The sequence below is a fragment of the Colossoma macropomum genome, unplaced genomic scaffold, assembly GCF_904425465.1.
Source record: "Colossoma macropomum unplaced genomic scaffold, Colossoma_macropomum, whole genome shotgun sequence".
Taxonomy (NCBI): domain Eukaryota; kingdom Metazoa; phylum Chordata; class Actinopteri; order Characiformes; family Serrasalmidae; genus Colossoma; species Colossoma macropomum.
Genome location: NW_023494802.1, coordinates 17,753,658 through 17,897,836, shown reverse-complemented (window position 1 = coordinate 17,897,836; position 144,179 = coordinate 17,753,658). Strand labels below are relative to the sequence as shown.

The window sequence follows — 144,179 nt, the reverse complement described above, 5'->3', positions numbered from 1 at the left end:
GAAACTTATCAGCTCTGATTTCTTTATTTTGGTGGTAAGAGGAACAAGAGGTCACCATGTCTAATAAAGCCATAATAGAAATATAGCAATATACAGGGTGTCCCAAAAGAGTTTACATCATTTCGTTGTCTAATAACAGCCAATTCTCCCTCAAATGATCTCAAATTTTAACAAAATGTGTAAAAACTAATCAAGTTTAATTTTTAATGTTTTTTTTTCCAGGTTGAAGAATGGCGTTCACTAGAAATGAAAAGGCATTTTGTGTGTTAGAATCTGCTCGAACACAGTCAAATGAGTGTGCAGCGTGCATTTTTTGAGAAAATTCAATAGAAATGCACCAACTGGAAAGCAGATTTGGACATGGCACAAAAAATTCAAAGAGGAAGGCTGTCTGTGGAGGACGAAGGGATCTGGACGACCACCAGTATCAGAAGATATTACATTTGTGAAGCTGTGAAATCGGTTATAAAATCTACATCCCTCTGAATTTCTTGTTCGAATTTTGATGAATAAATCTTGTATTGTTCAACATGAAGCCTATTTAATTTTCTTCACCTAGGACATGTAGTTACTCAGATATTCACATCTCAAATTCTGTCAATTTTTTTGGGACACCCTATATTTAATATCCAAAATAACCAGTGAACTTACATGTGTCCTCTGAGTTGTTATATGTAACCTTAATCATTAAATTAGTGGCAAAACAGAAACCTTTGGTTACTGTTTTCCCTTAGAACTCCATGCATGTACCTCTCTATTATATATAGGTTAAACAACATATTTTACACCTAAACTATTGTAAAACAATATCTCAGGCATCAGGCAACGTATTCGTAACCATTTTGTGTAATTTGTTTTCTGTAAAGTAGCTTTTAAAGGCATTAAATGCTTTAGACGTCTGGTTCCTACCAACTCCGTTGTGATCAATTCTAACTCGATAAGTTTAGAATGGTGCATTTCACATCAAACCACTTCGAATGACTTTGTTTACATCTTAATAATTTAGTTATGTAGAAATGTCGAAGAAGTGATGCATACACCCACCATGACTTGCTCTGTCAGACATCTCATTTGACCAGAGTGTCACATTGGGTGACTGGCTTATTGGCCCCCCGCTGCTTAAAACAACACTCACACATTCCCTCATACATACACACACTCTCCCTCACACTTGCATGTTGTGTTAGTGACCCCAGGGGTCTCTCCGCAGGACCTCCATTATATTTTGATTTGCTATTCTATTCCTAAATGCCCCCTACTCAACCTGAGAGGGAGAGGTGAGGGCCAGGCACAAACAGGGACAAATGGTGATGTTCAATGACTCCAGAAAACGATAACGAACCACTGTGTGCGACTATATCTAATTATGTTTGGAGTCATAAACTTTGGCTGTACTTCCGGGTGGGACTCACAAAGGAAGCAGGTTATTTTATATAGCGGACAAGCAAAGGCAAAGTGAAGGTTTCTTCATTAAACACTGCACTGAAATATTTGGCTAGTACATGCTCATGATTATATGACCTAAACTGTTAATTGAAGGAAGAACTAGAAGTTTAAAAGTAGAATTCAACAGCCAACTGAGATCATAATTGCATACAAGTTTGCTAATATCAACAATAACGATAAGAGGAGCATCTGGTTTGTCAAATTGTTTTTACACCATCTGAGTATTTGATATTTCCTTACAACATCACTAAAACATAAATTAACCCCTTACCAATTTATGGGCCCACCAGCAGGCCCACAATTTTATCACACACTTCTATTACTTAAGAAAACTCATTGACGTCCCTGTAGTTACTGAATAATAAGCCTTAGTATGTAACAATCCTGGAATGTTAAAAGGTTAAGCATAGTTTGGCAGGTTGTATGAAATAAAACAGAAAAGAAAATAACTGACAATCCAAAAAAGAGCAGAATGGTTTATATACGGTTTAAATGCAGGGCATCAAACAATGCCATACCATGCTTATATGATTTTCACAAAAATGTTACATATACTGTTTTTCATTGCAAGGGCTCAGTTATCATTGTTCTTTTTGGCTGGTTTTACTTGGTGAAACTTTGATGCAACTTCAGTTGCTTGAAACCTACATGAAACTAAGTTGCTTTTGAATTGTGTTACAAGTTAAAATGTCCTGAAACTCATTTGAAACTCAAACCAAAAACAGTTGCAATTGTCTCAGGTTTGTGGAACAAGTTTCATGGAACAGCCAGTCAAAACAGCAGTAATGCGCCACATGGTCATGTGAACAATATATCTATCGATTGATTTCACCAGATCAGTGGACAAGAAAGTAAAACAGAAGGTTTGTTGGGTGGTTTGTAGTTTTTCATATTGCCAGTTTCTTGAGTTTCTCAACGTTAACATTTCTGTAACAAGCTGTGTTAATTACAAACTTTATTTATTTATTTCACACTCATTTTGCAGTTTTACAGAAAGCAAAAACAAATTACGAGTATTTACAATGCCCGCTTATACATTTATAACAGAAAGAAAGAAGTAAATAAATAAACAAATAAAATAAAGCACTGTATGCATCATAGAGATGCCAACCATTCTATAAACTTCCATTTAACATTCTTGTAAAAATAAGGAATGGGTGACCTTCGGAACCTAACAGTTCTCATTTTGGGAACCTGTAGTTTATTACTGTCTCTGGTTCTCCAGCCTGATGTCTGGGTTCTTAAAGGTGGTAGCCACTCACCGAAAGAGGAGTTTAGGATGCTGAAGGCAAACCATCCACACAGTATGTCTCTTCTCTCTTTAAGGGTTGTTAAGGCGAGAGCTTGAAGGGCTTCTTGATATGTAGAATAAGCCCTGCCAATGATGATTTGGCAGGGATGTTTCTGGACAGTCTAAATCTGGTTCAGATACTGTGTCAGGTTTCCATGCCATGCTGGGCATGCATACTCTCCATACACAGTACAGATAATAAAAACCTCTAATACATAATCAAGACCTCTAGATAGAAAGACACAGGTGGATATATAGATGTAAAAAACATGAATGAAATGAAACTTTTAGCCAACTGTGTCTGAACACATCGGAATTAGACCTCCGCATTTAACCCATCCGTGCAGTGAAACACCACATACACACTAGTGAACACACACACACTAGGGGGCAGTGAGCACACTTGCCCGGAGCGGTGGGCAGCCCTATCCACGACACCTGGGGGCAGATGGGGGTTGGGTGCTTTGCTCAAGGGCACTTCAGTCACATACTGTCAGCTGATGGGGATCAAGCCGGCGACCTTCCGGTCACAAGGCTGGTTCCCTAACCTCCAGCCCATGACTGCCCCCCAATGGCTAAGACAGCTGGGAAATTATACAAAGATGAAAAAAATATTGCTAATATGTAAATTACACTTCATAGATGACTTTATAGTGAGGACAATAGAGTGTTTAAAAAAAAATACAAGCTGGACTACTGGAGTAACTGAATGTGTTGCATGCAACTTCATGTAACTGTCAAGTTGCATGGAATATATGTTGACTTACAACATGCAACTGGTTACATGAAAGTTTCACCATGTAAAGCCAGCCTAAGATGCACATGAGTAACACAAGTAATGGAATTCTAATTAAATTAAGTAACTGTGATTACAAGAATTCAAACTGTACACTACTGTTACTACATTATAGGAAAAGCCTATAAGTATAGTCATTTAGTTGTTATATTTTACTTATTGCTATAATTGTATAAAGTATATGATTTACGTACTTAACTTATTTTACTTTAGTGACCTATACAATGAAAATAAACAAGGTGAAGATATATTGATATGATAGATCCATGTGTATGTGTGCATGTCTAGTTTGTATTATTTCTCCAGAGAGCTCTCAGTGGAGCCTGTCCTTGTAGGTGTGTGTGTGTCCCTTTCACTGCAGACGCAACAACAAGTGTGAGAACAGCCTCGCCTGTGCAAAGGTCAAGGTGTGTCCAGGGCAAAGGCCGCAATGCCTCCAAAGCACCATAAACCAAAGTGCAGCCACATGCAGAAATTGGACTAAATGAGATCGCAAGCACACACACACTCTTGCGTGCTGAAGACAGGTGCTTACTAATGAGACTTAAAAAAAAGCAAAAAGTTCCTAAATAAAAAAAAAAAATCATTGTGTGGGATTAATTGTGCCACAGATTTCCATTTGGTCAGCATGTATGAAAGTTGTTACCTCAACATAAAAAGCAAATGCAAGTAATCTCAATATATTTTTAGTCTGTAAGTCAAACAAACCCCTTGGTTCTTTTTTTAAGCGTAGTTTTCTGGACACACAGTCAAACACACATCTGGTCAATTCTCAACACCGTGCTCGTGCTTTTGGGCACGGTCAGCCAACAGTTAGATAACAACATTCAATTTTGACAGATTATGTATTACAGAACAGTGCTTGAAGTACATATCGGTACTTTCAGTACATTTTCCTTTGCTGTATAAATGATTATTTGCATATTGTGTCTGGTACAGTGCAAAAGTCAGACACTACCCTTCATTTATTGAATTTCCAGTCAACTGCCATTCAAAAATTATTGGCATCCAAAAAATTATAAATAAAATTTCAGATTAAATTTACTTTAAAATAAGATACAGAGAAAATGGGACGCCTAATGACTATGCGAGACCTGGTAGACACCAAAACTGTCACCATCAGGTAAACAGAACTTAAAGCTCTCATCTTTGAGAAACAGGAGGAAATCAAGCTACACTGTTGCTTGTGAAAAAATCAGATCAGAAAAAAACAACACTATGGGTCTGAATGGATGTGTAACTGTCAAGCTGCCAAGAAGCCGTCACTGCGAAAAGGAAAGGAAAAAAACAACAAAATTAGAAAAACAAAGAAGCTGTTGGTGTTCACAGAACAATGGACTGACCACCCCAGAGTCCAGGCCTCAACATCATTAAATGGGTTTGGGATTATGTGGATTATGAGAATCAGAAAATGCAGCCAGCTTCTAAAACTGAACTGTGAAAGTTCCTCCAAATCTCCAAAATGGTAACTTTACAGGAGAAGGAAAAAACCTTCTTTGCTTTTAATGTAAGTCAATGGAGCCAGGCTTTTTTCCAAGTCATTTTGGACCATTTCTTTTGGTCCATTCATCAGGACATTTACACACAATATAAAGGACAACAGGTTTTTTACTGAAAAACGACAAAAAAGGAGATACGTACATGTATGTGTGTGTGTGTGTGTGTGTGTGTGTGTGTGTGTGTGTGTTTCTACATTTTTCATGACACTCAAAAATGAATAACTTAGCTGTTTTAACTGAAAATAAAATAGAAGAAGTCTCTGGCTGTAGATATATTAGATATGTTATATCGTATATAATCATATCAAGAAAGTTAACCTCCTAGTTCTATTTTGGATTAGTAGTGTACTATAGGGCAAGGGATTAATCTGGATTTAGGCCTTTTCAAACACACACACACACACACACACACACACACACACACACACACACACACACACACAAGCTCGTTCCACACTGCTTTTCAGATCACCTTGTTCTGCAATACTGCATCGATCCAAACCCTGTGTCCACATTCATGGGTAAATGTTTTACTCCCTTCAGTGTCCTTGTCCTGCGTGTGTGTGTGTGTGTGTGTAGTATTGATGTATGTGTATGTTGCTGTCATGTAACTTTCCTGTAGAGGCAGTTAAATGATGCATCGCATGGATATAATTAGCACTCGGCCGAGCAAACTTAGCCTCAAAGAATGAGTTCTTTTTTTTTCCCAGTGTGAAAAAGAACAACAAACAGAGTAAGTGGAGGAAAATGCCCAAAATTAGAAGGGAAAAACAGCATTGTGAACGACAGAACAGAGACGTGCGAGAACGATGACTTCCCCAGGCGGGAGCTGGATTGTTTCCTTTCTGGGGAAAAGGAAGAGGAAAGAAAAAGAGAAAGATGGAGGGGCATTCAGATAAAAATACCCCCTCTAGAACGAAAATTACAATCAATAGGGCGCTCTACCCAAACTGCCTCTGCTCTCCTTCCCTCGCAGCCCCCTTCTCCTGTCTCCACTTTTTCTCCGGCCATAATTTACGGGCCTCACAATTCATTTGGCTCACACCTTGTTGTAAAGCACTGTTAAACAAGTCCGCGCCAGCACGCGCAGCTCCAGCACAGTGGCTGCCCATATACCAGCAGCTATATTATACACAACCCCAGTATTTATTGTGTGCTGGCACGGCATGCTGCCGTGGGAACGATGGTGCTGAAAGCCTGCGAGAGATTCATGCTTCCCCACCAACAGTACATGAAGTGGGAAAAAATTAAGTGCCACTACTCCCTTTTGGTAGCTAGGCTAACGCTGTCAGAAACAGCCAACGATCCTTTTCCTTACTGTCGCTAGCCGCTAACAGAAATAAACAGGAGAGAAAAGGATACAAAAGAGGTAAACAAACTGTAAAAAACACTAGAAATGTAAATGTATATACATTTACAGTTACAGTTGAGTACAGTAATCTACTGCTAAACACACGTCAAGGTTTGTGTCAGAGAAATTAAAATGTCAGATTTGACAGTAATTAGCAGCCATTTGTAAAGCATATTGGAAAAGTGCGCAGCCTTGAGCTTCCTGTCTCTGAATATTGTATATTTTGAGATTCTACTCGTTGGCCCAAAGTCTGTTATTGCAAATTCTACACACTTAATTTGGATGGGGTGACAGTCAGACCGTTGTCTGTAACTCAGGTGTACTTTTTGATCCTGTCCTTTGTTTTCTGAATCTTGTATTAAGACTTGGACTTGGTCAAAACAGCTTTTTTCCATCTCTGCAACATTGCTCGCCTTCACACCCTGCTCTCCTCTGGTCCATGCTTTCATATCATCCTGCTTAGACTGCTGCAGCTCCCTTCTCATTGGTGTTCCTTACAAAACTGTCCACCCTCTTCAGTATTTACAAAACTCAGCAGCTAGAATCCTCTCTCACTCTAAAAAATCAGCTCATTTAACTCCAATTCTGTATCAGTTACACTGGTTACCCATCCTGCTTCATATCCAAGGCCTCCTACTAACTTACCAATCTCTACATGGTCTCGCACCAGCTTACTTAGCCGAGCTCCTGCTCCCTTACTGCCCTGCCCGAACACTTAGGTCGTCTCACTCAGGTCGTCTAGTAGTCCCAAAATTGAGACTGGCCACGGTCGGAGGCAGATCTTTCAGTGTCTTGACCCCAAACTATGGAACTTATTACGAAAGTCTCTCCCTGATTGTCCCTCACTTTCCTCCTTCGAAGCTCAGCTTTTCTCCCTGCCTCTGTAAAGCGACCTTGGTTCTGAGAAAGGCGCTAAATAAGCTGAACTTATTATTGTTATTGTAATGATGGGGTAGAGTTTCTCAGCATGACTTGTGGTTTTGTTTGTGTTAAGTTGCTTTTATATCTGTTTCTAAGTTGTGTTTTCCATTTTTACAAGTTATTCCTGCTCCAATGATATCTTTAAAAGCGTTTTACATGTTTTGGTGTTGCAATCATAGCTGTGCTTTGCTGTGCTCATCCTGTAGCGTTGTAATGAAGAGTAATGTAGTTACTGTAGTTGCTCTCTGTAGACTTACCGAATTACATCAGCACTTTTAACTGCTGTTATCTGACGTCGAGTTCATGGTGAGAAGTTGTATTATCATTCTCTTAAGTGTGTAATAGTATGCATAAGTGTGCAAGCACATCGTGTTGCAATAGGCACACAAGGCTGCACGTTAGAACACATAAAAAGGTGTATGTTAAAAAAAACAGGAATACTTTTAAAGACCTCTCTGGTGGAACTGTGTAGTTGCACACAATGTGTGGAAGAGCACTTCATGACTTCTGCTGTGCTTCGGTCCCCTTCCCCATGCAGATGAATGTGATGATTGTGAACGTGTTGAAAGAGTATTCAAAGATGCATTTGAGTCGTGTACATTGAGCAGGATCTTCTTTTTGAGTGTGATGTGTGTTAGCATGTAAAGACACAAGACATGGCCCAAAAAACTCTTGCAAAATCTGACTTCCCTTACAAAAGAGAAGTTTATTCAAGTGTGCTATTATTATACTTCTTTTAAACTAAAAATAAGTGAGTATGCTTTCAGTATACTTTTATGTACTTCTCAGCGATATACTAGATAAAATTATCCTTAAGTATACTTGGCTTACTTACAAGTATACAGATTTTTTTGATTGAGTTTTATTTAAGAGCACAGTGGGTAGCACTGTTGCCTTCCAGCAACAAGGGCCTGGGTTCGATTCCCTGTCCGGGTAACCAGAGTCCTTTCTGTGAGGATTTTTCATGTTCTCTCTGTGTCTGTGTGGGTTTCCTCTCACAGTCTAAAGACATGAGGTCAGGCCAGTGGTTTTATATAAAAGTTTACTTGTGGTATACTTCAAAGTATACTTTTATAAACTAAAAAGTGGGCCAATTTAGTCCCGAGTATTGAAACAGTACTCTGTATACTACTAGTACACTGATATTAGTATACTTACTACATAAAGTATACTTGGGAAATATTCTTGAACTGTAGTTAAGTTTATCGAACAAAATGAACTTAAGTATACTTTTTTTTTTACTTTTAAATTGATATTTCAGGCTTTATAGGGTTACTCACAGCAGCACTCCTGATTCAATAATACTACTTTTTTCATTTTTAAACAAAAATTTGTATGTAGTTAACAAAATGTTACAAAACTGAAATGAGGGCATTCTTCATTGAATAGTATTAGAATTGCCATTTACAAATCAATACCTCACATAACACCAGGGCATTTTTACACAAAAATGCGAGAGAATTTGTTGTGATGGGTGTCGGGAGCTGAAGAGAAGTGATGACGTGCAAGAAAAAGTAATGGTGGGCTGCTTTAAAGAGCAAAAGTTGAGTACCAGTGAGTGCCACACCATAAGTGGTACTGCTCCCCATGCCATGATTCAGCGCTGGTCTTTCTGAGGAGCACAGGAATTGTGAAACAGAGGTGTTGTTGTTGGTGGTGGGGAGGTGGGGGGGGTTCTTTCTTAAGAAAAATCTTTTGGCCTTGCTTCTTTTACGGCAGAGCTTTGCACAGTGCACAGCTGCTTTGAAGAGCGGCCTTAAGAGAAAGTTATTGGCCGGATCTCAGTGGGGTTTATCGCTGGGGGAAATGCGACGAAAACGAAGCATGAATTCTCTCACAGGCGCCTTATATGAAATTCATCAAGTTTCTGCGCATATCTAAGGTTGCTGTTTTGTGTACACACAAGTTTTTTGTGTGTGTATGAGCGTCAGTGTGTGTATGTCTGTGTATCCATCTGTCATCAGGGAGGCTTGCTGAGGAGACTTGGTGGAGCCCAGAACTCAGGGGTCAAGTCCAGGCTTTCCCAACATCTCCACCCCCACATCCCTCCATCCCTGCTCTCTTCTTCTCTCAGGAGAGATGGACGGTGTGAGGGAGAGCAACGGAGATGAGTGGATGTAAGGACAGAGAGAGAGAGAGAGAGAGAGAGAGATGGAAACGAAGAACAAGTCAACAGTGACACATGTAATATTGTATAGTTATACCTAACCATATTAACCAATGACAGTGAAAGCTGACAAATTCAGTCCATTTAATTCCTTAAATTACAGGCATAACGCTCAGATATTTAGCTGAAGAATTATTATTACATAATTACTATGTAATTACTATGCATAGCAACATTCCATTATAGTAATTAGAGTATAGTTATATAGTAATAACAGGAAAATGAGAAACTGAAGTGTGGGCTCACATATACTCTTTAAAACGTGTGGTTCTCTGGAGCGATGCAATGCAAGAACCACTTTTGGTTCCCTAAAGAACCTTTCAGTTGTGGTTTCAATTAAGTTCTTTAAAGAAACAGCCGTTGAAAGTATACACCAGGGAACCAAAGTGCTTCTCCAATGGCTTTGCTCCAAGAACGCTTTATTTTCAAGACTGTAAAGGCTCTTGTAGTTTAAGGGCCTTAAATTAATTTCATTTATAACTTCACTTGCACTTCATAGGGCGGTGGAGTACAACTTTAAGGTGAAGATGTCAACTAAGTTTCAATCCTTCAGCCGACTCCCTAGGACTCGATTGACGCCTGCTCTAATTGAGTGGGTGGAGAGGTCAGGGTGGTGCTGGTCAGCAGGAGAGCCTCTCTGACCGCCCGTCTCTCAAGCTGGGGTGTGGAGTGATGGGGAGCAGGGCTAAGCACTAAGCACTCGTTTCAGCATTGGGCTGTGGGCCGGCTCCATGAGGTGTTATTCTACTGTCACCCCCCTGTAGGGAGCAGGAGACAGCACGACCTGTCTCACACACACACACAGAGCTTTGTCAGGCTGTCCATCAGCACATACATCAACTGTCCTCATTCACACACACACGTTAATATGCACATGTTTACTCTCAGAATGCATCACAGAGACAGGACCTCTGGTGTTTGGGTGAGGCGGCTCATGTAGGGGTGTTCCTAGACTGCTGGTTATGTTGGGACACAGCCCAACCTCTTTGCTTGTCTGTTCGCAATAAACCTAGAATGTATAAAGAGGAGGTGATTTTTTGGAATATTTCATCAATAAAAACATGTAATTCCTTGATATTTCACACTTTCCTTAAAAATCTTGTTTGTGAGCCTCACGAATGTCATTTCCATATTTCTTGGTCATAGCTTCTAAAAATTACCTCAAGTCTTCGTTAAGCGGGTTAAAATGATTACTGTGCTTTTTCTATGGAATTTTGACTCACCATGACATGTTTTGATATGTTTTTTTTTTTCCCCCCATAGGAATATTTTATTCTATAATATTCCATGTAATAATGTGACTTTGCCAATTTCTAAAGACATTTCTTTGGTGTTTGGTCTTTATAAAATGGTCAGTTTTAAGTAATATGCCCTAAATTGATATGTTTATTAGCATTTTTTCAATTTTGAAAAATGTATTTCTAAGAACATTTCATCATTGATAGGCCTCTTTCATACATGTCTCATTTTGTCTCTTGCTGTTCGGAACTCGGTTCAGACATCAGCTGTCATAGCGGTACTTAACTTTCAGCTTGGTATGTTTTGTCTACAAATATTGTGATTTTTTAATTTAAATATATCAAAAACTGATTTTGAAACATAGATATTCAGAAATTCTAAATTAGCTTGCTAGCAAACTACTCTAGCTAATACTTAGCTTGCTAGCAAATTTTAGTGAGTTAGCTAAAAAAACATAGCTAGCAAATTTTAATAAATGAGAGAATAAATAAATAAAAAAGTTATTCATTCTAGTGACTCTTAAGTGAACTGAGGAAAGTTCAAATGCATATAAATAGTATTGAATTTACTGTGCATCAAATAAACACCATTGAAACATGAAAACATTTGTGTATCACCAAAATTTTTTAATTGTTCAATTAAGAATAACCGTTAATTTCAATATGGATCATTTTGACCCCATTTCTGCATTCGTGTGGGTTTTTTTTGCATTTTAGGATTAAAGCTGCTTCTTTACTTTAACCAAGAAAACTTGTTTAACTGGTCACAATTAAAAATTCTTCTTGTGCCAAAGTGCTGATGATGTGTCCAATAGCATTAATTTTGTAGTCGACTCCAATTCTGATTCCAAGTGACGGCAATTATATTGGAGTTGATTCAAAGAGTCAATTCAACACAACAATCTCGATTCCAAGACCTTACGCTAACTTCATTAACTCAGCTGACTAATGGGGCTCGTACCTGATTCTCCTTTGTCAACTCCTTCATCACTGGCAATGTTGTTTGATTGTAAGCCAATTTCCCATTACAGGAAAGTTTGAAAATCACTGTGCAGAATTAAGTCCAGAGCTTTAGAGTCTATTGTCTTTTCCTAAATGCCTGGAATTGAGCAATTGATTCTATTTGGGACCAAATTCCAGCCCTAGTGGACACTGCAGTCTTACTTGCTTTCTGCATCTCTTACTTCTGTTCTTCTTTTGCTTTCATTAAAAATATTGCAAACATTTCTTCTCTGAATAATGAATATTTCACATGCATGAGTGTAAATATTCATAATTCAGAGAAAAAAAAAGTTTTTCACCATCAGTTTAGAGAAAAATGAGAAGTTATTAACAGCATGATGTCTTCATGTAAAAAAGAAATACAATGTTATTCGTGCATTAAATTCAGTTAGACTACATAAGTTGCTAACTTAGCTAATGCCTGTGGTTTAGCGGTCTGATGTATTTTTGGTAAGCAAGTGGTTTGTGTTAACATGAACATTAGCATTACTCTGGCTAGATACACAAATTGCTTATGTCCTTGTCCTCATACAGCTAGCTCTGCAATGAGAACAGTTGCTGTACAGTCCTATTATGGAAACATAAAGCTTGTTGCTGGGACATTGTGGGAAATGTAGTGTCTGTAGTGAATGTGTGTAATCAATGTTAAAACGAGAAACTTAGTAGCTTCTGTATTTACTTTTCCTCTTGATTATAGTGAGGCACGGCAACATTTTAAGGGGATATAAGCCCCAGTAAATTGGGTCTAGTGACGCCCCCGTGCTTGAGTATACTGCTTCATTCTTTCATTCCATTATTTTCATTAACCTGCCTTACTTGTCCAGAGTGAAGGCCTGTACTTCGAAACCAGTTTCAGATGTGACTCAGCATCTGTAGCTCCTTAAGGATCAACTAACCTGAGGGACCAAAAGCCAAACACCAAGAGATCCAGAGAATGAGTCAGAGAAAGGCATTTAGACACATAGCAAATGCATATTGTATATTAAAATTAAACAAACTATGATTCATCTGTTCGTCTCCTTATGGTTCTCATAGTGATTCAGAGTAATACACCCTCAGAGCAGGGAAAACATTACAGTAGTGATAACATTTATGAATGAAGACATAGAGGACTTCTTTCCCTCTAATGTCAACATGAGTGAGTGGAGCTAAACTGCAATAGGCTGAATAGTGGTCAAGTTACATGGTGTTGATTTTCTGATTGAAAATAATATAACACATCCTCTACATTTTAATGCACAGTTACTGTTTATTTTGTGGAATTTAACATATTGGGGAAAGATAAAACATAAAATGTGGCCTGTGCGAAAGTTACGTCATTTCATGTTTTTTTCAATATGTTAAACTCAGCAGTGAATAGAAATTTGAAATCTGTAGAAAAAAAAGCCACATTTAAGTATGTTCCCTGTAGAGGATGCCTTAACTTATTTTCACTTACAAAACCAGCAAAACATGTCATTTGACCAGGGGTGATCAAACTTTTGCATATAAATATAAATGCATTGATTTTTATGATATCAAAAAAACAAAGAACTCAAAGTTTCCATAATGTTCAGAAACTACAACCCCAATTCCAAAAAAAGTTGGGAGGCTGTGTAAAATGTAAACAAATGTAAATAAAAACAGAATGCAATGATTTGCGAATCTCATAGACCCGTATTTTATTCACAATAGAACATAGAACACATATCAGATGTTGAAAGTGAGACATTTTACCATTTCATGAAAAAAACATTAACTCATTTAGAACTTGATGGCAGCAATGCATCTCAAAAAAGTTGGGACGGGGCAACAAAAGGCTGGAAAAGTAAGTGGTACTAATTAAAAACAGCTGGAGGAGCAATTTGCAACTAACTCACATGACTGAGCATTTTAGAGAGGCAGAGTCTCTCAGAAGCAAAGATGGGCAGAGGTTCACCAATCTGTGAAAAATTGTGTCTAAAAATTGTGGAACAATTTCAGAAAAATGTTCTTCAGCGTAAAATTGTGAAGACTTTGGATATCCCACCATCTACAGTACAAAATATCATCAAAAGATTCAGAGAATCTGGAGAAATTCCTGTACGCAAGGTACAAGGCAGATGGTCAATATTGGATGCTTGAGATGTTCGGACCCTCAGGTGGCACTGCATTAAAAACGGGCATGATTCTGTACTGGAAATCACTGCATGGGCTCAGGAACACTTCCAGAAACAACTGTCTGTGAACACAGTTTGATGTGCAATCCACAAACGCAAGTTAAAGCTGTATCATGCAAAGAAGACCCAGGACTGTTGAGCAGCTAGAATCCTACATCAGACAAGAATGGGACAACATTCCTCTCCCAAAACTCCAGCAATTGTTCTCCTCACTTCCCAGATGTTTACAGACGGTTTGTAAAAGAAGAGGGGATGCTACACAATGGTAGACACGGCCCTGTCCCAACTTTTTTGAGATGTGTTGCTGCCATCAAGTCCTAAATTAGTTAATGTTTTTCATGAAATGGTAAAATGTCTCACTTTCAACGTCTGATATGTTTTCTATGTTCTTTTGTGAATAAAATATGGGTCTATGAGATTTACAAAATCATTGCATTCTGTTCTTATTTACATTTATTTACATTTTACAGCATCCCAAGTTTTTTGGTATTGTGGTTGTACTTCAAACTCTATAAATAAAAAAATAGTGGATAGTTTGTTTTTCTTTGCTACAGGCTGTGTAAGGGGTTAACCGGACAGCTCTTATCCATGAGGTTACTATAGTACAGTAATGAGTGCAGTGTATGCTGTTTTTGTGTGTGATCACATTCCATTAGTGGGGTTTTTTGAGTGGGTTGAACTTTGACCCCGTCCCAGCCATCTGAACTTTAGCCTGCTCATTAATTTATAGACTCCGTGCCACCTGATTGGTGCTTGGCTGATGATGTCACCCCCGAAACAGCAGCACTAAATTATAATCATGGCTGTCGTAAAGACAAGAGCCTGCTTCACATGTGGAATTCTTCTCTCTCTCTCTCTCTCTCTCTCTCTCTCTCTCTCACTCTTTCCACTTCTTCTCTTCTCTTTCATTATCTCTCCCCCCATACTCTCCTTGGAGTCTGTGCAGGATTTCCTCATATTCCTGTCTCCGTTCTTCTGTCTGTCTTTTTTCTTGTTCTCTCACACAGTTTTGCTCTTTAGTCGCACTCTCTCAGTCTCTCTTTCTCTCTTTCGCCTGTCTTTTTCTGTCTCCCTGCTCTCTCTTTCTCTCCCATCTTCATCTCTCTCTCTCTCTCTCTTTCTCATCTTCATCTTTCCCTCCTGTCCTCCTCTCTCTACCTCTTCTCTCTCTATTTCTCTCATTTTATGTCTTGCTCCCTCTTTCTCATTCTCCCTCTGTCTCACTTACTCTCTTTTTCTTTCTTTCTGTCTCTCTCTCTTTCTTTCCCTCATCTCTCCCTCTCTTTCTGTCTTATCTTCTTCTCTCTCTCTCTTTTTTTCTCATTATCTCGCTCTCTCCATGTCTTTCTCTCTTTCAGTCTGCCTCTCTGTCTTGTCCTAGCTCTCTTTCTCTTTCTCCCTGTCTTCCTTGCTATTTTACTTTCTTTGCTCTCTCTCGCTCTCTCTTCATCCCTCTCACTCTCTTTCTCTTTCCTTGCTCTCTCTCTCGCACTCTCTTTATCCCTCTCAATCTCTCTCTCTTTCCTTCTCCCCTCTTTCTCTCTTGTCTTCACCTCTCTCTCATTCTCTTTTTCCTCCCCTCTCTCTCGTCTTCATCTCTCCCTCCTGTCTTCTTCTTTCTCCCTCTTCTCTCTCTATTTTTCTCTTTTTATTCCCTCACCCTTTCTCTCTATATTTCTCGTATTATCTTGCTCTTTCCCTCTCTCTCTCTTTTTCTGCCTCTCTCTCTCTCTCTCTCTCTGCTTCTGAACATGCACTCTGGATAACCCTGTTCACTGACCCCTCACTGCTCTCTGTAGATAGATGCACCCTATTTATTTTACTGTAAGAACGCAGGAGACACTGCAGAGAGAAAGAAAGAAAAAATAGATATTCTGGTGGGTGAAGTCCAACTGTGTGTGTGCGCATGTGTATATAAGAAAGCCTCTCAGATTTATAGAGGTGACTGCAGACCCAGAAATCCAGTGCCGCGATTTTTAACTGTGATTTGTTTGATTATGTGGGGGAGCAGAAAGAGAGCTGGAAGTCGTTTAATACCACGTTTGTGCCTCTCTCTCTCTCTCTCTCTCTCTCTCTCTCTCGGCCTTTCCACATGTTCTGATGTTATGTTAAATGCTGTATTCTCCTTATATATGTTCCTTCTTCAAATACATGTATGAGTTCACTGAATCCCCCAGTATTAACCAGAGTAATACGTCACCAGCTTACGGAGTTTCTAATGGCCAACTTGAAAAGAGAAGGAATGGAATGAATGATGGAAACGTTTGACTCTGCAGTGCATTTTCCCTTTCTCTTTACCCACTCTTATAGTCACACCAATTCTCTTTATATACACTCCTTCTTCAAACACACTGAATCCCTCAGTCTTAACTGCTGTAATACTTCACAATGTTTTGGAAGCTTGTAAAGAGAAGGAATGAAATGAAAGATATTTGAAATTGGCTTGATTTGTTTGACAAAACGGTAAATTTCTTTCTTTCTCTGTCTTCATACGATCATATGCAAAGTCTGAGTTATGTATTTCATTGAGTGAAAAGAAAAAAATGATGTGATTTATTATTATTTCAATGCCAGATTTCTTGGCCTTTGCTCATTTTCTGTAAAGAGCATATAAAATAACCCATTTTCAGTGTCTTCACTCTGTTCACCCCCTAACATTTATATTACACATGTGTTGGGTGAACCTGCGGGGAGGAAAAGTGTGGAGTCCCACTCATGGACAGGCTGCTGGCTGGCTACAGCTGCTAAAGGAGAACCTCCATTTTTTGTTGATTTTTATTTTTCTACATCATTTTAACACACCAGCCTTTCCTTTACATTGTATAAAATTTTCATGATGAATGGACCAATAGAAATGCTCTAAAATCACTTCTAAAAAACATCTTTACATTAACTTTCATTGAAAGGTAAGAGCGTTCTTGACCTCTCCTGTAAAGTTACTATTTTGGAGATTCTTGTTGTTCTTTGGACAGCAATGATTTATTTGCTAGGTTTAATACATTAGAAGAAAACATAAAATTTATAATGTTCCATAACTTTTGCACATGCCACATTTTTTTTCCCTCCAGTATCAACAAAACATATAATTTGACCAGGGTGCCCAAACTTTTGCTGTAATTGTATATTGTTGTAATAATTAAATTTCTCTTTCCAACTGATAAATAATATATAAAAAAAAACACTTTCTTAAATCTAATGTACATTAATGCAATTCAATTTTATAAAAGTAAAAGTAATTATGAACCATTTCTATTGGCCCATTTACCAGGAAATGTTCACACAATGTAAAGGGTATCTGCCATTTTCAAATAAGTGAAAAAATAAGTGAATACATTTTTGATGTAAGAGCATCAATAGGTTTCTCTTTTAAAGTTCACTGAATCCCCCCGGACCGCTCTAAACTTAATCGTGCTTTCTGGGTTTCCAGAGGCCTGCAAGATGATAAGCTTATAAAACTGAGGAATGAAATGTATGACTGATGGAGACACATTTGACACACACACTCTCTCTCTCTCTCTCTCTCTCTCTCTCTCTCTCTCGTGTGACGTTGTTTGCTAAGTTTGATAAGGTTCCTCTCTCCAGCCCCCTGGACCTGATGATGCAGTCACACAGACAAAGGCAGATTACAGCATTCTTCTGTAACACACACAGATAACATGCACTGGTATTTACGGTAGAAACATTCTTCTTCTTCCAGCATAGCTGAGAAAACAGCACAAGTTTAAAGCTTTTAAACAAAATGCCATCATAAAATTCCTTACAGCATGAAGGGGAGAGACGTCTTACATACTTTTGCTCAATAACACTGACAAAGTTTATTCTGTCATGTGATATAAGTGGATTGATGAGTATTACTGTTTTCAATTCTGTCTAATCTCTGAGCTGGACTGTGTAGTGTAAGAGCGGATGAAGAACAAGAAAACAACAGAAGCAGATAAAAATGACTAGGCTTTGTTAGAGAAGAGAAGAGAAGAGAAGAGAAGAGAGAAAAGGGGAGAAAAGAAGAAATGACAGAAGAAGAGAAGAGAAGAAATGACAGGAAAAGAGAGGAAGAGAAGAGAAGAGAGTGAAAGAAGAATAAATAAAGGAGAAAGCAGGAGTGCTGGTCTGAGAGGAGATGGAGGAAGATCCTTTGATGCTGAAGAGCGGGATTTCTCATCATGACGTGAGGTACGTAAGTGTGTAGAGAACAGGGTGGAGTCTCACTGTGTGAGTGTGTGTGTGTGTGTGTGTGTGTGTGAGTGTGTGTGTGTGTGTGTGTGTGTGTGTGCGCCCTGTTGGGATTCCTCAGGCTGCGTCTCATTGTCCAGCGCTCTGTAAGACAAAGGGTTAAGTAAATGTTTGGGGAAGATAAGGCCACTCACACTGACAGCATGCAGACTCCACTGACCAGCCACACTGTAGCCAGATACATCACACACACACACACACACACACACACACACACACACACACACACATACACACACGCCTAAAAAACCATTCCTTAAATCTCTCTCTCTCTCTCTCTCTCTCTCTCTCTCTCTCTCTCTCGTTTAAGTACCAAAATCAGTCATAATACTTTTTCACTTGACCATTTTCCAAGGTTTCCAGTTTCTTAGAATTAAACATCCTAATTTTGGTATTTTTAGGAAAATACTTTTAAAATACTTACCCACTAAAACACACACACAATCTCCTAAAGAGACACCATCAATGTGTTTATTATCTATTTTAAAATTTCATTACAAACACTGAAATTCCTACTAAAGCCTGAGTAGACTGATAAATCAATGTGATGATCAGTTATTGATCTCAGTGTTACTGAGCTCTGCTAAAGCCTGAGTAGACTGATAAATCTTTGTGGTGATCAGTCACTAATCTCATCGTTACTGAGCTCTGCTAAAGCCTGAGTAGACTGATAAATCAATGTGATCAGTTATTAATCTCAGTGTTACTGAGCTCTGCTAAAGCCTGAGTTGACTGATAAATCAATGCGATGATCAGTTATTAATCTCCACATTACTGAGCTCTGCTAAAGCCTGAGTAGACTGATAAATTAAATGTGATGATCAGTTATTAATCTCAGTGTTACTGAGCTCTTTTGATGATAATCTACTCAGTGGTGGACATGTTTGTGAGCGACAAGTTTAGCCTCTTGCTCAGGGGATTGTGGGAGCAGTAGTGAACTGAAGCAGGCAGTGAGAAAGAAAAAAAAAGTTGAGAAATTTTTGGAACTTCATTTAAATGGTGAGTTGATTATTTCATGGAACGTATTAACAAAATAATCACTTGAAGAAAACTTCCAAACAGTAATATTGAGAAACAGTGTGAATTAAGTTTTTTTAAATAAAAGTTTTTCCTATCTGCCTTACCAAGATTTACTCAATGTATTCTAAATGTATTCAGAATACAATTTTTACGCATTGTAATGAAATACATTGCTGAAAACATTAAGTAGTGTATACAGTATTCAGCTATTTTGCCCAAGCCTAAATGACTGACTTATGTAAATGACGTCTGTTATAATTGGATGCCCTCATTCAAAAAGCAGTCCAGGCTGAAACATTCCTTACAACTTCAATGTTCAAAACTTCAGTCTGTTTTACATCAAATAAGCAAGAGAAATTTGGTTTTCAATAATATGAGCCTTGTAAAGTGAGACCAGTAAGCAGACGCTCACGGATATAAAACAGAGAATAAGCTTTACTTGGGGATTCAGGCTGAGATATCATTGTCAATACAATGACAGGCATGGGTCAGTTCCAAAATCAACAACAAAATACAGAAGGCGATCATAAAGTCACGTAAGGCAGAGCAGAGTCCAAAACACAGGCAAAGAGTCAAAAACCGAATAACCAAAAAAACCAGGCAACAGTACAAAAGGGCAAATCCAAAAAGCAGCGTAAACGAGAAACAGGAGAAAACACAAAGTTGACGGAGGACTTGGTGACGCAAAGCCCGGAGTCACGTGAACAGGCAGGGGATTCTGGGAAGTGCAGTTCATAGGCTGACTAGCCGAATGCGTGACAGCACCCCCCTCCAAAGAGTCCTGGCTGGCCTTGGAACGAGGGCAACCAGGACAACCAACCCGTCCCCCACCAGACCTAGGAACAGGGGCCGAACCAGAGCTGCCGAGGCGCTGGACTGCCAGAGAACTTTCCCGTGGTCTCTGCAGATGAGCCGGAAGGGATGCAGGTAACCCTCTACGCGGGCGACCCCTAGGACATGGAGCAGAATTCTAAGGGTGCGTGCTGTAAAAATACGCCATGAGACCAGGGTCCTGGATGTCATTGGCTGGCACCCAACACTGCTCCTCAGGTCCGTAGCCCTCCCAATCCACTAGATACTGCAAGAAACCATCTCATAGGTAGACTGGGGCCCTTTCTATCATCTCTGACGCGGGTGGTGCAGCGTCCGGTGACACCTCGTCCAATGGCCCTGCAATAACCGGTTTTAAGAGAGACACATGGAAAGAAGGTGAAGCTCGAAATCTTGGGGGTAAATCTAATCTATATGTCAAGTCATTTATTCTTTTAACTATTTTAAATGGTCCAATATATTTAGGTAGCAACTTTCTACTTCCCTCGATATGGCAAAAGTCTCGTGTGGCAAGCGAGACTCTGTCCCCAGGCTGATATTCTGTAGTGGGTCCCCTGCGCTGGTCTGCCTGTCCCTGTGCCTTGTAGAACCGCCTCAATGCACCAGTGCATCTCCTCCCTGACCTGTTCACTTCTTTTCCATCCAGTCGTCGACCGCTGGAACTTCAGTTTCCTATAGAAGTTTGCAAATCCCAGGAATCATTGTAGTTCTTTGACTCAAGTAGTAGGAGTGGGCCAGTTAATGATGGCGTCACCCTTGTGATCATCCATGATAACTCCTTGACTACTGACTACATACCCCAGGAAATTGACGGATTCGAGATTAAATTCACGCTTCTCTCCTTTAACATACAGATTATTTTGAAGAAGTCTCTCCAACACTGCCCGAACATGATGCACATGGATGTCTTTGTCTGGGGAATAAATCAAGATGTCGTCCAGATAAGCAATCACGAACTGTCCTAGCATGTCTCGCAGTACCTCATTAATAAACGCCTGGAACACAGAGGGCGCTATAGAGAGCCCGAAGGGCATCACAAGGTACTCATAGTGCCCCCTAGTGGTCATAAAGGCTGTCTTCCACTCATCTCCCTCTCTGACACGTATTAAATTGTAGGCACTTCTGAGATCTAATTTGGTGAATATTTTAGCTCCCTTCAACTGCTCTAAGGCTACTGAGACCAGAGGAAGTGGATAAGGATATGGCTTTGAAATGTTATTGAGTGCTCGATAATCTATACAAGGGCGAAGTCCTCCATCCTTCTTCTTAATGAAGAAGAAACTAGAAGATATTGGGGAGGTAGATGGTCTAATAAAGCCTTGTTCAAGAGCCTCTTGAATATACAAGTCTAATGCCTTCTGTTCTTCCTGAGTCAAGGGATAAACTCTGGCCTTAGGGAATGTAGCATTTACAATCAAGTCAATAGCACAGTCACGTGGGGGTAATTTGGTGGCACTGGCTTTGTTGAAAACGTCTTTGAGGTCCTGATACTCAGGTGGGATTTGGATCTGGGCTTCTTCGTCGGGGTTTCTACCGATGTGGAGCGAACAGAGAGCGAAGGGGGAATTATGTAGGTGTGTAAACACTCATCTGACCACTTGGTAATGGTGTGATCGGACAAGGAAATTGAGGGGTTGTGTTTTTCTAGCCATAAAATTATTTTGAATTCAGATTGTTCTAGGACTAAAAAAGACAAAGTCTCTTGATGAAGGCCGCTGGTCTTTACTACAATGGGCCTGGTAATCTGGGAAATGGTTCCAGCTCCTACAGGTCCTCCGTCCAGCGCTGCTACTTTCAACACATTTGGAAGTTCTTCCACGGGAATGTTGAGTTCCTCCACGATCCTGGCTTGAATAAAGTTCCCCTCCTCTAAACGACAACAGAATCGGGATGACAGTATATACTGATAGGTAGCACATTAGCACGCGGAGTATACTCCACATGCTTTCCAAGGGTTGGCGCCTTGCTAGTTTGTGGTCTCACAGCACAGTCTTTGATCTGATGGCCCGACTCACCACGGTAGAGACAAAGATGATCTCTCAGCCTGCTCTCCTTTCCTTTAGAGTTCGTCGCGAAGAGTCACATTGCATGGGTTCAGGAGCTTCCAGCGATCCCGTTGCACTTCTTGTCCTAGTGAAACTTCGTTGGATGTTCTTGTCAGACTTCCCCTTAACCCGATGTTGCAATAGCTGATCAATTTTAATAGCCAGATTCACCAGTTCATCCAATGACAAGTCATCTTTACAGGCCAGTTCATTCAAGATGTCGGGTCTGAGTCCTTGTCTGAACATTATTTCAAGTGCGGCTTCGTTCCAACCACTACTGGCTGCTAAAGTCAGAAATCAACTACGGAATGAGCCCCTTGTTTGAGCTGAGCTAATAATTCCCCACTAATCCGTCTTTCATAAGGATGGTCAAATGCTGTCTTAAATTCACGTAGGAATTGCGCATATGAAAGACGGTGTAGTCTGCTCCAGCTTGCTGTAGCCCACTCTAATGCTTTATCAGCTAGTCTGGAAACTAGGAAGGAAATCTAAGTCTGGTCATTACTTGCAGGAGAATTATCAAAATAAACGGAACATTGGAGCAAAAATCCTCAGCATTTATCAGGGTTACCATCAAACTTATCAGGTTTACTAACCGGGAAAGCCGCAAGAGTGTTCAGATCCTGAGCATCCTCAGTGACGTTAAGATACTGTAATTGGTTGCTTAAACCTTCAACGCTCACTACTAGCTGAGCAAGCTGGGAGTGTTGTTCAGCCTACTGGTGAACTAGTGACTCTAGTGAGTTAGTTACACCAGAAAGAACCTGTTGATGTCTGCCGAGTAGCTGTCCTTGTTCCATCAGTGCCTTCTGGAAAGCTTCGAAATCTGCCATCTGCATGCACGGCGAGGTATTCTGTAACGTGAGACCAGTAAGCAGATGCTTGTGGATATAAAACAGAGAATAAGCTTTACTTGGGGATTCAGGCTGAGATATCATCAATACACAGGCATGAGTCAGTTCCAAAGTCAACAACAAAACACAGAAGCCGATCATAACAAAGTCAGGTAAGGCAGACCAGGGTCCAAAACACAGGCAAAGAGTCAAAAACCGAATAACCAAAAAACCAGGCACGAGTACAAAAGGGCAAATCCTAAAAAGCAGCGTAAACGAGAAACAGGAGAAACACAAGGTCAAAAACACGGGAGATCAAAACCAGAAATAACGCTCAGTAGTTTCACTAGGAAAGCGATACCTCGCAACGAACCTGACTATAGCCTCAGCTAAAATGCTATCTAAGCAGGTCGTGTGATAAAAACATACAGGTGAACATCATCAGTATTCAGGAGAACTAGAGCACTGATAGGCCACTGAAGATCTTCCCGGGGGCAGGTGATGAGGCAGAGGATTCTGGGAATCGTAGTCTTGAGTCACTTGAGTTGACGGAGGACTCGGTGACGCGAAGGCCGGAGTCACGTGAGCAGGCAGGGGATTCTGGGAAGTGCAGTTCATAGGCTGACTAGCCGAATACGTGACAAGCCCTTTAATGTGACCATTTCTATCGGTCCATTCATGATTAAATCATCGCACAATGTGAAGAGCAGCTTTGCAAAAAATTCAAAACAGCAAAACAATGACGTTATCAGATTTCAGCATGACTGATATGCATTTGGATCATCTCCAGGGCTGCGTGTCTGTGTTTTAAAGTGTCTATGTGGTAAAGTGTGTAAGAAAAGCCATGTGAGCTGTGTGCAGTGGTACCAGTGTCTTGCAGGTTGTATGAGGGCATTGGGAGGGAGCTGTGGCAGGTTTGCTTAGCGCGCTTGTTCCAGTTGCTATCTCCACAAGCAAGACTGAAAGTCTGGCCAGGAAAACACACTTGCGCACACACTCAGGCTCACTCCTATTTGCTTTAATGTGCTCTGCTCCTTTTTCCACTCTCAAAACAAGCTACGTCCCACAGTCCACTGATAAGCTGAAGGAGGGACCTACGGGCCTAGTTTCGTTTGCATGTGTGCATGTTTGAGCAACAAGAACGTAGAGCTTTGTGCATGTCTTCTAGCACGTTGCAGCGAACCTAATTGCTGTGCTAACTAATGCTAAAGTGACAAATGTAAAAATGTTTATAAATGACACTTCATGTAGTTGTTAATGTGTGTATTCATATTTATACATGCCATATTTAAAAAAAAAAAAAAGCCCAGAATTTCTGCAATCTGGCAACTCGTTGACCTAACAGTGCACATGTTTGCAGTCCAGCACTGATGAGGCTCAATGTCTCCATGTAAACACAACATTTTCTCATTTTAAACATCTAATTTTTGCCATTTTTTATTTAATACAAGAAATGAAGAAGATTAAAACGTGTGTATATGTTCACACATTTTACATGGAGGGATCTAAAGCATGCATACCCCAAATCATGCTGTTACACATGAATGAGTTTGTTATTAACACAGAAAGCAGCATGTACAGCATTTATAAATAAGAATAGGCACATCAACAAATACATGAACAGTCATTTACAAATTCTAATGATTTGCTCACAGTTAATGGTCAATTAATGATTTATTTAAAAAAAAAAAAAGTGTTAGCAAGGGTTTTCACTGAGAATGCGTCTCAGTTTACCTTCACCATTCACATCCTTCAAAATTATGACTCGTGTTCTACCCAACAGGGCGCTAACAAATTAGAAAGGTGGCAGCAGCTCAGTGAAGTGCTGCTATGGATGGCTTTGTGCCGCAGGCAAACCAATAAGAGTTTCAGGTACACACTCGGACGTTTTGTTTTCATCCCAAGTCAAGCAGAGAGCTAAACAATTAGGCTCATTTGTGGAGCAAAGATGTCAAATAGTTTACTAAGAGCTCAAAGCATGGTGTAGCCAGCAGCTAATAATAAGAGCTACATCCTCTCAGAAAGACAGAAAAGCCATTACATGTTCAGATAACTGTGACCAGTTTAAGAGGATGATCATGAAAACTTGTTACATTTATTGTTCTATTTTCCAGGTTTTTACTTTTGCTTTGATGTATGCAAACTTACAAAAAAAAACAAAATTCTAATTTGTTGGCACCTTGTTGTCATAATTTTGAAGGATGTGAAATATATATATATATATATATATATATATACATACACACACACACACACACATATATGTGTGTATATCTATATATATCTATATATCTATATATATATATATATATATATATATATATATATATATATATATATATAGAGAGAGAGAGAGAGAGAGAGAGAGAGAGAGAGAGAGAGAGAGAGAGAGAGCACTGTTGTTGGAAGAAAACCTTGTATCCCCATTTATGTCATTTTTCAGTTTTTGCCATAATTTGAAAATACCTGTTGCCCTTTACATTGTGTGTAAATTTCATTATGAATGGACTAAAAGAAATGGTCCAAAATGACTCACATTAAAAGTAAAGTATGTTTTTTCCTTCTCCTTTAAAGTTATAATTTTGGAGATACAGAGATACATTCTTGGATAAAAAAAAAAAAAAAATTCTTTTGAATCACTCATTATGAAATTTTCACACAATGTAAGATGCATTTTTGATGATTTAAAGTGAAGCAAGTACAATCCAGCATTCTTAAAAATAAAAGATCCTAAAGGGTCATTGGTTCATACTTATGGTTCTACAAAAAGCCTTTAATTGGTAAAGAACGTTTACGTTATGCAGAGGTTCTTTATACTTTAAAATGGTTCTTTACAATCACATCTCATTTGTAAGTAATGTAAAGAGCCATCCATTGAAGGCTTCTTTAGGGAATCAAATGTGCTTCTTCTACATCCCATGTGTCAAACACAAGTCCCGTGGGCCAAGTCAGGCCTGTGACACGGTCCTATTCGGCCTGTGAAATTATTTTCATTTTCTACTCTCATTAGTCCGTTTCACCCTGAGATGCACTACAGTTCCCATCATGCACTGGAACCCCCAACCACAATCTCTGGGCCATCAAAAAAGAAAAGATGCCTGGTGTCTAGGTCAACCAAATAGGCAGTTTAAACTATCTAAAACTACCTAAAATTGTTTATTCTCATTTAGAATTATTTTTGAATGTGTTCAGTGCCTATTTTGCTGTTGCAGTTCTGGCATTTGTTTTCCTTTCATGGACAACATGATAGCTTTAACGCAAATCTATGTGTTGTTTGAACAATTCAACAAGAAATCACTGCATTCATAGATTTACAAAGATTTTTACAACCAAAACCAGAACTGTAGTTTTTGTCTTTTCATTCGATTTGTTGGGCTTTGCTTGCAAACTACTCCATCATCACCAGCTAGGTGACACACCATGGCTTTAAACCAAAGTTCATAGCCCAAAGTGCTTATTCATGTTCTATGCTTATTCATGTTGTGTTCAAACCTCAACTGCAGAGTTTGCAGAGCTAGCTGATTAGCTCACTGAGGCGAAGAGGAGTGTGTTCCCATTGAAAAATCCATTCTCCACTGTCCCCTCCTGTGGCCACTTGTGTAACGTGGGTACGATACACTTATAAAAGGTGAGCTGAAGGACAGGGCATGTTAAAAAATGGGATGCTGGAGTTCAGTTTCTGGGAACTTACTAATTAATTACAGCGAAAAGCAAAAAGATGTCAAAGCATAACGCGCCTTGACAAATTGTTAATCATAGGATGCGGGACTTGTGCATTTAGCACCAAACAAAAGGTTTATGTTATAGTATATATTATAATGTTATAGATTTTTGAACATGGCCCTTTGTGTGGTCGAGTTTGACACCCCTGTTCTACAGCATTGCACCAAAGAACCTTTTTTTAGGTTCCTTTATTTGAAGGATTCATCCAACTTTAAGAACCAACTTCAGCGAAGGTGTCACATGACCCAGAGAGGAACCTCCAGTGAAATCAGTGAATCATTTCCACTCTAGTCTTCTTTCTCATCTCGCGTTCTCTGTTCTTCTCTGATCTTGTCTTCTTGTCTCTTCTGTTCTTCAGACTTATCTTCTACTATGTTTTTCTTTCCCCTTTCCTCTCTTCTCCATTGCTTTCTTCTCCTCTTTTGTCTTGTCTTTCATCTTCTCTGCTCTTCTGTCCTCATCCCATGTTTTTATCATCTATTTTTTCTTTTTTTTCTACTTTTCTCATTTTATATTCTTCTCTTCTTGTGCTCATTTCTACACTAGTCTTCTCATCTTTTCTCATCATGTGTTTTCTTTTCTTCTCTTATCCTGTCTCTTGTTTTTTCAGTCTTCTCTTTTCCTCATGTTTCTCTCCTCTCCCGTCTTCTCTTCTCCACCGTTTTCTTCTCCTCTCTTCTGTTCCTTCATCTTCTCCTCTGCTCTTCTTTCCTCATCTCAGGTTTTCACTCTTTTTTTTCTCTTCTCTTCTATTCTACTTTTCCCATTTTATGTTCTTCTCTTTACATTTCGTTTGTCCTCTTCTGTTCTTTTCTGTTTTGTCTTCTTCCGTCATTTCTTCTCTTCTCCTCCTCTTCTCTTCTGTGTTTCTCACTTGATTTTCCCCCAGTCTTTTTAAACAACTCTCCTGTCTTCTATCCTCTAGTGTTCTCTTGTCTTTTTGTCTCTTTTCCGCTCGTTTATCTTCTCCTCTGTTCTTCTTTCCCCATTCGTGTTTATCATCATCATTATTATTTTCTTTTCTTTTTTCTTCTCGAAAGACTGAAAGGAACGATGTACAGCAGGTGCAGATAAACATGCTGCACACCTTTTAAATGTGATAGTAGTTGGGTTACTTTACAGTAAGACCGCCTGCAGTGACGCCTCTAAACTGTTGACTCTGGTTAAAGTGGATCACTGAGTTCTGTCTTACAACAAATAAGACCAGCGGCGCATCCTCCTTCACCCGTCCCGCCGCAAACAAGGGGATTCATTCATGAACTTGAAAACTGGGCCGTGCACTTTGGATCATCTCCACACACGGGAGGAGCTGCAATCTCAGAATACACTCCCCAACTCTCTCTCCTCCACTCGCTCAACCTCGCTCACCCCCTCTCTGACACACACACACACACACACACACAGACACCCACATTTACACATTCACTCTCATGATGTTTTTCTCCCTGTTTCTCCATTCGCCTCCCTCAAACCCTCGTTCTCCCCATTTACACACACTCTCTCTCTCTCATGCTCTCTCTCTCTCTCTCTCTCTCTCCCTCCCTCCCGCTGGTTTTATCAGTGGTCCTGCTCAGTGTCCTACTGTCATGTCTTGATGTGATTTATGTCATGGGCTGTGAAGCTTACTTATCTCCTCCCCTCCACAGACACACACACACACACACACACACACACACACACACACACACACACACACACACACACACAGGGGGGCTGGCTCCCCGTGTCTGAGCCTCAGCCAGCCTGGCTCCTCTACAGCCCAGCACCCAGACCAGGTCAATGTGTGTGTGTGTGTGTGTGTGTGTGTGTGTGTGTGTGTGTGTGTGTGTGTGAGAGAGAGAGAGAGAGAGAGAGAGAACAGAAAGATACAATGATGTTTTCAGTAAAAAGACTATACAGAAGAAATAAAAGGTTATTCGCTCAAGTGCAGCTTTTTATTGTCAAAAATCTAATCAAAAGGAACAATTCTCTCCTCTCCTCTCTTCTCATTTTGTCTCTCCTTCTCTTTACTTCCCTTCCGTTCTCTTCTCTTCTGTACTCTTCTCTTCTGTTCTTTTCTCTTCTATTCTCTACTCTTCTAGCATTAATTTCTTCTGCTATACTCCAGTCTTCTCTTATGATCTTTTCTCATCTCGCGTTCTTCTCTGTTTTTCTCTTCTTTCCTTCTCTTTTCTCGTCTTCTTGTCTCTTCTGTTTTATCCTGTTCTCTTTTCTTCTCTTCTCTTCTCTTCTCTTCTATTCATGTGCTCAGTTTGGGCTGGTCTTCTCAGTTTGTGTTCTCTTTTCTTCTATTATCTCGTCTTCTTGTCTGTTCTGTTCTTCAATCTTCTCTTTTCTCATGTTTTTCTTCTCTCCTGTCTTCTATTCTCTAGTGTTTTCTTCTCCTCTCTTGTCTTCTTGTCTCTTCTGTTCTTTCATCTTGTCCTCTGCTCTTTCCTCATCTCTTTTCTTCTCTTTTTCTCTTCTACTTTTCTCAGTTTCTTCTCTTCTCTTCTCTTCTTCCCTTCTTTTTTCTTCTCTTCTCTTTGGTTCTTCCCTTCTTTTTTCTTCTCTTCTCTTTGGTTCTTCTCCCCAGTCTTTTTAAAGAGCTGTGCTCTCTTCTCTTCTCTAGTGTTGTCTTCTTGTCTCTTCTCTTATCTTGTCTTCTTGTCTCTTCTGTTCTTTTATCTTCTCCTGTTCTTTTTTCCCCATCTTGTGTTTTATAATGTTTTCCTCTTTTTTTCTCCTCTATTGTACTTTTATGTTCTTCTCTTCTCGTCTCTTGTTTTTCTGCTCAGTTCTGTTCTCCTCTGCATTTCTCACTTGTTTTTCCCCTCAATCTTTTTATAGAGCTACACATCTTTATCACCTGATTTGGAAAGAAACGTACTCCACCGTTTCCCTGCAGTCTCAGGAACAAGACCTGCACCAAGACGTACGGCTGTGTGTGACCATAGTCAGCTGGCACCACATACGTCATTAACTCCTTCCAGAGCTTTATGCAGTCACTCAGAGCAGGCCCAGTCCCATTAAAATGACATTGTTCTCCCCTTAGCTCTGAAATACTTTCATCCAAATGTCTGCAGTTATGCCGGTTTACGTTATTTGTGAGGTGCATGTGTGATTTGTGTGTGCTTTGGTTTTGCATGCGTGTGTGTGTGGGTGTGTGTGTGTGTGTTGGAGAGGTCGTCCGCGTTTCTCATCTGGGCGGCTCTTAGCCCGAAGCCTTTGATGTGCTTTTAGAATGGCCGGAGAGCTCTCTGCTTTCCCTCTCGTCTGACAATTGTTTATTAGTTTTGAAACGGCTTTAGTGGACATCAGGACTCTCCAGAGTGGCTCGCTAGCCGAGAGAGAGCGGAGATTTTAACATGGACGGCCTTTCTGCTCTCTGAAAGGAAAGAGGCTTCTGAGGGTTTGTGGTCAGAGCTGGGCTTCTGTCAGGAGGAGAGCTGGTGGATGGGACGAGGAAAGAGGAACAGAAAGTGAGCGATGGATGCAAAAAGGGGAGAGAGAGAGAGAGAGAGAGAGAGAGAGAGAGAGAGAGAGAGAGAGAGAGAGAGAGGAGAGAAAAAGACCGACCACCCAGATCTCCAGGGGCTCATTGTGTGAAAGATTTATGGCAGTGGTGGCTGTGATGAGCCATGTGAGAGCATTGTATTAGTGTTATAATAGCATTGTATTGGCATTGAGACAGTGTGGACGGCATTTTGAGTGAAGCATCTCCAAACTTTATATCTGCATACACTGTAAATGAGAAATCAGCTCAACTTGGAATTATAAAGTAACTGATTACTCGGCTTTTCTTGAGTCAATTTGAGGACACCCAACTCAAACTTCTTAGCTGAGTCAAAAATTGTCCTGACTTGTTTCTAGTTCTGCATCTCAGTTAGATAAACAAAACAGAATTTGCCTTTTTGTCCCACAAGCTGGGACTCTTTATGTCACTCAGTCCCAACAGGCATTTTCTCCTCTTGGGTTGCCAGATTTGGACAGCTGTGGCTTTGCTGGGATCACACAATCTAGTAGCATTGTGTGATGGAAGTAATCTTGGCTACAGGTGAAACTGAGTTTTGAAAAAGTATTTTATTCACTTAACTGAGAAGCAGAGCTAAAAAATTAAGAGAACTTGACTCAGCTAAGAAGGTTGAGTTGGGTGAACTCATGTTAAGTTGCATTAACTCAAGAAAAGCTGTCTAATCAGTTACTACATAATTTTAAGTCAAGCTGACTTCTCATTTTAAACAGTAAAGCACTGAACCTTATTATATAAATCATAACCTAAAGTGAGAAAAAAACTGCAATTATTTCAGAGTCAAATAATCAAATCCTCACTTTGTCATGCTATATGTAATATTTGTGTTACGTTCAGTTTTCAGGAACCATAAAAAACCTCTCAGGGAAGCATTTCAGGTGTTATTTTTTAATCAAGCTGGATAATTTAAGACAAAAATGAGGACTGCACAACAGGAAGGCCCCTGAAATAATCTCCTATTGGACAGACTAGACTTGCACTTGAGTTATCTGGCTAAAATTCTACCTTGTAAAATAACTTTAATTGCATAGTACATGGGCTCCGAAGTGGCACCAGCATTTAAGCGTTGGTGCTATCGTCAGGATGTCATACTTTTGATCCCCAGTGATGCCACAGTCATCCATGGCCAGTAGTCCAAGTGAGCATAATTAGCCTCGCTCTCTCTGGGTGGGAATGGTGGCCCTCCCCCATCACTCTCCTCCAATTGCATAGCACTGTCGAATGATGTTAATGTGGCGGCTGGCTTCTCTCTCACAGAGCAGGTACTATTTGGGTGGTGGATCATTCTCAGCACTGCAGTAACACTGACGTGGTGGTGGTGTGTTAGTGTGTGTTGTGCTGGTCTGAGTGGATCAGACACAGCAGTGCTGCTGAAGTTTTTAAACACCTCAGTGTCACTGCTGGACTGAGAATAGTCCACCAACCAAAAATATCCAGCCAACAGCGTCCTGTGGGCAGCGTCCTGTGACCACTGATGAAGGACTAGAGGATGACCAACACAAACTGTGCAGCAGCAGATGAGCTATCGTCTCTGACTTTACATCTACAAGGTGGACTGACAAGGTAGGAGTGTCTAATAGAGTGGACAATGAGTGGACACAGTGTTTAAAAACTCCAGCAGCACTGCTGTCTGATCCACTCGTACCAGCACAACACACACTAACACACCACCACCACCACGTCAGTGCTGAGAATGACCCACCACCCAAATAGTACCTGCTCTGTGAGGGTCCATGGGGGTCCTGACCACTGAAGAACAGGGTAAAAGGGGGCTAACAAAGTATCAGAGAAACAGATGGACTACAGTCTGTAACTGTGGAACTACAAAGTGCACCTATATAGTAAGTGGAGCTGATAAAATGGACAATGAGCGTAAAAACAAGGAGGTGGTCATAGTGTTATGTCTGATTGGTGTAAGTATGTTGTAGAATCCTGGGTATTGCTCAACAAATCATTGTTTGAAATGAAATTTTGAATTAAACATTTTCACTTATGATTATGATAAGACACATTATACAGAGAAATACTGTTTAATACAGTGATTATCCACACAGCCCTCCAGTGGGCTGTGGAGGTACTGCAAGGGGGCCATTGGCCATCAGTTAACCAAATGTCATTGCATGACAGATTTTGTTGTGAGAATTATTTGCAAAAGTAATCATAATCATATCGAGCTCATGGACTGGTCTGGCAAAATGGTATGTAGTTATTTTAACTTTAGTGCATGTGAATGTAAAACGTTTCACTTTTCGGTTGTATTAAATTCATCAGTCATAGATGAATAGAAAAAATTAAAGGCCTTTCGAAAAGAAATAAAAAGGCTTACTCATCTGCATGTGATGTGGTCATCATATCTCTGACAGAGACTGAGAAAACTGAGAAAACCAAGCACAAATGTAAAGAAAGAAAATATAGCAGTGAGTAGCTAGCACTAGGCTTCACATGCATAGGAACTGAAACAAGCAATTGTGTCTCTGTTTATGCTCAAACAAAACTTTCAAACAATTCAAAACAATTTACACCATCAGTCTTAGTTTAGACACTAAACAAAGAGAAAATGTATTTTAACATATTGATTTTGCTCATAACATTGCAGGAAACCTTCCTATCTTCTTTTAGGGGCCTTAAGCATGATTTTTTGCGGGCCTTCAATTTGCTAGCTGATGTACTAGAAAGTTAGAGGCTAACTAATAACAATAAGAGCCAAAATTGTCAGATTTATAACTGACTACTTGTAGTTTGAAGTTGATTGGATGCTTCTTGTGGGGTTTACAGTTTACAGTCAGTTACAGAACTTTATCACTCTGGATCAGAGTCTGTCTCAGGACACAGTATTTTTCTTATCCCCAAGGCTTCATATGTCTTGTTTAACATTCCTTTGATAGTAACTATACACAAGAGGTAAGTGTGTCATTTCGTTACCTGCATAGTTGCTATCGAACTAATGTAAGGGCTTATGGGTCATAATGGGTACCCGAAGCAAAACAGTAGGTCACTTCTTGTCTTCATAACTTCAGAGCGGTTTAAGCTACAGACATGATACACATATCAGACCATTCAGCAGACCCGGCCCTAACTATCTAGCATGACATCACCTAAAACTTCTCCTTGTGTCTCAAATAGTCCTCTGATTGACGTAGACTCTGAGTTTAGTGCTGATAATCAGAAATTTACAGCAAAATACAGCTAAATTGCAGTGTCTCAATTCAACACACTGAGTGCACTTTCTCTCTTTCCCTCAAAAATCACACAACCAGGCCCTAAAACATGTTAAACAGGTAAATAACAATAAATGACAGATTATTATAAAATTAATAATATCTAGCTCTGTCTTTCAGTTTACATTGATTGAGTATTAAAAATCTGATAAATATGCAGCTCAATCTGTAATAAAAATAAAGCCTGTCTTGCTGTGTATCAGAGTTTTAGCACTGACCATGAATCCAAGAGGACAGAAAATCAATAAAAAACATGTCCGCCTGTGGAGAAGGGGGCGTGGCCGAGCGTCGAATGCTGGACGGAGAAGCCGGTCGGGCTGAACCAGCAGGCTAACTAGCTGATTATGTTCACCTGTGCCTTGTTTCTGCCAGCCTACTTATAGGCAATCTCTTCCTTCAGTAGGCGGCAGAGCCCAGAGAGAGAAGGAGACAGCTGAGCTGAGCTGAGCTGAGCAGAGCAGAGCAGAGCAGAGCAGAGCAGAGCAGAGCAGAGCAGAGCAGAGCAGAGCAGAGCAGAGCAAAAGGTGGACAGAAAAGTCCCAGCGAGCGTCTTGTCTTTGTGGGCTGAAAAGCTGAGTATTTTGTTTTTTGCGTTGTGAATAAAGAAAAAGCTCTCCGTCTTCACACCTGCCCCAGCGTCTTTCCTCCTCCCACCATTAATACTTCCACACTGCCTTATGCTAATTGTTTATTTTTACTCATAATAACCAACAGAATGAATCATCAAAATTATTGCACTTTCAGCTCTCAGACTCTCCAGACTAACAATTTCTGAAAAGGTTTCTGAGGTGCAACTTTTTTCAAGATCTGTTTAAGCAAAAAATTACAAAATTTTGCAGGTGCTAGGTAAATGTTTGATAAAACATGACCCAAATTTATGAAGATATCAAATTTCTGTTAGCATTTACATGTCAAACAATGGCATATCTGAGTAGCCCAGGGTCACCTTAAAAATAACGACACATGGCATGTGTGTCTGTCTCAGGTAAATACTTCAAAATTGCAGTTGTAATTTACTCAAAATACCAAAAAAAAAAGAAAAAAAATCCCCAAAATTCAGGGGTTCTAAGAGTTAAGTGTAAAAAGAATAAAGTAAAAATGCCCTAAAACAGGCTAGACGTCTGAATTAGTCATAAAGGCTACTTCAGTTCAGGTTTAAGCATAGCATACTGTATAGATGTCCCAGTGCTGCATGTGATAAACTGTATTTCCCACTGTTTTCAGATTAATTCTGCACATACTTTCCCTGTTGTACTTCAATGCATCACTCCACTCTGCTCATGTCTCTCTCGGCAAGCTGGAGTGTGATTCAGAGTTCAGTTCATTTGTCTTCTCCTAAATAAAGACAGACTCCTAGCGTACACACTTCTAATCTTCTCCACAACCTTCATCCCCATCACTCTTCTCTCTCTCTCTATCCTCGCCACATGATCCGTTCTCTCCTTCCTTCATTTCTCCAGGCTTATCGCTGAGGATAGAGGGTAAGAAAACACGCCGATCCAGTCTTTCTAATAGCCCAGCACGGTGTAATTGGCTAATTGCTTTATTTTGCCGTAGAGGGTTCTGTTTTGTGTCGGCCAGGCAGCAGATCAGAAACACATAGGAATATCTCTGGAAGTGTCAAGGCTGCTCAAATCCTGATTGGCTGAAGCTTGAGCTGCCGCTGCCCACCATTGGCTGGGCTGAGGATGAATGTCCATGCTGACAGTCAATGGGGGCACACGAGGGTGAGCTGGGTGAGGTATGAGCCGCCACATTCTTCAGCGCTGATCGAGTCTTATGAGCTTTCACTGATGAGCGCGCAAGAGTGTGTGTGGTATGTAATGTGTGGTAGAATGATGGCCCAAAGACCCAATATATAACTCTGAGTGGTCCAAAGGTAAGCTCAGATCATCAGTTACATCCGTCTGTTTCAGTCACGTGACCTTTTTCTTGCAGCGGCCATATCAATGAGTCTCAGTGGGAGAGCGATAGTGGAGAATGAAAAGATGGTGAAATTCAGTTTGGAAAAAAACAGCAATTTGTTCAGGAAACAAAAATAGCTGGTTTTGATTCATGCAGTATGTAGTTTTTTTGTAGTTACTGATTTAAAAGGACAAGTTTGTTGAAAGTGTACACAATTTTCCAGTTACGCCAAATGCAGTTGATCAGCCAAGACATGTTTGGTGTCCAAATTTTGCTTAGTTGGTTTACTGGAGCTGCTAGACTAACAGTGCAAACAAAACACTGGAAGCCAATGATCACCCAAACCTTTTCCACAAACGCGTGCCAGAATCTTCATATATTTGTTTGAAATTACATCAATAAGCTACATTAACGCTGGAACTACATCGTCATCCGCATAGCATCCCACTTTGTTACTATTCCGCCTTCAAACTTTACTAGGGCTTTCTTACTGTAAGGGAGTTTGAAGCTGCAAATTATAGTCATTGAAAAATGAACCACAAACTATCAACTTTACAGTAAAGTTACTGTGCAAAGTCTGTCTATTTGGTGATACTTATTTACGATTTATTTGATGATTACAAGCAAGATATTTCAAAATCTGCAGCTGTACCAAGTAAATTGTTGCAGAAGACACCTCAGTAAAGTCCATCCGAGGTAAGAGTGCTTCACTTTTCCTCTATAAACAAGAGGTGGGTCCAGGGAGTCACTGCTGGGTCTGGCATCCAACTAACACATTTCTTCATATGTATAATTATGTTGAAACATATATGGTTGAGGCTTATTTGTGCAGAAAATGTGGTCCTCAAATTAGACATTATACTGTTTTTCTGAGTACATAAATTTTCTACCTAGTTTTGGCATGCATTTGCGGAAATGGTTTGGGTGACTATTGACTTTTGTTAGCAGTGTTTGCCTTGCAACTCCAATTCTAAATGAAGGAAGCAAAATTTGGAATCCAAATGTCACGAAGGCTGTGTTCAGACTGCAAGCATATCGGATTTGTTTCTTAAATCAAGTCTGTACTGTTATTTGGAAGCAATCAGATCGGATGTGTGTGTCCAGACATCACCAACCAATGCGTTGGATCCAGGAGAGATAGAGGTGCAAGGTCTTCAAAATTCTCTGGCATAAGTATGAATCTTTGGCACTTTGTTAGAATCCCTGTACTTCCATCACTCTGGGTTTGACATTGTTGTTGTTTGTTGCGTTGCTAGTGACGCAAAAGATACTTTGAAATCCATTTGAGCCGCCAGAGCGTCCAGAGACACATCTGTAAAACTCCGCTTGAAACTGCATTTCAAACCACTTCAAATATGCTTTGGATTTGATTTGCGAAAATCTGTGTTTTTTTGCTGTTCAGACTATCGAAAAAACAATCAATCTGGATACAATCTGGATATGCCAAAAATTAGATTTGGGTTGGCAGTCTGAACGAGGCCAAACTCCCCCTCCTGAGCCTGCGTGGTAGTGCACCCGGCTAAGCCACATGCTTCTGTTTTTCGTTTCCAGCCCTAGCTCCGCCCTGACTCAGCCCATTCATATTCACCCCTGCAGCTCATCTCTGGACTCAAATCCTTCCTCATAAACACACCTGTGTTTCTAGCCACGTTTTGTGAGGTCTTTGTTCAGTTAAGTTGTTTAGTTTTTTCTGGCAAGAGTCGCAGTTAAGCTAGTTCACGTCTGTATTTTCCTTACTCTGTTTGAATATGTACATGCATGTATAAGAATCATTGCCTTCTTTGACAGCCAGATTTCAGGTTCTTTTAGAGGTAATAAGCAGATACATATTACATACATAAGGCACTTTGTATATGTCATTTTCCAGCACGTACCTATTCAGTACTTTTAACCCAAAATAATTGCTGTGGAATTTGTACCACACACTTAAGACCCAGTTAGAACCTGTTTGTCATTTCAGTATAATTTAGCAAGATTGTCTTGAAACTTATCATGTTACCCAAATTACCTAGTATATCTAACTTTGTTCCTCTCCCTTACCTGGTTAGGACCCAGAACTAGGGACTGTAAAAGAAAATGTTGCTGTATCTGCATATACTACCAAGCTGCTCAGTGAGGAGCCACCTTGGAAACAAGACTAAAGATACATACAGTGGGGCCCAAAAGTCTGAGACCACTACCAAAAATGTCTAATCTTTGCATGCTTTTTCACGACAAACTTCATTATCAGCATGACAATTTGAGTGGAAAGCAGAATCTTTGAAATTTAAACATGAATTGCAGAATTTATTAGTGTTTGGCTTTAATCATAACATGCACTCAAGCCAGCAGACTCCACAAGTTTGTGCAAAAGCCTCTGAGCAGTAGATCAAATCCACATGAGAGTCGTCTGAATATAAGCTTCAATGGAAGAAATAAAGTTTTAAAAAATGTTGTACTTTTAACATGGTCAATTTCACTTTTTTCACATTTGATTCAATTAGAGTAGTGACCTAAAGTTACTGCACAATTTTGTATATTTCTTCATCTTAATTTTAAATACTAAAACTTATTTATTTCCAGATTTAAAGGGGATAAAATTCCAGATTTTTAATGTGGTCTCAAACTTTTGGACCCCGTTGTATTTAAGACACAAGATACATTTTTCATTCTGAAAATGTATGAAAACACATTGCCACCTCATTCAAAGCGAGGAAGAGGACACGGAGCAGAACGAGCAAAGAACGAGTGAGACTGGAAAACAACAGCTCTTTGAAGTTTAACTGAAAAGGAGACAGAATGAAAGTCTGCATAGCTCCTCGGCCGTCCTGCAGCAGTAGGCAGTAAAGGGTTATGCAGGGTAATAGAGTTTGGATTAGAGAGGTTCCAGGGTCAAAGGTCAAACTGTGCCCTCTGCAAGCCCTTGTGCCCCCACTTCATCTACTGCTTCAACAGCAGCCCTGAAAATACTACATGATGGATGCCAACCTCTCTCTCTCTCTCTCTCGGCTCATCGGCCCATCTCTCCGTGTCTCTATTAACCCAAATGATGATTCATACGGGCTGCAGTTCGTCTCTGGGCTCATTCATACGGCCGGTTATTTATGTGTGTTTCCGGGTTATTTATGGTCCGGGTGGAGACGGAGCTATCAATTCAGTGAAAAGAGAACATTTAGGCAGCGCTATTTTTGTCTTATTTTATTGCTGTGCAGGCCGGCTGTTTATCAGAGCAAACAGTTGAACTCAAAAGGTTTTTCTTTTATTCTTTTCACTTCATTTCAGAATGTTAATGCCAATGTGAAAAGGACATTTAGGGTGAAGAATTAGTACATTGGTTTCACTACACTATTTGAATGAGCTGTAATTATGTATTGTAGCCATTTTAAGAAATGTTTTGGCATGTTAGTTTTGAGTTGTGTGTTCTCTAGCATGTGTTGCACTTGGTTCATTTTGCTATGGACTCATTTTAGAGGGCAGGGGTAGGAACTGCCTCAGGTGGGGTGTGTGTGTGTGTGTGTGTGTGTGTGTGTGTGTGTGTGTGTGTGTGTGTACACCGATCAGGCATAACATTATGACCACTTCCTTGTTTCTACGCTCATTGTCCATTTTATCAGCTCCACTTACTATATAGGTGCACTTTGTAGTTCTACAGTTACAGACTGTAGTCCATCTGTTTCTCTGCATACTTTGTTAGCCCCCTTTTAACCTGTTCTTCAGTGGTCAGGACCCCCATGGACCCTCACAGAGCAGGTACTATTTGGGTGGTGGATCATTCTCAGCACTGCAGTAACACAGATGTGGTGGTGGTGTGTAGGGTGTGTTGCGCTGGTCTGAGTGGATCAGACACAGCAGTGCTGCTGGAGGTTTTAAACACCCCAGTGTCACTGCTGGACTGAGAATAGTCCACCAACCAAAAATATCCAGCCAACAGCGTCCTGTGGGCACGAGAGAGAGAGAGAGAGAGAGAGAGAGAGAGAGAGAGAGAGAGAGAGAGAGAGAGAGAGAGAGAGAGAGAGAGAGAGAGAGAGAGAGGGGAAGGAAAAACTCAGCTCATGTATGGCATGGCTGTGGCCAACAACAGCTGGAAAATAAAGCAACATGACTTGTGCGAAAGCAGTGCCTCTTTTAATAGCAGTAAATGCTTCAATATTTAATTTCACAATTATAAAACTGATAGTTCTGGTCCTAAAATCTGATTGGCTGAGCTGTGGTCGAAGCCGTTGTAAAATCCACAATATACTCACACCTATGACCGCCTCACAACAACTGAACCCTATCACTGCGCCACAGCACGAAAACAATCCTTGTGCTGTTAATGGAATAATCCTCGACTGTAATGCTGCTCACACGGACCACAGAGTACATCGATAAAGAACAAACCTGTTTTTTGTTTAAACTGAGGGGCTGGCAACTTATGTTCTGATCAGCTAGCCGTTCCAGTGTTGCTTGGTGTTATCTGTTCAGTGAGTGCGCTGCACCTGAGGACTGGATTTGTCAAAGGGAACGTGAATTTGAGAGGAACTGATTTGGATACAACATCAGCATTAGCTGTGTTGAACGGCTGTAGCTACAGGCAAAAAGCACATTAGCTCGCGTACATTGACCTCAGTTGAGAATGTGGTTTTGACAGGAAACACAGAACTAATCCTGGAGTAATATTTTTACTAAACATATGTTTTAGGCCAAAACTTTATAAGAAAACTATTACAAAATTAGTCTCAGGTATTAAGCAACGCATATATAACCATCTAGTGTAATAACTTAACGGGATGTAGCTTTTAGAGCCATAAAATGCTTTGGATGTCTGGTTCCTAGTACTACAATGGTGAGTAATTCTGGCTCAGTAAATTTCTCTATGCACATTTCACATCGAACCACTCTGAATGATTGTTTACATGTAAACCATTGAATGATTAAGTAATTTTGCAAAACAGCGACTTTGACGCAGTATACGAACATAGTTTCCATAGTTTACACATATCAGCCTTAAAAGGCACAGTAACAGAAACTACTTTTAATTGTAAGGGATGAAGAGAGGTTGGAAAATCATGTAAAAAAATCTTTTTGGTGCATAAAATCACACAAACACCATAAGTGGACCTCAGTGTTAAAACTAAAATGCAAGAGAAGTGTAGGATATGAACGCTACCACAGTCACACACACTCAAAATAGATGTAATGCTAATGTCAAAAATGCACATAATTCAATCGCACAAAGGCATTCTGGTCTATTTTGCACAAATTTCCTCTATGTGCCACAAGACTTCCTGTGAGTTTTCCTTGCTACACCACTATAAGTCAACATGCAGGATAGAAAACCAGTAATACAGCAAACATAACAGGGTACATAGTATAACAATGCAGTTACACGACTATTCAAAAGATTGCAAATCACCGTTTTCATTCAATTATAAAATAATTGTTATGATGCTACTCTACAACTTCATAGTATAAGCTAGTCCTTTAGAAGTAATTTTGCTTGTTCTACAGCTGTCAAAGAAAAGGTCCCCCTCCCCCCCAGTGGCCACGTTTACATGCTGCCTGATAATCCATTAATAATCTGACTAATAGCTCAATTGGAATAATACATCCATGTAAACACCTCAGTCAGAATAGACTAGACCGATTGAGGCCATTCAGAATACAGTTTCTCACCGATTGAACGAGGTGGGTAATCCTGTAAATAATCCATTAAATAGAAGAATAATATCCGTGTAAACGCCTGTATCTGATTACATGCCCTATCAGAAAGTTTAAGTCCATTCTGATCATGTGCGTCACGTCATGGCGAAAGCTTATAACGTTCAACATGGCGGAGCAGAAACTGGTCTGCAGAGGAGACGAAGTTTATGCTCTGATCTTTAAAAGACGGCGGTGGGACGGACGTCCATCTTATGTGTCTCAGAACACGACGTCTTCCTCTCGGCCTTCTTTAATAAGGACACGTGAAGGACATTTTCCTGAGTCTGACATCATTTTAAAGCAATTAAAAACACAAGCACTGCTCACTGCTGCTCATCTCACTCTGACTGGACTCAAATGATGCTGGTGGTCATGGTAACGTCTACACTAAGTGGTTTTCTACACATGCGCATAATTACTTGTAGTGAGAATGTAAACTGAGATTTTCCATCAGATTGTTAAGTAGAGTGAGAAACACCTCAGTCTTAATCTGTAATCAGAATGTATTTAAATCGGATTGGCAAAAATCTTTGCATGTAAACACAGACACTGAGAATGACGTTTTACTAAAATTGAAGAGTTTCATTCCAAAAATACTGTATATCCATTTCTAAAAACTTTGGACATGGCAAGTTTTTAAAAAGAACAACAGTTAGTGGAAAACACATTAATATTTCTCCAATAAGTTGATATTAATCATAACATAGAAATATCAGTGCTATGTGAAGCCCCCTCTCAATGACATATCATGAAAGAAGAAGAACATTTTTGAAAATGGTCTACAATGCATTTTGCAACAAAACCCTTCAATTACATACAAATTGCCTCCTATTTGAAAAGTGGTGATCAAATCTTATCAAAATAACTTCTATAAAAATAAAAATCACTAAAGATGAACAGTTACATAATAACATTGAAGAATATTTAGGCTAATGTTATCATTTAATAATGCCTTCTTGCTCCCCAAACACCTTGAAACATTGAATAAGTCTTATAATACTTTGTTTCATCTTACAGTATTTTAATCTACAATGTAGAGTGATATGCAAAAGTTTGGGCACCCCAGTCAAATTACTCATTTCGTTGAGGTTTGTTAAGTGAAAAGTTCATATCCTCTACAGAGAACACACTTCTGCAAAATTAGTTTATTTGCTGGATTTAACATTTGAAGAAAATGATAAAACAATGTGGCCTGTGCAGAAGTACCTTTAATATCCTATTTTTTTCCCAAATATGTTAAACTAAATTATCATATTTAAATGTGTTCTCTGTAGAGGATGCATTAACTCACTGTTACTTACAAAATCAAAATTGTCATCAATCATGTCAGGGGATGTTCAAACTTTTGCATATTACTGTTGACTATTATTGATTGAAATAGTAGTAGTTATCAATGTAACAAGTGATTCCAAATTTTTGACTGCAAGAGTAGAGTATACCTAACAGCCACTACACATTGACAAAAAACATTAACATCATTTGAAACCTGTGTGCATATCATGAAGCACAGAAGTTTCCCAATAAAGCAGCAAAGTTTCACAAATATTAATTATTTCCTGAACAGCAGCCTATGCTATATATCTATATGTCCACTGTAGGCGTCTTGAGCAGACCTGTGTTTGTCTACAGGGTGTAGTTCTTATTAATACCGGCCACTTCAGTCTGGTACTTCTTGGTGCAGACAGAGGTTAGGGTACCACTGCACTGCGAGCTGGGCAAACATTCATTACACACACACACACACACACACACACACACACACACACACACACACAGTGCCACTTAGACTGAAAGTAAACAGAAACCGTCTAGTTACAATTGAGACTTAGTGCTGTGCAAAAGTCAGACTACCATAGGTTTATCTAATTTCCAGTCAAAATGGCCATTGAGTACATTTCCACAACTCTGAAGTTCAGTCTTGGAAGTTGGTCTCATTTTCTCACAATCTAAGTAATCCCAAACTCAGTGATGTTTTTTGTGATCAATTTTTTTAATTTTGTATTTTTTTTTTATTTTAATCCTGTTAATCAAGCAAATCTTTATCACAATATTACAGAACTGAAGAAATCAAAAACAATCACCTTTCCCACCCCATCCCTCAGGTCCATCCATCCCTGTTCTCTGTACATATCTTTAACAATTTACTAAATAAGATTTAACAAAAAATTCCAAAAAGAGAAAAAAAAAAAAAGTTATGATGTACATCTTATAGGCTAACATGTGTTCCAATCTTTATCACATTAAAGCAAATCTGTTTCCATGTCTCAGAAGTTATTGTTTCAATTTTATTAATCCTAGTTATGTTACAACGGGGAACAGCCAAGCCATGCAGTTGAAATAGCCAATGCCAACTTAGATTATGTGGGAGAAGTTAATTCTGTGCAATGTTTTTTTTAGCCAATGCTAAACCAGCGAGTCATCTTGCTGTTAAAATTAAATTGGAATCATCGTTTAGCAATAATAAAGCAGAATCCATGGGAATGTCTTGCCCCACCAGGGCAGATAATATGGTAGTAACCTTTCTCTAGAAGTCATTAACATCCCCACACCATAGACAAAAAGTTATGAAGAGATGTTGAGGTCTGGACTCAGAACATCAGTAGCTTCTTTGCTTGATTTTTAAAATTTTCTTTGCAAATTTTTGCCCATTTTCTTTTCTCAGTAACAGCTTCTTGACAGCTACACATCCTTTCAGACCCAGTGTTGAGTGGCCTTCTTTGGACAGATGGACAGAAGCACCTGTGTTCTCTCTCTCTCTCTCTCTCATCCATGTGTGGTTGTTAGACGTCCCATTTTCTGTTCTATGACTTTTAATCATTTTTTGAACTCCATTTTTTTAGAAGCTGCCATTTTGTCTTGTAATTTCCTTTGACTTTTCCTTACGCAAGTGGATTATCTTCCATCTAATCTCCTTAAAACTCTCTCTCTAAAAGGAATGACTTTGTACTTATTGCTTGTTTTGACTGAAATTTAAATAAATGAAGGGTGGTCTGACTTTTGCACAGTACTGCATTGTTTGCCACGGTTTCTCCTGCCTTTCTCTGTGCTGGACAGATTAAAGAATTTTAAATATATGAAGCTGCCTGTTAGTTTTTAAAATGAACGGGGGTGTGGGATTACAGTGGCCTTATACATCAGCTGAAATATGCTCTGATTTTTTTTTCTCAGGCCTGAGTACATTTCCATCATTAGAAAAGGAGAAATGGAGTTTTAATCTCATATGAGGAGAAGCAGACACCTCCACTCCTCGTCACTGTCGATCTGTTGATAGCCGTTTTGTGCATGCTCCTGTGGCGTCCTCCAGTCAGGCTGTGGGTGGGCTTGGCCACTGCCGGGTCTTGGACTGACTGCTTGCTTCATCAGGGCCGTTTCTGGCCGTGTTGCGCTTCCTCCATCAGTCACACACATTCAGTCCCTGTACACACACACACACACACACACACACACACACACACACACACACCACCGGAACCCAGATAGCGGCGAGTGCTTCACTTTATAAAGCACTAAATGTTCTTAAACTCCCTCTCACCACTTCAGTGCCGAGGCTAAAGGAGACTTATCACTGCATCCAACTTCCAGTTGGACTTAAGTCTTTGCTGGACATGAAAGCAATGGGCGGCGCTTACTGCAGCAGGTTTCAGTCCTAGAGCAGCGTAGGTGCCTGAATAACAACAGCAGTATAAGATTTCATTCAGCACAAGGTGCTTACCATGCTTTGTATTAGCTAGCTGTGCTACTGGGTGTACAGTTCCTGACAAGTGTGTGTGTGTGTGTGTGTGTGTGTGTGTGTGTGTGTGTTTTCAGGAAACGAGAGAAGCCTGAAAATGTCAGATCCAATGAAATTCTACATTTTACAAAAACCCAAAAGGATAATGATTTTTTTTATAATGAGGTTAAGGTGCAGGTTAGGTTTAAGGTTCTTATCACCTATAAACATAATTAGTACATGGACTGTAGTCCATCTGTTTCTCTGCATACTTTGTTAGCTCCCTTGAGTCAGACCAGTGCAACACGCACTAACACACCACCACCACCACCTCAGTGTAACTGCAGTGCTGAGAATGATCCACCACCCAAATAGTACCTGCTCTATGAGGGTCCATGGGGGTCCTGACCACTGAAGAACAGGGTAAAAGGGGGCTAACAAAGTATGCAGAGAAACAGATGGACTACAGTCTGTAACTGTAGAACTACAAAGTGCACCTATATAGTAAGTGGAGCTGATAAAATGGACAATGAGCGTAGAAACAAGGAGGTGGTCATAATGTTATGCTTGATCGGTGTATATACACACACACACACACACACACACACACACACACACACAAAGACACACACACACACACACACACACACACACACACACACACACACACACACTATATTTAGTTTACTGAAATGTCCATTAAGTGCACTCTAAAAAATTACAGATTTTAAATTTAAAAAGTAGATAGATTAACTTGAAATTGACCTTATTTGAATTTGCAATATTAAGTTAGAAGAAGAAATTTGTGTTTTCCATTTGTGAACTTGTTCAGTTCATTGAACTTATTATTTAAAGTTCAATGAACTCAACAAGTTCACAAATGGAAAACACAAATTTCCTCTTCTTCTAACTTAATATTGCAAATTCAAATAAGGTCAATTTCAAGTTCAAAACAGCTACTTTAAGTTTAAAAGCTGCATTTTTTTTTTTTCTTTTTCACAGTGTTTCACTTCTTTGCCTTGTTTACTGCTTCCATTCTTTTCAGTAGACTTGCTTTCCAGGTTTCAACCAAACCTGCTGGGATGTTTTCCCACACCTCTAAAGTTCAGTCAAGTTGGTTGCATTTTCTGCTTCTCATTTCAGGTAAATCACCATATTTAATGATGTTGAGGTCTGGACTCTGGGGTGGTCAGTCCATTGTTCTGAGAACACCAGCACGCTCCTTCTTTGCCCATTTTCCAACTTCCATTTTGGAAGCTCCTATTTTCCCATTGAGCTTCCTTCGACTTTCCTCTTCCTTATACAAGTAGACTATCCTATAATTTCATTCAGAAATCTCTCTTGGGGAAAAAAAAAAAAGGGTTTTAACCATTTTTACTGGAAACGAAATAAATAAAAGGGTGATCTGATTTTTGCAGAGTACTGTATTTGTCCAAAAGTGTCCAGATACCCCTCCTAAGTGGACCTCTGCATTTTCTGCCATGATGGAGCACCACTGATATCTATGAGTTGAGTTGGAGTGGTGTTTGTAATCCAGAACTATCCACAACATCAGTAGATGACCTCATTAATGCTCTTGGGGCTGAATGCAATCAAACCCTCACAGCAATGTTCCAACATCTAGTGTAAAAGCCCTTCCAGAAGAGTAAAAGTTGTTACTACAGCAAAGACAGAACAAACTCCCTATTAATACCATAATCTCAGAAGAAACGCTGGATGAGAAGATGTCTACGAACGTTTCAAAATATAGTGTAAATGGAGTAAATGTTAAAAACCAAGTCTAGGGCGAACAGGTTATTAGCTCTATGTGTACCAAATGTCCCTAAAATGATAGAAAAATCGTGATATGTTTGATATTTTGGGGCAATTTGACAGAATATTGAGGAAAGTTTAATATTAAATAAATATTATAAAATTTATAATGAAAGCTGTGGTCCCCAGGAGTCGTGTCACTGGTGTTACTGTATAAAAAAAAAATACATCATCTAAACCGCTTATCCTTCTGGGTCGCAGTGGGGTGCTGGAGCCTATCCCAGCTGTCATTGGGCGGAAGGCAGGATACACTCTGGACAGGTTGCAAGTCCATCGCAGGGCTGTATAAAAAAAAATAATAATAAATAATATTTTATATATATATATATATATATATATATATATATATATATATATATATATTACACACACACACACACATATACATACATACATACATACATACATACATACATACACAAATAAATAAATAAATAAATAAATAAAGCACTGTGTACCAAATGTTTCTAAAATGATCACATTTCTATGTTTTATATTTTGTGGCAATCTGACAGAGAATATTGAGGAAAGTTTATGCTATGAGGATATTTTTTTTTCAAGTCTTTATAGCTGAGGTGTCTGGGGTCAACTACAGTTTAGGACTGGCTGTGTTTAAAGCTAGCATTGTTTAGCTACAGTACCACAGAAGTCCTTTGAATTAAAAGACCCAATAAAAGACAGGAATTCATCTTTATGTGTGTGTTTTATAGCCTTCTGAAACGGTGTCACTGAGAGTGTTTTAAGAGGCCTCACAGGTAAAATAGAGGAGCAACATGAAAGTGAACTCCACACTGCCCTCTAGTGTCTGAGATTTAGAACTGCCTTTTCAGCGAGTGAAGCTCGAGGGTGACTGCTTTTTCTTAGAAAAAGTTTGGAGAGAAAACTACCTGGACCTAATTTAGTGCTGCTAATGAGAGGGTCTCGTAAAGCGCGTCAGGATGGTTGAAGAACCAGAGAGCAAAATCCATGCTAACAGATCACAAACAGTGCCTCAAATTGGGTTTCCTCTGAGCCAGTAAGAGACATATATTTACTTTATGTTCAACACCTTGCTGTTTCAAGCAATGGAAATAACGGTGATTTAAATTGAGTTCGGAGCCTACATATGTCTCAATTGAAAATCACAGGCCTCTCTCTCTCTCCTCCTCTTTCTTTCTTTGACATTTTTAGTTGCATAAACATTTACACAGCAGTATTTTTTAAAGGAGCTTCGCCGTGTCTTGTAAATCTGGCTCCCTCTTTGATGTCTTATCTGGCTGAAAACATTGCTTATAGTGTCAGAGGGATCTTGAGGAATCCTGGTCCTTCATTTGAGTGTATGTGTGTGACCCATACATCATATATCAAACAGCCACATAACAATAAACCATATCCTTCCCCTAAGGGTAACAGAATTACACAGTTTTTCATAGCTAATGATTCTTATCACAGATCGAAACAATAGAAAATCACTCACATAAAGCAGGGCTCTTCAGCATCTCTTTACGTTTGTTTAACATCCACCTCAGTTTTCTCCTGCGCTATCTAGATCACTTCTTCCTAAAGTGAAGGTTCATAAAATTTAATGTGGCCTGTTAGCCCCAGCTGTGAGCTCACAAGGAAAAGCAGCAGTGAAGAAGCAGCATGAAAGAGAGAGATAGGGAACAAGTAGCCTTGATTCATTTTCTTTTAACCGCTGATATGGGACAAGGTGGATTTACTGCTGAGTATTGACTTTTCTATGATACCACCCACAAATTTGTTCTTTCATAGTTGGGTCATTTTACAGAAACGTCCATTTTTGTGTCCCTAGACATGGCAATCTAGCAATATTGGTTTTTAAATCAATTATATAGAACTCCAAGCACCACAGAAGAGCTCGTCCCCACAGTCATGTGTGAAGGTTGAGGCCATATTTTGAGGTAAAAACATGTTTTTCTGCAATTTTAACTGCAACAATCTATACATGACTATGAAATATGAATTAAATGACAAAGAAAAAAAACTGACAAATAAAATATATAATGAAAGATGTAGCCCCCAGGAGTCATGTCACTGGTGTTACTGTATAACAAAGATCTCTTATTTTGAAATGTAGACAGACAGACAGACACCTGTCCAGGGTGTATCCTGCCTTCTGCCCGATGGCAGCTGGGATAGGCTCCAGCACCCCACCGCCACCCAGAAGGATAAGCGATTTAGATAATAATAATAATAATAATAATAATAATAATAATAATAATAATAATAATAATAACAATAACAACAACGACCACACTGATGACATCACAACTTCCTTTTACCTATTTGAGGACCCAGGAAGAAAAGCACATGGTGAGTCCACTGTGTCTTTCAGTTATCAGAGATTTTCTCATTTAGCTCATGATTTCATATGAAGCTTTTAGCTGAAGTCACTGGTGTGACCGACTTTATTCTGAGGTAATTGTGAAAAAATAGAATCCAAATGGATCAAATTACATATTTTAGTGGATATTCCATGATTGACAACATGTGGTTTGATGCTCTGCAGCAGCCATTTAGTAAAATGCATTGTTCATTAAAAATGTCTCTGGTGTTACCTTTATGTGTAACACCAATGAGGATCGGTAACACCAGTGACTATGAATAGATCAAAAAGTGGACATTTCTGTAGAATGACCTTTTACATCGGTTTTTCGTTTCATCACACCTATGATGAGGCCTGTACCAGCCACTTGAGTGATGCTACATCACAGCTACGTTGCTGCCTGGGCCGGCCACTTGGGTGACACCGCACTGCAGCTATGAGGCTGACTTGATTGGTGTGTTCAGCTGCAGAGAAATGCTTCCCCTTCGTAGCGAAGGACATTTTTGGCCTTCAAGGCTTCCTAGGCTGGCTGTCTGTGTGATGCACCATAGTTGTGGAGTGACACTTTCCCCACGGCTAAGGACTCTTTTCAGACTAGTTAAGTGACTCCGTACCGTGGTCATTGTAATCCCCCCCTTGCTAGCTGTTGGAAATGTAGAGTTGTGTGTGTGTTCTGAGTTATTTGTTGTTGATTATGTATTTTGTTATTTTCTGGATTTTTGTAAAGCGTCTTTGGGTTTGACAAAGGCGCTAAATAAATTGAACTTAAAATAAAAAGATTTTTTTTTTATTTTCAAAAAGGTAATATGTATAAGCTCTTTACCCAAAACATAACAACCACCTGCCTAATATGCTGTTGGTCCACCTCATGCAGCATGGACTGTACACAACCTACGACAGTGGCCCTGTGGTATCTTATACCAAGATATTAGCAACAGATCTTTTAAGTCCTGTAAGTTGCGAGGTGGAGCCACCACAGATCAGACTTGTTGTTCTAGCACATCCCACGGATACTCAATTGGACCGAGATCTGGGTAATTTAAATTCCAGGACAACGCCCTGAACTTTTAAATCATATTCTTTAAACCATTCCTAGTCAATGTGTTCAGTGTGGCAAGATGCATGATGCTGCCACTGCCATTGAGAAATATCATTGGGTGTACCTGCACACAACAATGTTTACGTAGGTGGCACGTGTCAAATTAATGTCCAGACCCAGGGCTTCCCAGCAGAACATTGCCCAGAGTGTTATGCTCCCTCCATCGGCTTGTCTTCTTCCCACAGTGCTTCCTGGTGCCATTTCTTCCACAGGTAAAAGTACTCAGCTGTCCACGTAAAAGAAAATTTGACTAATCAGACCAGGTGACCTTCCATGGCTCGAAGCTCCAGTTTCAGCACTCGCTTGCCCATTGTAGGTGCTTTTGACAGGGGACACAACCAATACGCTGACTATGAAAAACGACTGTTCGCTTAGTCTAATATGACCCAGAACTTGACATGCGCTGTTGTTACGAGATAATCAACATTATATGAGACAGACAATGTCCATTGTAAGATAAATACATCTGAATTGAACTGAACGTGAATACATTGCCTGAGGAGGCAAGATAAAAATGTAAAACATGGGTAAAAGTGGCATCGCTGTGAAGGATGGCCTAAATATTGTCATTTTTTAAGTGCCTTATTGGAGCTGCTTTAACTGCTATTTTACAGCCAGTAGCAAAGCCTCAAAAACAGAAAGGAAATCAGGCCTGAACTTCTGTGGCTCAGGGAGTCTCACAGTACCTCTGTGTGAAGAACATTCCTGAAGGCCGCAAGTGCAGAGAGAATGAGAACGCGTTGTATTAAGAGGCTTTTTTGTGCAGCCAGACAGGCGGAACTATGTACGGCAGCAGGTCACAGTGGAATTTTGAAGGTAGGATAAGGTCTCTCTTTGTCATTGACACACTGGAGACAAAGGCCACTTTGCGGACCCATACACACCTACGGTGTCTTTCTGATACGATTGTAAAATGCCACCTCTGTGTTTGCTCTCACTGTTGACTCTGCATTCAGAGCCAGCAGACAGACGTACATGACTTTATACTGCATGTGGTTTCACTTTGGTGGATACACGCTCAGGAATATAAGCTTTAAATGTGTCATCATGCAGCCGGTGTAATTCAATACGTCTTTTAGATCCAAGAGCCTAACAAAGACAGAAGGATCACAGAAGAACACACATGCACATAGTAGACCCCCACACAAATACGTAGTGTGAATTACATACAGAAGTTGTTGTTCAGCAAGTATTTAAAAAAATTAGCATAGTTGTCATGGGATGGTCAGGGACCCAAACACAGAGAGGAAAACCCGTGAGGACAGGTCTTAAACTGATAAATGAAAACAATATAAAAAATAGGCTTATTTATTCACCTTCTTGACAACTCAATAGTGTGACAGACTGTAATAAATGATGTGGGGACAGTAAGTGGGCTGTGTACTGTTGGAGGGGAGTAACTCTCAGCTGGATTTGAACCAGCGACCCCGGCCTTGCAAACCCAGCGCCCTACCACTGCGGAGCACAGGTGACAGCCAGAATTACACCTTTTCGAATGGTGGGGAGAAAATAGCGGGAAAAAAACAAACTAAGAAAACACCAAAAATGGTGTAACAAACAAAATATTAATTCAAGAAACCAAATAAATACCCAAACCAAGGCACCTCTCAAAGGAGAGTTAGGGAACTGACAATATTTCAGCCTTTACTTTTCTTTCTCACTCTTTTATTGCCCTAGTCTTAAATCAAAACAATGTTTCTTTCTCCTTCTTTCCCTTTTTTCTGTCACCTATTTCAGAGCAGTGCTCCATTTCCTGCTCTTTGTTTTTCTTTCTTTCTTTCTCTCTCTCTTGACCCACCTGGGCTAAGTACTATACCAGTCACCCCTCTACAAAGGTGTGACAAGGATATGCCGTCTGCCACAGCCTTAAATGCCGGTACCAACAGGTGTGCCTGATTGGCACTGATTACCCCTTGGTATTCTGGGATTTTGAGTCTCCTAGAGTAACAGTGCCTTGCCGCCGTCACCCTCTGCTGGCAGCAGGCAGCACAGCCTGACCCTTTACAATAGTGCCTTCATTCAAAACAATTAGTCACATCTCTTCACGGATGGCAGCCCAAAACCTGAAGCTGAATTCCAGCTTACATCCCCGGAACTACAGGTCCTCACTGTCTTCTTACCATCTCGTTTAAGAATGTCTTGGTCGTACAGTCTGAAGACACACAAATTCTTGGTGTAATTCTAGATGGCCAGTTGTTGTTCTTGACTCATGTTGGAAACCTGACTCGGGCATGCAGATTTCTCCTGTACAAGACTGAGAGGATTTGACTCAACAGGGAGGCCGTCCTAGCTGCTTGTTGCATCTCTTGTCATTTCAGTGCATGACTACTGCAACTTACTCCTGGATTAATCCTACGCAGACCACCAGTGGCCGGTTGCACCAGCTGTGCGTAACTTCAAACATAGTCTAGCTTTAACGTAAGTGTTTGTGCATTACTAAATTAAAATGATTTGCACCACATAAACTAGTTCTGACCTTAAACGTAGTAGTTACCATACATTTATACCCTCCTCAGCAGATGTAAGTGTTGGGGAAACCATCAGAAACTACATAGAAAGCTCGGAACGTGAAGCTAAACACCCACAGCTCCAGCTCAGTGAGACTCAGCAGCCCAAATGGCCAAACCGAGGCTGCTGTTGTGCTCAGTTATCCAGAAACTGTAGTTTAAAAGCTGCATATTTGGTTTCTCAGGGAAATATCAAAGAATAAACAGACAGTAGCTGGAGATAATTAGTTTTATTCAGTTTAACATGTACACATCGATCTCTTCTAGGCTGGATATTAAGTCAGAGCAGGTGCCGTCGCGTTTGTATGGCAGCAGGTTTACTGATTGGTTCTGAACATGTTATCATCATGTTAAAGCAACGAACGCATTAGTTAGCTGTTACCTTGTAACTTGCGGATTTGTGGCGCAACCAAATTTAGTAACAGGATTGTCTGAAACTAACTAGTGTAACTAAGGACTTAGTAAAGACTTTACACGCAAACCTAAGTATAAGCTTAAGCAAACCTGGTGCCACCCAGTCCCGGCCCTTACTACTGACCCAGAATCAGTATGGCTTGCCTTCAATCTTCGCCCAGGTCACGCCACTGCTGCGTTCCCTTCACTTGCTCTCTGTAGCTTCCCACATCAGATTTAACCTCCTATCTGATGGCAAAGGTCAAAACACGACCAGCCCTTCAAGCTTTAAGTATAGTTTGGTTGGACCTGTCTGTCCAGGAACCCAGGTGGTGGAACAAGCTTCCCCTAGCTGTTCAAACAGCTGTCCCCTTTGAAGCACTTAAATAAACAGTAATTTAACACTTATTGAAATGTCTTTCGTTGCTCTTATGTAATGTCTAATGTCTATATTGTGTATATTATTAGCTTGGTTTCAGGACTGACTCTAGTGTCTGGCAGCATCTTAGCTTGGACTATTTGTGTCAGCTAGGATACGTTCTCTGAGTAGACCTTTCTAAGTTGCTCTGGATAAGATGTAAATGTAAATGTTGCTTTCAGAGGAGGCTGAAGTTTCTTTCTATGGCTTCAATTATTCTAAACAGAACATTTTAATCTGGTCACTTGCTTTAGTCAAGTAACGTAAAGATGTGTTATTGCACCATCTAGTGGACACACAAGAACATGCAGTCATCGGACCTTTCAGAGGTTCACCTACCTTATATGCCCAAAATACATAGGACCAGATCTCCTTACTTCTCAGGAAAGTCTTATGTTTCTATTTAATTTAAAATGCCCTTACTTAATGTCAAATTATTTATCTATTGCAGATGAGAACTATTTTTACTTTTGTCTCTTTTTGCTCTAACATTACATAAACAGTGCACATCACATGCAGTACATAATTACCAAGTAGATGAGCTCTTTTTAATGCAGATAAACGAAGGTAAATAACTAGATAACATTTAAAGCAATTTAGAGCTATGTAGAAAGAAACTGTTGCCAAATATTAATGTTCACACAATAAGAATTTATCCTGGCAAACTTAAACAGGAATTCCACCAATTTTTCAAAAGTTATCTTGGTGTAATTTAATGATTAAGATGTAAATAAAGTATTTCAGAGTGATCTGATGAAAACATTTACATTCTAAAGAAAATTGCAGCAGAGCCAGGATTGTTCACAGAGGTGGTGATAGGAACCAGACATCCAAAGAGTTTAAGGCCTTCAAGCCAAAAGCTTAAAGTTAGGTTTAGTCAGATTTTCCCCTATTTTACCATTATCAGAATTACATATAAAAACTCAGAAGTCACATGTAGGGTCACTGATCATTCTGGATAGTAAATAAAATGGCTATATTTGTATTTTTGAGTTTCTCTACAATTAACCATTTCACATCAAGCCACTCTGGATGACTCTGTTTACATCTTCATGAATGAAGCCACAGTTGCTAGGTGTTGTAGAGGGCTTGCCTTGTGTTACTGTAAATATGAGGCCATGTTTTAAAGGAATGGGTGTGTATAGCGTATCACCAAAAAAAAAGCGTATGTCAAAGAAAGATGTCAGATGAAAAATGTGTAACTTAATAAATATAGTTACATTTGTATAAACCCCAACATCCTTGCTGTCCTTGCGAGTCTGCATTGGTATCGGTACTGTATTAGTGCAAATAATGTATTTTCACTCTAAGTATATATGTACAATTACAGACTGTAGCCCAGAAGGGCTGTACCCCCAACCCACAATTTCTAAGCCATTCATTTGGCCAGTTTCAACTTCAAGACTACTGCTGACCAGTAGTGGACCATATTAGTTAATAAGTTAAAAGTTATCCTTTATCAATCCCACAACGGGGAAATTCACCTCTGCATTTAACCCATCTGTGCAGTGAAATACCCACATACACACTAGTGAAAACACACACTAGGGGGCAGTGAGCACACTTGCCCAGAGCAGTGGGCAGCCCTATCCACAGTGCCCGGGGAGCAGTTGGGGGTTAGGTGCCTTGCTCCAGGGCACTTTGGTCGCGTACTGTCAGCTAAGGAGATCGAAACCTGCCACCTTCTGGTCACAGGGCTGGTTCCCTAAACTGCAGCCCACGACTGCCCCCTATCACGACTTGGCATGGTAGTGTGTGTGGTGCTGGTACAACTGTATCAGATCAGCAGTTTTGCTAGAGGTTTTATGTATGTCAGTATCACTGCTGGGTCTCAAGTAGTCCACCAACCAAAAATGCCCAACCAAGAGCCATGCTGTGGTCAGAAATTGAGCACTGGTGAAGGGCTAGAGGATTTCTAACATACTATGTACAAGGTAGCTGTTTCAATGGCCAATGATGAATTTCCATCAATGAAGTTGTTGTACCGTAGGTTCAGACCTATACACCAATCAGGCATAACATTATGACCACCTCCTTGTTTCTACACTCATTGTCCATTTTATCAGCTCCACTTACTATATAGGTGCACTTTGTAGTTCTACAGTTACAGACTGTAGTCCATCTGTTTCTCTGCATACTTTGTTAGCCCCCTTTTACCCTGTTCTTCAGCAGTCGGGACCCCCATGGACCCTCACAGAGCAGGTACTATTTGGGTGGTGGATCATTCTCAGCACAGTAACACTGACGTGGTGGTGCTGTGTTAGTATGTGTTGCACTGGTGCAAGTGGATCAGACACAGTGGTGCTGTTTTTAAACACTGTGTCCACTCACTGTCCACTTTATTAGACACTCCTACCTTGTCAGTTCACCTTAAATGTAAAGTCAGAGACGATAGCTCATCTGCTGCTGCACAGTTTGTGTTGGTCATCCTCTAGTCCTTCATCAGCGGCAACAGGACGCTGCCCACAGGACGCTGTTGGCTGGATATTTTTGGTTGGTGGACTATTCTCAGACCAGCAGTGACACTGAGGTGTTTTAAAAACTCCAGCAGCTCTGCTGTGTCTGATCCACTCAGACCAGCACAACACACACTAACACACCACCACCACCACGTCAGTGTTATAGCAGTGCTGAGAATGATCCACCACCCAAATAGTACCTGCTCTGTGAGGGTCCATGGGGGTCCTGACCACTGAAGAACAGGGTAAAAGGGGGCTAACAAAGTATCAGAGAAACAGATGGACTACAGTCTGTAACTGTAGAACTACAAAGTGCACCTATATAGTAAGTGGAGCTGATAAAATGGACAATGAGCGTAGAAACAAGGAGGTGGTCATAATGTTATGCCTGATCAGTGTATATAAACTTACTCAACCTCTACAGCAGTCGTCACCAACCCTCCTCTTGAATATCTACTCTCCTGCTGGTTTCACCTCCAACCCAAATATCAACCTTCCAGAAGGTAATACTTAGATGTATCAGACAGGTTGATCAGGGTTTGGAGCCACAATCCGCAAAATGGAAGATCTCCACTGTTGTCTACAGCATTTCAGCTCCACAATGTGTCAAAATCCAGCAGATTATTGCTTGAAAGATCTGACATCTGCATAGTCAGATACATACAGAATGACTAATCAGTGATCGCAAAGTTTAATCTGCCGGCAGTTGATCAGATTATTGCTTCAGTCATATGAGACAGATGCCTGAAGACATCATGGCGCCTGGTGATGAGGGCTGTGTACACCTGCTGTCTTCTGTCCGTGTCCTTTTCAGAATGGCTGTATCGGGGTGGAGATTCTGGCTGGTCAGAGCCGGTCCAGCTGGATCTCAGGAATCAGGAAACCTGCAACCAGCTGACTGCCGTCCTCCCTCTCGCTCAGTCTCAGCATTATTAGCATTATTAGCATTGCAATCTGTCCAAAGTTTCCGTGTAACTCTGTGTGAATGAGCATCCAGCCCTTAGAATTGCGCACACTGTGTACCCGGTGCTAAACCGGTCCCAGGTTTAACACCCAAAGGACCTGTATACACTTACAGTCGAAAACTACTGCTCACATACACATCATAAGCTGATTTTTAGCACCTGCTTTTTATATACCTGACTTGATCTATCCTTTTTGTGCATTTAAAGAAGGAAAATAATGAAAAGGTGGAAGGATATTGTGAAAAGACTGTGCAAGACGGCTTAGCACTCATCAAGAAATGGAGCGATTTTTCAAAAATTCTACAAAATTCAATGGCTGAGATGGAAACTCAGTCATTCAGAGTGGTTTGATGTGAAATGGAGCACTGCAGAGAAATTCACTGACTCAGATTTTCTTTACAGTGGGGGTGATAGGAACCGGGGGTGTGATATCTACAAATATAGATGTTTTATTTACTATTGAAAACGACCAGTGAACTTACACCAGTCTTCTGAGTTTTTCTATGTAACATTGCTACTGATAAAATAGTGGTAAATCTGAAAAATATGTTTTGTTTGGGGACTATTTTGCCTCATTATGACCTTCATGTACCTTTTCACCATAAATGGGGTTTAAAAATAAGCCACTATGAACAATTCTATGAACATTTCTCACCACCACTATGAACAGTTCTGACTTTTCGATGTAATAATGAAGAAATTCTGAAAAGATGGTGGAATTCGTCTTTAGGAGAAGAGGAAGAGGGAATTCAGCTGATGGAAATGTGTGGGGAATCAAAATCCACCCACTGTGGATGATCTGTGGGCAGCAATGCAGAATGCATTGGGAAGCTGTGTCTGCAGATCATGAACATACAACAAGTATAAGGTGGTCATCAAGGCGGGAGAAGGACCTTCAAAGTCCTGACTGCGTGCTTATTGCAATACACCGATCAGTGGATCAGACACAGCAGTGCTGCTGGAGTTTTTAAACACTGTGTCCACTCACTGTCCACTCTACTAGACACCCCTACCTTGTAAGTCTGCCTTGTGGATATAAAGTCAGAAATCATCTGCTGCTGCACAGTTTGTGTTGGTCATCCTCCAGTCCTTCATCAGTGGTCACAGGACACTGTTGGCTGGATATTTTTGGTTGGTGGACTATTCTCAGTCCAGCAGTGACACTGAGGTGTTTAAAAACTCCAGCAGCACTGCTGTGTCTGATCAACTCAGACCAGCACAACACACACTAACACACCACCACCACGTCAGTGTTACTGCAGTGCTGAGAATGATCCACCACCCAAATAGTACCTGCTCTGTGAGGGTCAATGGGGGTCCTGACCACTGAAGAACAGGGTAAAAGGGGGCTAACAAAGTATGCAGAGAAACAGATGGACTACAGTCTGTAACTGTAGAACTACAAAGTGCACCTATATAGTAAGTGGAGCTGATAAAATGGACAATGAGTGTAGAAACAAGGAGGTGGTCATAATGTTATGCCTGATCAGTGTATATACATACAATACTGTGCAAAAAAGGTCTCAAACTATTTATCTTGGCAAGAAAACACCATATATCATTAAAATAAATACAAATTTATAATAATTTTCAAAAGTAACTGATATCTTGTAAGCTGGCTAGAGGAACACAGTTTGGTTCTTGCAGCTATTCCTGTATTAAATCTGCTATGATGTGCATTGAATCGCACTTTTTCTCCTGTGTTCACTTCTCCCTTCCTGAGCGACCAAATCAATGCAGAATAAAGCGGCATTGTGTGTTTGAGGTGCTCTATATCCTTTCTAGTTTTTTTTGTTTCCCTCCCTGCCTGCACAGATCTGGTCGGTCAGGTTTAGTGGGATTTCAGCAGGACCGGTTTATCCAGGGAGAAACTGGTGTTTGTGAGTTCAGGTTGGGAACTGCACCGACCTGTTCTCCTCCGCTGGTGGAGGGTGGGAGGAGGGAGGTAGAGGGAGGAGAAGGAGAAAAGAGGAGAGGAGAAGAGGGTGAAAGAAAGAAGTCCTCCTCATTTCGCCACACTGTTTGGGTTTTTTCGCCCACTTCCCTCTAACGTGGGCATCAAACGTGACCCGTTGAGGGGGTCCGGAGGGTAGAGCGGGATTGGCAGGGATTGGAGCTGATTGACAGCTGCTGGCTCTGGGCTTTGCATTCCACAGGCTGGCACAGGGTGAGTTGGGCATTCACGTCATTTGAGAACAGGGTTCTGCCTGAAGGCTGCTGTGTAGAAAATCACCGCCTAAACTGAAGGCGTATTATTCAATTTAGCCTTATTTTATAAGTACTATAAATGATTCAGGAGCTACTATAAGAGTTTGTGGACTACAAATTAGCTGAATCCTTTCATTTATACAATTCAGACAATTGTGTTTTAGTGGAGAATACAGAACATGTAGGTCTCAAAAATGGATGTGGATCGTTAATTAGTCTGTAAATGATTACTAATAAGTCTGTGACAAATTAAGTGCCATTCAAGTGTCAGTTGAAGAGTCATTCAGTGCTACAGAGGAAATAAAGACAATGCAGGTTGATCTCCAATGCAGTTGATGTCTATTCTGTTCACATTAGCATGACTTTTATATTATCCTTCTTGTTAATTGGCACATTACACGTGGATGTCCATTCGCGTCTGCACGTGTGTGTTGCTGAGGGGGCGTGTGCATGTGCATATGTGTTTATGCATTCACATGTAGGCTTGTGAGTGTGTTAATATGCGGGCGTGTGTGTGTGTGAGCGAGTGTGTATGTGTGTGATAGGTTAATTTCTGAGCTCTGAGGCAGGTTCTCTCTTGCTCTTGCCCTGTAACATGGGACACTTAGCTGACATATCCCAACATGCAGCGGAGTGGGGGGGGCACAGGGGGGGTTAGCACACCACTCCGAAAGCCAAAAAAAGATGAAAGAGTCATAACCTTTTCTATGCTTGTATGAGACGCTATAGGTGAATGGGTTAATTTTCCCAAAAAATTATATTTAGACATGTAAATGAGATGTTATCTACTTAAAGTATTGCATATTACTAAAAATTATGTATGTATATACATCATTTTTAGCAATATGCAATGGTTCCATTGACTTACATTATATATATATATATATATATATATATATATATATATATATATATATATATATATATATATATATATATATATATATATGTAGATAGGTATCGGTATAATTTCTGTCAGTATCTCCATTTCTGTCAGTATCTCCATTTTCATTTTTTATCATTATTTGAAAATATATATGAATTTTATGATGAATGGATCAGAAGAAATGGGCCAAAATAACTTGGAAAAAAGTCTGGTTCCATTGACTTACATTAAAAGTAAAGTAGGTTTTTTCCTTCTCCTGTAAAGTTACCATTTTGGAGATACAAGGTTTTCTTCCGACAACAGCGATATATATATATATATTAACCAGTGAGATCTCAGAAAGCATGCACCATTTGTGGGAATGGATGCTCCATTTAGATTCTACAAGAAATAAGCTTTACAATGATATATGACACAGTATGGTTGTGTTGAGTGTGGGCGGAGCTAAAGTCACTTTCAACTGAAGCTCGTAACACGGAAAACACATGCTTAGCTAGTAATTTCCACTAGGAAAGTTGGGATGGAGAGCTCAACGTCTGACATAAGACTATTCCCACCCTGGCAAAAGTTAAAAAGGCCGCTTTAGATCAACATACAGACAACGTACAACATACAGTAGTTAGATAATATTGCCAATAAAGTTCACTGCTTTGAGAGGGTAAATACATCATGAAAGTTAAAGTTGTCACTCATATCTCTAATATTAGCTGGCTAGCTTGTTGCTAGAAATATTTATTTTCATTATTATTTCCTAATTAGTAGCTTGAGCAAGCGGAGGTCGAAAATTACGCAATTCCGAGCTCTGACTTCCTCCTTTTGTTAAATTTAAACTTTTGGATGATATAATTAGCTACTGGATGCGAACTGACTAAATAGGCTGAAATACATATATTTCTGTTGCGTGTTATGATTGCAATCTAAGAGGAGACTTATAGATAGTTATAGATACAATTAATCCAACAACCTGAAAACTGGTTGACATCATTTCCGCCTGTGGTGTCTTGCCCTAAGAGAATCTAGCAGGATATGTACACAAAAGTACACACCCTAAAACTGACCAGAGGAAATAAGTTCTGTTGCTCTACATGTACAAACGATTCTTCTCATCCTTCCCTGAGGTTATGAAAAGAGTGAAGGGTGAGCATGTAAACCTGATTTAAGCACAGATATGTAAAAAAAAATGCACTTGCATTGAATGTAAAGTGCATAGAAAATTTTCATTGAAAAAAATGAATAAAAGTAATTGAAAATGACAATTTCAAAAATGCTCAAAAATGCAAATTCTGTGTGGAAGATTCTACTGAATTCGAGTGTTGCAATCATTTCATTTTCCATTGCTTCCAAATAATGAGGTAGATGTGGGGGGCAGTGTGGACCACACCCTGTGGAGCGCCTACAGCATGTTGGTGCAAAACTGCCAAACCTGTTTTCTCCGTTTATACAAATGTTCATGGAAAATGTTCACATTGACTCTTGTACGAAGAACCTAATTTAGTATTGATATTGCATAGAGGATTAAAGGGCCCTTAAAGGGTTTGTGAAAAAACTAACGTGGCATGCTTTCTTAAAGTTTTCTGTACTGCATAAAAAAGTGTTTCAGAATGTATGATTCATACAAAATCTTTCAGAACGTACCATTAACTCGCCAGTCCATACAGTCCATACAGTGTGGATTCTACAAGAAATAAGCTTTACAGTGACATATGACACAGTACAGTTGTGTTGAGTGTGGGCGGAGCTAAAGCCGCTTTCAATTGAAGCTCGTAACGTGGAAAGTCCATACAGTCCATGTATGGAAATTTTGTGACATGGCAACCATTACAACATTTACATATCACCACCCACTCAGCTTACAGCCGAGCTCAGTCATTCATTATAGAGCCACAAAGACTGTTGCTCTTTTAATGAGGCTGAATGCAGGGCACTTGCGAAGGAGCCAGCCAATCAGAACAGAAAACATTTACATATATCAATCTTAAAGCCATAGTGACAAAGCCTTGTTTCATTCTGAGGATAAAGAGAGATTGGAAAACATAATTATGACCACTCTAAAACTACAGAAACAATATAAACTAGAAAACTGTATAATATGTACATTTTAAGAAATTGGGTTGATTGATTCCATATCTAGTCCGTATTGTACATTACAGGCGACTCAAGTAAAGAGATTTCTACGTTTCCTAAATGGAAAATTTCCTTTATTCTATCTGTGACTTTTAGAGCTTGCATGCATTTGGTGTCATCAGTGACAAAACAGGGTCAAAAAAACAAGAAACAAGAAAAAACACCTCTATGATAAAGCTGCCTTCTGTTAGCACCCCTATGGGATTTCTAGTTGTATGTTAACATCAAGCAAACCATGATGAGCATGAACATTTCAGCTTGTCTAACACTTTTTAAGTGCTTTACTTGAAGCTTGTAGCAGACATATCACTTAGTATGTAGCAGGTTTACAATGACTTATTCAGTAATGAGACCTGCCATAGGGCTGCTGCTTTATGTTGCTCATATTTGCAGTCAGTGTGTCCAAAAGGCGTTGAGCGATGTTTCCTCTCTTAAAATTGGTCCCAACCATTTTAGGATTTTTCATCTACCACTTTTATATGAATTTTTAAAAAGCGCATAAAAAACCTGGATGGAAAAGAGAGAAATAAAAAAAAAACTAAATATCTCAAAAGGAGTTTTAACACTTGGATGAGGTGCAAACATTCATCGATAAAAGATAAATTCAAAAAAAGATTTTTTGAATAAGTGATAATGTAGAAGGAATGAAAGTCAGATGTTTGACACTAAGTCCTATCAGAACCTCAAGGTGTTCGCAGGAGTTCGGTGGGTAATGGTGAAGTGGAACAGTAACTCCAGCGCTCATTAGTGGAACACTGTCCACTCTACTCTGCATCTCTGACTGGATGCGACTGCAAATATGAACAGTTGACAGAGGGGTGTTTAAACTGCTCTACTGAGAGCTGGCAATGGTTTGAATCCCTCCATTGGATACACCATGCACTTCTGTCTCCCGCTGTATGGCACATGTACATCATGTCATCTTCAAGAATTTGTGCAGTAGTTGATGGAAACACTAATAAATTTGTGTTTTCATTTACTGACTTTTCAAACGTTTGTTTAAAATTTGCAAAATGTTTGAACAGAAACCAAACTATTGTAAATCAAAACGTGACTGGTTGATTCCTCTGTCATTTCCTAATTAGGCTGGTTGTTAATCTAATGTACACTTTTAGAAATAAAGGTTCTGTGCAGGTACATTTTTCGTTCATCAAGGTACAAACAACGTAAATGTTCCCTCAAAGGTACAATAGTGGTTTTAAGGTCCAATACCTTAAATACATTTTTCCAGGTGAAAAGTTTGTATTTGTACCTTTTCATAACCGAAAGTTTTAAAGCAGAGCAGTAAAATAAAAGCCTGGAGACGAGACGGGGTGTGTGGAGTCAGTACAGCTTAGAACATATCAATTCAGTGGATTATGGTTCAGTTATGTTCCCTAAAGGGACTGAGATGTACCCTTGAGAGTTCCACCCCAGTGACAGTTAAAATTAAAATAAGTAAAATTACTATGTAAGGAAAGAAATATGTTTAAAAAATAATGCTGAAATAATAATTTAAAAGTCAGAGATGTAGGATCAGATTTTGCGGGAGTTTTTTGGACCACATCACACATCTTTATGCATTAATGTCACCTGCACAGGCTCAAAAAGAAGGCTCTGCTTGATGTTTAGATGTCAAATGCAAAATCAACATTATACTGATGAAGATATGATGACATTAGTAGATGTTTCACCCAAATCCACGGAAGGCATGTTCTTTACCGAGTTTTGACTGAGTTCTCTTTGAATACTCTTTCAACACGTTCGCAATCATCAGATTCATCCCCTCAGGGAAGGGGTCCGAAACACAACCGCTGCTGTCGGAACAAAACCTCGTTTCTCCAAAATGGTAACTTTACAGGAGAAGGAAAAAACCTACTTTACTTTTAATGTAAGTCAATGGAACCAGGTGTTTTTCTGAGTAATTTTGGGCCGCTTCTTTTGATCTATTCATCATGAACTTCACCCATAATGTAAAGAGCAACAGGCATTTTCAAAATATGTCAAAAACTGAAAAATTTTCTTCAGACAACAGCGATATTCTTTCACACATTGTGTGCAGTTCTACCAGAGAAGGCACCAAATCTCTTACTTAGTTTGAGTCTCACTTAGTTTAGTCTCTTACTTACTTAGTGTAGCTTTAAATTTAAAAATGACTAAAAAATTTACTAAAAAAGAACAATAATTTTCCATTTATCAGAGATCGTGACGCCTCTGAAGGCCTACAAGGCCCTGAGGGTTCGCCTCTTTCTCTCTCTCTCTCTCTCTCTCTCTCACTCTCTCTCTCTCTCTCTCTCTCTCTCTCAAACTCTCTCTTTTGTTGTTTAGATTTCAGAGTATGACAGTCAGCTGAACTGGATCTGTCTGATCAGGCAGTTGGATGTTTGTTTGGTAATTCGATCTGATTTTGAGACAGAAATTTCACAATCTCATTAGCTTGCCAGGACAATGTATAAATACAATGTGCAAAAGCATGATTTCCTCAGAAGGTCTGAGATAAGATCCTGAGTCATATTATTAGGCTGAATGGCTGTGTTTTTACTTATAATACTGAGTGCACCACTTGCCTGTTTTCACTGCTGGGTGCACACAGTAAACAGCTATTTCTTCTTTTTGTTTACAACCTATACATTCCAAAGTAAATACTGCACCAACGTTCACCCTCCCTTTTTCTCACGCTCTTCGCTCTTCGCTCTTCGCGCTCTCTCTCTCTCTCATTCTCTCTCTCCCTCTCTCTCTCTCATATACATACCCATCGTGCACACACACAAATAAAGTTATGCCTGCAGCAGCGTCGTGAAACCAGTCTAACCAGGTCAGGTTGTAATTGTTCCCAATATCTCTTCTCTGAAGTTCTCTGCTATTTTAGCAGGGTAAGGTGGAGGAAACAGTTTTAAAGCAAGCATCAAAAACAAGGTTGATCGGCCTGTACGTGTTCAGCATGCAAAGTTTGCTTCTTTAGTTTTGTCATGAAGCTACGAGACTAAGGTAGTTAAGAGGTAATGGAAGCTAATTCCTTCAGATTAGTACACAACACACTTAACTCAAACCATGTCAGTTTCTTAAGTAGTAAAAGCCTGGTGTTACTAAAATAGTAAGCACTGTATCTCACATGTAAAACTGTAAATCGCTGTTGTTGGAACAAAACCTTGTATCTCCAAATTGGTAACTTTGGAGAAGGAAAAAACCTACTTTACTTTTAATGCAAGTCAGTGGAACCAGACGTTTTTCCAAGTCATTTTAGGTCATTTCTTTTAGTCCATTGTTCATGAAATTTACACACAATGTAAACAGCAACAGGCATTTTCAAACTATGTCAAAAACTGAAAAACGACAAAAATGGAGATACAAGGTTTTCGTCCGACCACAGTCGACACTGAAAGAAGTTGACACAGTACAAACGTTTATTCCACAGTACTTTTAGTTTAGCTAGCATCTCAGTTTAGCCTAGCAGCCTGACCCAGAGGGATAAGCGGCTTAGAAAATGTGTGTATGGTTCATTCCTGGCATTAATATGTGTTTTGAGTGATCCCATCATAAGTGGACAGGGGGAGTGGCTAGGCCATCTAACATTAGAATAGATATATCTCTGTTCTTAATGTTACTTCGACAAGCCAAGATGTTTCCACATCCATCCAGCAAAAAAAAATTATTTACCCTGTGGAAGACGACGACAGCCTCTAATCTAACGTCATACTGAGTTGTGATTTAACCCACAGTGTCTTAAAGATTTCCCTCCTTGAATGGCTGAGATAATTTGTCCTCTGTGCTACTGAATTTGTTGTAAAGCCCTGTTGGACAGATGACTGACAAAGTAACATTACAGCAATTCTCAGACTAAAAATAGTTCTAAGTGGTCACCATTCAGAATGTAAACAGCACCTAAAGAGGCTAATCGAGTGGTCTTGTTTAGTTGCATGGCAGCTAGCTAAAGTCTCGCAGGATAAAATCTTCCTCTCCAGCCTGAACACAGCATGTTTTGCTGAACCGCTACTCATATGAGTGCAACAAGGTTAGTCATGTGCACACTGCACATGGGCAAACCTCGCATGCCTATTTTAACTTAATGCATCCACTTTTTAGCAGTGTCTTGGGTGATCTTGTCATAAGTGCATTAAGTGAATGGGGTCCGAGAGACGCCTTCAGAAGTGGTCAGACATGCATATGACCACATAATGTGTCTTAATGGGCCCCCAACAACGAGCTGTATCAACACAACAGAGACTATCAGCTGTGTAGCTTCTTTTCCCATTTGTTTTTAAAATTGTGTTAGCAGTCTAAATGTTTCTAACAGCCCATGTGCACCAACAAGGACTAGTGCAGGGATCGGCAACCCAAATGTTAAGAGGAGCCATTTTGTCCTTTCAATAAAAATCAAACCACAACACTTTTATGTCCATTTTACCATCTTGGCTGTAAATATGTCTCAGTATGTGCTGATGTCCTAGTATAGGCTAAAAAAATATAAACCAAAATGCAGACTCACTTTGCTCTGCTTTAAGGTTTAGCTCAGCTATAGCCACTTTTCTCGCATCTCTGGCAGGAAACTTTTCCGCAAAAGTAGAACAGTTTCTTGTGAAATGTCTCTCAACATTTGACTTTTTAGGAGGCTGAGGTAAGCTTTTCATTCGCCAACATCTTGTTCGAATTTTCCCGTTCCACCTTAAATGGTGCCAGAATGTAACTGCTGCACCTTTTAAGGTGGAACGAGAAAATTTGCACAACAGGCTGACTTCAGCTTCATGACTTTTTAGTGTTTGACTGATTCTTGTTGCAGATTAAACGTTTCAGGCAACCAGCTGGAGTGATTATGAACGCAAATACGTCCATTCGTCTCCAAATTATCGATGTTCATCTTAAATCTTTCTCTTTGCCTTTTCGTTAGCTATTAGCTAGGTGAGAGTGTTGTCTGTGTTGCTATGGTGACCAGCAGTCTGCGCGCCAACCTTCAGGGTTAAAGGGTGAATTAGCAGTTATATATTAACTCCCGCATTTAAGGCCATTTATTGTTAAAAATGTGTTATAATGATCAGCAGAGCTTTATTTTACTGCAAAGGAGGATTTTATTTTTAACTAAAAATCTAACTCAGGCACAACCGTGGGGCAGTGGGTAGCACTGTCACCTCACAGCAAGAAGGGCCTGGGTTCCTGGCCGGGTCATTTCTGTGTAGAGTTTGCCTGTTCTCCCCGTGTCTGCGTGGGTTTCTTCCGGGTACTCCGGTTTCCTCCCATGGTCCAAAGACATGCAGTCAGGCTGATTGGACATGCTGAATTGCCCCTAGGTGTGAGTGTGTGTGTGTGATTGTGTATGTCTGTCTGTCTGCCCTACGATGGACTGGCGACCTGTCCAGGGTGTATCCTGCCTTCCGCCCAATGACAGCTGGGATAGGCTCCAGCACCCCAACGCAACCCAGAAGGATAAGCGGTTTAGATGATGTATGTATGTATGTATGTATGTATCTAACTCTGCTGTGGAGCCACAACAGAACAGTGAAAGAGTTGCATGTTGCTCCGGAGCCTCATGTTGCTGACCCCTGGACTAGTGGGACATTTTTGCCTGATAACAACTGGCAGTAAATGTACAAGGTACCATTACTCCAGTCACAAAATCCAATCATAAGTAGTCACTGGAGACACATTTGGGACAGGCATAAATGGCAATACGTCATGGATGGATGTTAACACCAAGTGTGAACAGGGCCGAATAAACCTGCTTATGTCATTCTGTTAACCTGTGTATGTCATTCTCACAGGCGGGCCTAGTTTTAATACACACTTCTATAACCTAAGAATAGCTCAACCAGTTTGCTTTGAAGTCCCTGTAGTTACTGAATAACACACTGTAAAAATGTCTACCTAAAAAAATTGCTTCATGTAGTAACAAGTAATTTAACTAGTTTTATTCAGCTCAAAAAAATTACATAAAAACATATTTAGCCCTTGTGTGGTGTTGATGTGTTTGTTACTCAGTGGTCTGGTGGCCCCACTACATTATTGCCTTTTAAATCAATACAGCCATAAGAATGTATGTAAAAATACCAGATGTTTAAAATATCTCAAGTGGCCAGTGTAGGATTCTCCTTTAGCAGCTGTAGCCAGTCAGCAGCCTGTTCATGTTGTCCACCCTCACACACACACACACACACACACACACACACACACACCTACACACACATACAGAAAATGTGTTATTTTGTGTTATTACTGCAGGACCCATTTTCAATGTTTACCAAAAGAAAAAATGATGCAATTTATTATTATTTCAACCTCAGATTCTTGTCCTTTGCTCATTTTCTGTGAAGAACATATAAAATAACCCATTTTCAGTGTCTTCACTCTGTTCACCCCCCACACATCTATATTACACGTGACGTTGGGTGAACCCGCGGGGAGTAAAAGTGTGGAGGTGCTGTGTCCGTCACTCTGTTCTCCTCCTACATGGCCTGCTGTTAGTGTGTGTGTGTGTCTGTGTGTGTGAGGGTGGACAACATGGACAGGCTGCTGACTGGCTACAGCTGCTAAAGGAGAACCCTACACCGGCCACTTGAGATATTTTAAACATCTGGTATTTTTACATAAATTGTTATGGCTGTATTGATTTAAAACACCAGTAATGTGGTGGGTCCACCAGACCACTGAGTAACAAACACATCAACACCACACAAGGCATAACTGTCATTTTGGCTGGAAAATTAAATAAATGAACGGTGGTCTCTGACTTTTGCACTGTGCTGTATTTCAGGTGTCAAGGTGGCTGTTTTGAACCTCATATTGCACTGTACTTTTATAGATAACAGAATGTCGTATAGAGTCGGAAACCGCATATGCAGGTCTAATTGAAGTTACCTAACAACTCTATGTGGTTTTGTCATAGGCATGTGTTGATTAGACATGCAGATTGATTGATTGATGCAAACAGGTGCATAAGCTTCCACAGCCTCGCAGCTCCAGTGCAGAAGCAAACTTGAGGCATGAAACGTGTCTTGGCTGGTTGACTATGGGGTAAGAGGGAAACTGTGTAGACTTGATTTCTCCTCAAACTATCACTTTAAGACGTGGTTTTGACATGTCACTCGAATCTGTGATTTGTATCGTTGTGGGTTTGTGCTTGTAACTTTCTACTTGGTGAACAGACAGCTTGCTCACGCTAGCTTGCGACCATATTTAGAAGCTCACTCATTCATAAACTTATGAACATAAGACCATTGTGCTAAGTGTGCTCAAATACTGATAAGGAATGAAGGCTGCTTGAATTTCAACCCATATGAGCATCACTGCCTCTTTGGAATGGAAAATAAATAAGATCGCAGTGAGATTTGTTGGGCTTTTGTGTGCAGATGTTAGTTCTTTTATTCTGATAAGGCACAAATACCAGCAGAGTGTAACCTTACTCAGCTGTATATATGAATCTCTCTCTCTCTCTCTCTCTCTCTCTCTCTCTCTCTCTCTCTCTCTATCTATCTATCTCTCTCTCTCTCCCTCTCTGTCTCTCTCTCTATTGCTCTATCCCTATCTCTCTCTCTCTCTATCTATCTCTCTCTCTCTCCCTCTCTGTCTCTCTCTCTATTGCTCTATCCCTATCTCTCTCTCTCTATCTCTTGCTGTCTCCCTCTCACTCTCGTTCCCTCTCTCTATCCGTTCTCTCCTTCTCTCTTTCTCTCTGACTCTTGCTCTCTCGCTTTATCCCTGTCTTTCTCTCCTTCTCTCTTTCGCTCTCTCTTTCACTTGCTCTCTTTCTCTCTTTCTGTCTCTTGCTCTCTCTTTCCGTTTCACACTCTCCCTATCTCTCTTTCTCTCTCTCACTCCCTCTCCTTCCCTCTCTCACTCTCTCTCTTTCCCTCTCCCTCTCTCATCTCTCTGCCTCTCTCTCTCACTATCTCCCTGTCCTTCTCTCTTTCGCTCTCTTTCACTTACTCTCTCTTTCTCTCTTTCTGTCTCTTGCTCTCTCTCTTTCACACTCTCCCTATCTCTCTTTCTCAATCTTTCTCCCTCTCCCTCCCTCTCTCTCTCTCATTCTCTCTCTTGCCCTCTCCCTAGCTCTCTTTCCCTCTCCCTCTCTCGTCTCTCTCCCTCTCTCTCTCACTATCTCCCTCTCTTTCTCTCTCTCTCACTCTTTCTCCCTCTCCATCTCACTCTCACTTGCTCTCTTTCCGTTTCACTCTCCCTATCTCTCTTTCTCTCTCTCTCACTCCCTCTCCTTCCCTCTCTCACTCTCTCTCTTGCTTTCTCTCTATCTCTCTTTCTCTCTCCCTCTCCCTCTCTCTTCCTATCTCTCTCACTATCTCTCTAGCTCTCTCTCCCTCTCTCTTTCTCTCTCTCTCTCATATTCTTCTGCTAAAGCTTTTGTAGTGAGTTTAAGAGAACATTATAGAACATATACAAAAAACAATAACAGATATAAAGCAATAACAGGTGTCAAAATAATAATAATAATAATAATAATAATAATAATAAGCTGAATGTATGTGTTCTCCTAGAATGTATGGCAGCTCCTCTGTGAGGGGAAGATTCTCAAATACACAACATGTTTGGTGATTTTACTAAAGAATTCTGTTCTAATCTGAGTAAATTTGGTGTGGTCAGTCAGAAAGAGCAGCTCTGTCTCAGGCTTATTCTGCTGGCCCTGCTGGCGCAGTCTTTGATCTTTCGGTAGCCAAGACTTCCTGTGTCTGCCCGTCTCTACAGCCAGGCGGTGCTGACTGACCATTTGTGTTGAACTGTGCTTCAGGACCAGCTGAGTGAGGGGCCTGATATCTTTGCTCAACTCTCTCACACTCTCTTTCTCCCTCTCTCTCTCTCACTTTCATCCTATCTCTTTCTCCTCCTCTCTCTCCCTCTCTTTCACCCTCTCTCCCATTTTCACCATATCTCTCTCTTCCTCTCTCTCCCTCTCTCTCTCTCTCTCTCTCTCTCTCTCTCTACCTCTCTTTCTCTCTCGAGGGCCCCCTTCTGGAGTGATGATGTGAAGCCAGAGTGGACAGCATTGTATAAACCACCATTAAGTAAAAAAGGTGCTGACCTGCAGTGGAGGGTTTTACCCAGTATTGCCTCAGTTAATGATTTTATTTCTGTTTTAAACCCTCATATTTTACCACAGTGTCTATTTTGTTTCACAGTGTCTACTGTGTTTCACACTTTAATGCACTATTTTAGGCTGTGTCCTTTGTTTGATGTTTTAAATAATGTTTTTATGTCTTTTAATGTGATTTTCACACTCCAGACTTTTATTCTTGGTCTTAAATATGTCCAGAGAGAGAAGTCCAAGTGCCAAGTAATCAAATTCAACCTTGCACAGGCGAAAATGGCAAAATATGTCTGTGGTAAAAACTAGGAGGTGTGAAGTACTGACTGTGATGCCACAAGGACTCTCTCTAAGAGTATGTCAGTCTCTTTTAAGAGTAGGTGTGATATGGAGGCTTTTAAAGCAGTGTGGTGCTGTGATGAGGCCGTGTGCTCGGGGTATGGTGATGAGCTCTGCAGCACTCCCTGGTTCAATTGAGGCAAAAGTGTGAGGTTTTTGTCCTTTTGTATTTTTTTGGTAGGGATATTTTTTGTGTTTTAAAGTAATTTAAGATGATGTTCTACAGACTTTGTTTGAAAAAAGGACCCTCAAAACTCAAAAAAGTCTCTCTCTCTCTCTCTCTCTCTCTCTCTCTCTCTCTCTCTCTCTCTCTCTCTCTCTGTAGGTATAGGAGGAGGATGGCGGTGCAGAGCTTTACAGAACTGCTGCATAAGTTGAAAGAGGTCCATGAACAGGAGGTGGAAGGTGAGACTGAGATTCACATTCTAGCATATTGTACCTTATACCTTACATGTACCCTCATCAATACACGTCTCACTGAGTGTGTTTACATGCACTTAATAATCCAATAACTGCAGAAAATCAGATTTTGTCAGTAATCCGATCAATGCGTCTACATGCACTTGAGTAATAAGATAAGGTCAAAACTCCAGGTCTACATGAGTCAGACAGTAATCAGATTTCTGCTTTACAACGTAAACATAACGTAAAACTCAAACTTCATCCCGTGGCTTTTTCTTTTTTTTAAACATCTCTCCACTTTACCTGAAAATATGAACATATATCATCTAGAAGGTGAAGAATATTCAAATTCTTTATTTCGTATTTGGTTTCAGTGTCGCTCCTGAAGTGTTTTGCTGCATCTCGCGGCGACACTGCTCGCTTATTTCCGGTACCGCGGCCTGTTTTGAACCTGCACAGACTGAGAAATGCGAAAGAAATCAGAGTAAGAGTTCACATGCATTGAGAAATCTGATTACTGAGCTAAAATCCAGCTCTCTTAATTGGATTTCTAGATTGAATTTCTAGAGCGGAATATGGTGTTTACATGAGCATTTGAATAATCAGATAACTGCAGAAATCCGATTATGATTGGATTATTGAGTGCATGTAAACACATTCTTTGTTCCAGGTAGGGGAGAGTGGAGCACAACCAAACATTTAATTATTTATTCATTTTTAAATATTTGAGTAGATTTTCCTTTTTTGTTCATGCAACATACAACCTATGTGTCAAAAAAAGTAGCTAATTTTTTCAATCCTACTTTTCTACATGATTTGAACTCATATTGAGTGAAAATTTCATGATACATGTGACTTTTCATGATAAATTACTTGGAATAAAATCTCTTTACATTAACTTCCATTAAAAAAGATGTATAATTTTGCATTCTCCTGTGAAGGTACTACTTTTTACCCAGTAGTAGATTGTGCTCTACTTAATGTACTGTAGTAATGTACTGTACTACTAATGTCTGTAGTAGCCCTTTAGTGTTTCCCCCAGGTCTAAAATATACTTTGGTGCTGAGGTGGGGGGTGAGGAGAGACCCCTAAAACACAGATAAATAACAAAATCCATAATCATAACCTTTTTATTTTTACACTGAATGGCCCCAGCTATTACAAATACTCATTTTTTCATTGACAAGAATATGTAGGTATGTCAGCTACACACAAGTGTAAATAATAATAAGACTTTTTTCTTTACAAAAAGGCTTAATTTATGCCTTCTTGGCTTCTTTGAGTGTAAGTGGTGTATTTCTTCCCTTGTGAAACTATTTACTGTCACATAAACATTGTATTAAAAGAGACCTTTCACACAAGTCATGGTGCGTTAATAACCAGCTGTTGTTGTCCACTGCTTCGCTGTGTATTAGCAAAACTTTCATCTGTTCTAACAACTGGTTCCCTACTGAGCTCATGTCTGACTCTCAGCTCTTTCTGCTCACCCATACATCCTGTGGACTGGCTCCGCCCTTTACAGTAAGAGTCCTCAGCAGAATAACCCCGTGAATAAACACTGAAGAACAAATAACCTAAAAATAACATGAAAAGACATTCCTTGAATGTGTCACAAGATAATATGGGTGGTCTGACCTGCTGCCCGGCTTAGTTTTAACCTGGCTTCTTTTTCAGTGCTGTAAAAATGATGATTTAGATCCATTTCTGAGCCTTTTTATAAGCTCTGGAAGGAGAATAACAGTGAACTGGCAAATTATACATGACAACAGATGGGCTATGGATATGTATAACATAGGTGGAGCTTCCAAAGTGGCCAGCAAGTGGAAGCTCTAAGTAATTCTAGTAAAGTAAATGGTGAATAAGGTTATTTTACAGCATTATAATCATTCTCAAGCAAAAAGTGTCACATTCAAATTCAGTACATTTTCCACAAGCATTGAAAGCATTTGTTTTTCTTCTCTCCCACAATAGGATGGCAGGAAAAGGTGCTGGAACTAACCAACAAGAAAAACTGGTGAGTCTCAGTTTCTTAGGGGTGCCCCAACTTTATGTCTTGGGGTAGCAAAGTTTTATGTTTGGCCAAAAAGACAGAACAGCTAGGCAGCAACTTCTTATCTTTCTGTTTTCACATGTTGCCAATATACATGGAGTCTTTAAAGGGCCTATATCCTACATTTTTCTTGTACTGCCCCCCTTCGATCCAGTTTGGAATTGTCATCATGATTTACACATCATTTTAAGACTTTTTATCCCTTAGATATAAACAAGCTCTTCCTGTTATTGTGTCTTTAAGACCGATATGTAAATTACCTCTGTTACGCTGTCCTGCATTATGCCCCTTTTAAAAAGCTGTCCAGGCTGCATTATAACTTAAACATGAGTGGCTGAGGCTAAACTGCTGCACACTGAATGGGCAGATATATTGATTTTTTGAGCATTACATGACTGTACATTTAAAACCTGTGCAGCATTTTGCAGCATTATTTCAATATGTGGTGCTTACTGAGGAGTAAGAGTGCATTTTAAAATTTGAAGTGTTTACATACAACATCAACACCTTTTAATCATAAAAAAGTGAGTAAATTCTAATTTTCCATGATGAGTTCTTTAAACACTTCAACTTAAACATCTTCAGTGATTTGTTGACATACAAGGCACACTGTACTGCTTTTAAATACAGTGAAAATTCCTCACACCGATGATGTCCAAATCTCTAATACCTTGCAAGTGCTAGCAACATTTGTGCTGTTACACACTCGTCTTGCATTCATTGACAGTTTTAAGATATCAGGGTTAATAGATTTTATTTTATGACATTGCACTAAATGTTTTATTGCTAAAGGTACTTTAAGTAAACAATTTAAAAAGTCCATATCTTACATTTTTCTTGTATTTTATTTTTTCCCCTAAGGTTGGTTTTCTGGTCATAATTAATTTTAGCTGGCAATCTTCCAGTTAAACAGGCTGTTTTTGTGACTGTGCCTTTAAGACAAATATATGAGGTCAGTGAGCTCTGTCCTGACTGGTTGTGCAATCGGAATTGGACTTTGTGCCTCATTCAAAATGCACTCAGAGCTAACACTTTAAGATGAATGGGCGGAGCTAAACTATTTTAGGCTATAGAGGTGGATAGATGTGAGCGGATTGGTTCTCATGACATCACAGAAACAGTGAATTCAAAACTGGCTTTTTTTTTGCAGCTTAGGTTGCCATATATGGACTGTATGGACTATTCACTAAAATATTATGTTTTGAAACTTACATATTACTTCATACTCATTCGTTTCACTTTTCTATGATGTAGGAAAACAAGAAGGTAAAAATATGTTGTTAAAAATATATATTCTCTCATTGGCTGAAGGAATGGGGGTGGCTTAGGGAACTTTTTGGTGGACCAAATTAACCCTTGTGTGGTGTTGATGTGTTTGTTACTCGGTGGTCAGGTAGATCTACCACATTATTGTTATTTTTAAATCAATACAGCCATAAGAATTTATGTAAAATACCAGATGTTTAAAAAGTGTCCAGCGTAGGGTTCTCCTTTAGCAGCTGTAGCCAGTCAGCAGCCTGTCCATGTTGTCCACCCTCACACACACACACACACACACACACACACACACACACACACACACATATATACAAACATGTGTGCATCATTTTATATATATACAATATATAAACATGTGTGCATATATATACAATATACAAACATGTTTATATATATACACAATATATAAACATGTGTTCAGCATTTTTTCTTTTGGTAAACATTACAAAAGGTCCCACAGACATGAACACCACACAAGAATTAAACATCCTTGCTGTGGGCCTGTATGCCTCATTTTGGGCAGCCCTGCCTTAGACTGCCTCAGAACGTTACCCTGAGTTTCTGGGTATCTGTTTTTTTTTTCTTTAAGCTAGATTAAAGTGTCAGCTTTCCTGGAGTGCAGGAAACTAGCAGGTTGTGAAAAACCTAATCATTTGCTGTAGCTCACTGGCTGTTGTGTTGCAGTGATGCAAAGAGACTGGAGGAGCTGTACAACAGAAACCAGCAACTGAGAGAGCAGCAGCGGCTGCTTACAGAGAACATCAAACAGCTGGAGAACATGTAGGTGATGCATAAATCAGCATCTGTATCTGTTAGTAGGAGTATGTCTGTTAACATGCGCATAACTGTGTGTGCAGGTTGCGTGCAGGCCTGTGCGACAGGTGTACAGTTACGCAGGAGGTGGCTAAGAAGCAACAGCAGGACTACGAAAGCTCTCAGCTTCAGAGCCTACAGCACATCTCTATACTGAGTAAGACAACAACATACTTTATATACACACACAACTATAGCTGTTGGCAGTAGCTGTTAACCACAGGAATTACTGTAACTGTCAAGAACAAAGCCCTAGTTTCTAATCTAGCACTAGTGACGCTGACAGCTGACAGAGAGCACAGAGAACAAACAGGGAACGTCACATAGAAGCTCCGACAACCAAAAACAATATCAAAATGTTCAGTATTTAGTGTGTCCACTCTTTTCAGGGGGCTTTATATCAGTTTCCTTTATTCAAAGAAATCTGGAGGTATTCACACCTCCGAAGTTCAGTCTTAGAAGCTGGTTGCATTTCCTGCTCCTCATGATCCAAGAAATCCCAAATACATTCAGTGATGTTAAAGTCTGGACTCTGGGGTGGTCAGTCTATTGTTCCGAGACCACCAGCAGCTTCTTTATTTGATCTGCGAATGTTCTTCTTGTTTGTCTATTTTCTTTCTCAGTAGCAGCTTCTTAACAGCTACACATCCTCACAGAGCTGTCTTCTCACAGTGGAAGGAGGGACAGAAACACCTGTGGATGTTTTCAGATCTGAGGCAGCTTGATTTTCTCCTCTCTCTCAGAGATGAAAGCTTTAAGTGCTGTTTATCTGATGGTGACAGCTTTGGTGGTCTTCCAGGCCTTGCATGATAGCTAGGAGGCCCATTTTTTGTAGATATTTGGATCATTTTTTAACACCCGTCTTGGAAACTTCTGTTTTTCTCACTTATTTTGTTCTTTTGACAGTAGACTTCTTCATACAAGTGGATCTAATCTCTGTAAAAATATCTCCTGAAAAATGAACCTGTACTTAATGGCTGTTGGCAGCCAACTGTGCATACTGTACATAGCCTGTTAAATGTTTGAGAATATTCAGCATTTTTTGCGTGTTTTAAATGTAAACGAGCATTTTTTTCTTACTTGATTTGCATAACGTGCACAACATGTGACAAATGAACCTGGCTTATTTTGAGGTAACCAATATCACACTTTGTAATAATGTTATATAATTTTATATTTTTTGCGACAGTACTACACTGTTAGAAATAAAGGTTCTGTTCAGGTACATTTTCCATTCATCGAGGTACAAACAATGTAAATGTTCTCTCAAAGGTACAACAGTGGTTTTAAGGTCTGATTGTGAACATTAAATAAGTTTTTCCAGGTGAAAAGTTTGTATTTGTACCTTTTCATAACCGAATGTTTTAAAACAGAACAGTGAAATAAAAGCCTGGAGACGAGACGGGGTGTGTGGAGTCAGTACAGCTTAGAACATATCATTTCAGTGGATTATGGTTCAGTTATGTTCCCTGACTAAAGGTACTGAGATGCACCTTTGAGGGTCCCACCCCAGTGACAAGAGGGGCACTGCCCCAGTGACAGTTTAGTACCTTTTTTTCTGAGAGTGTATCTTGGTAATATTGCTAGAAGTAATGCATTTTATGTAACTGTGTTGTCAGCACTCAATGGCACTCCACCTCTAAGCCAAAAGACCCTCAGTATGTGCTTTTAACACACACAGTTTGTTTGGAAAACTGTCAAAGAACAATTTAGGCAAAAAAAAAGCTTTCAAAGGCAAGGAGGACACTTGGATGAACATGAGGCTGAGTGTTGTAAAACGTACACCAGTAGTAAAAAGCTGTTGTACGTAGAGAAAACAAGAGTTATCCTCAGACTTTCAATTGCAGTTTGCCTCAATTGTACACTTTGAAGCTACTTCTGAATCAATAATATAAAAAAACTAAATGTTTTGGGTCAGAAATTATAAGCACAAAGTAACTGACCACATAGTTTATTCTAAAATGCCTTAGACTCTGTTAGATTCCACTGGTATTTGGGCTTAGGGCCCATGTTCATTTGGTCCATTTGGTTATCGCGCAGCCTGTGAATCTGTTATCTGTCAAGTAGACCATCAGCTACTGTAAATGACTTCCCTCACATGTTCTTCTGTTTCCTGTTCCTGTCTTCCTGCTGCTGCAGTGAGTGAGATCAGTGCCCTGATGAAAGAGAATGAAAAGCTGAAGGAGGAGGTGAAGAGTCTACGCAGACGGATAGAGTGAGTGTTGATCATGCACGGTTTGCATGTACAGTATTTGTGCCCTGGTATGAATGTATGGCCTTTCATGTATAACTAGCAATGTTCACTTAGTGGAAGTGACAACCTGCCATGTATGACTGATGCTTTGACTCAAACGGATCAGTCTGAGAGGCACAAACTCATCAGTCTTGTTAGGTCTGGATTTTACTCAAACTGGAATTTTTTTTCTAGAACATCACAGCCATAAAGGGTGTGTTCAAAAACTGAGGTTGGAATACAAACAGGACTCGTGGTTTTAATGAATAAATCGACTAAATCTGGCAAACTCAAAAACAAATTCATTTTATTTAACATCTTTTTTATGATACATTCTAAAATGCTTAACACTGAATGGGGAGTTCCACTGATTTCACAAAATGTTTGCATAATTGACTCAATGAGATGCAAACAAAGTCATTCTGAGTGTTTCAGTTGATGTAAAATGGCTCATTGTGGAGAAACTTAATGAGTCAAATTTCTTAACAGTGGTGGTGATGGGAACCAGGAGTCTACAGTGCAAATATAGACATTTGATTTACTATCCAGAACAACCATCATTGCCTTCTGAAGGTTTATTTGCAATGTTTATAATAGTAATATAGTGGTCAAATTTTCTTTGAGTACTATTTTGCCTTACAACACTCTGCATCTCCCATAAATGTATTAAAAAAAACACAATTTAGGCCAATACGTTATCTCAAAACTACTGTAAAACAGTATTTCAGGGATCAGGCAGCATATTCATAACCATTTTGTGTAATAGCTGTCTGGGAGGGAGCTTTTAGAGGCATTAAAATTCAGACCAGACATCTGGTTCCTATCACGGCCACTGTGAACAATTCGAACTTGACAAGTTTTCGAGGAATGGCACATTTTACATCAAATCACTCTGAATGTCTTTACTTACATCTTGATATAATTATGCAGAAAATAAAAAAAAAAGATAAAACAGTGACCAAGGAACACCAAATCCCTTCCTTTGCCATAAATACATCCAAAAGGATGATTTTAGTGCGTTGCATTAAGCCTTGTTAAGCTGTATAAGCTTATAATGGGCTTAAATGGAGAAGGGAAAAAATGAAAATAGAAATTAATGCTTTTTCCTGATGTTATGAGTTCTTTTGGCATGAGACAATGTTTATTACTCGTAAGATGTGAGAGAAAATTGGTGCTCCTAGAATGTTGTTTTATCAAATTAAGCCATGTTAAGCACTTTTCTTATGAGGGGTTTGAGCGAAGGGAAAAAGCTTAAGGTAAAAATCATCGCTGAGTCTTTGGATTATTTCTGGATCTTTTATGTTTTTCTAATATATTTAAGCCATATTAAACTAGCCATCTTGTCTTAGCTAAAGCTGACACCACTCACAGCTTGTTTGAGGGACAGACTCTCTGTGCTGTCATATATGTGGGACATTTTGCTGATAGAGAAATGATGGGATTCCACTCTATTCAATTCCCAAGGTGTCTATTACAGATACAACTTCATTGAAGCTGATTTTTTGACGATCATTCTGTCCTCAACCTTTCAGGCAAAAGAACGGTCACCCGGAGGAAGCCAGAAGTCCAGAAGTCAAACGCTCCCCTGACCCTACAGCCTCTCCTGTGACCCTCCTGACCTCGGGGCTGAAGGCCGAGCAGCCGTCAGCAGGGGGCGCCACCACATCAACAGCCATTGTGAAAAGTGAGAATGAACACTGCCAAACCACAGAGACGCTGTCTGAGAGGACGGAAACATCAAGTAACGTCTAAATCTTCTCAGTTGTCCAGATCACATCAGTGCATCCTCTTCATGATTTTACCCGTTTGTAATTCTTGTTTTCTGTGAACACGTATAGATAAAGGATCCGAGCACAAACATCAGCAAGGGTGGAGTGGAACATATCCTTTTGTAAGTACAAGCACTCAGTGTGGCCAGTTTACTTTTATAAGTCCTTTTCACAAACATTCCAGGCAAGATTTATGGGAGCAAATAGCATATTTCACAGCAAATCATGATTTGAGTGACTCAAACCACTCTGAATGACTTTGTTTACATCTAAACAACTGAATTTTGCAGAAATTCCCTTCTAAAGGTTTCAAAAATATTTTATAAATGAGTCAATTTGCCGACAACAAACACAACACAAGAAGTTCATTGATATCCAGTGTAATCAAAGACGTTTCTCCATGATGTTCGATTGGCTCGCAGTGCTATACTCTATTATTATTAGTTTTATTTGAGGAAAAGCCTCTACTGTCTTTGTTGATAAAAGTCCCATCCATCAACCAGCTTTTAATTGATTTTTTAACATGCCTCATGTAGTTCATCCACCTTTCAGGAGCACCTGAGTGTGAGAATTAGGTGGATATAATTCAGACAGCAGTAAAACTCATTATGTCAACTATTATGTTGCATTATTATATTTATATGTTATATTGTCTTATTATATATCACTGCTGTTGGAAGAAAACCTCATATCTCCATTTTGTCATTTTTCTATTTTTGACATAATTTGAAAATGCCTGTTGTTCTTTAAATTGTGTGTAAATTTCATGATGAATGGACCAAAAGAAACAGCCCAAAATTACTTGGAAAAACGTCTGGTTCCATTGACTTACATTAAAAGTAAAGTAGGTTTTTTCCTTCTCCTGTAAAGTTTTAATTTTGGAGATACGAGGTTTGTTCCAACAACAGCAATATGTTATATTCCTTTTTATCTTTACCAAGTTAGTATTGCTTCCCAATGTTTAGCCTGTAATGTGTTTAGCATTACATGTGTTATATGTGGTTCTATATAGAACCTTTTTGAAAGTGGTTCAATATAACACCTAAAAGGGTTCTGCTGTTGTTATAAGTTGAACATCATAACCATGGCAGCCATTCCTTTTTGTAAAAGGTTCTATATAGAACCATGAAACATAAACAACACATTCTACATTAAGTTGAAGAACCATTTCACCATGCAAAGAACCATTTGAGCATGAAATGGTTCTAGCCATTCCTTTACTAAAAAAAAAAACTTTGAAAAACATCTTTTCAAGCATGAACGTGTTTTGTTCTTTTTTCCATCTGATTGATACTGTGTCATTTCAGGAGTTGAGTAAGCTTCCTACTCCTGTGAGCCCAACAAACCCAGCAACATGGAGAGAGAGGAGGTAAGATAGCAGATATGGTTAGGCAGTATCTACTTTATGCCAGTGTAAGATATTTCCAGGAGGATGAGGGAAGAGATGGTGGGTTAAAATAAAATTGGTTCCATGAATGTTTAAATTTCTTCTGCAACATTGTTTGTTGTAAGTCAGAATGTAACGTGGCATTAGCTGTTAAGTGTTTGAAAAGGTGCTTTATCTAATGGCAGCTGAAGAACTTACACAAGTGATTCATACATACAGATAAAATGAAGCACTGCAAAAAGTTAAACATTAACCTTTAACAAATTTCATCTGACAAGTGGGCGGACCAACGTCGGCAGGCTATACTGTATAGCAGCACAAACCTAAGGCTGATTTGCATGTTGCTATAAATATTTAGGAAAAATACATCAATAATGAGAGATGTGATGAGAACTCAGCAGAAAGAGGAAGAACTATTAATAACAGAGCATAAGCAACAAATGCTTATGTGGTAAATAAGTCTTGAAAACGATTGCCTGATAACGAACAGACCATGTTAGTGCTTCTTTCTTTTTGTCTAAATTGACTATAATTAAACAAAACAACAATCTATTTTGGGTTAAATTAGAGTTTTAAAACGTATAGGCATGATTGCAAATATCTGGCAGCTCTTTCACACTTTTGCCATTCTGAACAAAGCAATATGTCTATTAACTAAATATCAGTCTAAAGATACATTGACTATTGATACAAATAAAAGAGTAGTAAGTAAGCTGTTAGGCTAGCTGCTTGTCTAAGGGCAGATTCACACTGCCACTGGTGTGGGAAAGTTTATGGAAAAGTAAATGGTGGAAAAGTAAGCTATGTAATTTTTTTGGTTGAATATCTTGTGACAGGCAAAAATGATCTTACATAATTTTAAAAAGTGGGAAGAATCTGTACACCATCTCCCCCCCAACTCCACCCCCTATTTCACACCAGTGGCTTTAAATGTAACCTTATTAACCAGAAAATAAATGAGCACAAATTTTAGTCCGTCTCTCAACTGGAATATAAGAGACCAACCTAAAGTAAAAGAACTACAACCCCAAACAAAAACGAAAAACAAAATTTCCAAAAAAAAGTTGGGATGCTGGGCAAAATGAATATAAAAACAAAATGTAATGATGTACAAAACACTTAAACCCTATATTTCATTGAAAATAGTACAAAGACAACATATCAAATGTTGAAACTGAGAAACTGAGTTTTTTGAACAATATTTGCCCATTTTGAATTTGATGCCAACAACACGTTCCAAAAAAGTTGGGATGGGGGCAACAAAAGGCTGGTAAAGTTGTGTAAAGCTAAAAAAAAAAAAAAACTGGCGGTTGATTGACAACAGGTCAGTAACATAACTGGGTATAAAAAGAGCATCCCAGAGTCTTTCAGAAGTAAAGATGAGGAGGGGTTCACCACTCTGTGAAAGACTGCAAGATCAAATAGTGCAACAATTCAAGAATAACATTTCTCAACGTAAAGAACTTTTGCTTTTCATCATCTACGGTACATAATAACATTAAAAGATTCAGAGAATCTGGAGAAATCTCTGTATGCAAGGGACAAGACCAAAAACCAGTATTTGCTGGTTGTGATCTTTGGGCCCTCAGGCAGCACTGCATTAAAAACAGATATGATTCTGTAGTAGAAATCACTGCATGGGCTCAGAAACACTTCTGACTTCTTTTCACTGTCTGTGAAAACAGTTTGTCGCTGCAAGTTAAAACTCTAAAACACAAAGAATAATCTGTACATAAAAAGGATCTAGAAATGCTGCCACCTTTTCTGGGCCTGAGTTCATTTAAAATGGACTGAGGCGAAGTGGAAGTGTGTCCTGTGGTCCGACAAATTTGAAATTCTTTTTGGAAATCATGGACACTGTGTCCTCTGGGCTAAAGACCACTCAGCTTGTTATCAGTGCACAGTTCAAAAGCCAGTATTCATGATAGTATAGGGGTGCATTAGTGCACTTGGCATGGGTGACGTGCACACCTGTGAAGAAGAAAAGGTGATGAAACACAGCGGTAAACAGGCCCCCATCCCAACTTTTTTGGAACGTGATGTTGGCAAATTCAAAATAGGCATATATTTTTCAAAAGACAGTAAAATTTCTCAGTTTCAACATTTGACATGTTATTTTTATAGTTTTTTTTTTTACTTTTAAAATATGGTTTGCATGATTTGCATATTATTGCATCATATTTTTATTTACATTCTTCACAGCATCCCAACTTTTTTTTTTTCAAAATGGGGTTATAAAAGCAACAGGCTAAAGGTTTCATACACCAAAAAAGCTAGTTTGATTTCAGCTCCAACACTGGTCACTCAAACTCATTCCCTCAGATTTGAGTCTTGATCCTTTAAACTTGGGTCAGTTATTCAAGCCTGTCCTGTGATGTGTGGAACGCACACAATTTTGAGATAATACTGTAAAAGAGAGCAGGGCATGGAAAGTATCCACAGGGAGGAAAAACTATTTGCACCTGCCTCCTGATTCTTGACCTCTTCTCCACAGAGCAGTCAGCGTGGACTCCCTGGAGCCTCGTCCATCTCCAACCTCCCCATCCCTTCCCTCTCACCTCCGTCTGCTAAGGAAAAACCCTTTTCTTTCGGAGGAACGCCGTGACCGAGTGTCCATGCCATTCCGACCCCATCCTATAAAAAGGGCTCCACCCACCCTCCGCTGGCCCCTGCCTGACCACACAGACTGGGTGGCGATGGCAAAAGTGGCAAGTGGGGCTCATCCAAACATGAACCGAGAGTCCAGCCCCTCCATGCTGCGTTTTCCCAGTCCGGTTACCCCTACCGGAGGTCTTGACCCCTGCTTGCAATCTCAGGGGTCCAGCCACCCGCAGCCCTGGTCTGATCACCTGCCTCGAAAGATCGTCTCTGAGCTGGGTGAAAGCAGAGACAGGAGAACTACAGTGTCAGTTATAGCATCACCCTCCCGGAAAAGTTCTGCAGTGCAGCCTGAGCAAATCTTTGGGGAGAATCTGAAAGAGGGGGAGGAGGAGACCCCCCTGGACCTGTCAAGTGCGGGAGGCTCCAAAGTCAAAGAAACAGAGACAATAGGGACAGTACAGAGCCAATCACAGAGTGACATGGCATCATCATCATCGTCATCTTCTTCATCATCATCGCCTCCCGCTCCACTCTCCTCGCCATCTTCGGCTCACTACGCCTCCAGCCCTCAGAGTGACCCACAGGCAGGAGATACTAAACCACAGGTACAAGATACAACATCGTCCCAAATCTCCATGTATGGGCCCTTGTAGTTTGAGATATTGAGTCAAACCCGTTTTGGAAAGTGACAGTTTAGAATTCCAGGATCTCAGTTTGTTGAACAGAAGTTCAGAGATATCATATGAGTGTATATTTAGGAAATAGTCCATGACCATGCCTTCAACATGGTGGTGGTAGTATGAGGGAAGACTGATTGAGGGAGGGGGAGAACTTGGGCAGGAGTTCTAGGTAGCTTCTACATGTAGCTAGAAGGCCAGATCCCCCCTCATAGCTGTAGTAGGACTGATGTAGGACTGAGGAACAGGGAGGAAATGGGGTGGCTTTGGATTACGAACCCTTCGTCATGAGAACGGAAGGTGAGGTTGTGAATTTATAGGGCGTTAGATTGGAACAAGTGAGGGTTTCAGGCATGTTCCTTCCCCCAAACTTTAGTTATAACATGACTACATTTGAAGTGTAGTATATTGGTTTACACAGTGTTTTGTGCCAGGTGAATTCCAGCATGGAGAAAGATCTCTCAGACTGTGTTTTCCTTGTTTAATGGAGGCAACTGAACACCTGGGTAATTATTGCCAGCATAAAGCTGGCAGGATGTGGATGACATTTTATAGCACTAGTTAATATTTGCTTTTGCTTCATAATTAACATTTTTTTCTGTTACCACCAGCAACAGACACATACACATACACCGATCAGGCATAACATTATGACCACCTGCTTGTTTCTACACTCATTGTCCATTTTATCAGCTCCACTTACTATATAGGTGCACTTTGTAGTTCTACAGTTACAGACTGTAGTCCATCTGTTTCTCTGCATACTTTGTTAGCCCCCTTTTACCCTGTTCTTCAGTGGTCAGGACCCCCATGGACCCTCACAGAGCAGGTACTATTTGGGTGGTGGATCATTCTCAGCACTGCAGTAACACTGACGTGGTGGTGGTGTGTTAGTGTGTGTTGTGCTGGTCTGAGTTGATCAGACACAGCAGAGCTGCTGGAGTTTTTAAACACCTCAGTGTCACTGCTGGACTGAGAATAGTCCACCAACCAAAAACGTTCAGCCAACAGCATCCTGTGGGCAGCGTCCTGTGACCACCGATGAAGGACTAGAGGATGACCAACACAAACTGTGCAGCAGCAGATGAGCTATCGCCTCTGACTTTACATCTACAAGGTGGACCGACAAGGTAGGAGTGTCTAATAGAGTGGACAGTGAGTGGACACAGTGTTTAAAACTCCAGCAGCTCTGCTGTGTCTGATCCACTCATACCAGCACAACACACACTAACAACACCACCACGTCAGTGTTACTGCAGTGCTGAGAATGATCCACCACCCAAATAGTACCTGCTCTGTGAGGGTCCATGGGGGTCCTGACCACTGAAGAACAGGGTAAAAGGGGGCTAACAAAGTATGCAGAGAAACAGATGGACTACAGTCTGTAACTGTAGAACTACAAAGTGCACCTATATAGTAAGTGGAGCTGATAAAATGGACAATGAGCGTAGAAACAAGGAGGTGGTCATAATGTTATGCCTGATCAGTGTATCTTCCACATGTGTAGAGTAGGTTCCTGTTTGTTTGTATGTAATGGGGTGTGAGTGTGTTTTTGATTATACCCTAAAACTATTCCTTTCCTACAATTTCGCTCAGAGGGAAGAGACTTCGGAAAGGCCAAAGGAAGAGGGTGAAGAGGAGAAAGAGAAGAAAGTGAATGTAGAGTTCACAGAGAACCTGAAGGTCCCCACTCTGACCATTTCACTTCGCCCAGGTACAGACTCAGTAATCGGTGTTCTAGATAGGAAAAGTGACCAGTCAGTATTCATCTCTCAATAAATAACGATAATAAATCTCTCAGTAAATAATGCTTGTGTTTGTTGGCACAGTTGTGGTCCTGGAATCACTGAAAACCACAGGGCAGGTAACTCATCTAAAACAGACTGATAACTCTATGCAATAACATAATTCACATGATTTGCGGAGTTTAATGCATCGTAAATGCTTTGCTGTTGCAGAAGGAGCAGGACTTTGAGCAAAAGAGCAGCTTACTGGAGTCGGAGCAAGAAGAGAACAACCACAGAACAGGGAGGAAGAGAGCAGGCCAGGACAATGAAGGTATGAGGGCTTCCTTCATTCATTCATTCACTTTCTTCAACTCTTCCTCCATCCATCGATATGTTTATCCATCATCCATGTACCTATGCATTCATCCACTCATCATTCATTCACCCTCTCATCCATCCAAGCCAACTACGCATCCATCCATCCATCTGTTAATCAGTTCTTTAATTTGTTCTGTGCCTTCATCATCCATCCATTCATTTTTTTATGTATTTGTCTATCCATCCATCCATCCATCCATCCATCTCATTGATTCACTCTCTCAACCGTCCATCCACCCATCCATCATCCATCCATTCATCCACTTATCTCTTCACTCATTTTTTCATCCATTCACCCCTCATCCATCCATCCATCCACCTTTAATCAGTTCATTCATTTGTCCTTCCTTCCATCCATCCATCCATGTTAATCAATTCATTCATTCATTCTATTCATTTATCCATCTTTATTTATTCGTCCATCTACATATCCATCCTCCTATCCATCCACTCACCTTTCTCCATTTGTCTATCTTTTTATTCATTCACAGACCCATTATTCATCCATCCAACCATCCATTCTTTCTTTCATGCACATATATACGTCCATCCTCATGGACCCCATTCACCCACCCTTTCATCTATCCATCCATCTATCCATTTATTCATTCGTTTGTACATATTTCCTGGTCTTGTTATGTTTTTGTTTTTTTTCTGGTTTAGTTTTTTCTCGACGGCCACTTAAAGAGAAGAGAATGAGGCTGACAGTTATGCCACAGGGGCCCAACCATGGAGACTCTGAGCAAGGCTGAACCACGCAGAAGTGGGAACAAGTCACTAAGTTGCAAGTAACAAGTAAGTCTCAAGTCTTGACACTTAAGTCCTGAGTCAAGAAAGTCGAGTCTCAATTCAAGTCCCGAGTCAGTACAGGCAAGTCTCAAGTCTGGTTCCAAGTCCTAATGTTCGAGTCCTAAACAAGGCAGTCTGCATTCTTCAGCTAATTTAAGGCCGTAACACTGAACACAAAAGTGCTGGTAACAGTAATGTAGCCAATGACAGAGTGTTACAGTGTGTTGCTGTATGTTAATTGTTTATTCTTTTTTTTTTTCACCCTTCTAAATAAAGTACAAAACCCATGGTACACAGATAACCATGACAGACATCCTGGTATAAACAAAGAGAAGTGCAACTACACATGAAAACAATTTTCAAAGTACTGTTGAACTAATTAAAAAAAAATATATATATATATATATATTGAAAAATAATAATGTTTGATGATTTTTGGGAACATCTGACGCATTGGATTCAAACAAAAACTAGCTCAGCACTAAAACTAGCTTAGCCAGCTAAAACAACTTCCAGTTTGTATTGAATTTAGACAACAACAGAAACCAAAACAACCAAGCTGAGCTAAACAAAGTTTAAAGAAAAGACAGAAAATTATGGCGAATGGTGCAAAGCTGATGGTGACTTTTAATTCGCCAGCAGCTTCTTATTCAAATTTTCCATTCCAGCTTAACCTTTTCAACTCTCTGAGACCACCAGTGGTTCCAAAACGCACTTCGTCATATTCTTCATAATTTTCATATTTCATAAGCTACATTCTAAAGGTGGGGGTCGTATGAGAGCTGTAACTGTCTTCTTTCCAGTCAAATAGATGGGTGATGTAATTTTAAACCCTTGTAATAGAAAAAGCTGGACTCACAACTTTTTTTGTCTACTGAAAGTCGACCCATTTTTCCACAAATCTGGGCTATAAACTATAAACAGATGGCGTCTCTTCAGTGATCTGCTCTGTAAAAACTATTTTTATAAAATAATACAAAGAGTGTCTAAGATTTTTGGCTTTCAGCAGTAAATTGTAAGCATATAGCAATATGTGTGATCATAAAACACATGTTCTGTTAATTTGAGGGGAGCTTTTAAAATAAATAAATAAATAAATAAAATAAAAATTTACATTTATTTCATGCAGTTACTGAATAATTTGCCTTACGATTTGGTCATGTAAATTCAGATGGAAAAACCAAAATATACCCTGGAGAATAAGAGGTTAAATTGTACAGCAGTTACATTCTAGTGTTGCATCCGATTCAGTTCCCTCTCAAAATCACGTTCCCCTTCACAAATCAAGCCCTCAAGAACAGAAATTAGTGCCAAGCAACACTGGAACTACGGAAAGTGCGAAGGTTTTTGCTTGGCAATGATTCCTGTTAAGCAAATACACACGCCCGAGGGCTTGATTTGCAAGTGGAACTTGATTTTGAGGGGGAACTGAATCGGGTGCAACACCGGAACATAACTGTGCATCATTTAAGGTGAAGCAGCCAATTGTAATATGAAGCTGGCGATTTACAACTTAAATTCAGCCTCGTGGTGAATGTTGTGCTTGATTTACCCGCAGAAGCTGTTAAAACCATTCAAATAGAGAGAATTCTGTTTCTTTTGTTTCACTACCATGAGGAAAATGGTCAATTCTCTGGGTAAGTTTCTCCAGTAAGACTGAAGTTTAAGTGCTGAGTCAGAGCTTATTGATGCATTCAATGCTTTGCTTGTTTCTAGCATGGAGGCGAACTTGAACTCTAAACACTTCAATTGTCTTCTGAGATAAAATAAGCCAAGCATAAACACAGTGACAGACATCTGACGATGCTGCTGTGTATCAGATTTACGAGAAAACGAATCCAGTCACAGGAAAAGTAAGCGGCTGTGTAGAGTCCCGTCTGCAGTCACACTCTCTCCCTTTTGGGTTTTAAGTCTTTCCGAGTCATGAGGCTCAAGTCTGAGTCAAAGTCTGAGTCACTGGTGTTCGAGTCAAAGTTGAGTCGCAATATTTTGTCAAGTCGAGTCTCAAGTCATCAAATTCGTGATATAAGTCCAAGTCATATGACTCGAGTCCACACCTCTAGACCCAAGGTCTCTTTCTCTTTCAATTACTATTAAACTCAAAGTGCTTTACTAACTAATATCATCTAAACAGTAAATGCTGTTCCTCAATAACAAAAACAAGAACAAAATAATAGCTGTTCCTGCACTTAACAACAGTGAATTTTGCTTATTGTCTTTAAATATTTAAATAATGGTCCACCTGTCTGGTAAGAATATCTGCATGTGGGACTACATTCTTCAGGCTACAGTGTCTGGCAGCAGATTTTGTAGGAATAGCTGGAGTGTGTTGCTCTCATAGGCTGAACTGTTTCACGTTTTTTGTTAACATTGAATTTATTTGACTCAAACGTGCATCACATCATTTTGTCTTTCAGTTTATGTACTGATTCTGTGTCAGTGTAATGTACAGGGTGATTCAAAAAGATTCATTCGATTTCAAAACGCCATATTTTGTACAACCGTGAGGCGCCTAGGAACCAATCACAATCCAATTGAAAGAGGGGGTCATAGAGTTTCTGACTGACACCAGAAGATGGCTCCCTTCAGTCTGAGAGGAGATGAGACCCCTGAGCAGAAAGCGTTCTGCGTTCTCCACTTCAATAAGAGTGAATCCGTCATAACTGTGCAGTGTGATTTTCGTGGGCAGTGAAGCTCCAACAGCTCAGAGCGTTCGGCGTTGGTTCCACAACACTGGATGATCTCCGAAATCGCACTGAAAGAGCCGTGAGTGCAGCGACACCCGACATGCTCAATCCAGTATGGGATGAATTTGACTATGGCGTTGATGTTGTCTGTACAGCTGGAGGAGGTTCATACTGAGACCTTGTACAATTACATAATAAACTTTATGCTCATTTAAACCATTTACAGTTTACTGCATTGATCTGTAATGATTTACAAGTGAAACAAATCATTCTGAAATCGGATGAATCTTTTTGAATCACCCCGTATTTAACACAAGTGGAGATGATGCACACGTCTGAATGAAGTGAAACTTTTTTCAATGCATCTGATTCGTGTTGAATTATCTTCCTGCTATGCTTTGTGTCACATCCCATATTAATGCACTGTCTTGTCTTACAGATCTGTGCATCGCTCTGGATCTTCTTACTGTCCTCTCATCAACTCGTGTTCTGCCTTCCTACAAGAAACAAAAAAACAAAAAAACAAGAAGACGGACCTTCTGCTGTAACTCTATTAGCACGAGCGTCAAGAGACCCTCGTGCAACCTACAGGAAATAAAAAAAGCAAACCACATCTAATCTTAGCACTTGGGAGCTCCTGAATATGACGGTTTGCTTAGACTTTAAATTCCATAGCCTGACCGCAGAGCACGCTCCGAGTCTTCTTCATCATAGCATCTCCTGGCCAGATCTTTGACCAGAGCAAACAGGAAGTGAGCAGTATACTTCCTGTCCTGAGGCTTTGACTACACTTGAACTTGTAATCGGACGTCGTTTCCTTTGGACCCTTTTGCTTCGCCCTCCTTTATGTCTCTCCCTCTCTCCCTCTCTTCCTCTTTATACATAGACATCGACTCAACTCCAGTGAACCCCCCTTTCCCACCCCCCACCCCCCCGCCATCCCTTTCCCTCTGAATCAGTTTCCACTATTTTCACTTCCGCAATCCAAGGTTGATTCTCTCTCTTTCACAGAAATAGTCGCAGTTAACTCTCTGGGCTATTTCTGTCAGCGTCGCCGGCCTGCTGCAAACGCGACAAAACGAAAGACCCTCCTCTTCCTCTTTTTGGTTTTTTGAGACGCCACTGCACATATTTTGTAAGAGTGAATTTTCCACTTGCAGCAGCTGTGGCCATTTCGAGCACATTAGGGGGGAGGGGTGAAACTGTGACAGTGAAAACCAAACGTGTAAAAAATAATAATCACGCCTTTAGCTTGTTTCTCTTTCTCGCCGCTGTTCTTGACAATCATTTGAACAGTTAATACGATTTACTGCCTCTGTTTCACCCATCTTAAGGCACTTTTAGAGTAGTAGTATCTGAATGGCTTTGACAGTTTGTTCGTGGGAGAAAAAAACTGCTGTCCATCTTTTTACTGTACGTTGAAATAAACCAGTGTAAACTCTTTTGAGTGTGGATGGAGTGTTTCTATGCAGTAAGCTGTGTCACAGCGGTGTGCACACATTTCCTCTGACAGAATATACGTCTAGGAAATGACATTTCATAATGAAACAATGCCGGGATGTTCAAATATTATCTTGTGCTGTAATACTACAATGCCACGTAAAGAGTACCCAAATAATACAAATATTAATATTCTTTTCATCATTGTACAGTAGCTTGCAATGACATACTATACAGTAGATTATTCAATATTATACACTCATCTTTGAACTGATTAATGTTGGCAAACATCCACCAGCTATAGCTACTGTGTTCACAAGTCATTTTAGTCAGTACAGAAATATATCGCTGTTGTCGGACGAAAACCTTGTTATCTCCATTTTTGTCGTTTTTCAGTTTTTGACATAATTTGAAAATATCTATTGTCCTTTACATTGTTTGTAGATTTCATGATGAATGGACCAAAAGAAACGGCTCAAAACGACTTGGAAAAAAGTCTGGTTCCATTGACTTACATTAAAAGTAAAGTAGGTTTTTTCCTTCTCCTGTAAAGTTACCATTTCGGAGATACGAGGTTTTCGTCCGACAACAGCAATTTCATACGCATTCAGTGATGTTGAAGTCTGGACTCTGGGGTGGTGAGTCCATACTGAAAACACCAGCAGCTTCTTTGTTTGATTTACAAATGTTCTTTTTTATGCATTTCCTTTGCTCAGTAACAGCTTCTTGACAGCTACACATCATTTTAGACCCATAGCGCTGAGTTGTCTTCTCACAGTGGAAGGAGGGACAGAAACACCTGTGGATGTTTTCAGTTTTGAAGCAGCTTGATTTTCTCCTCTCTCTCAAAGATAAAAGTGCTGTTTATCTGATGGTGACAGTTTTGGTGGTCAACCAGGTTCTGCATGTAATTTTTAATTTTTTTAATTTTTTTATTTAATATATATACACACACCCTTTTATGAATGCCATTTTTAATCGTTAGGCATTAAGGCATCCTTCCATTTGCAAGTGGATTACATTATGTCTTATCTCCACAGAAATATTTCCTACAAAATTAATAACTTGTACTCAGTGGCCATTATGACTGGAAATTAATGAAATGAGATTTATATATATATATATATATATATATATATATATATAGCCATTAATATGGAATTGGTCCCCCTTTGCAGCTTTAACAGCTTCCACTCTTCTGGGAAGCTTCCTACATGATTATAGAGATTGTCTGTGGGAATTTTTGCCCATTCATCCAGAAGAGCATTTGTAAGGTCAGACACTGATCTTGGACGAAAGGGCCTGACCAAAAACGATGGGGTTGAGGTCAGAGCTCTGTGAGGGCCAGTCAAGTTCTTCCACACCAAACTCACCCACTCATGCCTTTATGGAGCTGCTTTGTGCGCTGGGGCTCAGTCATACTGGAACAGAAAAGGTCCTTCCCCTAACTGTTCCCACAAAGTTGGCAATGTACAATTGTCCAAAATGTCTTGTTCTGCTGAAGCATTAAGATTTCCCTTTGACTGGAACTAAGGGTTCTAGGCCAACCCCTGAAAAACAACCCCATAGCATTATAACTCCTCCACCACACTTGACAGCTGGCACAGTGCAGTCAGGTAGATAACATTCTCCTGGCATTCATCAAACCCAGACTCTTCCATCTGATAGAGAAGCGTAATTCATCACTCCACAGAATATGTTTGCTCCAGAGTCTAGTGGCGGCGTGCTTTTCACCTCCCCCCCTACGCTTGGCATTGTGCATGTTGATCTTAGGCTTGTGTGCAGCTGCTTGGCCATTGAAACCCATTTTGTGAAGCTTCTAACATGCAGTTTTTTTGCTGATGTTGCTTCCTGAGGCAGTCTGGAACTTTTTAGTGATGATTCAACAGATGATAGGCACCGTACACTTCAGCACTCGGCGGCCTCACTCTGAGTTTGCATGAAATACCACTTTGTGGCTGAGCTGTTGTTGCTCTTAGATGTTTCCATTTCACAATAATAGCACTTATAGTTGACCGGGGCAGATCTAGCAGGACAGACATTTCACAGACTGACTTGTGGTGAAGGTGGCATCCTATGACAGTGCCATGTTTAAAGTCACTGAGCTCATCAGTGAGGCCCATTCTGCTGCCAGTGTTTGTCTATGGAGGCTGCAGGGCTGTGTGCTTAATTTGATCCACCTGCTAGAAATGGGTGTGGCTGAAACACCTGAAGTCAATAACAAAGAGGTGTGTCCCAATACTAAATACATACATTTTATATATATATATATATATATATATATATATATATATATATATATATATATATATACAACAGGTGTTTTCAAGTTATGAAAAAAAAACTGAAAAACAACAAAAATGGAGAAAATGTGTATATATATATATATATATATATATATATATATACATATATATATGTCACTGTTGTTAGAACAAAACCTCTTTACAGGAGAGGGAAAAACCTGCTTTACTTGTAATGTAAGTAAATGGAAGTCATTTTTGGTCTTTATTTTTAGTCAATTTATCATGAAATTTGCACACAGTGTAAAGGACAAACAGGTATTTTCAACTAATGTCAAAAGTAATTTTAATAATATATATATGTACATGTGTTAACTTAATAGATCTTAACATAATGAGGTTTTATTCATCAGAACTTTTGACACTACATTGAAAGCACCTGGCAAGTAGTGCAAAATAAATAAATAAATTAATTAAATAAATACTAAATACAACGTTTAGATATGACCGCATACATAACATTCTACATTTAGACTTATATATGTTCTGAATCAGCACAGGGCTAACACGTTATCTCTGCCGAAATGGAAAAATGGAAATGGCAGTATTAAACAAAAGCCAAATTTTATAAACTTTTTCTATTTATTTATTTTTGAATTTTGATTTTTAAAGACGTTCCTGGAGTCACATGTTCTGCCTTTCAGATTCAAAGTAAATGTGAGTGTGTTAGTTCAAACGTTGGCCTAAATTTTGACCCAGTTTTTCTCCGCCCTCACTGAGAGTCACTGGGTTGTAATATGACGCTACTTTTCTTTGAGGTTTGAAAGTAGGCTTGGGTGCAGCAGGCTAGCTGGTGCACACAGGGTTTAATCCTATGGCTAATTATTTATCAGCACTCTGGAGTCCAGCTTCTTCCCTCTGTTTTAGCAGTATTTGCATATTACCGGTGCACACGTGTCCCGCAGTGTGAGAATGAACTCTTTGTGTTGTCGTGAGCATAAAGAGTTCAAGAAGCACATATCTGTAAGTATATAAGAGCTTACGATTGGAGTGACCTCTCCATCTGCACCGACCTCTAGATGTGTGTGTGTGAGTGAGTGGGTGGGTGGTGGCATGACATCGGAAGAGAGAAAGAGAGAGAGAGAGAGAGAGAGAGAGAGAGAGAGAGAGAGAGAGAGAGGAAGAGAGGGAGGGAATGATCCAAATTCTCCCTAATCATTTTTTCTCTCTTCATTTAGCAGTGGACAGATGGAGGGATGTTAAGCACAGAGAACTGTGACGCTCGAGATGAATAACTAACCCCCTATTATTCTTTCTCCACCATGATTCCCTCCATCTCTCTCTCTCTCTCTCTCTCTCTCTCTGAAGGAAGTTAGTGTTTAATCCTGGCATTTGATAAGGGCTTAGAGAATCACTGCTTATGTGTCCCCATGTGACTGACTCCCACTCTGTGTGTGTATGTGTGTGTCCATTGGTTCACTCATTTAACTTTCTCTTTTCTTTACATTATTATTACTTTATTATATTATATTATTCATAAAATGTCCAGTAAATGTCCAGTATATTCCAGTATATTATAGAATTTTTTCCAAGTAAGTTCATCATGAAATTTACACACAATGTAAAGAGCAACAAGCATCTTCAAATTATTTAAAAAACTGAAAAATGGCAAAAATGGAGATACAAGATTTTATTCCAACAGCAGTGATATACACACACATATATACATATTATATATTATACATAATATATATATATATATATATATATATATATATATATATATATATATATATAATTTTTTTTTACTGTCTGCATTATTTGACCACAGCAGCTGACCTTTTATATTGTGTCAAAAACCACAAACAGTCCAAAATTAGTTATTTATAAAATAAAATATTCTTAAAATCATCTTGTTACATTGACTTACATTAAAGGTTAAGAGTGTTTTTGTGGAGTTAACTTCTGTGGAGTTCATTTTAAATGTAAAAATTCTTGTTTTTTTATTTTTTGAAGTAGCGACTATATGACATGACATCACATGCACTACTGCCTTTAAAATGTAATCACTTATCATTTAAAAAAAATGTTGATATTTACATTCAATAAATCATACAGTGAGGAATATAGCGTGGATTAATATTTTAAACAATTCATCACAAGGCATTTCTATTCAGATGTTTTATTCGGTATTTCAGGAATTCTGTAAACAGAGACGGCTTTTAAAAATCATACACTGTAATCATCTGTATGTATAATTTTTGTCAGGTTATCTCCTGTGAGATTTGGCCTCCATAAATATGATGAATTCTCAATATTAATTTTTTTATTACTACATTCTTGATGTTAGACAGCCTTCTCAGTCTCTTTACAGGTGTGTTTATTGTCCTGGTCACATCAAACATTTCTTCATTTTAATTTACATCTTCTTAGTATCTTTTAATTATTTGAAACCTGTGATGTTGCAAGACTAACATAGAAGAACCTGTTTTGTTTTATATTGTTGAAAGCATTGATTCTAAACTTCTGAACTTTAGGCCTAAATATCTGCTAACGTCCATCACCACCACGAACACCAGCAACATCAATGACAGCAATGATGATAATAATAATTTAGGGTTGCATAATGATATCAGAATCACATCAGTATCAGCTGACACTTAAAAACAGATATTTAGATTTGACCGAATTCAAACTGATATTTGATAGCACGTTTACTGTATTACTGGAAGAGCAGACCATGTAGGCGACACTGGGTTACTGTACTAAAATATTGGCATGACATTCCTTTTACATGAAGAATAACAGATATCAGCCCATAATTCCCATATCAGTGCATACCTAATATGGGTCTTATTATAGGTTACTTTGCTTTCAGGTGCCCAGTAGAAACAACAACAACAACAACAACAACAACAACATACACCAATCAGCCATAACATTAAAACCACCTCCACTTACTATATAGGTGCACTTTGTAGTTCTTCGTTAGCCCCCTTTTACCCTGTTCTTCAGTGGTCATGACCCCCACAGGACCACCATAGATCAGGTATTATTTGGCCGGTGGATCATTCTCAGCACTGCAGTAACACTGACGTGGTGGTGGTGTGCTGGTCCGAGTGGATCAGACACAGCAGTGCTGCTGGAGTTTTTAAACACCTCAGTGTCACTGCTAGACTGAGAATAGTCCACCAACCAAAAATATCCTGTGACCACTGATGAAATACTAGAGGCTACTGTCTCTGACTTTACATCTACAATGTGGGCAACAAGGTAGAAGTGTCTAATAGAGTGGACAGTGAGTGGACACAGTGTTTAAGTGCCGAGAATGATCTCTGGGGGTCCTGACCACTGAAGAACAGGGTAACAAAGTATCAGAGAAACAGATGGACTACAGTCTGTAACTGTAGAACTACAAAGTGCACCTATATAGTAAGTGGAGCTGATAAAATGGACAATGAGCGTATTAAAGTGATTATTATTGTTGGTATTATTAAACTACATAACAGTATATTGGTATTAAACAAAGTACTCAGCATGTGGAAGCTGTGTGTCTGTGTGTGTGGGTGGGTGTGTGTGGCATGCTGAGGGGAGAGAGGAGGATGTTCGTGACTCGGCACAGATGATTGCCCTCGGCCTCAGTAGCCTGCTTAACTTCCTCTTCAGCGCTCACACTGTACGTCTCACTTCCACTGCCCGTCAGCCAGTCAGCGAGATGGAGGAACCGGCTTAAGCAGCAGCTTCTATACTCAACACCCAACTGCATTCACAGCGTGCTCGGATTACAACACTGCTGGAGATTCTAAGCTGAACCGGTAACAGCACTTTATTACCTCTTTATTACCTTCTCCTGTTCTAAGTGGAACAGCGATATAAAGAGCGGCTCAGTTCCTCGTGTTAACTTCTGAGGAACTACTTTTTAAAGTGCTGATGCCTTTTCTGTAGGCTTTACTAATATATATGTATACCTTTTTATATATAATGTCACTTGTCTATTATATTTGGACAAAAATCCCTTTTTCACACGCCAGCCAGTGTTGAATTCCTTTTTCTTTTCATATGCTGATTGTGTTACACTTGCTTGCTAGCAGACAGTTTCTTTTGCTTTTGTTCTCACAATGAAAGGTTAAAATGGGAAGTGGGATATTTACTTAGTTCATAAAGTAGGCAAACAATGCTATCAAGAAGAAGAAGAAGTCAAGTCTCTTCCAGAAGGTTTCATTTTACTTCTAGAAAGTTATGCAGAGCGATGAAACTGAAATGGCTCCATACGCTCTCCAAAGCTCTTTCCAGTTTTGTGTTCAGCCTAATCTTCCTGAAATGATGAGAGGCTTTTGATAAGGTAAGTCGCACTGAGGTGTTTTACATGCATAATGTTATATTTGCACAGTCCAGGGTGGCACTGCAGAGGGCAGGTCTGAAGGTAGTATGTCCTTTTCTCTTTCACTGTGGTTTAGATGGTTAGATTTGGCCAAGATTCTGATAACTGGGGGTTTATTTGTAATATTGGGATTAAATTTACATTTCGACGTGGCCATTCTCAGCAACTGGTGGCGGGTTGGTTTTCGACCAACAGAGGCTTTTAAAGCTTTGGTATTAGCAGGCCGCACCCAATAATAACAGCATTTCTTTTTCTGGTAGGCTTCAAGCTAGACTATTGGCTGCCATGCTAGCTCTTAACTGGGCCTTCAAACCACCTCATTTGCTGCTAATTACAGAGATGGCACGAAGCAGCGAGATGCAAATGCTCTGTTAATGTCACGCATGGTGCTGCAGGCCTCTGCCACTGCTGTCATGGCCTGCCCATTCTCGACACCAAATTGTGTTCAGATAAAAAGGTGAGAAACCAGCCCAGCTGGGCGTGAGACATCCTTTGTGACACTTCGGTCCAGTGCTGAGAGCCGGAGGTTGCTTTAGCTTGTCCTGTGCTTTATGATTGTTGTAAGAACACAACACTCAGTGGGTGAAGAGGAGGATATTGGCAAATACAAAGGCTTTTGTTGGTTATCTAGGGCTAAACTTGAAGTTCAAAGCAAGAACAACGTGACCCCACAAAGACTAAGTGGTCCATGGAAACTTAAGGTCGAAAGCCGGATAGACAAACCCGAGGTGTGAGGTCGGCAATGAAAAAAAAACATTTAATAGTGGTGCTGTAATTGGAGTAGAGCAAAAGAGGAACAGTCGAGAGCAGAATGAGGAAGCAAGCTTTTAGTTTGCCTTCATTCTGTTCCAGCACCGCCTTGGTCAGCGCTTGGTGTGAACATCTGATAACAGCACCATGCTGTCATTTGCAGCTTTCATTTTCCTACAGAGCCCAGCTTTCTTCAACAGACACCAACAACCCAAAACTGGTTAGGGTGTTCTCCTCTACTCACGTCGGTTCTTTTGGCATTTCGGTTCTTCGGTTGGTGGGGCCTTAAGAGACCAAGTTGAAACAAGGGCTATGAGGCTTGGCCACACTGTACGGTCATAATTCAAAAAGATTTGCAGTGGCTTCACAGAGTCAAAGGTAGTGTTTGCTAGGCTCCAGTGCTGTAAACAAAGAAAGAGTCTGATCTCCTTCCAGAGAAGCACTGTAAGCCAGGGCTGAGCCATTTAGTGTTTTGATGATGTAGTCACAGTAGTGTAATGTTGTCTTAACACATTTTAAGTGTGGATGTTTTTCGTATTAACACAGAGCTCATGAACAGGGAGTCTATGTTCAGCATTCAAGCCTCAAGTTAAAAAAAGGACGTGCTGGTCTTCGTAATGTTTAGAACGTGATCCATTTCATTAGCAATCGCAATATTGGTCAGGAAATTTTAAATTAGATATTTTCCCCAAATCATTCAGCCCTAAGCTCTGACTTTGTTTGTACTTCAACAATCAAGGTATAATTACATTTTTTCTCACAGTTTGTAAGTTGTGGTAAGTTGCAGGTCGTTTGTAGTATCTGGTTGAAAATTCATATGTACTTATTTTTTGTACACTAAAAAAAAAAAAAATAAGATTAGATAAAATTGAAATTTTTATGAGATAGTTTTAAGTTATGAGAGAGTTTAAAGTTAATATTGTTAAACTTATAAGACAGGGTTTAGCCGTTTTGTTGATTTCTGTTTATTAGCTCTTATTTTTCCTTCAGATGTTGTTTTCACATATTATACTCAAGTTATAGACTAAGCTTGGAATGCATTTAGCATGATTTAGTCATTCTAACCATGAATACGTTCTGTGTCTCTTTTTATGTGAGTTCGTATGGCTGTAACTGACACGTTTCAGCCAACTGGCGGCTAAGTAGTCTGTTCAAAGTCTAGCATTAGAGCTTGTATCTCTTGAAAATCTTACTAAAATCTTACTTAGAGAAGCTTCTCCTCACTTCTAAACTTTTGATCAGTACTAACAAGTCAGATCTGATCAGATGCACAACAGTAACTTTGACGTAAAAACTTGAGCAATAACTGTTAAACTGTAATCAACACAAAGTTGACGAAGTTTTGAATTGAATCCGCTTGAGGCGACAGATTTCCGCAAATGGTAAAGAGTGAAATGAGCTTAACAGGGTTAAAGCTAGAGGTGGGTGAGATGGCAAAAATTTAACGTCATGATACTTGAAGACTTTTTCACAACCACAATATTTACTTTTTCTGAGCTTTGGTAAGTTGAAACAGAAAAAAAGCCCCAGTAGAGCCACTTTTAAAAAATACTATCAAAAACTGTTTTTTTAATTCATCATTTTACACACTGCACTGCATTAAATCAATCTGAAACTGGACGAATTATGCCTTCTCTGTAATGAAACATGCAGTTTGTGATTGTTCTGTAAGCAGTGATGATGTCCACGATATGCTCAGCAAAGTGTATCATAACGAACAACACGGGTAGAACATTTCTCAACCAATCAGATTGCGTAGTCGGAGCTAACTGTGGTATAATGTGAAGTAATTTGTCATGATAACGATGAACGTCATTGTATCGCCCACCCCTACCTCCCATGTTTCCAGTTTCAATGCATCATCTACCTGGCAAGAGTAAACAGATCTGCAGCTTCCTTATTATGTATCAGAGGCTTTCCTCTGAAACACTGGCTTCACCTCAGTTAGCCTTCTGAAAACAGCACCACTGTGTGGTCTGTGATACGGGTTTTCCCTCCGTGAAGTGGCCAGTGGAAGTTCTTTTCCTGAATCAGCGCTTTGTCTTCCTGGTATTCTCGGTTGAGCATTTTAAACACAGCATTTGAATATTGTTGCGTCCAGGCAAAGTCGATGGTGCAACGGTTAATTATAAAACTCCACAGGAGCTTCTGGAGCACAACACATCTGCACTGCTGACTGTTAACTTGGTCAAACTATTCTTTATATACTGTAAACATGTCGATATACTGTTGTTCCAAGTGAGTTTGAACCAGAGGTGGGCAAAAATGTAATATAACGGCATTTCAAGAAGTTTTAACGATGCACAAAATGTCACGATCAGGCCTGTCACTGTCACGGAACCCTAGCTGGCACTTAATCGTCATGCAAATACTTGCGATTAACAACCTAACTGTCTTTGCTTGTTCACTGTATTTAACACACACTCACACAAATGTCCCAGTTACACTGGATCATGTGTAAAGTCAATCAAAGCTGCATTTCTTATTGAAAGTAAAAAATATAAGCAAAAAAGAAACGTGTTCTGCTAGCATACGTGCTAAAAACATTAAAATTAGCTACATAGCTAACGGAAAAGGGCCAAATTTCATATCATGATACTTTAAGAATGTTTTTACGTTACACATTTTTTTTCTGACATCTAATAAGTTACAACAGACACAATAAACATTTTAAAATACTACCAAAAACTATGAATTCAGTTATTCGTATTCAGCATTTTATACACAGCACTAAATCCAATTAAACATGAATAATTATGCGCACTTTGTAATTAAACATGTAGTTGGTAAGGGGTTTTTAAGTACTGACGATATCCACGACATGCTCAAAAAAGCATATTGTGATGTATCGTGATGTAATATTGTCATATTGCCCAGCTTAAATAGTTAACAAAGCTTAGATGCCCTCTAAAGCCAAGTTAGAAGTTAGAACTTTTCTTGTTTTCAAAAGACACCCAATACACGTTCTGCTAGTTGCAGCATAATATGACTGCAAAATCTAATGAAAAAGATGGAAGTCAGCTTAAGTAATTGTAATCACCTCAAATAATTGTGATTAGGTGATTATGTAATACGTGTCACAAGCCTATATATTGAAATTTAGAGGTTAGGGTTTGGAACAGCCACCTCCCAAATAGAAAGTGCCCAATAAATGAGGATTTTGTGTATATTTGGCTTATTACTATCTTGAGTAATTTATATATATATATATATATATATATATATATATATATATATATATATATATATATATATATTGCTGTTGTCGTAACAAAACCTCCAAAATGGTAACTTTACAGGAGAAGGGAAAATCCTACTTCACTTTTAATGTAAGTCAATGGAACCAGACGTTTTTCCAAATAATTTTGGGCCGTTTCATTTAGTCCATTCATCATGAAATTTACACACAATGTAAAGAACAACAGGTATTTTCAAATTATGTCAAAAACTGAAAATATATATATATATATATATATATATATATATATATGTCTTTTACATGGGGACGGGGGTGCTGGCTCTACCGTACTGTTTAAGTGAGTCGAGTGAATGGTCTGAAACATCTTTTCATCTTTTCAAGCGTCACGGCTCTCTTGCCTTTCCGGCCACAGCAACCTTATCAGCTCACGTTCTCTACCTAATCACAACTCCAGAACCAGATTATAACCTCTTAAGTCAGGAAAAAAATATGTATATGTAAAATATGTATATATATATATATATATATATATATATATAATTTTTTTTCTGACATCTGATAAATTGGAAAAGACAAAGTAGTGCCACATTTAAAACATACTATCAAAAACTATGAATATAATGATTTATATTCAGTATTTAACATACACTGCACTTAATCTATGAAGTTCTGAAAAGCATATTCTGACATATTGTGGGAATTTATCACAACACGTTGCCCAGCCCTAGTTCAAATGGCATGGTCTGTTGTACTGCATACATTCTTTATCCAATACCTGTCAGAGCTCTGCTTATTTCCCCTTTATCTCAGTTCTGGATTAGTGCAGAGGCACAGCAGTGTACAATGTGTCAACATAGAGATGCCATAAAACATGTGATCTACCAAACACAGCAGCAGAGGTTACTCATCTAAAACTCTGGCTTGTGGTCTGACTTACATGGGGGCGGGTGTACTGGCGCTACTGTACTGTGTAAAGAGTCGAATGAATGGTCTGTAACATCTTTTCATCTTTTCAAGCGTGACGGCTCTCATGCCTTTCCGGCTGCAGCAACTTCATCAGCTCACGTTCTCTTTTACCTAATCAGCGTTCAGCAGCAGGGGTCTTTCTGCTAAGACAAAGGAGCTTACCTCAGTGCAGGAGTACTGCAGTTCAGAGCCGTCTTTAACCGTGGATTAACTGTGCATTGCGGAACCAGATTATAACCTCTTAAATCAGGAAAAGAGAAAACAAACAAATTTTATAATATAGCATCACAGTCGAAAAAACAAACAAACAAACAAACAAACAAACAAAAAAGCACAATAGTGTCTTAACAGGAGAAGGTAAAAATGTAAAGAGATGTTATTCCAAGTAATTTTTGAGCAGTTTTATAGGTCTGTTGATCACAAAATGTTCACATAATGTAAAGGGGTGGGCGATATGGCCAAGGATCATATCACGATTTTTTACTATGGACGATATGTATCATATCACGTTTTTTACTATGGACGATATGCCATGATATTTATTTTTTCTGATATCTGATAAGTTAAAACAGACAAAGGAAGCCTACATTTTAAAAATACTATCAAAAACTATGAATTCAACTATTATTATATTATATTATTATGATATTTGTATTCCCCATTTTATCATCTTTTCAAAAAGTCAACATCTTTTTAATCAAGCATGCAGACAGGAGGTATGCTCAGAAGAAAATATTGTGATGTATTATGATGTATTTCACCACAAAAATGATAAATATTTTCATATTGCCCAGCTCTACCTGCCATGTTTAAATAATTTGTTAATTTATAAAAATTGGGGGTTTTTTGGACATCAACAATAGCTCTATCATATCTCCACACTGTTAGAAATAAAGGTTCCGTTCAGGTACATTTTTCATTTATCAAGGTACAAACAATGTAATTGTTCCCTCAAAGCTCCAACAGTGGTTTTAAGGTCTGATTGTGAACCTTAAATAAGTTTTTCCAGGTGAAAAGTTCGTATTTGTACCTTTTCATAACCGAATGTTTTAAAACAGAACAGTAAAATAAAAGCCTGGAGACGAGACGGGGTGTGTGGAGTCAGTACAGCTTAGAACATATCATTTCAGTGGATTATGGTTCAGTTATGTTCCCTGACTAAAGGCACTGAGATGGAGCCTTGAGGGTTCCACCCCAGTGACAGTTTAGTACCTTTTTTTCTGAGAGTGCATGAATCGTTTTGTCTGCACCATCATGTCTAAAGTATGTGACCGAAGTAAAGTCCTACCAAGACGATACATTTCCCTTCTGGTGTTGTGAGAAGTGTAATTAGAGAAATGAAAGAGGCCTTTGTTGCTGCTTGCTTTCATTTACCATTAACCATCAGAGAACGTGACCCCTTCAGAAGGGTTCATGATGCAGTGCTTATGCACTGTTGTTTAACTCTGTAAACTCTGCGAGGAGCTGCATGGTGTCACCACTCCAGTAGTTTCCACCCCACACTGTCAGAAATAAAGGTTCTGTGCAGGTACATTTTTGTTCATCATGGTACCACCAATGTAAATGTGCCATTAAAGGTACAACAGTGGTTTTAAGGTCCAGTTGTACACATTAAATAAGTTTTTCCAGGTGAAAAGTTCGTATTTGTACCATTTTATAGCCTAATGTTCTGAAACTGAACACTAAAGTGAAAAGCCTGGAGACGAGACGGGGTGTGTGGAGTCAGTCATCTTAAAAAGATATCATTTCTCAGGATTATGATACAATTATGTTCCCTAACTAAAGGTATTGAAGTCATACCTTTGAGGGCACCACCCCAATGACGATGTAGTACCTTTTTTTTCTGAGGGTGTGTGTAAAACAAAAATTTGCTTCTGTCACTGAAGGGAAAGGGGACGTTTGTGGGGGTCTCTTGACGATCGTCACCAAAGTTACATAGCATATGTTGGCGATGAGTCCATAAATCTCCCTCACCAGTGATACTGAGTTTCCACTCAGCTAAAACAGAGTGGCTGCGTAAATGAAGATGCACTTTGGCTGTTCAGTGAATCGAGGAGTTTGAGTCTTGCATGTTATGAACATCATGCGTCTGATTGGCTGCTGATGCTCTTGTGTTGTGACGCAGTTATGAAGCTCACCAAATTTGTTTTTTTTTTTTATTCACATTAACTGCAACACATTCCAGACATGAAGCACTGATCTGTCCTGCCTTTAGAAATTCATACTGACTGTACTGTAATGACTGTAATGTCATTACATTAAATAATAACCTTTCTTTTTCTTTTGTATGTGTAGCAAACACATGTTTTGCAACATGCAGATCAGACAAATCATCTGAATCATTGAAATCAATGTATTTCAGTGACAAACAATGGAACAGAACCTTCCACTGTAAAGGGCAAGAAGCAGATACGATATTATTCCTCTTTATAGTGTTTTTTACGGAAGTCCAGATGCTATAATTTTCTGGATTGTTATCTTGAGATAACAAGATAAGTAACTCGTTATTTCAAGATAACAATTTTGTTATCTTAAGGTAACAACATAAGTAACTCATTATCCTAAGATAACAACTTTTGTTATCTCGAGATAAGATAAATAACTCGTTATTTCAAGATAACAACTTTTGTTATCTTGAGATCACAAGATAATTAACTCGTTATCTTAAGATAACAACTTTTGTTATCTTGAGATAACCAGATAAGTGACTCATTATTTTAATATAGCAATTTGATATCTTGAGATAGCAAGATAAATAACTTGTTATCTCAAGATAACAACTGTTTTCTTGAGATCACAAGTTAATTAACTCGTTAACTTGTAAGATAACAACTTTTGTTATTTTGAGATAACAAGATGAGTAACTCATTATTTCAAGGCAACCATTTTGTTATCTTGAGATAACAAGGGAAGTAACTCATTATCTTAAGATAACAACTTTTGTTATCTTGAGATAACAAAATAAGTGACTCATTATTTTCATATAACAATTTATCTTGAGATAGCAAGATAAATAACTTGTTATCTCAAGATAACAACTCTGTTTTCTTAAAATCACAAGTTAATTAACTCGTTAACCTGTAAGATAACAACTTTTGTTATCTTGAGATAACAAGATGAGTAACTCATTATTTCAAGACAACTATTTTGTTATCTTGAGATAACAAGAGAAGTAACTCGGTATTCCAAGATAACAAGTCTGTTATCCTGAGATCACAAGATAATTAACTCGTTAACTCGTAAGATAACAACTTTTGTTATCTCGAGATAACAAGATAAGTAACTCCTTATTTCAAGATAACAACTGTTATCTTGAGATAACAAGATAATTGACTCATCATCTCTAAATAACAATCCATAAAATTATAACTACCTCCTCTTTTCTTATATTGATTCACAATCCATTACGTATTTATCAACACAGCCGTGACTGCAGGTGAAGCTTTTCAGCTAGTTTAATGTTTCAGTTGCACAGTGTTTAGGCTTTGGTCTCCCAGTGTTGGCCCTCTGCCCCAAACTTGTCAGACCAGCTTGCTTCTGGTCTACAACATTCTAAGCTATTTCAATTTTGCGTCTAGTTTTTTCGCCTGACAAAAAAAGCGTCGTGATCTGCCTCGTAGAATTTCTATTCCTGTCCAGAGAAGAAGCAGAACCTCAGCTGGACCTCAGATACTGTGGTTTCGTATTCAGTTTCACTGTCTGAGAAAAAGTCAGACGTAATTGCCTTCGTGAAATTTTACCTTCTCCATCTCTTGGCAGTTACTAGCTCTGTGCCCATGTGATTCCTATCAGCTGTGAACATCACCCCCCCCAACAACCACAGTTTCCAGTAAGTTGCCTCTGCATGTGCGAGCAAGAGAGTGAGTGTATCCGATAAACCACAAAGCCGGTGTGTGTGTCTGTGTGTCTGTGAGAGAGAGACATCACTCTACAGGCCAGAACTAATGCTGAATACATGCAGAACAAGTTATTTCAGCAGAAACAAAACAGTTCTGCTTAATATTGCCTAAGCTTAATTTCCGCAGAGCATTGTTGTACAAAAGGTCACGGTCATAAACGTCTGTTGCTCTTACAATCACTGGTTCCATGTACTCAGTAAAATTTGATGGATTTGCACTCGTGCTCATGTTTTCAAATGATATTACTTTTACTTTCAAAGAATTGACTGTTTTGATAGTAGTGAGTTAATGTATCTGCCTTTTACTGAATTACATCTTAGTCATTAACACTTAGGTACTAATTCACGCTTCTGACTTTAGAGCCTCTTCGTTTTGTTTTAGACTAAAGGTTCATTAGAAGAATAGAGCCTATCGCGCTTAAGTTCCTCTGCTGGATGTAAATGCGTTTTAGTTTTTTTGCTATTTGTTTATTATTTGAGGAACATCTCTGCTACGCGTGAAAATATTAACTTTGTTTTACAGACTTACTGTTAATGAACAATTCAGCAGAAAGCAGAGTGAGTCCAAACGTTATAGCTAATCCCATAGGAGGGTTAACTGTAACTGGTTAATCAGTACAAACAGAACAGTTCTGTGTTGTTCTATGTTGTCCATACAAGCATTCTAATCTAAATGCATAACAATTTATTCTTCAAAATATGTAGACCATTCTACTGAATTAGTATAGTCAGATAGTGCAGTCTGATATATATATATATATATATATATATATATATATGGCTTCACAAGGGTCATGTTATAATCTATTTAAATGCCAAATATAATTGAGATAGTAATAAGCATAATATACACAAAATCATATTTTATAGGGTACTTTCTATTTGGAGGTGTCTATCCCAAACCCTAACCTCAAACCTTCAACTTGTGAAAATAATATTTATATTTTTTTGCATTTTTTCATTTTTTAATATATCTTTTGATTTCTTTTAAAGTGATTTTAGATCTAGATTTATTCTGACTTCGATGTTTAAATTAAAAAAAAAAAAACTTTTTACAAACAAAATTATGGTTAATGGTTATGAATCTTGATGTCTAAAACATTGTTTTACAGACATAGTTTTACAGTTTTGTGACAAAATTTTGCCCTAAAACATATTTTTTATCAAATTATTTTAATCTGTTCATGGTGGAAGGATTCATGAAGGGTGTTCTAAGGCTAAATAGTCCCCAAAGAAAACTTTACCGCTATTTCACCTTCATCAACATTACATATAAAAACTTAAGACACATGTAGGTTTATTGGTGGTTTTGGATGGTTAATAAAAAGGCTATATTTGTGTTGTAGACCTCCGACGCCTGGTTACTATCACCACCAAAAAGACCCCAAAGAAATCTGAGTTGGCAATTTCTCTACAAATTAACCATTTTACATCAGGCCACTCTGAATGACCTCATTTACAACCACTAACTTTTAATGGAAAGACAAATAACTAAACAGTTCTAGGATTAAAAAAAGAACTCAGCAAATACAGGGTGATTCAAAAAGATTCATCAGATTTCAAACTGCCATATTTTTACAACCGTGAGGCGCCTAGGAACCAATCACAATCCACTTGAAAGAGGGGGTCATAGAGTTTCTGACCGACACCGGAAGATGGCTCCCTTCAGTCTGAGAGGAGATGCGACCCCTGAGCAGAAAGCGTTCTGCGTTCTCCACTTCAATAAGAGTGAATCCGTCATAACTGTGCAGCGTGATTTTCGTGGGCAGTGAAGCTCCAACAGCTCAGAGCGTTCGTCGTTGGTTCCACAACACTGGATGATCTCCAAAATCGCACTGAAAGAGCCGCGAGTGCAGCGACACCCGACATGCTCAATCCAGTATGGGATGAATTTGACTATGGTGTTGATGTTGTCTGTACAGCTGGAGGAGGTTCATACTGAGACCTTGTACAATTACATAATAAACTTTATGCTCATTTAAACCATTTACAGTTCACTGCATTGTTCTGTAATGATTTACAAGTGAAATGAATCGTTTTGAAATCAGATGAATCCTTTTGAATCACCCTGTATAATGTAGCATGTGGGTTGCCTCTAGGTCATCAGTGCCGGAAGGTTCTGTGCAGACCATGGAAAAGAACCAAATGTGGTTCTTCTCTAAGTATTTTCAAATGATAACAGTTGTTCCTCTACTCAAGTATACCAGCGTGGAGATGACTCTACTTTTTACTCCACGTCTATCAGCACTTATCAGCAAAGGAACTTTGGTAGGTTCTTCCTCTTTGTACGTGTATGCGGAATTGCCATTTTTGCAGTCTTTAGTAGCGTTCCACTATCTGTAACCTCTTGTCATGGTGCAGCTGTGATGCTGGAGGCCATGAGGGTTAATCTCATCGCTTCCCTTATCTTCTTCCTTTAGATATCTGACTCTAGCGCTCTCACACACAACTTTTTCCTGTATTAATAGCTGCCAAAAAAGCAAATCTGCACTGCACATTTACAAAAATAGAACCATAAAAGATTATTTGGAGCACTGCCACAGAGCAGTGGTCACCAACCCTTGTCCTGGAGATCTACCTTCTTGCGGAGTTTGCAGTCAAGTGAATAAATATTGAGATATCAACAAAGTTATAGCTGCTTTAGCTGTCTACCACTTAAATTTGAGGGTATGTACATCCGTATCAGGTAAACGGTGTAGAAATTCCAACCATTTTCATTTCCCATTACACAGTCTCTCAACTTTTGGAGGCTCAAAAGTAATTGGACAGTTGGCTGCTAAGCTGTTTGGCCAGGTGTGTGTTATTCCTTTATTATTTCAGTGACAATTAAGCACATAAAAGATCTAGAGTTGATTTCAAGGTGCTGTGGACTCTCAATATTAATTTCAAAGAGCTGTCATTGTTAATGAAGTAAGCCATCATTAGGATGAAAATAATGCAAACCCATTAGAGAGATAGCAATAACAATATGTGGCCAAATCAGCTGTTTGGAGCTTTTTCAAAAAGAAAGAACACACTGATGTGCTCAGACATGGCAAAAAGCCCAGTAGACCACAGAAAACAACGGTAGAGGCTCACTGAGGAGTAATCTTCCTTCACAACAGTTGGTCAGGTCAAGAACAGCCTCTAGGAAGTAGGCGTATAAAAGCAAAAGTAAAAGTGTATCAAAGTAAACAGTCAAGAAAAGTCTTCACCAAAGTAAATACAGAGGGTTTACCGCAAGATGTAAACCACTGGTAAGCCTCAAAAACAGGACGATCCGGTTAGATTTTGCCAAAAACATCTAAAAAAGCCTGCTCAGTTCTGGAACAACATCTTATGGACAGATGAGACAAAGATCAACTTCAACCAGAACGATGAGAAGAGAGGAGGGTGAAGAAGGGAAGGAACTGCTCATGATCCAAACCATACCACCTCACGGTCATGGTGGAGTGTTACAGCAAGGTCATCTGTGGCTGCCAACAGAACCGGTTCCCTTGTATTTACTGATGATGTGACTGCTGACAGAAGCAGCAGGTCGAATTCTGAAGTATATAGGGCTATTTTATCTGCTCAGATTCAGCCAAATTCTTCAAAACTGATTGGACAGCGTTTCACAGTGCAGCTGGACAATGACCTGACCTAGTCCTGCACCTAACCTCAATCCACTCCACCAAGAATTTCACTTGAAGGCAAAACTGATGGAAAAAAGGTCTCAAAAACAAGCAGGAACTGAAGATAGCTGCGGCAAAGGCCTGACCGAGCATCAGCGCTTGGTGATGTCCGTGGGTTCCAGACTTCGGGCACTCGTTGACTAAAAAGAGTATGAAAAACGACAGTTTAATTTATGATTGTTAGTTTGTCCGCACTGTAAAAAATGAAAAACTCGAGATAAAATGATATGTCAACTTGTTACATTGTGTCTTTGGAGTTAACATCATCTTATGGACAGATGAGACAAAGATCAACTTCAACCAGAATAATAAGAAGAGAGGAGGGTGAAGAAGGGAAGGAACTGCTCATGATCCAAACCATCCCACCTCACGGTCATGGTGGAGTGTTATAGCAAGGGCGTCTGTGGCTGCCAACAGAACCGGTTCCCTTGTATTTACTGATGATGTGACTGCTGACAGAATTGGTTGAATTCTGAAGTGTATAGGGCTATTTTATCTGCTCACATTCAGCCAAATGCTTTAAAACTGATTGGACAGTATTTCACAGGGCAGATGGACAATGACCTGACCTTGACATGCATCTAACCTCAATCCAGTCAAGCATGAATTTCACTTGAAGGCAAAACTGGCGGTAAACACCTCAAAAACAGGCAGGAACTGAAGACAGCTGCGGTAAAGGCCTGACCGAGCATCAACGGGGAAGAAATGCAATGCTTGGTGATGTCCATGGGTTCCAGACTTCAGCCACTTATTGACTGAAAAAGAGAATCAAAAATGACAGTTTAATTTATGACTGTTAGTTTGTCCACACTGTATAAAATAAAAAGCTCACGATAAAATGATAGGTCAACTTTTTACACTGTTTTTGGAGTTAACCCATCTTAAACTTCTTAGTTTATTTAAAACTTACATTTTTAGTTCTGCATCTCAGTTGGGTGAACAATATGAAATACAAATATTGCAATTTTCATTCATTCTCCCCACCAGGTGGGACTCTTTCCATTAAAAAACACCAGCAAGCATTTTCTGGGCTGCATTTTAAAGACAGCTGCAGCATCATCAGGGCTCAAACCCACGATCTTCTGATAAGTTCATTAAAATTCAGATAATAAGTTTATATAACAGAATGCAAGACACATACAGTTGCTTAGTTAACTACTTGTTGTTCAATTAACTCAGGCCCAAAACTTGGATATTTAACATTTTCTAAGTATTTTATGTGCTTTGAGTACTAAGTCAGATTGGGTTGGACTAATACAAATTAACATTTTAAACCAATTCTTTGTTCAGGTGACAAAATAAATGCTACACAGGTCAACAAAACAAAGTTATAGTAAATCTTTAGTATTAAAGATACATTTTTTACAGTGCAGCTACTTTTGAGCCTCTAAAAATGGGGGGCTTTGTATGAAAATGGTTGTAATTCTTCTACTCAAATTAAAGCTGAAAGTCAGCACTTTGGGCTCATTTTAATTATTTAATTTCAGCTCCAATGTGATGTGTTGGATGGCTAACAATAACAATAACAATAATTTTGTTGACATCCAAATATATGTAGACCTGACTATAATTCCTCCCACAATCTGCCACACTTGCTTCAGTTAATAAACTTTGTCAGACGCTGAATCCGATGCATTAGTGTAAGGAAACGGGGGGCAGCATGTTAGATGAAGGTTGGAATTACAGTCTGCAGACCTCGAGGAGGAAGGTTGGTGACCACTGCCTTAGAATAACCAAGGTTCAGAAGGACCTTTTAGCGGATGTCTCTGAAGAACCATTTTTGTCGATGGTTGTTTGAGTGTGAAAGAGTTTTTTTCTTTCTCTTTCTCTTTCTCTTTCTCTTCCTCTCTCTCTCTCTCTCTCTCTCTCTCTCTCTCTCTCTCTCTCCCCCTCCCTCCCTCCCTCCCTCCCTTTATTTGAGCCTCTGAGCGGAGCCACCAGAGCTGCTAGAGTCACCAGAGCCCCATCTCTGTTGGCTGATCTGCACCATTTTGACCACCATGGAGCTTCATGCTGTACAAAGCTGTGCAAACCTCACCTGCATGAACTGACCCTCCTGATGCTGCAGCTGCTGCATAAACTCAAACTATCTAATTAACCATTGCTCCACCTGTTTTTCCCGTTTTGTATTCTAATATTTTATACTAATACTGATGTCTATCTGGTGTCGACCAGAGGAGGATGGGTTCCCCTTTTTGAGTCTTGGTTCCTCTGATGGCTTCTTCCTCTTGCTCTTAGGGAGTTTTTCCTTGCCACCGTCGCCATGGTGACACTCATTAAGGGCTCAGACCTGGATTTTTCTGTAAAGCTGCTTTGTGGCAACACCTTTTGTAAAAAGCGCTATATAAATAAACTTTGACTTGACTTTTTAAACAAGTAAAGTCGAGGTTTTAGTTTTTTGTCCGAGCCAAGAACCATTTAGGAGTGTTTATTTTTAAGAAGTGATCACTGTCAACTAATTTCTCTTCTGGTAACTTTTTTTTTTTTGCAATCAATGAGCTTCAGTCACAGGCAGAAAGTAGCGAAAGCCATCAGAGTGTGCACAAACTGAATACATCATTTAGATTTCCTGTGGTGCCCACTGTGACAGCTTTAAACATCAATAACAAGTTCTTAACACCAGATGTGAGAAAAAGATACCGTTGTGGGTAATGTTTCCGTACTCATTGGTTTCTGTGTGTTGGGTTGTGTCTCTGCAGGTTTTACCATGGGGTGTGTTGGCACCAAGCCAGAGCAGGATTCAGGCGGAAAAGCGGTGAGCAATGACGACTCGGGAAGCCGCGGGCACACAGCGCACTACGTCAAGGATCCTACGACGGGCATCAAGCCTGTAAGTGGACCCCCTCTCCGGGGCTTCGTAAGGCAGGAACAGAAGGGTTGAGGAAAGAAGGAGAAGTGTTTTTAGGGACTTTCTCTTAATTCTTACTTCTTTCTCAAAAGTTGATGATTGCACATTGGCCTAACCCTCATTTTGCAAGGTCACTGCTGTGGAATCTTTTAGCACATTCAGCTTGCACAGGCGTGCTTCCTCTTTAAGTAGGTTCTTCAGTCAAAGAGATCAATGACACTGAATTCCCGTAGTCGTAAAGCTTCTCAGAGTAGGAGTGCTGACCTAGGATCTGTTCCTGTCAGCAAAGCCATGGTAAAACCACAAGAGAGGAATCTGATTCCAGATCCTTCTGCCCTGATAAACTTTGTGAACATGGGCCCTTATTCCTCTCTTACTTACGATGACTTTACTAACAAGAACTGATCCTAGATCAGCACTCGTACTCTGAGAAGCTTCATGAATACAGGCCTTGGTCTTTTCCCAGTCTACACTGCAACATAAGGCCATTTACTTGAGAGTAACGGGTGCAAATACCACTACTTGATACCTATTTTAACCTGTCATGTCTTGACACATACAGCAGCATTTATCATGTGCTTTTTGTTTATATCTCCTTATGAACACGTTCAAGTTTGGACTAGAGTTACTTTTGTTTTCTGTCCAGTCGTGAAACTTATGCTATTGTAAGAGAATGTAATAAAGGACAAAATCAAAAATATACCTTGTATGGTGACATGCTTTTAATCTAAGCATGTGCCAGTATAACAGTGTATATATTATGATAATTACTTAAACTTTTATCATGGTTTACAACTCTACAGGGTGATTCAAAAAGAATTATCCGATTCAAACCGAAAGAGCCGTGAGTGCAGCGACACCCGACATGCTCAATCGAGTATGGGATGAATTTGACTATGGCGTTGATGTTGACCGTACAGCTGGAGGAGGTTCATACTGAGACCTTGTAAAATTACATAATAAACTTTATGCTCATTTAAACCATTTACAGTTTACTGCATTGTTCTGTAATGATTTACAAGTGAAATGAATCATTTTGATGAATCTTTTTGAATCGCCCTGTATTAAGAAAAAGCATTTTCTGAATGTCGGCCTTTGAAAACAAGGTCCCGGGGTCAGCAGTGTTCATTAATTTGTGAAATCCATTTTTTTTTTTCTAAAGGGCATTGTGTCTGTGGTTTCTCTTAGAATTGTTTTTTTTTTTTCACAGAAAGGGTGATAGCACATTGCCTATGAAAGGATAGCACAGCATCTTTACCAAGAGCTGTGAAAGTTTATGAAACACTAAAAGAGCCGTACAGACATCACATTAAGCATGCCATCACAGTGTGACGGCATAGTGGGAAACCCTGTGGAATCAGAGCTACTCTGCCTTTCTGAAATGTGTCTGATGAAACTGCAGCTTATTGGACTAAAATGCAGTGACAGTGTTCCAGAGCATCCACGATAACAATGTCATTTGTGTTCAATATCTTATTACTGAATGTCAGCACATGTGTACCTTAAGCTAATTGCATTAAAACATAAGACCCTGATGCTAAACGTTACTACATTTAAAGAGAAGAGAACAGTGGCAGGCGCAACATCACCACATTTAACCTTATTACATTTACAGTGGCAGTGTATGGTAGGTAAAGTGTCCTGGCTACCTTCCAGCGTCTCAGCTGCGTTCTCTGTTTGGCTTCATTTGCCTGCGGCTGTTCTGGTGTAACAGAAATTTGGAGATGAACACCCAACATATATTTCAGGTGATAGCCTTTAAATTTGGTGGGCAGGTTCATTTTTTATCCACAAAGAGATGCCAAACAGAAATCTTTGAGAGATGCCAGAAAGGGACCTTTTTTGCTTGCCTTCACATAATGTACCAATTTAAGGGTTCCTCCTAGAACCTTTACATTATGTGGAAGTTCGTTAACACCTTAAATGGCCAGGGCCCACCAGCGGACCCAAAGCTTTATTACACACTTCTATAGCCTAAGAATAGCTCAGCTAGTTTGCATTAAAGTCCCTGTAATTACTGAATAATAAGCCTTACTATGTAATAAACCTGAGATTTCAAGTTCACACTTCTCATTAACTTAAACGGTTCTCTAAAGAACCCCCCATTAAAAGTAAGTGACTCTTCTAAGGCATCATGCAAAGAACGCTTTTTTTTAAGATGTCACCAGTGAAGCCACGTTTTAGTTGATGAATAGTCAACAAGATTGTCAAGGTGAATGTTTTTCTGGAATAAGCAGTCGTCAAGTTAATTAGCTTCTGAGTCAAATTGCCGCAATTTTTTTTTTCAAACATGCCTTTTTTACATGGGCCAGACATATTCATCGAAATGGAAGTAAAATTAGAAGCAGAAGTAGCGAAATGGAAGTAGAATAAGGATCTAGAGGTGGAATATATGATGATATTTTATCATAAATTACATCACTACATATTTTTCTGAGTATATCATGGTTACCTTCAAAACACTGACCGACTGCACATTTCATTACAAAGAATGTACATACAATTCAGCTTAAGTGGCTTTACTATAGCATGGTATGCAAAACATTGTGCCAAAATAATTGTATGCACAGTTTTTGAGAGTATTTTTTAAATGTGGCTTGATCTGTTCCAATTTATCAAAGCTCAGAAAACGAAATATCGTGATACTATTGTGTACATTGTGAAAATGTCTTCAAATATCGTCATAGACTTTTACCATATTGGCTACATCATCGAATCCGCAAAAACAGACAGAACGGCTCACACAAGCAAAAATGCTCAACAAAGTACATTGAGCGCTCACGGCCATACATGCTTTTATTTGTGTTTTCTTGTGTCACTATAGTATCTCACACTCAGACCAAACTGAGGTAGAAGGTTCCTGTAGGAAACTGTGGTTACACACACTCTTGAAGTGTCAGCTAGAACCAAGAAGAGTCTTTTGGAACGTCGCCTTAGAAAATGACATTTAATTTCTTAAAATGCCTAAATTAATTTTTGATCATTTTTATGAGGTCGAAGAATGGTCTTCGAAATGTACGTAGCTTATATATTATTAATAATATTTTACATTAAATCTCCCCCACCAGTCATACTGCATAGTAATTACAAGCTAAAATAGTGTGACTATATAAGTGGAAAAGCACTGCGTGCAAACTGAGCTGTGCCAAAGAAGCATTACATGAATATTATCTATCTACTGTCCAACATATGCAATTTGTCTTAATGATATTCATATATTATATCTAAATTTGCACCACTGCTTGGAACTGTACATCCAAGCTAAGAATTATTGAGGAACCTTTATTTTTAACAATACAAAGTACTTCCTTAATTGTAAATTGATATCTCTTTTTGTTTAAGAGAACTGCTTTTTTCCCCTTTTTCAACCCTTTGGAGGAACTTGAAAGTTCACTCCTAGAAGAGACGCATGTCTTCAGTCGTACAGTAGGACTTCATGCTTCTCTTCATTCAGTTTAGTGTTACGTTTCTTATCATTAACCCTCTATTGCGTGAATTATTACTTGCAGATGATAAAAATGTTTTAATGTGTTTTTGTTATTTAAATATTGCTTACATAATGGAAATATTCTTTTTTTAAAGTGGGGTATTTGCTAAATTGTTGCCATATATAACAATTTATATATAGCAACATAAAATCTAAAAAAAAGCACCATAAAATGTCATTTTTTGTTCTAAAATACATCCTTTTATTGAAAACAAAACCAAACAAATCCAACTGATGCTTAGTGAAATGTATGACCCAATATTTACTGGAAATCAATACAATTTCAATTGATATTTGGAATGTGTGGTAATAATGATGGTCATATGATGTCATAAAATATTTGTCCTTTCAAAGTAAAAGACGCTTTTCACTCTAATAGTGGAGGATTGATATTTAATTTAAATATATTTACAAATATATATATTTTAGTCACATTTTCTTCCAGCATTTGAACATTCTAGGTCAAATGTCTAATATCCACATAAGCTGAAATGCACAGAGTGGAGACTTTTTTCATGAAATTAGGCCCTTTTTCCATTTGTGATCACTTCTCTCTGATTTACATAATGACCAGACTGAGCTTTGGCCCACACTCACTTCCTCTCTGTGTGTAGTGTAGTGGCTTTTACGTTGTATCGTTGTATTTTCCATTGCAAATTGTGAATTATATGTAATCGTTTGGTCTCCACATCTCATCTGCCTTTTCTTAAACATCATTTTATTGAATACAAGACCAAACAAATCCAAATTATACTTAAAACCCAATATTTACAATTTCTGGAAATTAATACAATTTCAATTGGTATTTGGAACGTATGGTAATAACAACATGATCATAGGAATTCCTGGTCCTGTGATGTCATCAAGTATTTGTCCTTTCAAAGTAAAAGACCCTTTTTCCACAATTAAATGGGAAAACCCAGATTTTATATTACTGCGTTTTAGTAAAATTGAGATAAAGTAATTGTTGCCATATGGCAACACTATGCAATAGAGGGTTAAATGGAGCCACTGAAGCTGAAATACTTATTTGCCCCTGAAGTTTTTTGCTATAGATTTTAGCTGCTTTAGATCATTAGATCATTTCAGTTCTTTGCAGTAAGAAGATAAAAGTCTGGTTTGTGAGCATTACTGTGCAATGTTTGCTGGGACATTTTCACTGTAATGGTGGAGAATTAATATTTAATCTATATATATTTACAAATAAATATTTTTAGTCACATTTTCGTCCAGCATTTGAACATTCTAGGTCAAATGTCTAATATCCACATAAGCTGTAATGCATAGAGTGGAGACTTTTCTCATGAAATTAGGCCCTTTTTCTGTTTGTGATCACTTCTCTCTGATTTATATAATGACCAGACTGAGCTTTGGCCCACACTCACTTCCTCTCTGTGTGTAGTGTAGTGGCTTTTACGTTGTATCGTTATATTTTCCATTGCAAATTGTGAATTACATGTAATTGTGAGGTCTCCACATCTCATCTGCCTTTTCTGAAACATCATACAGGATTTGAAACATCACCCCCTGCATTTGGGGAACACTTTCACATTGAGTCAGGGTCAACTGAAAAACAATTCAGGAATTTTTGGATATTCCCAGCAAACATGCCCATGTGGGCCCAATGTGGAGTGACCCACAGTGGGCCTGTGCCAAGTTATCTGTAGGCCAGGCCAACAGTGTACTGCCAAACAGACCCCCTTAAGGACCCACTGTGGCCGACTCACAGTGGTCCAATACAGAGTTATCTGTTGGCCAGCCCTAGCCCACACAGCCCCTCAGCAAGCCCATGTTTGCAGGGTTACTTTTCCTAATAGATAGATAGATAGATAGATAGATAGATAGATAGATAGGTAGGTAGGTCGGCAGGTAGGTAGGTAGATAGGTAGAACTTCATTGATTCCACAGGGAGATTGCTGTGTTTCAGTAGCAAGACATATAATTTCACATAAACTTACATATACTATGCAGAAAAATAAAAATAGAAATAAAAATAGACATAAGTTAAGTATAAGAATAGAAATAAAGTATATCTATTTGCATATTTAGATAGCATATGGGACAGTTTTTGTTTTTACATGATAGCAGGCACTTAGTGGTATGAGGTAGACTAATACAATATTATAAATAATATATAATATTATTTTTAGTAAAATACTGTCCATCTCTTCACCATTTATGTCCATGATTTTACTGAAAACCCAGTGCCATGAGTGTTTCCGTTTGCTGGTTTACTGTTTCCGGTGGGCTAGAATTCCAGTAATGCTAACCAGACAAAAATTAAATCAGCTCTGGTAGGGACTGCATGATTCATGTATTCAATTCCGTGCCAAAGAAAAAGGAAAGGAAACTAATAGATAGCATATATCTGGGCTTATCCTCCCTTACACAAGACTGGAGGACTTCCCCAGCCCTGCAGTGCACAAGCGCTCCACTTTCCCTCAGCATTACCGCATTACTCATACCTGATCTTTACCTTGGCTGACCCTCTGACTTGGCTGTACGTCAGCTTTAAAAAGATGAAGTGGCTGTGTTTGCAATACAAAGCCGTTCCCATTTTGTTGCCATACATGTAATTTTATGCCTCTGTGCTTTTATAGTTCCCTAGCGCTTCAACGCCTACACCTTCGGAAAAACAAACTAGTTCACTATATAAATATAGCTACTCTCAGGCCACGATTTCATATTATCTATGAGAGTGTTGAGGGAAAGCGGACTGTGAAAACATGGTCACGGCAGCTTTTAAAATGTTGTTACTAAGCAACCACCTAGTATGTTTGGCTGAAACAGCAACACATGTCCACTATCTCACTCCTTCAGAAGGTAAACACACTAACTGGACACAAAAAAACTGGCTTCAACTAAGAATCACAAGCAAGGTTAAAGTTAGGGAAAAAATCGGTGATGCTTCTGTAGCCAAAAATGGCCAAACTAGGTGATCGCTACACAAATCACTTTCAGAATTGTTTTTTCCAGTTATGCAGATTGAAGCTTCCAAGTTCTCTTGCAAAGATAGGATCGTTTTAGGTGGACTTAGATTTTACACACATATGTTTGTTGGCTAGAGCAGCCGCCCATTTCAGTGCTGGTTTTAACAAGTCCTTATCCACTTGGCCTCGTCATTTCCTCCCAGGGGAATCCCTGACGCCATCTTAAGGGCTGTTCTGTTACTTTGTTAGCTCAATTGAAGTGTGAGATGGGCCCTCAGTGGGGTGAGGAGCAAGTGAACTTTAGCAGCAGAACTTGCCTAGAAATCGCTGCGACCCCGTTCCCTTTTCAAGCCCCAAAAATGGTGGACAAAGCTGTTCATAAGCAGTAAACTGCTTTAACCTTTTCAACTCCTTGAGATCACCAGTGGTTCCAAAACGCACTTCGTCATAATCTTCATAACTTCATATTTCATAAGCTACATTCTAAAGGTGGGGGTCATATGAGAGCTGTAACTGTCTTCTTTCCAGTCAAATAGATGGGTGATGTAATTTTAAACCGTTATAATAGAAAAAGCTGAACTCAACTTTTTTTGTTCTACTGAAAGTCGACCCATTTTTCCACAAATCTGAGCTAAAAACTATAAACAGATGGTGTCTCTTCAGTGATCTGCTCTGTAAAAATAATTTTTATAAAATAATACAAAGAGCATCTAAGATTTTTGGCGTTCAGCCGTAAATTGTAAGCATATAGCAATATGTGTATGATCATAAAACACACTGTTAATCTGAGGGGAACTTTTACAAAAAAATAAATAAATAAAATTAAAAATTTATTTCACAAACATTTATTTCATGCAGTTATTGAATAATTTGCCTTACGATTTGGTCATGTTAATTCAGATGGACAAACCAAAACATACCCTGGTCAATAAGAGGTTAAAATGCTTTTAAAAAGCATAACATTTCGTTTGATGGGCTTTAGGTTGCAAACTACATCTGTTACACATGATTGCTGATACAATGTCATCATTCTACCCTGCTAGCTTGCTAGTTAGCATGCAAAAGGCTACAAGGCAAACAACAATAAAAAGAAAGGCAGTACACCAAAGTTTATAGCGAGACAAAAAGCAATTATTCAGAAATACGCTTAAACTTGTCTTAAAACCTTTTGCAATGCTAGCTCACTCAGGCTAACCTAGCTGAAGGCTAGAGAGGTTCCATTTTCAAAAATCCTCTTCTCACTGTACCATCCTTCCCCTTTCTCCTGTGAGTAGCCACTTTTGTAATGTAGATGGTGGATGAAGTGGGCGAGGGTATGTTAAAAAAGTTTTTAATGTTTAAATTTTATTAAGATATTATGTCAGACTCGTCACAAAGCTCCTGTAATGGTGTCTAAAGCAGCCTTATACTCTTAGAGCTATTGTCTGTTTAAAATTGGCTTGATTTTCTTTTTTGTTACAGGTACACCTAACAGGATGTTTGGATAGACAGGACATTTGCATTTGCAAGATATTTAGCTTTCATTAAACAGACACTGCACAAACCTAATCAGCGCACTTCTAAAGGGGAATTTTTGCAGAGAAAAAGTTCTGCAGAATTCAGTGGTTGAGATGTAAACAAAGTCATTCAAAATGGTTTAATGTGAAATGGTTCATTATAGAGATGCTCACCCTCTCTGATTTTTACAGTGGTGGTGATAGGAACCAGGGGTCGTGACATCTACAACACACGTGTATATAGACATTTTATTTTCGACATAAAACCGCCAGTGAACCTACATATGTCTTATGATTTTTATCTCCAAAATAGTATGCTTACAGGACAAAACAAACAAAGTGATGTGTTTACAGGGCCAAGAAATCTTTACTTTCAGTGTAAGTTGATGTAACTTTGATAATAAAATTTGGGAAAAGATGTTTTTTTTGGACAGTGACGATATGCAATGTTGATGATGGTGCAATTGTGATAAATATAGGTAAAAAATATTTCTTTAGGGACTATTTTTCCTCACCATGCCCTTTCCATGACCATTTCACGCAATAACTTCCTGTGATGTACATTTTAGAGACATCAAACTCTGCAGACGCCTGGTTCCTATCATCGCCTCCGTGAACAGTTTCGACTCGACGTAGCTTTTCACGTCACACCACTCGGAATGACTTAGAATGACCAAGATGTTTACACAATTTCTCTCTCGTCTTCTTCACAGAACAAATCCAACTCCAACCTTCTAGGCTCGAGCGCAGACGGTGAGTGACAGGCCTTGTGTCAAACTTTCTACGCCTCATTTCAGAACCATCCGTGTTAAAGCCCTCAGAAACCATTTCAATGACAAAGCAACCAGCATGAATTCACCAAGCATTGTCATGTGGTAATACAGATGCAGCTGTTACAGCCATTTCAAAGTCCTGTTGAGGTTGAGGGGTGGATTTTAAGATGTTTGCTTTGTACTATTAAAGAGGAAGTTGCTGTTGACGTCAGCACTTGTTCTGCTGGGCTATTAATAAATGAATTTCCTATGCTGATCATTTGAAAACGGATACACATTTAAACCTCAGCCGGGTTTGAGAGTTTGGTGCTAAATTCAGTTCCTGTTTGTCATGTCACTAGTATTTATAACCTGCTTATACTCGACCCATAACCTTTCGTGTGGCTGTGGTGATGTTAGTTTGATCTATATTCACAAACAGTGGTAGACTAAAATGACAGGCTGTCTGAAAGCTCCTCTGTGCTCCTCAGGTGTAGAGAGCATCGCCATAGCTCTGTATGACTATGAAGCCTTGCATGATGGAGACCTGGGCTTCAAAAAAGGAGACAAGCTGAAAATCCTGCAGGAGTGAGTGTCCCATAGTGCACACACAAGGAAGCCATGCATACAGTCGTAAGCAGAAGTGTGAACACCATCTGCAAAATCATGTTTTGTTGATTTTGTAAGTGAAAATAAGTTAAAACATCCTTTACAGGGAACAACCTTAATATGGCATTCTTCTACAGATTTTAAGGTGCAATTTTTTAGTTTAACATGTAGCAAAATACAAAAAACATAAAATATACAATGTGCCATAACTTTTGTACAGCCAGATTTTTTTTTCCAAAATGGTAACTTCAGCAAATAAACAGTAATTGTACATTAAAGTGATTGTAAAGACTGTGTTAACATATCTTTACCTTAAAAATCAACAAAACCTGAATGTGGGAAAATGCCTCCCATTAGAACAATGGGCCTCGTACACCAAAGTCTTGTGAAGTTTGTTCTTAAATGTATTTTTGAGAAAGATCCTAAGAAAAAGTCTACGTCAGATTCGTGACGTGTTCTTAAAGCGCAGAACTGTTCTCACCTTTGTTCTCTAAAGTGTGTAGATTCTGTTCTTACCTAAGAACAAATCCCAAATAAGAAAACACTGGTGAGTGTCAGAATCTTTGTAAAACCTGTTTTGTGTGTTTTAAGAAGACATTTTTCTTAAGAACAGTTGGTGAATGAGGCCCAATCTTAATTTAAAGCTGAACCAAATCTGAACATGAGTTTATCAATTACAGGGTGATGATTCATAAGCCTGCTCATCTACATAAAATCTGGAACTTAACTTTGTTCTTCAAACAAGCTCACAAGAAATTCCCTTTTTTGAAAACAAGACATTCTTGTATGTTTATTTGCATTCATTCTGCTGATATATGGGTTTTTAAACACATATATGTGCAGAAGTCTTAAACAGCTAAGCATATATATATATATATATATATATATATATATATATATATATATATATATATATATATATATATATATAATATTACTTAAAGTAACTTTTTACTATATATATATATAGTAAAAAGTTACCTTAAGTTACTCTTTTATTAATACCACAATGGGGCAATTCACCTCCACATTTTACCCATCTGTGCATTGAAACACCCACATACACACCAGTGAACACACACACACTAGGAGGTAGTGAGCACACTTGCCCAGAGTGGTGGGCAGCCCTATCCACAGTGCCCGGGGAGCAGTTAGGGGTTAAGGAAAGGTGCTGGATCAAACTGGCAACCTTCCGGTCACAAGGCTGGTTCCCTAACCTCCAGCCCACGACTGCCCCTGTATTTATATACACACAAATAAACTTTCTAAGGCGCTTATCCTTCTGGGTTGCGGATATATGTATAGATCAAAAATGACTGTTCTACAACTTCCCAGGTTTTTGACTAATGTGTAGGAAGCTGTAGATGATGCTATAATAACTTAAAATACAAAAAAGAATATCTAGAACGCCTTGTATATAAATTGTGGTGATCAAATCTTAGGTAGGTAACTTACTGTTTATCATTTAATAATTTTGTGCTCCCAAAAAAATACAGAACAAACATTATATAAAGCATCTTGAAATACCCTCTGATGTCTAGCATAACATATTCCAAGTGATTCCAAATTATTTTTAAACGCTAACAAATATATATATAAATATATATATATATATATATATATATATATATATATATATATATATATATATAGTTGGTCCTGATATTGTTAGCCCAGTTCTGCTCTGTTTTCCTCCTGGTCATGTACAAAACATACTAAAACAGTACAAACAGTACCAAAGGCACATTTCCTAGATATTACTTCATTCATCAACAGCTAATGCTCTTCTCGTGCTTTCTCTCTCTGCAGATCAGGGGAATGGTGGAGAGCAATGTCTCTGAGCAGTGGTGAAGAAGGCTTCATCCCCAGTAACTATGTAGCTAAAGACACACTTCAAACTGAAGAGTAAGTATGCAGTATTGACACTATTCTGTTCAGCACAGACAGTATACTTAATATGACACTACATACAAAGTACATCCAGGCCAAGGCTACACAAAATGGACAAAATCCCTTCAATTCTGTCACATATCACATGTGATTTGCCTTTTCTCAGTTACAGAAAAGTTGGGATAGTGTGGGAAAAATATATGAAAAGAGAAAGCAGTGATTTGTAAAAGTACTTTGATCTGTAGTTGAATGAAAACAGTACAAAAACAAGATATTCTTGTTACAGACAAGAACCAAGAACGTGGGCAATTTAAGACTAGGAACATTGTGAAGTGTTAAAAAACATCTTAAACAGGTGATGCAATCATGCAAGGCTATAAAAGCAGTATCTAGGAAAGGGTTAGTCCTTTATGAGCAAGGATGGGTTGAGGCTCGTCACTTTGCTACTAATTCATCAGCAAAGAATCCAACAGTATAAAAGTAATGTTCTTCAACATGTAATTACAAGGATATTAGGTAATCCACTCTATATTGAGCGTCGTTACATTAAAATATGTAGTGTATGAAATGTTTCTGTGCATAAAAGGCAAGGGCAAAAACCACAACTGATTCCCTGTGACCTTCGATCCCTCAGACATCATTGTTGGGCATGTTTGGCACAACTGGCATGTTTCTGTGACGTGTACCACCACATCGTTGGGGAATACTTTCACAAACTGCTGCCTATAAATATTCTTCGTTGCTGCCTCCACACATGCAAGTTATGATGCTCAGTGGAAATCATACGTTAACAGCGTTCAGAAACACTGCCAACTTCTTTGGGCTTGGGCTCATCTGAAACGGAACACAAATGCACAGTGTAATGTGTACTGTGGTCTAACGAGTCAACCTTACAGACTGTTTACGGAAATGATGGACGAGTAGAATTAAAAGAATTGAACGGCCATCTAGATTGTTATCTGTGAGGGCAGCATTGATGTTGAACATGATTACGCATTGCATGGCTGCGTAATCAGAGAGTGCAAGTGCTAGACTGGGCAGCTTGCAGTACAGACCTGTCTCCCACTGAAAACTTGTGTCATGTTATTAAGCTCAAAATATGACAACAAAGGCCCCTTACCCAGCTGAAGCATTGAATAACACACAAATTGTATTATACATAATTATTACATAAATTATGCTTTCAAAACTGGATCAATTTGTGAGTTCAATCCCCAAATGATTAACACATGTTGTAGCAAAAAGAAAAGGTGACGTAACACAGTGGTACATGCTCCTGTCCCAGCTTTTGAGGAACTGCTGCATGCTTCAAATTTGGAAAAAACCTAACTTAATACTAGTGTAACAAAATTTACAAATCACTGCTTTCTGCTTTTATTATAATGTACATATTATTTTTTAATGGGTTTGCATCAAAACATGGATTAACTCTGGATGTGGCAAAGCTTAAAGCTTGAACCTTAAAGGTTAAAGCTTGTTCTGCATCATTTGGACCAGAATTGCTTACTCCTCAAGATCTGTGACTCACCAAGACGTTCACAGCACCCAGTAAACAATTTTGTGTTTGGTTAGAGGGCTGATTTGCATATTGCAGCCTTTTGTGATATCAGCATTACGTGGACCAATATTGCAATAACAATTAACAAATGGCATACAGTCAGATAATATGCAAAAGTTGAGCTCCCCTGGTCAAATTCCATGTTTTGTTGATTTTCTAAATGAAAATAAGTGAGCAAATCCTCTACAGAGAACACACTTCAGGCATAATGCATGGGGCACTGAAACTACATTGATTATCTCATTAGCATTAATACACTCTCAGAAATAAAGGTAGTGAACTGTCACTGGGGCAGTACCCCTCTTGTCACTGGGGTGGGACCCTCAAGGTACATCTCAGTACCTTTAGTCAGGGAACATAACGGTACCATAATGATATTTTTTAAGTTGTGTTGACTCCACACACCCCGTCTCGTCTCCAGCTTTTATTTTATTGTTCTGTTTAAAAACATTCGGTTTTGAACTTACATAAATGCATACTTTTCACCTGGAAAAACTTATTTAAGGTGCACAATCAGACCTTAAAACAGGGAACATTTATATTGTTTGCACCTTGATGAACACTAAATGTACCTGCACAGACATTTTAATTCCACCAGGGTAGAAATATAGAAATAGCAGTGATTTCACATTGGTTTAACAAGCTTTGACCAGAGGGAAATTAGTCTACTATATGACAAGTCAATATTCTGCATATATATATGTGTATATATATATATGTGTGTGTGTGTGTGTGTGTGTGTGTGTGTGTGTGTGTGTGTGTGTGTGTGTCTTTCAGCTGGTTCTTCAAAGGAGTGAGCAGGAAAGATGCAGAAAGACAGCTACTGGCCCCTGGAAATAAAATGGGCTCTTTCATGATCCGAGACAGTGAGACTACCAAAGGTGAGTTAACCATACATGCTGGGTAGAGACTGTGTATTAATACCAGTATAAGGTTGATATTAACAGAAAATGCTGGATCAGATATCGGAGGGATGAGAAAAGAATTAATGTGATCCGATTCTGTAACAAATCTAACCCGAAGTGGCATATTTTCACAGTTGTGACAAAACCTTTTATACCTAGTAATAGTTGCATTTATCTATGCCACAGCAAATCACACGAGTGTTCTGCACAAAAGGAGACAACCTGATATGTTTTTTGGCTTTTTTTGGCTTTTTTCAGTGTCATATTATCACTAACGATGAAGGTGCACTTTCCTACGCTGGGTTTAATGTTACCCTACTTAAACACAACATGAGTTTCGATATCTGTATGCTAAGTAATCACGTATAATCACGCCCATTCTGTCCATCCCTCACTGTTTCCATTCTGGTAAGTTCCATTCTGAGACTATAAGAACGATAAGGCATTTTTGTGAAGGCTTGCCTGCATTTCATCAGTATTACTGTAATTAGCAGGCTTTGAATCACATTAAAATTAAGGTGGCAGAGCCACAGTGGAATTCATTTCTGTTTGCTTTTTTGCGTCACGACGCCCACCCTGTTTTCCTCCAAACGCTCCAAACCGTTCCACCCATTTTTGCGCAGTTTTCAAAGCTGAACTAGAGGTATGCTTATCTGAAAATAGGGGGATGTCATTACTCTGTACTAGTCTTTGAAAAAAGAATATCAGATCATATCGGCTGAGTTTCAAGTATCACTGTCGGAAAAGAAAAAAATGTTACAGTGCCGTCTCTATTTTCGATTCCAGTTCTCCTGCCTCTCTTGTATATATATGATATAGATATATATATATAGATGTATGATACCGTGATACATGACTGCCTAAATTAAGAAGTGGAGTGGTTACTCTGTCGTTCTGTGATTAGATAAAGAAGACAAATAGTGGATGTGTTTTTTTTTTCACTGCGGATGTTTGAAAGCATTTGAAAGTTGTAATTTGCTGTAAGTCTTGTAATTTGTTGCTGTCATATGAAAACCCTGTAACTTATTTTTTATTTTTTGCTTTCTATTGCTTTACAAACTTGGGAACCCTCAGGGCCTTCTTGGCCTTCAGAGGAAGCCTAATAATTTTTATGAAGCAAAAAAAAAATGTCCTGTTGAAAATTGTCCAATTAGGATTATTTCCTTCGTAGTTTCTAAGCAGATACAACCAAGCTAGCTATTCCATTGGTTGGCCTAGCACATCAGATTAACTGCCATCATAATTAGAAATAGACAGTGGAGTCAACTAATCATGTTTTGATTTCACTCTGACCAGGTTTTGGTCAGTTGTTAGAAATGGAAAACAGTGGCAGCTCTATGTCAAGCCTCCTTACTGAGCCACGGTAACACTGCTACACAAGGTAGCATGATGATATCTGTTACACGCTTCAAAATGAACATAGATTGTCTTTTACAAGCTTCAGATCTCCATGTTTGATCTAGAATGGCCAAAAAGTGTTTAGGCTAGCACAAATTAGCCTTTCCATCAAAGTGGGTTTAGACATTTGTGGCCTGAACTGAAGGCCTAGTTTTAATAGTCACAGTTAACAACTGGTTTTACTTCAATAGAAAATGCAAAGTTTTCTTTATTTGTGAACATTTCCTGACATTCCATGACTAAATCCCATTAAAATATTTTTTAATAGGAGAAATCCATTGATCAATAGAGATGATCAGAGTATTTACATGGAATAAAATACACACACTAAAGTTAAAGATCTTCTCCTTCTAAATTTACCATTTTTAAGAGATGTTTTGTCCCAGCCAGCAAAATATTGAGAAGATTGTAAACATTCTGTTAGCTTGGCCGTCTGACCTAATTCCAAATTTAGACGGTAATATTTATAGAGGTCTAGAGGTCTGTACATCAGTACCACATCAGATTTCAGTGCTGCTTGGGTCAGACCACAAAGACCATTTGCAGCTGCTGATAAAACAGCTTGGCCAGACCTGAATTGACATCATCCACAACTCCCGTCCCACAGGAAGCTACTCTCTGTCTGTCCGGGACAGTGACCCCCAAGCGGGCGACACAGTCAAGCATTACAAGATCCGCACTCTGGACAATGGTGGTTTCTACATTTCACCTAGAATCACATTCAGCACCCTGCAGGAGCTCGTCGCCCATTACAAGAGTAAGTACACACCTGTTGATACACACACACACACACACACACACACACAAACTCTTGTCACGCTATGTTTATGGGATTTTAAATCCCATCCAAAGCTAACCCCTGACCTTTAGCTCAGTAACCGAAAGTCTCCTTTGTTTCTCCACATAAATACTGAATCGGTGCCGTTAGTCACACTAATTGTATTCATAGTATTTGATTATGTCATTAAAAATGCCACATCCAATTTTGGAAGGCAAGCTGTAATTCTGACTAAGCTCTGATATAGTTTGTCTCATCAGCATTGCTGCAGCTACAACCCTGTAGGTGGATGACGACAAAGTCAGTAGACCAGAATGACCGCAAAAAGGATGAGAAGATAATTAGTAACTTAGATACAGTCTCTAGAAAATGCTTTGATCAGGAGATAAGTGTGATTAGTGTACTAGATCTGTATGATTCAAAATTCCTATGCATGAGGTTTTACAAAAAATGAATAAAACAGCTACCAAAAGTGCCAAAGCTCTTAATTAAAAACAAGATTAACCCATTAAGATCTCAGGCTTTTTTACATACTAAAGCTTATTATTTAGTAACTACAGGGACTACAATGCAAACTGCCTAAGCTAGTCTAAGGTTATAGAAGTGTGTAGTAAAACTTTGGGCCCGCCAATCGGCACTGGCCATTAAAGGGGTTAAACTGGAATTGGCTTCTTATTGGAATGTTCCATTCCACGTTAAATTGTACAGTGGTTACAATTAGGCACAGCATACATAGAATGACCTAGATAACAAGAGGATAGCAGACCACTGTCAGCCCGCTGACAAAAGCTGGCAGCCCACTGGCTTTTTGCTCTGGTTTTCTGGGCACCCACTAGTGGTTAAGCAGAGTGTTAGACTAAATGCCACCTTTCATCACTCATTTTCCACTCACAGTCCAATTTACTTGGTTTTCATTCACTTCCTATTTTCGTTATTGTCAGCAAGATTTTCAACTAAATCACTTTATATGAAGCCTAGTCATCATTTTTTTCCCTAAGCTGTTTGTAATATTTGTCTTCATGACAAATCATGACAATCAAAAAATTATTCAAATATTTTTAATAGGATTTTTTAAAGCACTATTTTAAATGCACATAGTCTTTTTCATTAGAATATTCTCAATAAATACATCAATAATCAGGAAATACCTTAAACTTTCGCTTGAAAATTTAAAGGTCAGCTAATGAGCAGCACAGCAAAACCACTTTAGCTGCTGGACTGTTGAACTTGTCTCACTGGCCGATCTAATGCTGTGTCCCAAACCACACATTTCTATACCTACTACACTCATGAGTGCACTTCTAATGGTACAGCACTGTTTTTTAAATATTATTCAGTGTACTAGGATGTGGTTTGGGACAGAGCAGAAGTAATGCAGTGGGAAAGCTCAGCCATTTGGACTTCAGCTTTCATTTGTTATCACTTGTAATATTACTAAATTAATCATTTTTTGCAAATATCTCACATTTTTTTCCAGCTTTCTAGTTTCCATGAAATTGCACCAGACTAGCAGGACTAAGACTAATGGAATACATTATATATCAGTTTTCAGTTGTTAGGAATCAGTTTTCAAAATTTGGATGCATTTGTCTGAAACCAAATCTAGGCTGACAGATTTGGTTTCAGATAAATGCATCCAAATTTTGAAAACTGATTCCTAACATTTGAAAACTGATCGCAAACATTTGAACAGTGATTCCAAATATTTGAAAATCGATTCCAAACATTTGAACAATGATTCCAAAATGTTTGAACAGGGATTCCAAACTTTGGAACAGTGATTCCAAACTTTGGAACAGTGATTCCAAATTTTTGAACAATGATTTCAAAATTTTTAAGTGATTCCAAACTTTTGAAAATTGATACCAAGTTTTTATTTTTTTTTTTATTTGTTCTTAGTCTAGTCATTAGCATTTATTAAGACAGTAGTGTTCATATTGTCTAGCATCACCTGAACATATTTACTTTCTACTGACAATCCTGAACTTTTTTTCACGTACACTGTGCATGAAAAGGTCAGTAGGTTCAGGATGTACTAAACAATTTGCTAGTCTGTGCAATGCTGTTCTACCTGCATCACTTCACTCAAAACTCAGTGTTAGAGTTTTAGCTTAAAAACAAAGACAACAAAAAAATGTACACCAATTAATGCTGTTGTTTACAGCACCCCCTGCTGGTGGTATGTGTTTCAATCAGGCTTCCATAAAGAAATATCACATTTCCCTTTCAGTCTAAACAAGAATAGCAGTCACTTTGGCTGCAGCCTCTAGTCAAAGACCTCTCTCTGCTTGTATATGATGTTTTCTCCTCTTAGCGCAGCGGCCTGGATTTGACAGATTGACAGAGATGAGTGACAACAGAAGTGCTGAGCTGTCTCTTTGTGCTTGTGTCCACAGAGCAGGGAGATGGTCTGTGTCAGTCCCTCACTAATCCCTGCATCAGTGCCAAACCCCAGAAACCATGGGAGAAGGATGCCTGGGAGATCCCACGAGAGTCCCTCAAGCTGGACAAACGTCTGGGGGCCGGCCAGTTTGGAGAGGTTTGGATGGGTAAGATTTGTTCCTGCTGAGTGTCATGTAAAAAGGTAGCTTGGTGTAATTTGGCCAGCACGGTTTTCCATAATGATATGTTTTTATCAGACGACCTTGACTAGGCGCAGATGCTGGCATTACACTAAGTACAGTACACTGTCAGGCTGTTTTGTTACTCGCTATCATGATATTGGCCTTTGCAATACTGATGTGAAAACGGTTGCAATTGAGCCCTCTTACCGCCAATATTTTTACTGTGTGCTGTGAGCATATTGACCAATCACAGTTCCAGATGAGTGAATAATGTTGGTCAAAATAATACAAGCCAGTCAGGTCATATCGTGTTATTTGCTCACCACTCCATGCATATCACCATTGCAATATGCTGCACTACTAGTATTCTACCCTCATTGTGAAGCCCAGCCAGACTATATTTGGCCTCTCAACAAATGCAAAGGAGATAAAGCCCTGATTTCAGTTTGACATCTCATTTGCAGCCACATACAACAAGCACACCAAGGTGGCAGTGAAGACTATGAAGCCAGGCAGTATGTCTGTGGAAGCTTTCCTCATGGAAGCGAACCTCATGAAGAGTCTGCAGCACGACAAGCTGGTCCGCCTCAACGCTGTAGTTACCAAAGAGGAGCCCATCTACATCATCACAGAGTTCATGGAGAAAGGTATGTGCATAATTAGCTAGTTATGGGCAGTATGATCATATGTTATCATGTAAACAACCAGTGTATAGTAACTGCACAGGCAACATATTATCAAATGGTTCATTTTGGCAAACACTCAATAGCCTTAATTAAATGCGATGCTGTAAATGAAGGTTTTGGTTCTAAAACACATTATAGACCACAGATTTTTTCTATTTTTTCAAGATATAAGGTGTTAGGAGTGCACTTTACAGATACGACAGATGTCAGTGCTATATTAGGATTAATACCACCTTTACCGGAGAAATAAAAATATGATTTCCATTATAAATCAGCCGTTATTCTTTTAAAAAATTGTTATATTACATCCAAAATTGTTACAGCTGGATATACAGTAATTTGGAATTAAACTCTTCAAATGTTTCAATTTTTATGTATCAGCACCAGCAGATTTGTACATGAAAAATATCAGAAATCAGCATTTTCATATCAGTGCATCCCTAATTCTTGAAAGATATTATTTACGATACATAAAATGTATCGCAAAATTTAGTTTTTATGCTGTTTGTGAAGTCGGCTGGTGCATTTCCGTCTGTTCCGATACTGTGATACATATCATCGTTTGTAAAAATGTCTTTGAGTATTTTGATGAATAGGGATGTGAACTGTGAGCCGAAACAGATTTCCGATATTTTTCATTTTTTTATTCATCATTTTTTAAATGATTGCTTTGATTTCTTGCTTTGAACATTGCTAAGACAGTTTGTGTTGAATGTCAGAACAAATATTTTCTATAAGGTTTAAGTCTGGACTCTGACCAGGCCAAAACCTTCAATATAAACTATTATACAGGGTGATTAAAAAGGATTCATCCGATTTCAAAATGATTTATTTCACTTGTAAATCATTACAGATCAGTGCAGTAAACTGTAAATGGTTTAAATGAGCATAAAGTTTATTATGTAATTGTACAAGGTCTCAGTATGAACCTCCTCCAGCTGTACAGACAACATCAACACCATAGTCAAATTCATCCCATACTGGATTGAGCATGTCGGGTGTCGCTGCACTCACGGCTCTTTCAGTGCGATTTCCGAGATCATCCAGTGTTGTGGAACCAACGACGAACGCTCTGAGCTGTTGGAGCTTCACTGCCCACGAAAATCACACTGCACAGTTATGACGGATTCACTCTTACTGAAGTGGCGAACGCAGAACGCTTTCTGCTCAGGGGTCTCATCTCCTCTCAGACTGAAGGGAGCCATCTTCCACTGACAGTCAGAAACTCTATGACCCCCTCTTTCAATTAGATTGTGATTGGTTCCTAGGCACCTCACGGTTGTAAAAATATGGCACTTTGAAATCGGATATATCTTTTTGAATCACCCTGTATTTTGGGCTTGCCTGATTTTTTTGCACGGGAGTGTACATATCTCCTGATGCCAATACATGTACCTTCATTAGCATTACAGAGTACTGTAACACTTATTTGTAGAGGGTTATGACTGCAGTAAAATGCTTATGCTTTTTGTCTCATGTCGATATTTTTTAAAGCAATTATCTGCCAATACCGAAATGATTCCGATATCATTGTGCATAATAATAAAAAATTTGCAATATCGCCCACCCTTAGTGAAAGTCAGTGTATTTATAATGAATTATGAGTTTGTACATTTGTTTATGTGCTCTTTACAGGCAGTTTACTGGACTTCCTCAAGAGTGACGAAGGGAATCGTCTCCAGCTGCCCAAACTGATAGACTTCTCCGCACAGGTATGTGAGCTTCTCTAGCTCGCTATCGTCCTCCAGTTCCTCTCCCATCTTTTCACGTGTAGAACACCATGTGTCTGGCACATTTGCCTTTGATGTACAAAGCAGGTTTGTCCTGTTAGTTTTTAAATTTCAATATTCAAATCTGATAATCAACAGCCGCCTCTGTGTGCATATGTGAGCACACTGGGTTTGTGTGTAGTGATGGGTTGAGTGTATTAAAAGACAGAGACACCTTCATAATATTAAACAGTAACAGAGCTACAGCAGGAAAATATGCAGCACGATAAATAAAACCCGTTCATAAAGTCCATGTGGTGGCGATTAGCGCACTGACACCTTCCTAACTCTGCGGTATTTTCACGTGTCCTGAGCAAGACTCAACCAAAATCCACATGTATATGAGGTCATACACTTTAAAGAGCTCCTCCAAGTGAAGCTTTGGTAGGTTGCCAAAATGGACATGATGAAACAAAATGAAACGAAAACAAAATGAAAAAGAAAATCAAAATTCCTAAATTTTAAGGGAAGAAGTGCTGATAAATAATGGTATATCATTTGGTAAAGATGCTCTTGAAGTTTTAATCAAGAAACAAAGTTTGGAAAATATTGTTAATGCTAGAGAGAAAGTGAACTTTTAATTGTAGAATTTATATTTGCATCATTTCTCATTGGTAAGAATTCCATCCTTGAAAAACGAGCCTTCTAAATAATAAACAGAGACACAAATACCAACATAACAAATGAACACTCAAGTATTCAAATTATTCAGGCCAGCCCTATCAACAACAACTTTTATATCACTGTTGTCAGAAGAAAACCTCGTATCTCCAAAATGGTAACTTTACAGGAGAAGGAAAAAACCTAGTTTAGTTTTAATGTAAGTCAATGGAACCAGACTTTTATCCAAGTCATTTTGGGTTGTTTCTTTTGGTCCGTTATTCATGAAATTTACACCTAATGTAAAGGACGCCAGGCATTTTCGAATTATGTCAAAAACTGAAAAACGACAAAAATAGAGATACAAGGTTTTCTTCCGACAGCAGCGATATGCGCTTTAATATGTGAAAATAACCTCAATCGTGTTTTCTCTGCCTCTTCTCTCTGTAGACTGCTGAAGGCATGGCCTACATCGAACGAAGGAACTACATCCACAGAGACCTGCGGGCCGCCAACATCCTGGTCAACAAGAGTCTGGTGTGCAAGATCGCTGACTTTGGCTTAGCCCGTATCATAGAAGACAATGAATATACAGCTAGAGAGGGTGAGCCATTCCTCCGCTCTCAAATCTTTCCCATTAAAAGCAAATTTATATCCGATATTAAGTGCAATTAATAACCTTGACAGAATTGGTTTGAAGGACTGAACTGATATTGCATTGCCACATCTTTGCCATAAGGGGGCAGTATATTTCAAAGGCTCATCTGTGTACTCTCCCATGAAAGGTGCCAAGTTTCCTATTAAGTGGACCGCACCAGAGGCCATTAACTACGGCTCCTTTACCATCAAGTCAGATGTGTGGTCATTCGGCATTCTGCTCACCGAGATCATCAGCTATGGCCGGACACCGTACCCAGGTCAGCACTGCCAACCGGCGCTAATGAACATAACACTGTTGTCAGAAGAAAACTTCATATCTCCAAAGTGGTAACTTTACAGGAGAAGGAAAAAATATACTTTACTTTTAATGTAAGTCAATGGAACCAGACGTTTTTCTAAGTCATTTTGGGTCGTTTCTTTTAGCCCATTCTTTATGAAATTTACACACAATGTAAAGTGAAACAGGTATTTTCAAATTATGTCAAAAACTGAAAAACGTCAAAAAATGGAGATGCGAGGTTTTCTTCCGACAACAGCGATAAGCACAGCAACTTATCATAGAAGTAGTGCTGTTGATTTCATAGCAGGTTGTGTAAAGTTCTCTGTAATACTATTTGTAAAGCCCAATTTTGATAGACATCCAATATGATGGTTTTACAGTGTTCTAAGAGGCAGTTTGATCAGCATGAACTCTCTAGTTTGGATACCAGCACCAGTTCTCCCCTTTACCATTCAACACACACTCCTCTCCCCTGATGAAATGCAGTCATGGAAAATTTAAATTTTGCGTTTTATGTACAGTGCCAACAGCTCGACCACTTGACAACTCCTGACAAAGGTTAAAACCGGCCACCTGACAGACTGTGCAGGCTCATAACCTAGTGCCTAGACTTTTTACTTCACTTTCTTTTATGCTTTACTTTTTCTTCAACTTAACAAACAAGGCGAGCAGTGAGACACATCAGCAGGGTGGACCAAGTACAGTATCACTTTATTTGGACAGCTCACTGTAGATGTTTTGTAGATTGCATTAAACCTACATTCAACTTAATATCTGTTCAATTTACTTTAATTTTCACTAATCCTAAACCTGGCCCTGACACTAACCCTAACCTCAACGTCATCTCCAAACCGAATCCTAACCTTGGTCCAGATCCTAACCTTAACCCCAACATTCTTGAGTATCTGCTGAGTTTCACCAGATAGTTTATCAACAGTTTGAACATCTTTATCTACAACTCAAATAAGGTGAGCCCTAAATAAAACTCCTGTACTTGAGCAAAAGTAGAAATGCTCCTCTTAAAATATTAAGATACTAAAAGTAGAAGTTCTTTTTATGTTTCTTTTTATGAGAAAAAAGTGCAAAAGTGCTTGTTTTTAAGTCTAAAGCTCTGTTCACATTACAAGCCTCATTTCTCAAATCCATTTTTTTTGCTCAAATCCGATCTCTCTGACACGATGGTTCACACTCGTTTAGCTAAGTGATTCAAATCTGTCATTAATGTGACGAACCGGCGTCCTGAAACGACCCTCATGAGCTCATCCTACTCAGTAACGTCACGTGAATGAATCACGTGCATCATCAGCAAACAGACTAACGAGCAGAACGAGCTTCGCTGAGAAGATAATTAACTCTGATCAGCTCTCAGCTTCATTATTAGAGCGAGACGAAGGAGAAAAAGGTGAGATGAGCTGCTTTTCCACCGTTTACAGGCTTTAACGTCTGTTCGGCGCTGCTGCCATGGTAACACTGAATGATGGCGCAGCGGTGGAGGAAAAGCATATGAATTCTTATCTGAGCGTCAAATTAAGGTCGCATGGCCACGAATCGGATACATATCCAATCTAGGACCGCATATGAAAGTGGCTCAGGTCAGATTTGAAAATATCAGATTTGCGTGTCCACACAGCTCTGAAAACATCAGATCTGAGTCGCATTAGGGCAAAAAATCGGATTTGTGCCGCTTCGACTTGGTAATGTGAACGTGGCCTAAGTAGGATTGGGCAATATGGCAAAAATATAACCTCACAGTACTTAAACACAACGGCCCTTGCGTTAAAAGAGAGCACAGATTTGACCGACTTTAATGACGTTGGACTACTTAGTGTCTGATTCATGTAAAATTAAACTCTTGTACGACATGGAAACAAACAGAGATCTGAGCACAAATGAACCAGCTTCAGTGCATGAAAACAAGCACCAGCCTTTGAGTGCCTCATTTACATATCATTTACATGAAGCTTGGCCCAATTCATGTAGATGTTTCAGTAGGGAGCCAATAAAAATACAGCATTCAGCAGCTCGTCAGCCAATAGCTGTGCTCATTGGTGGAGTTTGAGGTTGAACAATGAGTGCGGTGCTCCCCCTACTGACCAAAATGTATAGTGTTACAATTACTTTGACTGGAAAGAGTAAAACGTGAAGTAAACAAATCATCATAGGTGTTTGAGACAGTAGAATGATGTGATTTTGTAGTGTGATTATTTTCCTAAAATAACATGTTTAATCGCTGGATTATTGCAGTGTATGAGATGCTACTGCTTCTGTATTTTTGGTGGTGTCTGTAGGATAAAACAAAAGCACAGTGTTAAAGGTCTTTAAATGAACATGGCATAGTTGCCCCATTTGTTTATACCAAAGTGCATGCTAAGTAAGTACATCCACTTTTGTACAGGATTGCCATCTGCACAAATGATTAGTTATATTGTTGTTTTCTGTTTTTCTTCTCATTATTGGTGTTGTAGATGATATTAATAATAGTTTCGTTTTTCAGTTACACACACTTCTACCGAGTTTGATCGTACAGATAAGATAAAAATTTTGAACAGATAAAAAAGAACCTGTGATGTCATATTTTAAAAATACTATCAAAACCTCTCAGTACAGCCATTCTAATTTAATGTCTCTGATACCAAACTGCACTAAATCTGGTTAAACAGGATTTATTATCTTCTCTTTGTGATGAAACATGCAACTGAATAATGTTCTTTAGGTACTGATGACACCCACAATATTGTTTTGTCTTGTTATGTAATTATTCATGATAGCGCTACAATATTGTCTCATATATACACCGATCAGGCATAACATTATGACCACCTCCTTGTTTCTACACTCATTGTCCATTTTATCAGTTCCATTTACTATATAGGTGCACTTTGTAGTATCATCAGTGGTCACAGGACGCTGCTGGCTGTATATTTTTGGTGGGTGGACTATTCTCAGTCTAGCAGTGACACTGAGGTGTTTAAAAACTCCAGCAGCACTGCTGTGTCTGATCCACTCAGACCAGCACAACACACACTAACACACCACCACCATGTCAGTGTTACTGCAGTGCTGAGAACGATCCACCACCCAAATAGTACCTGCTCTGTGAGGGTCCATGGGGGTCCTGACCACTGAAGAACAGGGTAAAAGGGGGCTAACAAAGTATCAGAGAAACAGATGGACTACAGTCTGTAACTGTAGAACTACAAAGTGCACCTATACAGTAAGTGGAGCTGATAAAATGGACAATGAGCGTAGAAACAAGGAGGCGGTCATAATGTTATGTCTGATCGGTGTATAGTGAGGACACTTAATGATGTCTTCCACGTTTGTCAGACAAGTTTAAAAAAATAGATAATTTTGTCCTCTCCTGTGAATTTGCCATATTGGAGTTTTTTGACAGCAACAATATAAATTATTCTACCAACTCATTCGAAAACACATTTCGGACTTTTAACTGACTTGGGCTTTAGACTAAAATCCTTTTGCTTTGAGTGACCCCAGACCCCATGTGTCTAACATAAGGCCTGCGGGCCAGATCAGGCCCATGACACAATACTCTTCAGCACGCAGAAGTATTTTTATTTTCTATTAATATTAGCTCGTTTCACAATGTGCTGCACTACAGTCCCCAGCATGCACTGCAACATAAGATGCTGATACATCTTCATATTCTCGTTTTCCAGCCATGGTAATTATAAATTTAAATTGTTCATTAGTTTTTATCTTTATTTAGTTTTAAATATTTAAAATTTTGGTTTTGGATTTCAGGATGGATTATCAGTTTTAGTTTTCGTTTTGTGGAGCACAATTTTTTTTACTGCTAGTTTTCATTTTAGTTATAGTTTAAGTGAACTCTGATACCCTGGTGCCAGCTTCTCTGGGGGCAGATTTAAGGACAGGGCTGTCTGCAACGTTCTGCAAACTCCATTGTCCCATCACATGAATGTGAACTGGGCTTAAAGTCATTGTGAATCAGAAACCATAATGCATTTTCATAACTTATTTCTGAGTGAAACACGCTGTTAGGGAGGTTCTCTGAGCCAGCTCAGCCTGTCACTCAGTGATGAGAGGTGGGAGAAAGAGGTGAAGCATGATATTATTTTTCCCCAGCTGCTGAATCACAGTGACATAATCAAAAATCAGGACTCATTTTAGAGGCATTATGTTTTGATGGACAGCTATGGAAAAATAAGAATTTGTCTCGTATATACGCCGTGCGCGCACCACTGCGAGTCGCTCTGTGAAGCCAGGAATAGTCATTTAAAAGTCGGGGGCATTGGGTCAGATTTCATAGGGGTTTTTTGGACCACATCATACATCTTTACATCACAGACATAGGCTCAAACATTATACTGGCGAAGATATGATGACACTAGAAGATAATTCACTCACATCCATAGAAATGAATGAACTCTCTCTTTCAACTCATTCACTATCAGCAGATTCATCTGCTCAGGGAAGGGGACCGAAGCACAGCCAACATTAACAAAATATTCTTCCACACGTTTCATGCAGTTACACATTTCCACCAGAGAGGTCTTGAAATCCCTAAATCCCTACCGCTTTAATATGACCACTTCCATGAACAAACAAGGTAGAAAAGGTCCATTTTAATTTCAGCTTGACTTTGAAGTTCAGTGCCACTCAGTGTGCGTGTTTTACTATCCAGGCATGACGAACCCGGAGGTGATCCGCTCTCTGGAGAGAGGTTACCGCATGCAGCGCTTGGACTCCTGCCCCCAGGAGCTGTACGACATCATGCTGGAATGCTGGAAGAACAAGCCAGAAGATAGACCCACCTTCGAGTACCTTCAGAGCGTGCTGGAGGACTTCTACACGGCCACAGAGAGCCAGTACCAACAACAGCCCTGAGCCACTCAGATGTGTGTTTACACATGTAATTCCTCAGGCTAGGCACGTACACCAAGCACACATGTGCATTCATATACATGCAACCATTCAAATGCACTCTGTCGATGAACGACAGCGAATCAGTCAAGATCGGAATCTTAATTTGATCACGCAGAGCCTTTTGCCTTATATCACGTGTTGCATATGATTGCACAAAACTGTACAAAGTCATAATAGAGGTTAGAGAGCTTTTTTATCTTTTGGCATATTTTGTTTGTTTTTCGGTTCTAATGTTTCTCTTTTCTTTGTCAGTGTAAACTGTGGCATTCAGGAAGCCTAGCATCGTTCTTTGACATGCTTGCTGGCGTGAATACTGTGAATAGTATGAATTATAATTTGGATTGTTAATAAGGTACAAGAAAACATTCTAAAACTACAGCCTATATTAGGTTGAAAAGACTCGAGTAAATCTGTGTCCCTGTGCAGCATAACATTACTGATAAAGCTCTTCTTTGAAATCTTTTATATCTATTGGTGAGTAGTTTTTAAGGATAGCTGTGAAAATCATTTTTGAAATGTTATTTCTGTGTATTTCTAGCATTTATAAGTACTGTATGTTCAATAAACTGTACTGCATTAGAGTTGAGCTTTAAATTTGCGCTCATGTTACTTCAGATAAAGAATAGATTCAGATACTTTCTTTTTACCATTATTTGACCTTTCATCTGACCCAACGTGAATTTATGTTATTCTCTGAATTTAGTGCGTTTCTGGTTGAACTTCTGTGCAATAATAAGGGATTGTGTGATTATATTTTACAAACGTTCATTTTAAATCAGCTTTATTTATTTCAGGAGCTCTGATATACTGCCTGAGAATTTTCGAGATGTTGCCTGAACGTCGCCTGTGTTTTTGTTCATTTGTGCATCTCATTTGTATCATCCTTGTCCTAAAATAAAGCGCTTCACAATGAGTCAAGGAAGGAAAAGAATCATTTAAAAAGCAGAATTTAAAGAAAACGTACATCGCTGCTGTCAGACCAAAACCTTGTATCTCCAAAATGGTAATTTTACAGTAGAAAGGGAAAACATACTCTATTTTTAATGTAAGTCAATGGAACCAGACATTTTGGGTCGTTTCTTTTGGTCCATTCGACTTGAAATTTACACACAATGTAAAGGACAACAGGTATTTTTAAATTGGGTCAAAAGCTGAAAAACATCAAAAATTGAGATACAAGGTTTTGGTCCGACAGCAGTGAAATATTTTTAAATGTTCTATATCATTTGTACACAGCAGCAGCCCTTCACTTTGTTTGAGAATTTCACGATGAATGGACCAATAGAAATGCTCCAAATCTTCTTGGAATAAAATCTTTTTTTTCGTATTTACTTATTTACATCCTTTACGTATATTAAAAGTGAAAAAGATTTTTGTCCTCTCCTGTAAAGTTGCCATATTGGAGTTTATTTGACAGCAACAATATAAATTATTTTACCAATTTATTCCATAGTCAGAGTTGAAAACACAATTCTCTTCAGTCTGCAGAATTATGCAGACTGAATAATTTCTATTAATACAGTATTAGTCCATTTTACAATGCGCTGCACTACAGTCCCCAGCATGCACTGCAACATTTTGTGTGCTCTGACTCTCCTACCCCAACAATCATCTATGAGACAGCAGTTACACCTGAATTCTACACAACTCCACACCAGACATATCACCAAACACACTAACTGCATTTCAGCTGCAGTGCAGCCAATTTACTATATTATATACAATACATACATACTTTATATACAATATACACTTAACGTCAGCTCAGCAGCTTAGAAACTGAGCCCAGGTCTTAATGAACTTGCAGCAAAGAAACGATGCCAGGTGCCAAGATCAAGCAGATAGGTAGGTTTAAAAGGCTGAGCTCCTGGGGACACATTTTAATTTAGAATATTTCCAGTGTCCATGTAATATTTCAAGGTCTACTACAAGTGCCTGTATTTTACTGTTGTCGTTTTTGCAGATTTTGAAAAAAAAAAAAACAGTTTGGGTTATAGCACAGCTATTATTAAGCTATTAATAGCTATTAGCTATTTAATTAATTACACCTCAGTTAGCATTTTAACACTGAGAACTACAACCCCATTTCCAAAAAAGTTGGGACGCTGTGCAAAATGTAAATAAAAACAAAATGCAATGATGTGCAAATGATTTAAACCCTGTGTTTCATTGAAAATAGTACAAAGACAACATATCAAATGTTGAAACTGAGAAAATATATTGTTTTTTTGAAAAATATTTGCCCATTTTGAATTTGATGCCAACAACACGTTCCAAAACAGTTGGGACGGGGAAAACAAAAGGCTGGTAAAGTTGTGTAATGCTAAAAAAACACCTGGTGATTGATTGACAACAGATCAGTAACATGAAAGGGTCTAAAAAAGCATCTCAGAGAGGCGGAGTCTTTCAGAAGTAAAGATGAGGAGGGGTTCACCACTCTGTGAAAGACTGCACCATCAAAGAGTGCAACAATTCAAGAATAACATTTCTCAACATAAAGTGGCAAAGAACTTTTGCTTTTCATCATCAATGGTACATAATAACATTAAAAGATTCAGAGAAATCTCTGTAAGTAAGGGACAAAGCCAAAAATTTGAATTTGCTGCCTGTGATCTCTTTGCTGCCTATGATTCTGTAGAGGAAATCACTGCATGGGCTCAGAAACACTTCTGAAAAACACTGTCTGTGAAAACAGTTCATCACTGCATCCACAAATGCAAGTTAAAACTCTAAAACACAAAGAAGAAATCTAAAATAAACAGGATCCAGAAACGCTGCAACCTTCTCTGGGCTCGAGCTCATTTAAAATGGACTGAGGGGAAGTGGAAAAGTGTTCTGTGGTCTGACGAATCAACATTTGAAATTCTTTTTGGAAATCATGGACACTGTGTCCTCCAGGCTAAAGACCAGTCAGCTTGTTATCAGTGGACAGTTCAAAAGCCAGTATTCATGATGGTATAGGGGTGCATTAGTGCACATGGCATGGGTGACGTGCACATCTGTGAAGGCACCATTAATGCTTAACAATATATACATATTTTGGCAACATATGCTGCCATCTAGACAACATCTTTTTCAGGAAAAGCCTTGATTATTTCAGCAAGACGATGCCAAGCCATATTCTACATGTATTACAACAGCATTGCTCTGTATTAAAAGAGTGTGGATGCTAAACTGGCCTGCCTGCAGTCCAGACCTGTCACCACTGAAAACATTTACATGGATATGAAATGAAAAATATGACAAAGGAGACCCTAAATTGTTGAGCAGCTGAAATCCTGTATGAAACGATAAAGGGAAACATTTCACTTTCAAAACTACAGCAGTGTCTCCTCAGTTCCCAAACACTTACAGAGTGTTGTTAAAGAAGAGGTGATGAAACACAGTGGTAAACAGGCCCCCGTCCCAACTTTTTTGGAACATGTTGTTGGCATCAAGTTCAGAATGGGCATATATTTTTCAAAAAACAATAGAATTTCTCAGTTTTCTCACCCCTACCGTCAGCTCTTCAACTTTTTTTTTTCCTTTTCTGCGAACATCACAAAATTTTCATTAAAACATTTGTTTTCCTCATTTTCTTCTGACAGGGTGGATTTACTGTTTTTGACAGGCCCTGTCAAGGAAGGAGAAAACCACCAATGTTTAATCAAAGCAAAATTTACAGCGTCTGA

General features: G+C 39.1%; 2 protein-coding genes across 3 annotated transcripts; both read left to right on the top strand.

Moving 5' to 3' along the window:
- The first annotated feature begins 58,460 nt into the window (after positions 1-58,460).
- On the top strand, positions 58,461-90,378 carry rbbp8l (retinoblastoma binding protein 8-like). The gene is made up of 15 exons (XM_036592502.1): positions 58,461-58,681; positions 71,398-71,477; positions 73,446-73,488; positions 75,487-75,582; positions 75,660-75,772; positions 77,755-77,830; positions 79,381-79,589; positions 79,687-79,739; positions 80,925-80,986; positions 83,499-84,210; positions 85,879-85,996; positions 86,112-86,146; positions 86,241-86,340; positions 87,051-87,182; positions 90,303-90,378. Exons 2-14 carry the CDS (start codon positions 71,411-71,413, stop codon positions 87,137-87,139), a joined length of 1,773 nt encoding a protein of 590 aa, XP_036448395.1. The 5' UTR covers positions 58,461-58,681; positions 71,398-71,410; the 3' UTR covers positions 87,140-87,182; positions 90,303-90,378.
- Positions 90,379-97,184: 6,806 nt separating this feature from the next.
- hck (HCK proto-oncogene, Src family tyrosine kinase) lies at positions 97,185-141,421 on the top strand. 2 transcript variants are annotated; one of them, XM_036591637.1, is made up of 13 exons: positions 97,185-97,361; positions 113,093-113,223; positions 121,868-121,907; positions 122,398-122,494; positions 124,325-124,420; positions 126,741-126,844; positions 128,874-129,023; positions 131,441-131,593; positions 132,073-132,255; positions 133,930-134,006; positions 135,114-135,267; positions 135,449-135,580; positions 140,267-141,421. In XM_036591637.1, the coding sequence occupies exons 2-13, from the start codon at positions 113,101-113,103 to the stop codon at positions 140,467-140,469; spliced, it is 1,512 nt and encodes a 503-aa protein (XP_036447530.1). In that variant the 5' UTR covers positions 97,185-97,361; positions 113,093-113,100; the 3' UTR covers positions 140,470-141,421. The 2 variants fall into 2 exon arrangements, with proteins under 2 accessions (XP_036447530.1, XP_036447531.1); XM_036591638.1 differs by lacking the exon at positions 97,185-97,361 and adding an exon at positions 97,708-97,888.
- Positions 141,422-144,179: the final 2,758 nt, after the last annotated feature.

Excerpts from the sequence above, each read along its gene's own strand:
- rbbp8l (XM_036592502.1), top strand. The coding sequence starts at position 71,411 with ATGGCGGTGCAGAGCTTTACAGAACTGCTGCATAAGTTGAAAGAGGTC. Across the intron at positions 75,583-75,659 it reads ATCAAACAGCTGGAGAACAT|GTTGCGTGCAGGCCTGTGCG; the intron begins GTAGGTGATGCA and ends CTGTGTGTGCAG. Across the intron at positions 80,987-83,498 it reads GCAACATGGAGAGAGAGGAG|AGCAGTCAGCGTGGACTCCC; the intron begins GTAAGATAGCAG and ends TCTTCTCCACAG.
- hck (XM_036591637.1), top strand. The coding sequence starts at position 113,101 with ATGGGGTGTGTTGGCACCAAGCCAGAGCAGGATTCAGGCGGAAAAGCG. Across the intron at positions 122,495-124,324 it reads AAGCTGAAAATCCTGCAGGA|ATCAGGGGAATGGTGGAGAG; the intron begins GTGAGTGTCCCA and ends CTCTCTCTGCAG. Across the intron at positions 126,845-128,873 it reads AGACAGTGAGACTACCAAAG|GAAGCTACTCTCTGTCTGTC; the intron begins GTGAGTTAACCA and ends CCCGTCCCACAG.